Raw genomic sequence first — 131,765 nt, forward strand, 5'->3', positions numbered from 1 at the left:
GTTGTTTATGGATACAAATTAGAGTTCAAGAATATTTGATCAACCGCCTTAACTATATATTATTATACAAAACTGCTTAAGGCTATATAGAAACAGACGGGACTGGCCGTCGTTGACAGCGAACTAGTCGGTCGGCGGTATACAATTAAGAAAACCAATGCCGACCAATTTAGTTTTGGTCTGAACCAAATTTAAACCGTCAAATCGGTCGATTATATATATATTTATATTTATATTATACATATAAAACGACACCGTTTCACTTAAGTTTTGTTTCACTTAAGTAGGTGAAACAATGTCGATTTAGTTATGAATTATATATATATATATATATTTAAAAACCTATGACATTTCACCTAATTTTAATAAACCTCCATTCTTCTTTTTCCTCCATCTTCTTTTTCCTTTTACAACTTTAACTTCTTCCCACCAACGTCATAGCCAGTTGCTCCCCTCCTCCTTCACAGCGACATTGACAGAAGACCAACGAACTGCACCGATTCATGCCGACACCATAGATGTCGGTTTTCTCCCCCCTAATCGGCCAGTTCTAAAGCTCTCTAGACATAGTCGGTGCGGCGTCGATTTTTAGCACTAGTTCTGCTACATACTCCGCACCTGTGCACACCATTGACGTGGCATTTTGCCATGTTAGTGCTTATATTATTAAAAAAATAAAAACGGAGGAAGAAGGAAGAAAAATGCAATGCCCATTTCCATCCATACACAAACCGCTCAGAAAGAAACTCATTTCGCGTTCTTCAAGAGTTGCCTCTCAAATCTCTCTTACACTTCAAACCACTCGGAAAATGAATCTTGTTTTCCACCAGTAATGCATCTCTCTCTCTCTAGAACTTGTTAAATCTTGGTGGAAACCCATTTGGGTTACTTTCTATGGAAACCTCTTTTAAAAACCTCAGTTTGACTCCAATATGTGTGCATCCCTTCAAAGTTTTATGCTTTCATTTCACTTCATCTTCTTTTTAGTTAGTTTGTTTTTTCCCCAGGTGCTTTGAGAAGGAATCCAGAAAGCGGCCTAGGGTAACAATAATGAAACATATTGTTTCATCATAAGGGATTTCTATCCCGCGAGATAGTGTATGTGCATCCTTTTGAAACCTCTCAATTCACTAAATGCAACGTATCATTAATAGACGTTGGGTGGCATGTATGGGGCCTTCCCCTTTATATCTGCTTTTGGAGTTTTTGATTATTATATTGATGATGATTTACATAAATTAAGTTATATATGAGTTTTGTTACACATAAGTTAGTGTGATAGCACACAACTATTTATAGTGGGACCTAATTATTATTTAAAAATAAAATAAAATATCAATATTTTTTTAGCATAATTGATGTAGAAAGCTTCTACATCAGTATGCTGGGTGTGTGAAAAAAAGAAAAGAAAAAGACTTCTAAATAGATTTTCTCATTATAACTTCTTGTTGCAATTGTAATTTCAAACTAACGTGACTTTATGTGATACATCAGATTTACTTTACAATCTAACGTACTATATCAATTCAAGTTAGTTTGTAAGTTATTTTTTTAAAAATCTATTTGTATCTAAAGATTTTTCTTTAATGTATAAAGTCTTTGTATCCACATTAATATTGGGTTCATGAGTACCACTTCTATGTGTGCGTGGTTTGTAAATAATGGAGGTCCATATAAATATATATATATATATATATATGTATATTATTCTTACTTCGTGCATTCTTTAAAAAAAATCCTTTGACCAAGAGGTATATTAAAATCTTATTTTGCATTATTTGACCCACATAATTTAATGCTAATATAATAATTAATGCTACTTAAGAAATGAACAACCAATTAATGAAAATGTATAAATAACACTACTCAGACAGATAAATTAAGATATTTTCAGATCAATCGCTTCATATATCATGTATATATATATAAGACACCAAACATACGTGAATTAATCCACTCCTTTAATTGGTGATATATTGATGACGTGGAATTTGTAAGCTGGTTTCATTATTTCCTAGTATAGATATAGAATATAATTTCAATGTCAACTAAAAAAACACAACCAACACGTTTATAAAGAATCTAATGACTCAAAAGAGAACTAATTGTATTAAATAAGCAAAAAAAAAAAAAAAAAAGCCTCCGATTAAAAAGAAATGAAAAGAAAGAGAAGGAGGTATAAATAGCAGAGATTCGTGTTGCATAGCTAGCTGTCTGAGAAGTATATATGTTACTAAAGAGTGCATCAATATTTAATGATCAATTAAGTTGGTGACAAGTTACCTAATCTCATTTAGAACATATTGAAATTAGTCATATACACAGCACAAAGCTTTTTTTTTTTTTTAAAGAGAGAAAATGTCACATGTCCAAGAGTAACCTCCTCCCAATTTTATTAAAAAAAAAAAAAAAAAACCCTCACTTATGGCCTTATCTCTCTCTCTCTCACACACACATATATATATATGTATGAGAGAGAGAGAGAGAGAGCAATTTACTCCACCTCCACCACCTAGAGTCATGAATAAGAGGTAAATTTAGAATTTACTTCATTTAATGCATCTTCCATATATAACCAGTTAATTAAAAGGTACTTGTAACTCCAATATAACACCTTCAACACATCCTTTGTGCTTAAGGTTTAAATTCCTTACTTAATAGCTCAGATGTTAAAGAAGAAACAAGGGGAGTGACTGGCTAGGGGAGGAACTCGAGTGAATCACTTGTTGTTTGCTGACGATTGCATTTTGTTTGGAAGGGCAAGGGAGGAGGAATGGGTTAGAATTCAAAATTTGTTCCTGAAATATGAAAGGGCCTCTAGTCAGTTTCTAAACAAAGACAAAACAACAGTGTTTTTTAGTTCAAATTCGAGAGAGAATGTTAAAGGGAGGATAAATGAGTTAGGGGGTGCAATGATGAGAGGAAGCTAGGAGAAGTACTTGTGATTATCTCCTATAGTGTGAAAGTCTAAGTACAATACGTTCAGAAACATCAAAAAGAGGGTTTGGAAGAAAATCAATAACTGGAAAAACACTTTTCTGTCTACAACAGGGAAATAAATTCTTATTAATGCAGTACTCCAAACTATACCAACTTAAACAATAAGTATTTTCAAACTACCAAAAAGCCTGTGTAAAGAGCTAAACATGATGCTTGCTAAGTTTTGGTGGGGGAATAACCAAAAAGCAAATAGTGTACAATAGTGCAGCTGGGAGAAAATGGGAAAGTAGAAAGATAGAGGGGGCCTTGGCTTCAAGGATCTTGATTGCTTTAATTTGACTTTAGTAGCCAAATTGGGGTGGAGGTTTATCAACCCAAGTAGTATGGTAGCCAAGATTTTTAGAGATAAATATTTTAGATCCTCTTCTTTTTTAGAAGCTAAACTGGGCCATAGTCCATCTCTCATGTGGAGGAGCATTTGGAATGCAGTGGATTTATTGAGAAAGAGACTGAGATGGAGTATGGGCAACAGAAAGGATATCAAGATTTGGGATCATAAATGGTTACGTACTCCTTTAACATTCAGCAGTCAATCCCCAATTTCACTCTTGGATAAAGAGGCAAAAGTCTATGATCTCATGAAAGGCTATGGAGAGTGGAATGAGCAATTAATTAAAAGAATCTTTAACAAGGAAGAAGCTGAGCTAATTTGCAGTATACCTTTAGGCAAAATGAATGTTGAAGATAAACTTGAATGGAGTTATGATGAAAAAGGGTAGTTTTCTGTGAAAAGTGCATGCATGTTGGAGTTTGACAAAAAAAGAACAAAATTAGGTGAAGCCTCTGGGGGAAGAGAAGTGGATAGAAGATGGAGAGGCATATGGGAGTTGAAGGTATCAGGAAAGGTTAAGCTATTCATGTGAAAAGCAGGAAATGAGATCCTAGCTACAAGAAGGAACCTGCTGCTCAGGAAAATTACTGAAGGTTCAAAATGTCCTATATGTAAAGAGGAGGAGGAAACAGTTATACATGTTTTATGGCAGTGCCCTGGTGCAAGTGATGTTTGGGCAGAATTCAGCATTCTAATACAAAAATGGAGTATGAACGAAGAAGATTTGTTGTCTCTATGGGAGAAGTTGTTGGGTAAGGTGGGTAAGGCTGAGATGGGAGAGATAGCTTCTGTCATGAGGTGTTTATGGCTGAGAAGAAATGAATTCATATTTAAAGGATCCTTTAAAAGCCCAAGTCAAGTGCCAAGGATAGCAAAGGAATGGATCTATGAGTTTCATTTGGCACAGTAGAAAAGCAAAAAAACAGACATGGCAGCAGCACAGAAAGAAGGAACCAGGTATTAAAGAGACCAAGAGAGAATTTTGTCAAGGCTAACTGGGATGCAGCAGTGGATCTAAAAGGAAAGAAGATGGGGATAAGGGTAATCATCAGAGATGAAGAGGGGGAAGTTTTGGTTGCAGCCCAGGGTCAACAGAGTAATGTGGAACATCCAGCTATTGTTGAAAGCTATGCCTTGTGAAAGGCAATGGAATTTTGCAAGAATTTAAATATGGAAAGAGTGATCTTTGAAGGAGATGCTCAACTGATAGTCAAGGCAATTAATGACCAAAAAGAAGATAGATATGTGTATGGAAGCATTGTTGAAGCTATTAAGAAGTTACTGTATTTATGGAAAGATTGGAGTGTTGAGTTCATGTACATGAATGCAAAAAAGGTAGCACATACGTTAGCAAAGAAAGCTTTCCGGTTAGATACAAAATTTGTTTGGATAGAAGAGGTACCAAATTGTATTAGAAACATTTGAGAAAGAGAGAACATGTAATGAGTGATCTTGTTTATTTCAGTAAAGATTGCATAAGTTTATTTTAAAAAAAAAAAAAAAAACAGCTTCCTTGGAGGAAGAATTTTGATCAAGTTCCACGTTCCTAAAATGTCAAAATATTTACCAAATGAGTTTAAAATATGAGATAATTGATTGTTTAGCATGATATTAAAAAGTATTTTTTGATTTTTAATTGTGATTCCACACTATAATCCCATTTCAGCTGCACACATACTTACATTCATGTGTGTGTGTGTTCATCATTGCACTAGAAAAGGCTAAACATTACAAAATCTCATCACACTATATACTAGACATAAGTCTCGACTTGGTTAAGGCAATATGGCAAATAAGAGTAAGAAAAGCCAAAAATAATGCTTCTGCAAAATCTACTTCATTATTTAAGACACTGAGTACATGATCTGATACCGCGTGTCACCGTTATTCATCTGATTGTCAATTGGAAAATAAGAAACATACTTAAATACTACACAAGAAATCCAATCCGTTTACATTACTTTTCTCTAATAATTAATTAGCTCAGCACTAATAGTTGTGATTACCCATTTTCTTAAAAGGGATATTAGCCCATGGTGTATGAAGGGGCTGGTAAATTGATGACGGTGGTCTTGACCTTAGTCATCATGTCAATGCTGTTGGTAATTCCTTGTGACCCAATTCCACTATCCTTTATACCCTGCCATCACCAAAGCATTTGTTATTAGTGTGCAATATTTGAGATAATGACCTTATTAAGAAGGAAGGGTAATTTCTGGAGTAAAGGTTTCTTGAGGGTAGGGTTTACCTGGAAAGGAAAATGATCTGGTCCACGAGCTGGTGCTGAGTTTATCTGTACCGTCCCAGTCTCCATTGCATCACTGATCAACATTGCTTTGTTGATGTCTCTAGTGAAGACACAGCCCTGCATATAAATCAATTGTTATGATTAACCAATGAGATAAAGATAAGCCCTTTTCTACATGATCAATTTCCAGCCCATATCTCATTTAACATAGCATAATGCCCAGTGATGTTAGAACCAGTGGTCCAGTACTAGGACAAAATTTAACAGTAGGACTTCTCTCCTATATTTCATTAATTGTTCAGCAAAACAGAGCTCACCTGGGCTTCATTTGCTTTAGAGTTTAACATTAAGGTATGGCATATCAGTGAGAGTGCCCTAAAAGCACTTCCCAGTTATCAATAAGAGTATAAAACTGCAGCATATAGTGACAGTATGGATGAAACGACAAGTTCTTGTATCAGGGGTGGATTGAACTAGTATTAAAGAAGTTCGATCCCTGATATTTCAAATACATTTAAGCTGGGGAGATGGTTCATTGGCCATTCACTCTGTAGAAAAGTTGTACACATGTGCATATAAGCTGACAGTATGAACTTCAGAAGAACTGAACCACAATGCACAGAAAATTATAGATACGTACCTGAAGTCCAAAATTGCTAGCATTGCAATGGTGGATTCCTTCTTCTACAGAACTGATCCTGATTACTGGCAAGACTGGTCCAAATGGTTCCTCCCATGCAATCCTCATATCAGGTCTAACATTATCTAACAACAAGGGCCAGATAAGGTTGCCCTCTCTTCTGTACTCTTGGCAAAATGTCACTCCCTTTTGTTTGGCATCCTTAACCAACCCTTCAATGTAATTGGCTGATGATTCTGACACCACTGGGGTGATATCACAGTCATCCTCGGGGGGGCCAACAGTCAGTTTTGCCACTCTGGCCTTCACTTTCTCAACCAAAGCATCAGCAACAGACTCCATCACCAAAATGACCTTAACAGCAGTGCATCTTTGACCACTGTCAAACATATTGGCACCAAGCATTTAAAAAGTAAGTCTTAGTAGTCGGTTATAAATTGGAGCAGAAAAAACTAGGCTCAGTTTGGTACTACAGAGAAGTAGATCATGGGATAGGTTCTATCATGCTTCAAGCAACCTTTTATCTGAACATAAGAAACTTGACACTACACTGGAATTTACATAGATTGCCAAAATGGAGAAGAATGATTCTCGTTAGGACTAGTAATCATTATTTCATACATTGGCCAAGCCTATTCAAGCAAAGATCATCCCTTATTATCAATTATCTTGAATGTTGTAATAATCATTAACAGCATAATGATAAAACTACATTCCTTCGTTGTTTCCAACTATCCTTTCCACCATAGCAAATGGACTATTATACAGTTGAAGGAGAAACATTAATGGTCTCAAATGGGGCATCCCTCCTATAAATACTAGTGTCATAATTTAATGCAAAATATAAAATGAATGTGATACATATGGATGGCTTATAAAATGACTCATCATGTTCCTGCAAACATAAGTCGATTAGTTTTCCCTTGTTATGTATAATTTTTTTAATTAGCATCGGGTATCTGAGAACAGAGTACCGACTAATCCCGGGAATGCACAGGCCCTCGGCAAGAAGTTTCCCGCAAGTGCACCTCGGTTAATTCAAGGAGAAATTCCCTCAGTCCGATAGCCCCAAGAAATTGTTTTTACTCAAGAGGATTCAAACCTTAGACCTAGAGGGAGCATACCACCAAGACCAAGGTTTTTACCACTTGAGCTAACTCCTAGGGGTTTCCCTTGTTATGCATGATAGATTTTAGTTAGGAAAGAATATTCATTGTTCTTGTGCTTAAGTAATAAGAGCAGTGAGAATTTCATGGAAGTAATCCCCAACATTTTCCTCTTGATAAATACAACATTAAAAAGGAGATTTATGGAAAATCCTTTCACCTGTAAGAAAAGCCTCCTTTTATTATGTTTGCTGCTACCAAATCTAGGTCAGCATCCTCAAGTACAATGCAGGCATCTTTTCCTCCCAGTTCCATCTGCAGAGGAACCATTCCTGCCTTTTTTGAAATTGCAATACCTGTGTCTCCACCAGTGAAGCTGAGTAGAACAACAAAGCGAGTTAGGGTTGACTAATCATATACCCTATGAGGAAACGTGGAAGTCTAATTTAGTATGAAAGAAAGAGGAAACTGGATTTACCTAATACAGTTCACCCCAGGATGCATAGTAAGGAAGTCACCAATCTCAGAGCCTTTCCCAGTGACACAGCTTATAAGGCCCTTAGGAAAGCCAGCCAAGTGAAAGCAGCGCACCATATGAAGAGCAGCAACAGCACCCTGAAAGTAAGTTAAGGGTTCAAGATGATTATAAAAGGATGTTTAAAGAAACATACTCAAGATGTATATATCAATTCCATTACCTGGGGAATGTGGGGTCCTTCTACAGAAGTGTAATATTCCTTTGAGTATTACATAGTAAACCACTAATTTTAAAGGATCACTGCTTGGATTCTCTTTTCAGTAGTGAGATTTATGTTTTCTTACGTGGTTATACCTTCTGGCCATGACATCAATTTCTGGTATGAAGTCCATTTAAAGGATCATGGAGTTTTCCTCCTTCAAATGCTCTAGATTTATGTACTTTCCTTACACTTCCCATTAAGCTCAGAAACAATGATTGGAGGTGCATGTCTATGGAGATCACAAGTGTCATGGTGAAGATTAAGCACATTATAAACTAATTAATTAGGTAAAGTACCTGAGTTGGAGGTTTGAGCACAATAGAGTTTCCAGCTATCAGTGCAGGAGCAATCTTTGAACAAGCAAGGTTGACAGGATAGTTAAACGGCGGAATGGCTAAAACCACCCCAAGTGGAATCTGCAATACAAGGCAAACATATTGTGTAAACCATGTCCAAAATCATAGGGATGAATAGATATGCTCACACATCTATATCTTTGTGTGGGGGAGGGGGGTGGGGACTGGGGAGACAGCATCATGTAACTTGCCATCACGGTAATTGAGTCAAAATTCAAAGAATCAAACAGGATCCACTGGGCAGCTTACTCAGGGATGTGTAATATGATGTAAGTTATATACCATCAACTTTGACAGCAAAGCCTGTACTCAGTTGTTCTGTACTTTCAATTAATCTTTTGCTTGGTTTTATCCTAGTTCATCATTGACTCCACTCCCTTCTAAACACAAACATGATAATAGGCATTTGTAGCTAGATGAGTAAGCAAATCTGTTTCCAATCCTCCCATCTGCCCTCCTATTTACATCGATCTACCTTCAATAAGTAGATGACCAAGTAGTTCATGGCAAGACATCGTTCTGGTCCTTCTGGTTTGGATTTCACATGCTTGACAAATATATCTTAGCACATAAATCATAACCTACTCCATGAGATTGTCAGGCCCAATTTACTGTCCTGCATTTTTTTGTAGGATCTCAGCACTACCTGCCCTTTATTTGTCACCAAATAGTCTTGTACTCAAGATCTTATCAGCATTTATGTTTCTGAAGTTATTATAAAATTTCAGACAGACCATGGGAAAAATAAGGAAAATTTCAAATAGAAAGTAGTCTAAGATGTAGTAGGACAGATTTTCATTTATTTTCCAATTTTCTTAGTGATCAAATCGATCATAATTCATTTGGCATACTAATATAGAGAGAGACAATTCAAACTAATTAGCGATTTGTTGACTGCCAGCATGCCCATATTGGTCTCTGACTCTCTTATCAGAACAATTAACTAATTTGAATTTGGATTGCGTATTAATGATAATAGGCAAGGTGATCTTGATAAAGATGAGGGATACCAGGTTGTAGAACCGATGACAACATTTCCAAAGAATGTGACAAGAAAGAATGACATCAGCATACTATCAGACAAAAAGGATTTTCACATACAGTTTTAGAAGATTGTCTTTTACTGAAATTGCTTTTAAAGATTGTCTTCTACTTATCCATTTCTTATCTCCAGCGCCTACTATCAGACAAAAGAACGCTACCAACAATAAATAACGTTATCAGGACCCATAACAATACATCCATAATGTTATTGAAACAAAACAAGGATGGGCATTAACTGCAAATGCAAGGATACGTGCCAAGAATACTATCACCAGAACACTCTACAAAGCCAATCTTTTGAGTTATCCTCGTAGGATACAAATTAATAAACATGCGTGGGTCAGTTTTAAGCTAAAGATTTGGTAAAGGTTTATTCACAGACATGTTCAAAAAGCTTTACCGGATTTTGAAACAAGAATCAATAGTTTGACTCACAACACTAAACCAATATAGTATTACCAATTTATCTGTTCTTTATTTCTTTGTCCTCTGTCGTCTCGTTTTGACAAGGTGGTGTCTAAATAGGTCTGAACAAAATTCTTCATTTTTTTAACAAGAAAATAAGAAGTTTCATCAGGGAAAAGAGTGAGAAAGGTTACCTTAGAAGTCAAGCAGTACTTGGTTCTCTCATTTCCAGGAAAACTGTCAGAAACTAAGAACTTTCCCTCTCCAAGAATCCTAACCCCCTCTTCAGCACAGTAAGAAACCAGATCCCCAGACCTCACCACCTTCATCAAATCCAAAGATTTATATCAACTACCTCCATAAAGTGACCGTTAAAACAGAAACTAAGAATGATTTTAATACCTCAGTCACTGAATCTTTAGCTGGTTTTGCGATTTCTTTTACAAGACACTCAGCAATTGGAGCTTTGTGCTCTTTGAGGATTGCAGCTGCCTTGTGAAGGAGTTCTGCTCTCTTCCAAAGAGGAGTCTTTGCCCATGATTTCTGAGCACTTTTTGCCGTTTCCATGACCTTATTTACCTCTTCTTGTGTACAAGCTGTAGCAATAATATAAGAGTAGGTCATGAGAAGATAACCCCTCAGGATGTAAATCAAACAAGGCTAAAAGCTTTCCCATTTTCCTATTGCTAAATGTTAAATACCAATTTATCAAGGATATTACATCATTTGAAAACCCAAGAAAATAAGAACTCATTCAACCGAACCAAATTGAACAATTTTGCTTTAGTTCTGCTTGGAGTTTAACTGGCTTTGAAGAACCAAATTCACTCACCCTTTTCTTTCCACCATCTTATGATTAACCACACGGAGTGTAGTTGCAATTATGAGAATATTTCAGTCAAGATTCACGGAAGATGCTCAAGCTTATTGACATTTTCAATTTTAAAACCAAAACTAATTTATCACTAACTTTTAAGCACCTAGTATGTGCTTAATTTAAACCATAGAACTTCTATATCTCAAATCTTCGGTGACCAATGATAAAAAAGACAACATCAGACATTCAATGTCAAATGAAAACACCCAAAGCTTAACAAACACACTCTAAGTTGAAACAAAGAAACATGAACCAAAAGCTTTCCAAGTCCAAAACAAAGCAAGATGATGGGAGAGAGTACGTAATATTAAATTGGTTACCTTGAACCTTAAACTGAGTCTTTCGCGTAGTCGGGTTGATGATAGCAACACTCTTTCCGGAAGAGGATCTCTTCCACTCTCCTTCAGTGTAGTACTTGTACACTTCTCCATCTAAAATCTCTGCAAACACTCCAGTCCCAGCCATTACTTGGTCAAAAACCCAGAAAAGCAAAACAGACCCCGTAAGAGAAAAACTTTAATCAAAACACCCTCTTCCACACACTTGAGAGTGAGAGATGTAAATAAAGAGAGGGAGGGAGGAGTGTGGAAGTGAAGGTGAGGAGTGTCTTGTGCGCTTTGGTTTTGGTATTTGGTTAATCGAATCGTCTGGTGTAATAGATATCGTGTGGTCGTATATATATATATATCTAACTTCTCGTTCCAGTGGCGGGGGACCAGAGGAGCTAGAGAACCGGTTAGGTGGCTCAAAGCTTGCCAACTTTATGCATCAGCTAGCCTCGTTTTCTCCGCTGGTTGGCATTCGAAGCCGTGTGATGTATCCAACTTCACGTTGTCTCCATCTTATTTTAGAAAAAATGCAGAAAAAAGAACAAAAAAACAAAAAAGGAAATGAAGATAATATTTTTCGGTGGCTGTAGTTTTGTGGCTATACGGCCACCGCTCTCGAGCCTAGCATGCTAGGTAGAAATGGTTTAACGTATCAATTTACGTATTGATATTTTGATATTGACATGATTTTTTTTATTAAAATAAAAAAAATAAAAATATTTGTATCTCATAAAAATTAATTTTATATTTAATTTATATCATTTTATTAAATAAATATTTTATATATTAATGTCGATACAAAAATTAATACACAAAATCACTTGTAAGAAAACTTTTGTGAAAACCATATAGAATTTTTGAAAAAGAAACGATATTTACAATCGTGAGTATACGAATATCGTACAATCGTTTTAAAAATAAATAAATAAATACGATATCTATATGAAAAGAAATTAATTTTTTAATAATAAATTTTAATTTTTTTAAATAATTATATAATATTTACGTACTTTACAATTATATATAGTATTATTCTTTTTAAAATCCTCCATCTTTATAGTTTAGGAGTTGTTTATTTTTTGTTTAAAGGTTTTGAAAGTAAAATTATATAGGTAGTACTGCCCTAGTCAAGAACCCTAGCCCACCCTAGTCCTTTATAAATAGTACGTACGTACATTTTTATAAGGTAGTGATATGGTTATTATTTTATTATTATTTATTTATTATTTAAATGTATTTTAAATTTTTTTATTTTTTTATTTTTTAAAATATTTTTATAACATCTTTAATTATTAAAAAAATTAAAAATATATATAATTTTATTAATACTTACTTCCTTAATCATTAAATAAAATTAAAAATTAAAAAAATCAAATACAAAAATAATAATAAATGAGTAGTAGTAGAGTAGTAATTCTATCATTATTCTTTTTATAATAGAAAATTTTATACACCATATTACCATTCTATTTTTATCCCATTTAATAAAATGCGATATATTTATTATCATTAAATGATCATTTATTATATGTTTCTTTATTATTTAATAGTGATAAAAATATCACATACTACTTAATATGATAAAATAAAATAAGAATATAGTATATAATATTACTCTTTAAAGATTATGCACCAGCATCAGTTTAGCTATCACGTTAGTTTTTTTTTTCCTTTGTTTTTTTTTTTTATAACACTCGCATTAGTTAAAATTCGTCTAATATCACACCTTTTCTTTTATTTTATGTTTATTCCTCTCAAAACCTAATCCTATGTTAGATTATCTATATAAATTTTATATAATAATAAAATATTATTTATTTTCAGGTTTTCTTTATTATTATTTATCTAAAATATTATTAGTTTTATTTATTTTTTATTGAATATTATTAAATTCATCAAATTAGCTTGATTTTCATTTTCATTATTTTCAAAAATAGCAACCTATACATCAAAATCCATCGAATTAAATATAATCAATGTCTTCAAATTACATGACGGAAACAATGTAAAAATATATATATATATATATATATATATATATATAAATATATATATGACAGTGATACTGAATGAAAGGAAAAACAACATTTGGTTAGGACAAAATAATAATAATAAATTAAGATGGCTAAGCTATAATATTTTCCAAATATGTTGAACAAAGTTGATTTGACTGTAGACGAAAATTAAGATGATTTTATCATGCCTAAGCCAAAGCCAAAGCCAATGACAATGCTCTTAATACTCAAGCCCTAAAAGTGTAGGCATTTGGACACCAAGTTTGTTATGGAATAATATATAGAATAATTTTTCTCATTAGCCACTATCCACTACTTCACATCCCATACCCTATAAAAAAAAAACTGTCAGATGTGACGTGTGAGGATAAATAATGGCTGATATGTAGCAAAACCCTAAAACATATTGCATCCTCTGCAAAATTTGAGTTTTCATATTGAAATAGAGTTTGCATGGGATTTTTGCTTTGAAAAATGATGTTGGTTGTTAAGTTTATGGGTTGGAAGTAATTATAAGGGGGTTAGAGGTTGTCTTTCAATTTAAAATAGTCAAATTTATATGCCTCTTATTGTTATGAAATGAAATGGATGAAAATGAAAGACTTTAATAATGAAAATTAATTTGCAATTGTTTTTGCTTGAAAATGGATGATTTAGTATAAAATGTGAGGTATTTTTTTTAACAAGTGAAATAACTAAAATACTTTATATTTTACATTAAATAGATATTATAAATCTCATGTAATCCAAAAAGAAAAAAACGACAGAAATGTTGGTTGGTTTTGCTAGAAGAGTGAAAAAAATTGATGAGCCTCCATTTTGTTGTAATAGGTGTGGCTTTGCCCAAGGATGATAGAAACATAGGAGTGGTAGTTACCAAACAATTTGAATCCAACAATTTTAGGTAAAATGGATGTTCAATTATAAGAAGTTTAGGCAGGTATAGGAACTCTTCCTTCCATTAAGGATTTGCTATGCATGAAACTATAATCTTGATCATATTTGGTACGAGCATCTCAGTTATAGACACTAGCTTGGATTCAGAAATCATTTCATTTCATCTCATCATTATAACTTTTTCAAATTTTCACATAAAATATAATAAACAATTCAACTTTTTCAAAGTCTAAAATTAAAATAATATTATAATAATATTTTATTCAATTCATCTCATCTCATCTCATCTCATCATCCATACCACCATATCAGATATTATCGCTTTCCATACAAGGCAGAGGATTGGATTGGATTGGATTGGATGATATGTCAAATGGCCCCAACAATGAGTCGCACGCAGTCCCCCAGATTGGAGTAGCTGAAAACCTAAAGCATGAGCAGCCGGTTGTAATGGTTGATAGGAACAGTGCCTCTCAGAAGTCAGAAAGGGGTTTTGCTTGGTGCAGGTTCAACATGTCACAGGAGCCGCAAAGTCTCTCTTGGTTCATATTGCATCCTCTTCCATGGACCACGCCCTCACATGCTTTCCAATCACATGCCCAACTCCTCGTTTCATGTTGGTGGATCACATTCATTATCCCCTGAAACCATGCCCCATTCCTCATCATCCCACCTAACCCAATAATTGTCTGACCACACCGGACTCAAGTTTTGTTGATATTCTAAGAAAAAATTATATTTGCAAGTCGTGGAGAATTTGAATTGCAAATTAAATCTTATTATATCAACAGTTTGAAGGGTGTATCATCTACTCTGCTGACTTAAAAACGGAAAGACTATTTCTAGCAAGTTTCAAGCAGTTCAAACAAATAACTTAAACTTAGAGCAGTCCCAAATTGACTCATCCATACCTTCATTCCCCGAATCATAAAATATATTTCAAAGTAAATGAACTCTGATTGTCATAAGTTCATAAATATTTCATTTCGAAACAGATGAATCGGTTTTAACATAGTCCCTAAAAAGCTTCTTCGAATCTCCATGTTCATCTCCTTTCATATTTACCACTGCCCTATGAAAGAAATATGAAACTTTACCTTCAAATGCTATGAAATTTTACCCTTCGCATGCTCATAGTTTAACTGACACTGACTGGGAATTATGGAGTCTCCAGATAAACTCTAGGTAAACACCACACTGCAGACAGGAATTATGTACAAAATAAACGTTGTCCCAACATTCTAATTAGCCAAAACATATCTTTTCAGAGTCGTTTTGAAAACATGAAATTTCAACACACTCCCAATTTCTTAGGCCCTCCTCAAATCTAAAAATTTTGCCACCACAAAAGAAATTAAAAATGTGAACAACAACAAAGTAAGTCAAAGTGGAATCCATTGAGGACATCCGACATGAGAAAACTGATGATTACATGACCTGCAGGATATAGAATAGGTAATTCTGGAAATTTGGAATGAGTACGTGCCACCTATAGGTAATTCTGACAATTGAAAAAGACAACTTGAGACAGCCCTCAAAAGTTGGACATAAAAACTGCAAAACTCAAACTGATAATCTCGTTGTTCACTACATCAAGTATCATAAACCATTAAGAAAGAAAATGCCTGAGCTACCTAAGAAACAGTCCTCAAATGTGAAAAGAAAAGGGCCTCACTCTTCCAATATTTTTGAACCTAATGGGACTTCACATATTCCTGAATAACATTGTAACCCTCTGTCTGCTCTCCAAAATCCTGCAAGACAATTGAACAATTAGGTTTCAAAAGACACTGTGAATGTCTCTTTCCCTTAAGAATCAGAACTGTATATAAAATCATGTCCTTCAGTGGAATGGATGTGCCTTTTACCTTCACTACGACGCAGGAGCAACCAACCACCTTTCTTGCTTTCCCTTCAGAGTCAATTTTACACAGCTGTGTGCACAAATGAAACACAACAATCAATCTAAAAGGTGATAGCCAAAAGAAAATGTGCATACCAAACAACAAAAAGCAGGAAAGTAAACTGTTTGTATATGGTGCAATGACATTAATACAGCCATGCCTCACTAGCAGGTGACTAGAATGCTTTGGATTAATAAGATCTACCATGAGTAAGTACATGGTGAATGGCAGATCAATAATTACATGATAAACAACATTCCAATTATCTGCCACAAACAAACTACATCTACTAAAGAGCATAGAAGCAATGAAAGTGGAACTAAAGACACAAGAAACATTAGGGAAATGATGGACCAGTTAGACCAAGGACAATTTTTTAATCGGTAATAAATATTTATTGATAGCAACAAAAGCAACTCAATTATATAGGGAGCTAGGCAAAAGTCATTGTTCAAATAAAAGTCAAGGCTTATGTATTTGTAAGTGTCTAAAGCACTAATTTACTTCCCAAGTATAATAAATAATGATATAATAGTGTGTGTGTGAGAGAGAGAGAAAGAGAGAGAGAGATCAATTGACCCGCATAATAAGAATTATAATAGTTCCCTTGTCCGCAAATTTTCACTATTTATACATCATGGCAAATAATAACAATAATAATAGTATTTGCAAGTAAAATTATTCACAGAACATAACAGCCAAACTAAACAATTAAATTTCACTTACGCCGGCCCACTCCCCGAGATTTTTAGCACTAGGCACTGTCATTAGTTTGACATTGTGATCAGCACAAAGAGCCTTCACCAGTTTAAAGTAATCTGGCTGGTCACAATCCTCGGCTAACACACAGAGCTGCGCAGCATGCTTTTCAATCACCTTGGCACCTTCGTGGAGCCCTCTTGCAAGCCCACTATGAGCAAGTGACTTCCTCAAAACAAGCTGCAAGGCAGTCATGATATCCATGGTTTCACCCAGAGGTGCAGCCGTAGTCTCAGTTGCAACAGAACCTTCTTCTCTGCAATAACCATAAATGGAAAAAGGTGAACTAGAAATCCACCAACACAGAGATGAAGAGCACTTTTATGAATAAACACAATTCTCTAAATAAACCATAACAAAAAATTAATTGCCAGTAAATTATGGGTTTCAGGATTGAGGATCAAGTACTTAACGATGTCCTTAAGAACCAAAAACTTTAATCCAAATCCTCAAGTGCATGCTTCCAGGAGTGTTAGCATTTCATTGCAGCTAATGAGGGTTTTATTTGTGTGAGAAAATCTATATGCCAGGTACAAAGACGATTAAAACAAATAAAGGTACTGTATACTGATATTCCATTCATATTTACGCTATGAGACTATGAGTTGGAGTGGTAGAGTTTTGTCCCTGGCTTTTTCTACAGGTGAGCCTTATGTCTCTAGCTGCATATATATATATTAAAAAAAAAAAAAACAAACTCTTATTAGGACAAGGATTTAAACTAATCTACCGCATGCAAAACCCAGTCTATGACCCAAAATCTCACATCCCATAACATGTGTAACCGAAAGTAGCTCTAACTCAGTTGCACATATTTAAAGCATCAGAAAAATCAGAAGAAAAATTCTATTTATAAGACGGTGTGGATAACACACCTAGTAAAGTGCTTATATGACATAATTTGATTTAGAAGAGAAATTTTAAAAATTGAATCTTATCAATCAAATCTTACAATTTAAGTGATGTGGATGGTATGCTCTACACAATGACTCGAGAATATAATAACTCAAACCAGAATTAGTTTTCATAAAACACAAATGTAGCATCAAAATAGTCGACAGAAACAAGAAACTAAAGCGACACAAGATTTTATCTCCTCATTTCCAAATGGAAGAGGACGGCAAAAAATCTACCACCAATCCATACAGCCACAAATGAAGTAGGGACACCACTAATGCCAAATTATTGGGATTTCTAAACTAATCTACAGAGTGTGTAACTTGTATGAAAAACAAGCAAAGCAAAAACTCAGTATATTTATTTTAACATTATAATTCAGATGAGAGCAAAGAAATGGAACAATAAAATTCACATACCCCGACATTTCTGGTTGATGGCCAAATAAGATGTCACTTCCTGGTGCCAAAAAGAATAACCAAAACGTCAACAAAATTGTAAGGGATTCAAACAAAATAATCTGTCAACTAATTCTCCAACTATAATCCTTAACGTGCAAGCTAAGGTTGAAGTCCAACTCAACAATCAACATTACTAAATTATCAGATTTGGGCAACACAACTTCATATCAAGGATTCTTAGAAACATGCTAAAAAGAGGTACATAAAAACCCCAGAGACCAGCAAATAAATAAAACAGGGGGGTAGTATTACTAAAAAAAACATGCTTTTTTTTACTTTTCTTTTTAGTTTTCCACGAGGACTCTCGCCAACCAAACAGAAAATTCGATAACTGAAACCGTGATGATAAAACAAAAAGGGAAACCAACACAGTAAATGACTGGAGAATAAAAATGGATAAGAGGAAAAGGAAATGGCCGACCTTGAAGACGGTCTTTTGCAGATCTGCACTGAAATCCGCTCGCTGAGGAGAGAGATGTCGTTCGAGATGAGCACATATAAAACCCTGGCGAATGCAATTTTTACTAAAACGCCCTTCTTATTTTACAATAATAATTATTAATTATTAATAATTAAATTAAAATTAAAATTGTACTTGCCCAGAGAAGGACGGGAAGTTTAACGGCCTGCGATTCGCGATCACCTCGTACCAAAGAATCCCCCGATTTTCCAAACCCTCCCAGAAAATTTTTCAATCCCAAAACCCCAATCTTCTCAATCCCCTTGAAAATGTCTATCCAAATCTTAGTCCAATCCCCTGACCCCCAAATCCCCTTCCAAACCCTGAACTTAATCCCAACCCCAGCCCTCACCCTCCACCATCTCAAGCTCTCTATCCTCTCCGAATCTCTATCCTCTTCCTTCTACTTCACCCTCAATGGCAAGTTCCTCCCGGACTCCACCCCTCTCAATAATCCCCAAATATCCCCTCTCGCCACTCTGTTTTTGCGTCTCAGACTACCCGGCGGTGGTGGCGACGGTGGTGCCACCGGTGCCGAGTCCCGCGACTGCTATCTCAACATGTATGCCGAGAGAAAGCCCGATAAGGTCGACTCCAACGAGCAGAGGCTGTCAAAGTGGTCGAATTGTGCTCTCTCCAACGAGCCCTTGAGGGAACCCCGCGTTATTGATAGGCTCGGTAGCGTGTTCAACATGGAAGCGCTTGTGGAGGCTCTTCTGGGCAAGGAAATTGCCCAAAGAATTCGGACATGTTAAAGGCTTGAAGATATGATTAACGTTAGGTTTTCTTTGGTTCCCGGGGCAGCAGATTGGATGCAAATGCCGGCGGCGGGACGATGTTTCAGTGCCCAATCACGGGGCTCGAGTTTAATGGAAAGTATAGGTTTTTGGCTCTGAGAACTTGTGGGCATGTTTTGAGTGCAAAGGCTTTGAAAGAAGTGAAGTCCTCGATGTGCCATGTGTGTCACAAGGAGTTTCAGGAATCTGATAAGATTGAGATTAATGGGAGTGAGGAGGAGGTGGCGGTGTTGAGGGAGAGGATGATGAACGAGAAGATGAAGGTGAGGGAGAAGACTGAAGAAGGGGAAGAAAGTGAAGAATGGGGAAGTGATGGCAAATGGCGAGGAGGATATGCGGGGAGATGTCACGGTTGAGTGCTACGAAGCATGGGATCGTTACGAAAGCGATGGAGAAGTTGGTTTCCGGTAAAGCGGAGCAAAATGGGGCCAATGGTGTGGTGGGGTTGGTGTGAATGGGCGGTGAAGCGGTATGAAACTTGCACACATAAGTAGGGTGAGCTGAGTCCACAAAGCCCTGAGGCTGTTGCATGTAAACATTATCAATTAGAGTTTCAAGAAGGTATTTTCAGTATATCTAACTGGTACAATGGCCATCCTCAAGACACAACAATGGATAAGATAAGATGAATTGTTGATAGTATAATCACGGGATTGAATGTTTCATGATAGTATATGCTAGGTTGTTGGTGAAAGCCTTTGACAACGAGCCGTGCCTTTCGCTGTTGAAATGAGCCATCTGTATTTGTTTTGGTGCGAAACACCCATATGCAATCAAGGATGTTATAAGAGGGTACTGGGGAAACTAGACTCAAAGTGTTGTTTTGAAGAAGTGCAACATATTCTTGGACCATGGCAGCATGCCATTCTGAAAATTTGTAGGCTAATGAGTAGCTTGAGGGGTCATCAAGAGCAGTGATAGTGGTGGTGAGACACTAACGAGTGGGATATGGCATAGTTCCATCAATGAAGAGGCAAGGTCGTGATGAGTTGGTTTGGACTCTGGTGATGATAAGGGATTGTGGAGGGACAAGGGTTGGAGGTCGAGTTATGGAGGTACTGTGATTTGAAGTAGGAAGTGCGTTTGTGATTTGAAGAGGAGATCTAGAGGTTGAAGAAGGGTTGTTTGGGATATTGGAGAGGGTGGAATTGGGCCAGGGCCAAGAAGAGAGGGCGTGGAGTTGAGTAAGGGTGGACCAGATTGCGAATTAGTGGGTAATGGGCCTAAGATAGAGGGTAAAAGAGAAGTAGTGAGGTCTGAGTAGTAGGGATGGAATTGAAGAATTAATGGGCTGAGACTTGACAAGAGGAAATGAGTTTTCATTAAAGAGAACGTCTCAAGAGATATAAAGTCGGTTGTTGGTAAGGTCCAAGCACTTATATCCTTTGTGAGAATTACTGTAGCCCAAAAATAAACATGAGATGGACCGAAATTTTAATTTGTTGGAAAGATATGGTCTTAGATTGGGCTAACACTCACAACTAAAAGCTTTTAAAAAATTGTAATCTGGATCACAATTATGAACCATGAAAATGAAGATTTATTTTTGAGTATTGGAAATGAAAGCTGATTAATTAAATAAATTGCAGTTTCAAAGGCATCGGCCCAATAAGTGAAAGGAAGGGAAGCTTGAGCCAAAAGCGTAAGCACAGTCTCAACTATATGGCGGTGCTTTCGACAAGTTTATTTTGTTGATGTGTATGTGGACAAGAGAGACGATTAATTCCAAGTTTTTGGCACATGGAGGTGATGGGTTTAAATTCACCACCTCCATCGATTTGAATGGTGATTAACTTGGTATTGAACATTCTTTCTACAAATGGCAAGAATCTTGAGAATATGTGAACAACATCAGATTTTAGCTTAGTTGGAAATAACCATGTAAAACATGTAAACTGATCTACAAAGAACAGATAATATTTGTAACCAAGTTGAGATACAAAAGGGGCTAGACCCCAAAGATCTGAAATACTAATTCTAGGGGCTTGGTGTAAATAGTCCGACTAGTGGAAAAAGGTAGTTGGTGACATTTTGCTTGAGGGCATTCAGGACATTTGAAGTTGCCTTATGTGGGAGAAATTGACAAACACTGGTTGTGCAAGATCTGAGAGACAAGTGCTAAGGAATGGTGACTTATCCATCGGTGCCATTAAGCTATGAAGGTTTTCTCACCGACATGAGTTGAAACGCCGGTAGAAAGGAAGACGTAGAGACCATCACGAGTTGGTCTGGTGAGGAGGGTTTTCTTCATCTGTGAGTCCTTCACAGAGAAATAAGAAGAATGAAACTTGAAGAAGCAGTGATTGTCAATACAAAATTTAAGAATAGAAATGAGATTCTTAGAGATAGAAGGGACATGAAGTAGATTTCAAAGAACAAAAGAAGAAAAGGTAGTGGGTAGAGAAGAGTCACCGAAGTTGTGTATTGGAAGACCTAAGCCATCCCCTACTCGAATGGTGTCACCACCAGTGTACTACTCAGATGATAGGTTTAAGTTGGACAGTTCATTTGTAATGTGATGTGTCACCGCAGAATCAAGATACTAAATATTGTTTGAGATAGAGCTTGGTAGGGGTGCTACCCGCATGGTGCGGGGCGGGGGCACCCCCTCCCCGCCCCCCGCCCCGCACCATGCGGGTGATGGGGGTTTTTCCCCCGCATGGCCCCTTGCGGAAGGGGGAAAACCCCATCCGCCCGCCCGCATTATATTAAAAAAAAAATTTTTTGGTCTAAAAATATTTTTTTAGACCAAAATTATAATTAATAAATTAAAATTTATAAATATAAAAAAAATTTAAACTCATTAGAGTTAGATTTTGGATTGATTTGGCCTCCTAGGCCAATCTTTATATAGGAGGCCAAGGCCATACAATAGTCATCTTTAAGCAATGTGGGACTTACTACTAAGTCCCACATTGCTTAAAGATGACTATTGTATTGCCTTGGCCTCCTATATAAAGATTGGCCTAGGAGGCCAAAGCAATCCAATGACTTGAATATAATTTTAAGTCTTTTATAAATTGTGTATATTTATATACAATATATTTATTTAATATATATAAATAAAAATTTTTAATTTTATTGTGGGGCAGGGGTGGGGCGGGGCCCCGCTGGGGTCATCCCGCCCCCCGCCCCCGCTATGCTCTCTCTATGCGGGGCGGGGCGGAAGCCGGGCGGGGCAGCGGGGGCGGGGCCCCGCTGCCCACCCCTAGAGCTTGGTACAGTATAATTTGTAGAAAAATTCCTTGGAGATTCAAATTGGTAAGAGTGATTGAAACTATGTTGGCATTGGAGAGCCACATGCCCAGATTTGTTGCAGACTTGACAAGTTGGCTACTGTGTGTTGGTTTGTTGAAGGAAAAATTATGTCATCCACGTCCATTGTAAGAGTATCTTCCTCGTCCATGGCCTTGTCTTCCAGCTCGTGAAGAGGTGCGGCCTCGTTGGTCACGATTTGTTGTTGAGATGAAATTAGTAGATAGCTCAAAAGAAGAGGTTACATGTTTAGCATTATGGGAAAGACGATTTGCATGGATGAGAAGAAGTTGATACAACTCATGTGATGTTAGTGGTTCAGCTCTTGTGGTGACTGAGGTGACAAATTACTTGTAGGAGGGTCCTAATCCATTGAGTAGATAGGAAACTAGTTCCTTATCAGAGAGAGCATTACTAGTTGCAACAAGAGAATCGGTAAGCGGACTTTTCCAAAATAATCAGAGATTGTTTGTTCACTGCGGGAGAGATTGGTGAATTCAGAACGCACCTGAAATTCCTTGGCTTGTGAGTGAAAAGAAAACATTAAGGCCAAAGAAGTCCATAGTTCTCGGGCTGTGGTGAAGGAGAGAACATGATAAAAAATGGATTCTAAGAGGGAGGAGAATAACACACTCAAGACTAGTTGATCAGTACGTCTCCATGATAAAAATGTTGGGTTTGTTTTGAGTGTTTGATCTAAGGTATCAGGAAGAAATTAAGATGGACACGGGAGAGTGCCATCAACATAACATAAAATATCTTGGCCCTGTAGGTATGCTGATGTTTGTACCTTCAAGAGAAGATAATTTTTAGTAGTGAGTTTGGTCGTAACAATATGAGAGAAGGAAGACGTGATGGAAGAAATTGAATAAGGGGGGAAGAAGAAGTGGCCATGGATCAGAGTGACTTGCTAGTCGCAATGCTCTAATACCATGTTAGAATAGGTGTTGAAGGAAATTATCTCTTCTGCATTTCATTGTAGTAGCAGAGTCTATATATAGACTTTAGAAATGAATGAAGGAATTGAAGAAATAAAGTTTGTTACAAGGCACTGCAAAGGGCAACAACCATAACCGTATTCTACAGTGCTTATTCTAGAATATACTATTGCTATGTTGTGTGTGTTGGTCTGTTGTACAACATAATTCATATTGGGAGCACATAGTCTAATATAGACAGTGGAGTATAATGTTGTCTCCTCTTTTATGGTATCTTCACTGTTATTTTTAGCTCTTGTAGTAATCAGACTTTATCATAAATAGAATACATGGCTTTGTTGAGGTTGCTTTTGTATCCTTGTTGTCAATAATCAATATCCCAATTGTTTAGTTGTTGCATGATAACATTGTTCAATGGCCTTTGCATTACCAGATTTCTTTTTGTGTTCTCGAGTGATTGGTGGAAACTCTGGTTTGAAATTATTTTCACATATTGCTGGAATTAAATTGGAAGAAGTGAAACAGAGGAGTTACCCAAAATTAGGATACATGCTAAAGAAGATTGAATTTACTAACAACAGTCTAACATGGTTGATAGAGTAAGGAGCATATGATTCACACAATTAAAAAAAAACAATGTTGTTATCATATGTATACACACACACACACACACATCAGGGGCTGAACTAGGATTTGGTGTCTGGGGAGATGATTAGCAAAGTGTGCGGTATGTGCCAGCATGTTGTTACCGAACTCTCTAAACGTATATTAATCTTCGAAATATCTACTTCTTTCTTTTTTTAAAAAAAAGAATCAATTGTTTTCGGCCTACTCATATTTTTCTAAGCATTAAGAAAAATTTATAGATCAAGAATAAACGAGAAAAGTACCTAATGATATAAAAGTTATTAGATTTTTATTGTATAATTTGTATAATTATATTACTATTAATAAGTGAACAAAAAAAATGTGAATAACTGATAAATTCTTAATAAAAGGAAATAAATTATTCACGTACTTTCTCTATCTCTTTATAAACTTCTCATCAATTAGATAAATCTGCTCTCCCATATGCAAGAAACTTCCAGATTTTTTTAACTATTAGATAAACTCTCTTGAAGCTTCTAGTTAATTAACTAACTTAATATGTGGTTAAAAATATCTCAATATTGTAAAAGGAAGATTATGTACAGGTGATAGACAAGAAACTCAATGAAGTCGAGAATAACCTATATGAGAAAAAAAATAAAAAATCATGTAACTATGTAAGTTCAGAAAGTCAAGAAAAACTTATATGATATCATTGACATGAAACTAAACAAACTGCATAGTGCACACCAAAGGCAAATAAAGAGAGATAAAATATTTTACCATTTCTGCTTTTTGTGTCTATGGTGTTGGGGTAGACTTCCAACTTATGTGGATTTTTTTCTTGCTTTGCTTCCTCTCAATCTCAAATATGAAAAAAAGAATTGTTTATGCTCTCTCTCAAATTTGTTCGGTCTGGTAAAACAAATGGCATTTGGCTAGGTACATGGCATAGAGGTAGTCAGGTAGGCTTTTTAGCATGTTGTTTCAGTGCTACTCTCACATTTGTTTGGTTGTTTCAGTGCTTCCCTCTCTGGCTCAAATGGTGAAAGCAGAAAGCACATCGTGTCATGTGTGAGTTAGATTTTTTTGTATGTCAAATCAAGATTATTATTATGTTAATGGACTTAAGGATATTTGAGTGATACACCGTGTCATGTGCACGCGCTAGATCTTGTAAATCCATTTGCAGGCAATGGCTTGTTTCCCTGCAGGCAATGAGACTAGTCTTATTCTTTTTTTCCTGGGCATTGATTTCTTCCTGCATGACATCTCTCCAACAAGAATGATTGAAGACTTTAGGATATGATTTAGGTTCATGAGAAGATTGAGCTGACACGAGCCTAGCTCGATATTTTGGCAAAAACGTTTCATGAGATAAGACAACTATAATCCAAGCTCAAGCTCAAGGGAAAAAAGCGGGATTTCAAACCTTTTACTAAGATAAAGATTCTAAATAAGTACAAAGAAGACTGCAAAAGAAGTGGATTTTGAACCAGCATACCCAAAGCAAAGAGTGGAAATGTGCTTTGTACCTCACTTTGGTAAGCAGGGATAACTATAATTATGCATATCTTAACACACATTCTCATGTGTGGGTTAGACTCATCATCAATGGGTGACCCAACACGTGAAATATTTAATTAAATGTGATAGAGTGTAGAGTCAGGATTCAAACTCAGAACCTTTACTATGATATTATGTGAAATTATCATTTGTCTCAAAAACTTAAACTGATGGAAATATGTATATTTTATTATTTATTTTATATCTTAATAGTTACAACAATGTTATTGATGGAAAATAGTTGTTATTCTACGAAAAAGAGCCACATAATATATGTGTAATACCATAATTCCTATAGAATTGCTAATGCAAATCCCACGAAAGATTTTATATATATATCAAATTATCAATAGAGATCAAACTAATTAATTTGATGACGAATTCAAATTTTATAATTCTTCCTTATTCATCTCATGAAAATGTAAAGAACAAATTTCAAGCCTAAATTAAAATATTACTTTAGGGTTGGTTGATTCCAACCTTATTAAAAAGATTATAAAATTCAGTTATTTTTTTCTCCATGTTTAAGAAATCGGTTGATGCTGTAAAGAGTCATTCATTCATGTAAATTTTATATAGGTGATATCTGATATCTCCCTTTTTAGTGAATAGAGTGGGAAGGGTTATTGCCAGAGCTTCTTGTTCCGTAACAAAAAAGACATGAATAATATAGAATTTTCTCTAGAATAATGTTACTTGTCCCGACAAATGGGTCCCGACATGGGTTTTGATAATTTATTTATTTATTTAATAATTAAAAAAAATGTTTTTAAATGATGTTGTAATTTTTTTTTAAAAAAAATTGTAAGAATATAAAAAAATAATGAAAAAAAATAAAAATAAATAAAAGAGGCCAAATGCCTTATCAAGACCCATCTTCGGGCTGACTCTTTTTTCTATTTCACCTTAAATTGATTGTATTCATTTAGTAATATTAAGGAGATGTTTGGATTCAGAGATAAGTTGAAGTGATTTGTAAATAATAGAATAAAAATTAAATTATTTATTATATTTGGTGTGAAAATTTGAAAAAGTTATTTTGGGATTTGAAAAAGTTGAATTATTTATTATATTTTATGTGAGAATTTAAAAAAATTATAATGATGAGATGAAATGAGTTGAGGTGACTAATTATATCACTTAAATATTTATTTTTTCTTTAAAATATAATGACTAGATGGGAATGATACACCGCTCTAAGGCCTCGTTTGTTTTTACAAAATTTATCAACTCATCTCATCTAATTATTACAAAATTTTTAAATTTTTACACAAAATAAAATAAACAATTCAATTTTTTTAAAATTCTAAAACAAAAATAATATTAAAAAATATATTCTAATAATATTTTTTTCAACTTTTTAATTTTAATATCAACTCTTCTCATCTACAAAAACAGACGAGACAAATTGAGAAACTTTAAATCACCCAAAAAGAATATTTGATACTTAAGTAGTAATAACTATTAACTTCGTTAAAAGATTTCTAAAAAAAATGGAGTTCATAAACCAGTATAATAAATAATATTTCTCGTATTCAATGAAATATGAGAAATATTATTCAATTCGTTGGAATCATAGATTTCTATAGATTTGGATACAAAAATTATTATAACTCATCTCATCTTATTATTATAATTTTTTTAAATTTTCATACAAAATATAATAAACAATTTAATTTTTTCAAATCTCAAAACAATAATAATATTAAAAAATAATATTATAGTAATATTTTATTATTCAACTTTTATCTTTCATGTAAAACCATCTCATCTAACTATTCAAACTTGACCTAACGGGGACCTTCTAACCGAGTTATCTAGTTACGTCTTCCTTAAATATTGTTTTAACTCCGAGTTGAGTTTATCTCTTTCCTAAATTAGGTTTGGTAAGGTAAATGAGTGAACTCGTAACAATGGAAATGAAAATGTTATTTGCCAACTCCCATATTTCTTTCTATTTTTATCGATTTGGTCATGCTTTCACTATAGAAATAGGGCTGATACTTGCTCGAAGCAACAATCATTGATATCGATCACTGTCACTAGATCTTTCTTACAGTAAAAGGAATTTTTCAAGCTAACCCACCAAAATAAGTTATATTAATTTGTAAACAGATATTTTTATAAATTAAATATTTATCTTCATAAATAAATTATATTACATTCACTTATCCTAATAATTTTGTAGCAAAGAGAAGAGTCATTACTCAAGAGACTAGAGAGCCAAAGAATTTTTTCTTTTTTTGAAAACTAATTCTAGTCTTTTTAAATTATTTATATGGTGTAGATCAAGAGTTGGAATTTGAAAATTATGGATTTAAAAATTATTTTAAATCATAATGAAATATTATAAAATATCTTCCTAAGAATTCAGTGTAGAGAATTGCTACAGTGATTATCAGATATTATAAAATATCTTCTTGTAGATTTAAGGGTACGTTTGGATGATAAATTCATCTTAACTCATCATTATAATTTTTTTAACATATAAACACAACCTTAAAGTCTTCCACAGAACTAAGTGCAGAGAGTTGCTATAGTCATAATGAGATATTATAAAATAAATCACAAATTGACATAATTATATAAGAAAATAACAAACAAAAATTTATAAAAAATTTATTTCTTCATGTATTAATTCTTAATAAGTTAAAAATTATGAAATTTAAAATTTAAAATTTAAAAGAAAACTAATAGAATAAATATCGTAAGTAAAAGTAAAATTACATAACACTACTCAATAATTTTATATGATATATTAAATTTATTATATAATAAAAATTATTTTGGACTATATTCAACTATTTTTATCTATTGATTTACTTTTTGTTGGAATTTATCTGATTGCAGAAAAAAAAATGGAAGTCGTCGGGGACAAATAATTTCAGTGTAACTAACAAAGTCACAAAACACAGACACAAGCATAAACATAAAAGGCCGTACCAGTCTTTGGACACATGCCTTGGCTCCCCCACCCGCCTCCCAAACCTCAAAACCCTTCCCAAAACTCTCCGTCTCTCTAATGGAAGACGACGATGAGTTTGGAGATCTGTATACGGACGTGCTCTTACCTTTTGCTTCGACACCACCATCATCATCGTCATCCCCGGCTCCGCAGCCCCGCCAGGCGTCTCATTCCCCACCAGCTCTCCACCCTCCGATTCATCTCAACCTCCGTAGCGACGGCAACGAGATCCTCTACGGAGCTCCCCTCTCCAATTCCGCTGCTCCCAATCTTACCTCCGATCAAACCCTAGCTCCCCGCCCTGCGGATCCCACTCCCATCCTCGAGCCCCCTGCTGGGACTGATTCGGCTCAGAATTTGAAGGCTGGTGACGTGAGGGAAGAGGATTTAGCTACTGGGTCAAAGGTTTTGGATAAAGGAGATGCTGGATTGCCGGAAAGGGATCCTCCGGAGGATTTGAACTATGGTGGGGACACAGCTGGGGATTTGATGGAAAAGGACATAAATTTTGATATCGAGGAGGGTAATACTGGAATTTACGATGCGGGTTCCGAGCCGATCATTCCGGGACTCTCCGGCTCGCCGGCGGCTAATCTCGAAGCTTCTAGGGGAGACGATGTGGGTGCCGATAATGATTGGGACAGTGATAGCGAGGACGATTTGCAGATAGTGTTGAATGATAACAACCATGGGCCCATGGCAATGGAGAGAGGAGGAATCGTGGGTGAAGATGATGATGATGATGATGAAGATGGGGACCCGCTGGTTATTGTGGCGGATGGGGAGCTGAATCAAGATATGGAGGCACAGGAATGGGGCGACGATTCCGTGCAGGCGGCAGCGGCTGATGGAGAGAGGAAGGAGACGGGCGAGGTGGGAAAAGTTAGTGGTGTGGGCGGTGCCGTCATAGCCCCAAAAATTGGGTATAGCAATCATGGATACCATCCATTTCATTCTCAGTTTAAGGTCAGTTGCTATATGTTGTTGCCGGAAATAGTGAAATGCTGTGTACATGGGATTTACTGTATTTTCCCATTAATTGATGGGAAATGGAGTTTGTTGTGGCTTGTAATTATTGTAAGCTGTGAATTGTTGGGAAAATTTATGCCTTGGATTTGGATTTGCGTTATGGCAATAAGTTTCGTATATGTTGTGTTGTAAAAAGGTAGAAAGAAGTGAGCCCTTAAAAATTGTATTCTTCAGGCTTTGAATAATGGAAATGCAAATTATATAGCAATTACCATTGAGTAAAGGCTGATGCTTCCAGCTGGCTGGTAAAATCATCTGGCTTATCGAAATTTCCAGCACTGATGTGATGTCGAGATTTGCATATTTTCGGAAGAATTTGAAGTGGTTTATTTTGCTTCCAATCGCCTACCTATAAAAATTACCTTAACTGGGTTTTGGTGCGCGGGCCTAACATGGATGTCAATGCGTGCTTCAATCTATGACATAAATAATGTGTTTAATTCTATGTGAAAGTTCTGTGCGGTGCAGGTGCCATGCTTCATATTGTTCATTTCAGTGCCTAGTGTTCGGAGTTCTATATTTATTATGCGGAACCAAAATAGTTCTGTTGGAAAGCTCTTTTCCTGAGTAATCCTTTGATGGCAGAAATGCCACAATAAATAAATAACTGATCTGTAGAGTCTTTGAGATTAAATGTTGTGAATTTTTAGCGCAAACCTGGCCTTGTTTATTCCTGAATTTCTTTATCATAATTTTCGTTGTTTTTATCATCACCATCTAAGAAGGTAGTTTATGCGACAATAAATTTACATGAGGCATGCCTTGTTGCCTTAATTAATATATTGCATTTATCTTTTACAGTGGTATTGCCATGAATGGGATGGTTGAGAAGGGGCAATTTTTGTTAGGACTGTTTATTGAATTCCATGTCATATTTACTCTATGAGCAATGAATAATCCAGCTACTAAATTTTCTTCTGGGCAGTCCAGATACTACATTTACTAATAAAAAGTACACCTCTGGAATTGTGGACACCTCTGCTGGAATCATGGACACCATTGTTACATTATGTAGCCGAGAAAAGTTCCTTTTGACATGTAAAACAAAGTTGCAAAGTGTCTCAAGTACTCCACCCTACCAACCACCCCATTCTCCAACCCACTCACAAAAAAGAATTCTGCTTGATATTATCCTAAAATAAAATAATTGCTAATGACAAGCTCAAATTACCATACTCTTGATTTATCTTGGCCTGCCTCGTTGGTTGCATTCCAAAGTTCAAGCTGGTTCCAGTTTGTATGAAATGTTTCTCGCATTTGGGGATCTGTTATTATTCCGTAATGATTACTGATTTTTATACCAAAGCATGGGTGCTTCGTAATGCCACATAGCCTCTTTTTAATGGATCACTAAGTTGCTCTAAGCTCATTGTGTAAAAGTGGAAGAACAGTTTTTATAATGATTGAGCTTTTCTTCAGCCTGTGGTCTGACAAATGATTAATTCTACTTGGTAGTGTGGTTATCTCTGGGTTTTCATGTCTCCTGATTGTATCATATGTTCTTTCCTGCTATGAGAAAAGAATATATTAATATACAGTTATTGCTTTTTATGTTGGCATTTGGTTTGAAAATGTTATTTGTGATAACCTCTTAAGACTATATCTTGTTTGTACTTATCAAAAGTTATCTCGTTCTTATCCTTTGTTCTCATTACTATTTATATTTTCTACTTTTCAGAATTCTATTTGTGTACGTGCATTGTACCTTCTTTTTGAGGTTTTAATAAAATAGATTTTCGTATAATTTTTTTTTTTCAGAATTATGCCATCTGTTTGTAACTTGAAGAATAATATGAACTTTTTAGAATCTTAAATTGTAATGCTTAGGAAGGTTAGAATCCTAATAATTAATGCTTAGGAAGGTTGATCTTCCCCCTTTTTATTCTTCTCTTTCCTGGTGGGCTTGTATCTTATTTCAACATAAGTAACAATGTGAAAATTAACTTCTTTGAATGCTGAACTTGAAAGACTTTTGGTTGGCTTATATAAATGAGGAAAGTGCCATAGCTGCAGCTATTCTCTTTGTTTGTTAAAGCATTTTTTAAGATTTTCAGCTTATACCTGTTTGTTTTTCCCATATTTGGTTATAAATTCTTATGATTTACATTTGTCAACATGCAGTATGTTAGACCTGGTGCAGCACCGATGCATGGAGCAGCTACCTCCATTCCTGGAGGAGCCCCAGGTCAGGTTCGTCCGATTGCCAACACAGGTCCTGTTGCTGGTCGTGGTAGAGGTGACTGGAGACCAACAGGAATAAGAACTGCGCCTCCAATGCAGAAAGGTTTCCATTTGGGTTTTGGGCCTGGTTGGGGTAACAACACTGCAGGGAGAGGTTTTGGGGGTGGACTGGAATTCACGCTTCCTTCGCACAAGTAATTTTCATTTGGTTGCATATGGTGTTTGCTTGATATGTAATATTTTATTGTCAGTTCTCTGTGTTGTTAGAAATGTGAAAGGCCGTGGTTAGTGGTGGTTCATTAACATTGCATTCTAGTGGAAGCTTCTGGGATCAAATCTTAGGACACACATGATTGATGATTGGAATGTTTACAAGTGAGGGGAGTCTACCTCTGACGTCTATGCCTTTGGTGCCTCTCAAAACAATGCATGTCTAATTGGCAGATTGGCACTTCTTCACAGAAATCTGTAAAACTCTTGTTATCACATCTAAATAATATCTAATGCTGCTAGGCTGTTTCTCTATAAACAAGCTCTTCTCAAGATAGATGATGCATATAATATACATTGAGGATCATCTCAAACATTGTTTTGATTGGTGGTCTGCAAACATGTCTATGCTTATGCTTGATGCTTGTCATAAGTTTGGCCGGTCATTATGCTCACCAAAATTAAACTTACACTTCAGCTTATCCAATTTAATCCTAAATAGACAAAAATCTAGGTCCTGCTTGCAACAATACAGTGGAGAAAGAAGTTGCTCACCCAGCAGCTCTAATGCTTCGGAAAATCTTAATATGACCTGATTTCCATCTTCACATGGTGGGTGATCGGCAGAGAATTATCTCATAACAACGAAGGAAATGACAAGCTTCATTGGAGTGATTATTCCCCTTAATTTTCAAACCATGGAGTATCTTAAAGGATTTTTTTTTGTTTCTCATAACTGTTAACAGTCTGTCCTTTAAAGTAGTGATTCTGTTGAGGGCATGATGAGGACGGATGCTGTGTGAACTTTTGGTATGCTGTGGAGTTCTTAATTTAGGGGTGGAGGCAGGTTGACCACCTAAAGAAAGTCTGCGACTGTGCATTAGAGCAATTTTCTTTGGTTCTAATGTTGTGTTATCAGATATTAGCATGCAGGCTTAGGTTAATCAGTGTGTTGCTTCTTGTCTCAATAGTGTTTGATATTTTGTTCAACAGTGAAATGGGTTTATAAGATACCATTGATGCTTGGATTTCACAACTTCTCCATTTCACACTTGTACTTTTTCTGTTTTATGGTGTTTTGTATCCCAGCTAACCTCAGAGGTGGCTCTTTTTCTGTGGCGTGGTGTCTCTCCTTTTTGGTTTCGGTAGCTATCTATGTTTTTCAGTGTCTAAAGAAGCTAGATTGTAGGTGCTATTTCCTCTCTGTTCTAGTTCACTCTAGCACAACATCCTGTGGCTGGTTTTAGTCTGTTAGTCTCTTTAAGCAGATATGATGTTTGCCTAATTGAGTGGTATAATGTTGCACTATCTGCAATAGGTGGGGTCCACCCAATATGCTGTTTTTCTACTACAAAATCTTAAGAGCCAGCGAAAGAGACAACTAATAAATGGTCCTAATTTTGGTGTCTTTAAATTTAATGGGGATTATCTTATAATCAGGTTTTAGAGTTCTCAGACTGTTATAATTGAGGGATTTGCTGCAGTGGTTTTCGGCTATTGTTCTTAAGGGAGGAAATGCTCATGAGTTTTTGTTTTCTTTTCAGGTTTCTAGAATGTAATTAGATGCTTCTTTTGTATACTTCTTGTGTACATGGGCTTCGCCTAGTTTCATTAAATAAAGTTTCTTACTTATAAAAATAATAATAATAATAATAATAATTGAGGGATACCAACAAATCTTACTGGACAGAAGAGGAGTTGAAAGTAAAAAGGAAATAAAAAAGAGTTTGTTCATTGCCAAATTGTCTTGACCCTTTTGAAATGGAGTTAACTGTTTACTTGAAAAACTTGTTCGTGTCACATTTGTGTCTAGTATATGAGCTTCATTTTGGTTCAACGGTGTGGGAAGTGAAAAAAAGAGGCAAGTTTTCTCTTTGCAATTCCTTTTCTCTCATCAATTTTGGATGATGTTGTTCGTATCCTTCATATTTCAGTATAACTGCATTAGGGTGCGACAAAATACCTTTTTTATGAGTAGGGTGCTACAAAATAACTGAACTTCAAAGTTTGGTTTTTTACTATAATTTTCTTATTTGGCCCTCTTGAATATTTTCAGGACTATATTTGAGGTTGACATTGATAGTTTTGAGGAGAAACCATGGAAATATCCTGGTGTTGATACATCAGACTTTTTCAACTTTGGTTTGAATGAGGAGAGCTGGAAAGATTATTGCAAGCAACTGGTAACCGTACCAATCTTTTGTCATACCGTTGACTACATAAATGAAAACTAAGTCCCTGTATATTGATTGTTCAGGAACAACTGCGCCTGGAATCTACTATGCAAAGCAAAATTCGGGTTTATGAAAGTGTGCGAACGGAGCAGGTAATGAGATGCTTTTTCATCTCAAGAAAAATTATTGTGGTTTGCAAATAGAATTCTTGGTTTCTGTCCCATGTTCTGGCCCTAAGGAGAAATCTTTTATTGGTTTTATTTTTCCCCAGGAGTATGATCCAGATTTACCCCCGGAATTAGTAGCTGCCACTGGTGTTCATGATGTTTCAGCTGAAAATGCAAATCTTGGAAAGTTGGATGTTGGACAGAGTGATTTAGCAAAAGGATCTGCTCGTGTGCGCCCACCTATTGTATGTGCAACTGTCTAACATTAATTTTTTACAGGATGATTCTTTTTTTTTTATCAGTAAATTTTTACAGGATGATTTATTTAGTTAAATTTCTGCCACTCAGTTTAATTCCTGATTTTCATTTTTCATGTTCCTCTCTTCTCCTTTTTTTTTTCCCTCTCTTTTTGGCCTATCTAATTAGCACCTTATTTATGTCTAGCTTTTGGCAGTTTAGGTAAAAAAAGCTGTAGTTACTAGCTACTAGACATCGTGTTTGTTTCTGGTGTCAGTTTCCAGGCTCAATATTTTATTTTTCTTTTCTTTGGCTCCCAGCCAACTGGAAGAGCAATACAGGTGGAAGGTGGTTATGGTGAACGTCTCCCTTCCATTGACACCCGACCTCCTCGCATCCGTGATTCAGATGCCATAATTGAGGTATTAAATAAAACCCACCTTTAAGTGCAGTAATCTAATGGCATAATTAGATGCTTCATTTCATAATGTATATGCAGTCTAGATAATGACAAATATTGGGGGAACAGATTGTCTTGCAGGACTCTTTAGATGATGATTCCTCCACGGTAAATGGTGCCCTAGAACAACCAGACAATGAGTCCTCGAGAGAGGATTTTAGAGCAGGTGATGTAGCCAAAGAAGATGTTGTCCAGGTGGACAGTGGGGATTTTGATGCTTTTCCAGGGGCTTACAATGGTCGAAAGAGAGATCAGGTTGATAGAAAAAGGATGGCATTAATGTCTTCTGTTGCTGATAATTTACCTGATCGGGAAGGGAAATTTTCTTTTCCTCCAGAAGCTCCAGCCCAGAATCCTGTTTCTAGGAGGCCGGCTTCTGTCTATCCTAGCGAGAAGTTTGGCACCCCTTATGATGAAAGGTATGAAACAGTCTTGAAATCTGCGTGTTGAGATATATGTTATAAAATCCTATCTGTTATCCTGAACAATATGGGACTTTTGTGTTCTACTTGGGATTGGATTTGAAATCTTCATTTTGTATTATGCTTCTATTTCCATGTTAAGTTTTGACAGACCAATTTATGCTAATAAATGCTCATCGTTTTACACACAAGCTGAGGGTGTCATGGTTTGAACATGTGAATGTGTGTAGAAGCAAAATGAAATATCTTCTCTTTTGTATAAAGCAGGTTTGGGGCCTTAGATGAGACACAAAATTCTCATCTGATGTTATTTCATCTCATCTTATCTTATTCCTAAACATAATTCAAATACAAAATTTTCAAAATAATCATTACAACTTTTTCAAACTTTCAAATAAAAATTAAAAAAAAATCATACTTTTTCAAATCCTAAAATAAAAATAATATTATAAAACTATATTATTACAATATTTTAACTTTATAATATTTTTTATTCAATTTTTTCTTTCTCCTTTCCTAAAACTCAAAAAATACTCAACTCAAAATATCTCACTACTGTTCACAAACTATCTTAATAGTTAATACTATTCACAAAATTTTATCTTATCTCATTCCCCAAACAAACTAGAAAAGCATGATACTAGATCTTCAAGAAGATCTAGTGGTAATGGAGAATATGTATAACATGTTGAAGAAAAATGGTGTACTACCGAGGTCTGAAGGAGATGTAAGATCCGCTATCACTCCAGAGGTGAAGGGACTTGCTTTCACCCCAGAATCGCCAATGGAGTGAACCATTGGAGAGAACCAATGGAGTTGTTGGAGAACCAATGGGTTTGGCGTTGGTGCCTTGTGTAGAGGAATGTCTAGAGTAAGAGTGCAGTTGGATACTGTGTCTGGGGATAACGTTGCTCCTTTGGTCTCTCTTCCTCCAATGGCAGATTTGATTCTACCTAAAGTTAATGAGATTCAGCAGTTTGTGGGAATTTTACATAGAGGATGTGAAGACCAATTTAAAAAACTAATCACTGTGATTGAGACAAGCCACGCGCTTGAAACCAAATCAAGTTTCAAGAAAATCAGGGAGTTACAACGTCTTTCTTAGGCAGTCAACTACGACGCTAAGGGTGGTAGCTCAACTAGAGGGAAGTCTAAAGGGAGGGCATTGTGAAGATGAGAATCAAGGGGTTGGGGTTGGGTTTTTGGGTAGAGTTTTAGTTCTACGGGAAACAAGGGATTGGGGTCGGGTTTTGTGTATTTTGGGTTGTATTTTCACGGGCTTTTTGGGTCATTTTGGGCAAGGTGTTTTCTTGTATACATTCAGTGTACTTGGTTTCTCCTTTTGATATATATAATATTTTTACTTATAAAAAAAAATGGTGAATATGTATAACATAAATACAACCATCTCTAAGGAAAATTTAAAATAGTTTCAAAGTTATCAGCTCAGAGAAGTGGATGCTGTCTAATGAATAAACGAAATTAGTCTGTATTTTCCATTGGGAGCTTTCAGTCGGCAGTGTGTACTTTTGCATTGTAGAATTTTGTCATGCATATATTTTGATAGTGTAGTTTGTTTGCCCAAATTGTTACCTGCTTTGTTCAACTATTTACCTGGGCATCCAAATTACAAGTTTATTAACTATAATGTACTTAAGTTCATGTTGTATTTATCCTTTATCACGAATTTAACTTGTACTATAGCATCAGAACTCGAGAAATGCTTATAATATACTTTTTTGTTTTATAAGTAAAACAAGAATTTATTAAATTACCAAATGACAAATGCTTTAGTACTCCTATAACAAATGCTTATAACATACTCCTTTTGAACACAGGCAGACACAGGGAAGGGAACTTGACAAATCCCCTCATATGACTCCCAGTCGAAGTACATGTGCTGGTAAATTTCAGGATAACCAGACCGTTGAATCAGTTGATAGCTTGGACGGTAAACGTAGTCCGATATTATCATCTCCTGATGCAGTTAGGGATGCCAGGGAGTTGAGTGTTGAGCATAGTGATGCTGGGCATGATGAGCTTGTGCTTGCTGATGGAAGCCCTGTAACGGACAAGGATGAAATAGAGAAAGATGAAAGGACTTTGAATACGTTAGACAGAGATGACAACCTTGGCGACGGAGTGGTAAAGAAACAGAAATTGAGTTCTCAAGTGGAACAACCTGTGCTCCAAGAATTTGATGATGCAGGGGAGTCAAGGGCTGAAAGTAGTGAAAATAACAAACCAAGATCAGGAAGCAGCAGAGAGTATCCAAAGTGGCGCGATGGGGCTGAGGAGGAAGCCATTCAAGAAGGACACTCAAAACGTGTGGAGACCATGATGAAAAGTCACCCTGACAAAAATGAACTAGGTCTCCGAAGAAAGAACCGTGATGGAAGACAAGAGATGGAAAGGAATCACATGGTAGTAAAAGGAACAGAAGATTACCCGTCCAGAGAGTGGGATTCCAGCTCAGGTCATCAATTGCCTGTGAAATCTGATGGGTTTAACAGACGAAAGGAGAGGGACAATTCTGATGGACCCTGGCGACGTAGAGATGATGATCCTTATAACAGAAGGATTAAAATTGAAGACACGAGGAAGAGGGAGCGCGGTGATGAAATGGGAACCAGACACAGGGATAAGGTTAGAGACGGCGAGAGGAGTGAGAAAGATGAATATCTACATTCAAGAAAACAGTTAAATAATGGCAGCTATAGGGTTCAGTATGATAAGGAGGCTGGTTCACGCCACAGGGAAAGAGATGATGGTCTGAAGGTTCGGTATGAAAATGTAGATGATTACCATAGCAAGAGAAGGAAAGATGAGGAATATCTGAGTAGGGACCATGGTGACAAAGAAGAAATATTGCATGGCCACAGGGAAAGTACTAGCCGTCAAAAGCGAGAAAGGGATGAAGTTTTGGACCCTCGAAAGAGAGATGAACAGCTAAGACATAGAGATAATCTTGATGATCACCACTCCGTAGGGCACAGAGATGAGATCTGGCTGCAGAGAGAAAGGGGTGTAAGGCAGAGAGAGAGGGAGGAGTGGCATCGGTTAAAACAGTCTCATGAAGATTATCTCCCCAAGCGGGAAAGAGATGAAGGACGGGTTGCTGGAAGGGGTGGGCGTGGTCTAGAGGACAAAGCATTAATTAGCCATCCTAGGGCAAAGGACGATTACAGAGGATCTGATAAAGAATACCAATCGAAAGACATGGTCCGACACAGCGAACAGTCCAAGAAAAAGGACCGAATTGAGGATGAAAGTTCACATCGCAGGGGACGTGATGATGTTTATCCACGTGGAAACCAATTTAGTAATGATGAAAGATCCAGGCCAGAGAGGTCTAGTTCTCATAATGATCGTGCTGTTAATGCTTCTGATGGCCAAAGAGGACGTGACAAAAAACATAAAGAGAATACAAGAAAGAATAAAGACTCTGAGGGTGGTGATCACAAGGCTTTTGGCTCTTCCAAGAGAAATCGAGAAGACCATAGTGGTCGAATTAATGAAATGGTATGTAGCATGTTTAGATACAAGAATATATAATTCTTTGAACATTGCGCGCGTGCTCGCTCGGGGGGGAGGGGGGGGGGGGGGGTATTCTCTCTTAGATAAGTCAAGTTGTTGGGCAAAGTCTTAGCAGGAAGAAAAGTAGGTCATAAACTTGAATTTGATACAAATAAAAAACACCATGGGAAAAAATAAAATGTGGCTCAATCCCTTGTCCAGAAAGTTTGGTTGAAGGTTATTGCTTTCTTCTGGAATACTGATTATTAGAGTTTTGGGGAAGGGCCTAGGGAGGTGGAGCGGTTGCAGTTGAGGGCCTTACTTCAAGGACCTGACTGTTGAAGCTCGATTTGGTATGTGTTCACTGGTTTTTCATTGTTTAGAGGTTGGAATAAAGTTGAAATTGTGTTTTCAATGTGACAAATTGATCTCATTGCCTGTTTGTCACGTCAAAACTGTGTAGTTCCTAGGTAAAGTTGACAATTTCCAGTGTAGTTTACCTTAGCAATAATAAGAGCACTGTTATGTAATCCTTGCTTAGGCAAGTGCTTTGGAATTATTGAATGTCTTCTCTTCTCCTAATTCAAAAGTGAGCATCCTGATGTGCACCAAGAGGACATTTCCAAAACTTGAGAATTGGCCAGGTTGTTATCTTTTTTTACCTCCATAGTATTTTAAGTGCACGCCTTTACTTACAAATACAGAGGGAGTTGTTATGTGCAAGAACCTCAAACCCAAGTAGCTTTAATCTGTGACTTGTCATAAATAATGTAATAATATGGAAGTTTTATGTTTAAAATATGTATAGGGAGAAATTAGCAGAGATGCAGAAAATTAGTCATGAAACTTTGACCAATGTATCTTGCAGTTAGTACTGTTTGTTGGCCATAATTCATGACCCTAGTTACCATAGGGAACATATCCATCTGACGGAACAATGTTTTTTAAGATGGTTCGAGTAAGTTTCAACTTTCTGATACGGATTAGATTTTCATTACTTGATCTCATTCTTGAGGTTTAAGACTAATTTTAAGACTGCTTCGCTTCCCTTGGTCAGACTGTCATCTTTTATTGGCATTTCCTATTGCCATCTCCTTTCATTGATTAACCCGGGTTATGGCTGAGAATGTGTTACTTGACCCCTATTTGTTAATTTAGGAAGTTTCCCTGCTGGGTTGTTCTCGTTTCTCATTAATGTTCTACTTAAACCTGGTAGGAAGTGTTGAAACTTCAGTTTGTTCGTGTCTTTATATAGGGCTTGAAAGGGTCCAGTGATCAAGGGAATGGAGACCATCAGATCCCAGTGCATCGTCGTGTGTCCAGAAAACATAGGGAAGACGCTTCATCAGAAGATGAACAGCATGATTCGAAAAGAGGGCGCTCCAAATTGGAACGATGGACTAGCCACACCGAGAGGGACTATAGTATCAACAATAGGTCATCATCTTCCTTGAAATTCAAGGAGATTGATAGGAATAAAAATGGTGCATCTATTGAAGCCAGGAAACCTCCAGATGAATTTACCAAGACAGTTGAGGCTGTTGATAGTCAACATCCATTGACTGAAGAAAAAGATGCCTCTGATCTGGAAAGCAAAGATGTTGAAACAAAACCGTTGGAGGAAAGGCACCTTGATACAGTGGAGAAGTTGAAAAAGCGAAGCGAACGGTTTAAGCTTCCAATGCCAAGGGAGAAAGAGTCCTTGACAACTAAGAAGATGGAGAGTGAAGCACTGCCTTCTTCCAAAAGTGAGGCTTCTGAAGATTTGGAGATCAAACAAGAGCGGCCGCCTCGGAAAAGAAGATGGATAAGTAACTAAATGTGAAATCGAGGGACCTGTATTGTTGTTGTTGATGAATTGCTCCTGCAGTTTAGAGCGAAGTCTTGGCCTAATTCTTTATCACAGAATTCGGCCAATTCATGAGATGGCCACTTATCTCTGCGATAGTTATATCATCTTGTAACCATGATGCCACCCTATACTTCTGATATCATGTGTAAATACTGGTGAATGTAACATTGAATTGATCACTGATGGTGGCAAAAAGAATTATATTTAGCGATATTTCTTAAAACGCATGACTCAAGAGTTAATATGTGTTGCGGGAGGTGGCAAATCTGATCTGTGGGGAAGCCGAGAGGGCAAGGCTGGTGATGTCGGCATATGCTGGTTGTGGCAGATGTTTGAATAGAAGAGCTGATGCAGAAAACAGCAGTTTTAGCTCTATCTTTTTATGAGAAAGATAGTTGTTATCTGAATTCTGTATCTTGGGTTGGTTGACATTTTTTTTGCATTCTTTTTCTTTCTTTTGCTGTAGAAAGATAGTTAGCTGAAGTAGACGCTCCCTCTGTACTTGTCGAATTAGTGAGTTAAAAAGAAACATTACGAAATTTTGAAGATAAAGAAACAAGAAAAAGCAATGGTTTTAGTCACTTTTCAGAGATATATATTCCTTGTATATGTGTTGAGTTCCTCCAACGAGATGAAACTTGCACCTTTTAACTATAGAGATACTGACGGGATTCAGTAGGCCTCCGTTTGGGCATTAACATTTGGACTCATCAAATTAGTGTTTTCTTCAAAATTTGATGAATTTATGTTTGAAGTTACTGCATTAGATTCAATATATATTAAAATCTTTAACTTTGAGCTACAGTACATTTAGAGCATTATCATTGATTTCATCAAAAGTTTAGCTAAATGTAAAATATGATAAATTTTATCAAAATAAAGCTGTAGTGGATTAGCTAAAAGGATAAGTTGGAAGTTTTGAGTTACAATAAATAAATGAGTTTCTTGAAAATTTGAAGGGTTACTGTTAACCAAGCAAATCTTTCTTTATTAACGTTTAATCTCGAACGAAAGTTTAATCTATATGAATATTCTTCAATTTCGTGCATGCAGTATCTCATAATAGTGTAGAAATGTGTGATTTTGTTCAGTATCCCAAAAACAAAGACCATCTTGTAATAATAATGTAAGAATCAAATTAAATTATTAATTAACATATGATTAGTATAATTGTAAAATATGAAAAAAAATTAAAAAAATTATTATTAAAAAATAATATTATATTATTATTTTGATGAATTCAATGGCTAATCCAATGTGATGTTATGACTAGGAAAGTTTTGGATTTATGAAAAATATGTGCTTTTCATCAAATTTTAGAGATGGCTTTGATGAAGCCAATGCTAATGCTCTTAAGTTTATCTCTAAATTTGAAGACTAACTGTTCATACTCTATAACTATTATTTTATTTACTTAAATTATTGTTTCTCAATTTTGAGCCACAATATATTTAAGTTGGGAAATAATAATTTAAATATCAAATTAAATTATTAATTAACATATAGTTAGTGTAATTGTAAAATATGAAAAAAATAAATTAAAAATATTATTATTAAAAAATAATATTATATTATTAATTTGACTAATCCAATGTGGGTTTATGGTTGGAAAATTTTTAAATTTATGAAAAACATGTACTTTTCATCAAATTTTAGAGATAAATTTGATGAAATCAATGTCAATGCTCAAATTACTAAACTCATCTCAACTCAAAACTTCTTTACACGTTGGACTCATAAATTTTTTCAACTCAACACCTCTTTACACTTGGGACCTACAATTTTTTTCAATTTCACATTAATACATCTAAACTTATCTTAATATCCAAGCACATCTAAACTCATATTAGGTGAGTCCTACAAAATTCACTCCATCATCTTAACTCACCACTATTTATAAAGAACTTAACTCTTCTCAACTCAGCTCAACATCCAAATAGGGTCTTAGAGTATCTTAGATGATCTGTGAATAGTATTGAAATAATAGTAAATAATTTGTAAATAGTAGTGAAGTAGTCTAAATATTTAAAAATAGTTGTGTTTCCAAACATAATTAACTCTAGCATATGATCGGTAAACCCATACAAGCATTGAAGCAAATTCATCTGCTGTACTAGCTTTTTATCATATTTCTTTGGCAACCAAAACTCCATAACTAGATTTATTTTGCCAGTTTAGGTTGGTCAGTTCAAATGTCACTGTAATCTCTGTACCCAAAAAAAAAAAAAAAAGTAATAATCAAAAAGAAAAATTCTTCTACGACTAATACAATCAAACCTGGTAATAATGAAAACTTTGTCTTGTATCTGTTTGTCTGAAGAAAAATTGAGTTCTCATTGTTATCGTTGACTATGATATCATGCCATTCCACAAAAATGATTTATCTCCTTCATGTCTCAAAATTTTAAAAAGAAAAAAATATAATGGAATCAAATATGATTATGAAATGAATTTTACGGTATTTTCAAATATCAAGATTTTCCCGAATTTTTATTTAAGTTTAAAAATTTTAAATAAAAGAGAGAATATATAAAATAACTCTTAAATATGAAATTGTTGAACAAGTTTTTAATGCTTCCGCAGTGAGTCCCACGCTAATGATGAATACCATGTCTTTTATGCCATCGAAATTCCATGGAACAACGTCGTCACGTACAGCAACGCACGTAACCCAGAAGAATCCATCGAATAATATAAAACAAAAGCAGAAAGCTACTTATCCGGGTGTTTCAGCTTTTTCTGTCCGTTCTCCTCCCTTCGAACTGACATGCACATGCTGCGTTTGCCATATCAAGTTATCAACATAACAAAGACTACGATAGATTCAAATTTGACAACTTCAAGCCAGAAACGTTGAGAGCATAGAAAGCACATAGATTGAGAACTCTGAGCTCCGAAAAAATGGAGAAGCCATCTTGGTTTCGAACCATTTTCGTACAGGCGTCTCTCTGCTTTGCTCTCTATCTTGCTCTGAACTTGGGTCAGCCTCAGAAGCCCATTCAAGGGAATAGGAGTGGAAACAGAGGTCTTGATCTTTACTTCATCAGTGTTAGAGGGGGTTTCAGACCACTTAAGCAACAGACCCATCTTCTGAAACTGGTAAATCTCTCATTTTTCTTCATCCGTTCGTTCTTGAAATATATGTTGAAAGGGTTGAAGAATTTATGATATTATTTGATGGGTCCGGCTTTGTTAAGGGCGTGTTTCACAGCTACGCACTCCCGATGTGCTGCAACCAAAGAGTAAAGTGGGTTAAGGGTTTGATGGGTGCCGATGCCTAAGTCAATAATGATAATAATCTTCTTAGAGTCAGATCATTCGAGAGACTTCATTAGCGTACTTGAATTTTTTAAATAGAGCTTTTAACTTCTTAGAATCATCCGGACTAATTATTTCTCCCATTATTTAAAATTTGAATCCCGGAACATTCGGACTATTTGCTCACTTTGAATGAGTGAATATCCCAACTGTTCCAAGATAAGCAGGCGAGCATATATGTCCTTAACAAACTATCCTTAACAAACTAGCATGAGCTTTGTTGAGTCAGAGGAGTTTGAGTCTTGAGTGAAGTGATTCATCGGGCCACCATGACCCAAGCCCATGATAGCACGCCGCGAGCCCTTATGGTGGTATTAAAGCCCTTCCAAGCTTATTTGGAATGACCTAGTAATCTTATGTTTTATGTTGTTTGTGTTAACAAAGAAAATGAATTTGTTAGTGGTAACCAACCTGACCATATTGGTAGTTAGTGGCAGGCCAATAATTTATTTTAGAGGGGGAAACTTAAGTTATTTAATTTTTTTTTTGTATATAATGCAAAATAAATTATTTTGTATATAATATATATTAATAGGATTAAAAACAAACTGCATATACATAATTGAAGATGTGACAAAAATATCTTATACGCTCACTCAAAGATGCTTAAAGCAGGTCATGCATGGAAGTAACCGACCGCTGAGGGGAAAAATAATGAAAAACCTGACTATATGGGTCTCCTGTTTACTTTGTGAAAGATTTCATTTTGGAAATAATATTGGTTCCAATATATATTCTGGGGGAATGAATTTTGATTATTCACTTTCTGTGTTATTTGCTAGAAGAATTCCCGTTTTCCCTGCTTCTAGGCTCTGATTAGCAGAGGTGTTCACTAGTGCTTTTTCATCGTCTTTTGGCATTCTTTGTTTGCAAAATTAACTTCTTTAGGTTGTGGCTTCCTTCAACATCTCTGAATGCTTTCCAACTTTTCCTTTCTGATGGTGTTTCTTCTTGTCTATGTCTATGAAGATGGACAAAGTGGCAAAGGCTTACAATGTAAGTTTTGTGGTGAACACTAGTGAACTTGGAGAGGATGATCCACTCATGCAGAATGTAAGATCCTTTCATTCTTCATCACCAATAAAAAAAAAATAAAAATGAAGGATATTATGCATATTTTACCCTGGCAGAATTGGTCTAAGTTCATTTTTCTGAATTAATTTGACTACTAACAACAATCCTACTTCAACTTTTTCAGGGTACTGTGTTTTTCTCATCCCTGAAAGTTCCCTGGTATACAATTTGTTTGCAAATCAGTTCTCTGAACTGGACACATTTGCATCACATACTAATGTTTTTATTGCTACATCTGGAATTGCTTTTGGTTCAATCACTTTACTGCAAAATCATGATTATTAGCACTTGTAGGTATACTACTAGAACAACAAAAGGACATGGAGTCTGTTGCTTTCTAGAGCAGATAAAGCTACCTTATGGGAAAACCTTAGACATTGTCGGTGTGGATACTGGTTCATTACAGGTACATGTTTATTGGATTCAAAAAATCGTATATTTGTTGAGTGTTGACTTCTCTGAACTCCTGATGCATCTCTTACTTTTTTTTTTTTTTTTTTTGTAAATTTGAAGGATTTGATGCTTAGGGGATCATCGAGTGAAATTGAGCAGAGTCAGTTACATTGGCTGACAAGGACACTAGAAGTAATCAGTGGTAACTGGTAAAACTCATGTCTGTTGTATAGGCTATTAAGACTCAGTTTGGATACCAAAACCATTTCAAGCCATCTCATCTCATCTCATCATTACAATTTTCATAAACTCTCACATAAAATACAATAAACAATTCAACTTATTTAAATTCCAAAACAATAATAATATTAAAAAAAATATTCTAACAATATTTATTCAACTTTCAACTTTCATTTAAAACAATTTCATCTCATCTCACTATCCAAAACTATCTCATCTCATTTCATCTAAGAGGCCTTATGGTCGTACTTGCAACTTGCAAGATTTTGAATTAAATCCAAAGAGATGAGATGTGATGTGCTTTGAGATATTTGCAAAAGATGGGAAATTATGGTATAAACATTTGAAACCGTACAAATGGGTTCCCCTTTATGTGTTACCACTTTGAATCACGGAACAGATCTTCTGTCCTTTGTGAATCTAGGCGCATTGTTGTTGGATTCCATCAATTGGTTGTTTGTGAAGAGAACAATGAGCAAATGGAGGCAAAGCAACTTTATGAGCTTCTTCATCATACTTTTGTAAGATTTGGAGTTGTAAGTGTTAAATCACTAGCGTTTTGAATTTCTTGATATGTATCAATTCTGTACGTGATAGCATAACTGACTACTAACGGATACGCTAAACCTCTCCCAGAATGCGTACCTAAGCGGACATGATTGCACTAAACATGTTCGTCATGGCAACATTGCTTACATTGGCCGGAATCCGGCCTCGAGAGAGAATGAACCTTATTTGGCAACTGTAAGTGGACAACCAGCCTTGAATGGGTAAATACCTCTCTTTTCTGTTTCAATGTTCTGCATTTTACTCCACATATGCCAACCTTTTCCTGATTTTTTTCTTTTGGGTTCTCCTCAGAGAATTGGTCAATGGCTTTCTTCTTCACAGAGTCAGCGCAATAGAAATTGTGGGTATTAAATCTTTGTGCATTATGAATGCTTCTGCCTTCAAGAAATTTGAGGATGTTTGGATAATCGAAAAGTGTGAATTTAGTCTACTGTGTTTGACATGAACACAGTTGACTAACTCAACAAATCCATCTAAACATCTAGATGTCTGTCTAAAAGCTCTTATCCAAAGCACCAACTGATGCATTTGTTGTGTTGCAGGCAACCTACTTTATTTCCTCAACTGGGGAAATTGTGCACCAAATTTTGCTCCAACACAGGGGTAAGGAGGTGATGTAAAACCCTCATTTTGAGGAGCAAAACTTTACCCTTGTGTGAAGCCCCTCAACTTGAAGCAAGTTTTTCTATGTCAGATACGCCATTCATTCTCAACAAGCCTTCAACCCTAGTTTGTTTTGCAGATGAGATGAGTTAAGGTTAAAGTTAAAAGTTAAATAAAATATTGTTAGAATATATTTTTCTAATATTATTTTTGTTTTGAAATTTGAAAAAACTGAATTGTTTATTTTATTTTGTGTGAGAATTTAGAAAAGTCGTAATGATTAGATGAGAAGAGAGGAATTGTGAAAACAAACGAGACGAATTTGGGTTACGCTCACTTTGATTTTCAACTTGCTATTGGTGTGAATTTGGGTTGGAGATTGTTCTGTTTGATGCTATAAAAAAACTCGGTTGCCCAATCAGTTTTGTCCCCGATGGAACTACAACTTTTCATAATGGTTAATACCAAAATAAACAAAGAAAAATGCCAAGGAAATAGATGAATCTGCTCGAGAAATGCTTAGAAAAATATAAGAGTGAGGTAATAGGCACGGCAGGGGGATCTACAGAATTTAAGATTGAGGTCTATATGAATGAATGGTAGTAAATGATATGTGATTATCAATTTAATGTATACTCTTTCTGTTTTGCATGGATTCAAATTTAAGTTTATAGCATAAGAAAGATGGACACATAAAATGTAGAAAAATGTTAAATGTACTTAAAAAAAATTTACTACTCCACATATCAGTTATTGATATGTTGAAAATCATGAAATTTGAAATTCAATGAACTTCAAAAGAAAATTAATAAAATAAATCTTGTAAGTAAAAATATAAGTACATATAGCACTACTTATTGTTTATAATTTTTCGAGTGAATTTCATAACAAACATATTTTTTCTCGAATATCACCAAACGTTGTTTATTTGTTGAGAGTTTGTTTGAATTATTTCATGTATTTATCTCTCTCGTGACTGTATAATCTAAAAAATAACTCTAAAAAATTAGATTTATTAAAAAATGAAGTTTCACGTACTAATTATATATGTATAAACTAACACTAATATTGAATCAAAAGTTATAAACTCAATATCTATGCAGCCATTAATAAATATTAGAAAAATTCTTGAAAAACTTTTGAGATGAAGTCGTACGGAAACCGAAAGGAAAAGAGCAAGAAGTTCTGAAAACTCACGTGACATGGCACAAAACCATGAGGACGACAAGGTATAGTGCTGTAATATAAATAGTCCTCCATGGAGCTTAGGGTTCACTCTCATTAGTTTAAGAATGAGGCTCTGCTCTCAGAGACGATGGCTGGCGGCGCCCTTTTGAATGGCGGTTTGCCCCTCTCCGCCTCTGGACGCCTGCGGAGCCAATGATTTTCTTAGAGCACTCCCAGGGGCTTATCTATATGATCATGCATGCACACAGACTCTCTCTCTCTCTCTCTCTATCTATCCAGGTACATATATACATATATATATATGAGGCGGTGATGATATTCTCAGCTTCTACTATCAGATACTGGAGAAAGGACAGACCCGTTTCTTGGCGGGGCGACTCCGAGCCTCCTGTGTTAAAGTGACTGCTTTGTCCTTTTTCCGTTGCAGCTCCTTGTTGCAGCCATGGCCGGTGGATTTCCGTTCTCCTTTTGTCTGAGAAAAGGCGAATCTGAGCCTCGATTACTCTCTCTCTCTCTCTCTCTCTCTCTCTGCTCAGCACCTAAACGCAGCCTAGTGTCGAAACGGAGCCTCATATATATATATATATGTATGTATGTATGTATGAGATCCACTCGTCATCCCTAAAACACGAGGCGGTGATGATATCCACAGCGTGAACTACCAGACACTGGATAAAGGGCAGACCCGTTTCTTGGCAGGGCGACTCCGAGTCTCCTATGTTAAAGTGACTGCTTTGTCCTTTTTCGTTGGCAGCTCCTTGTTGTAGCCATGGCCGGTGGATTTCCTTTCTCCTTTTGTCTGAGAAAAGGCGAATCTGAGCCTCGATTACTCTCTCTCTATGCTCTTTTTCGCAGCCATGGCCGGTGGGAGCTCAAAGATCTTCCAAATGTTTACTCAAATATATGACACTTGTCACTTGGTACATATACAATATCTTCTAAAAATGAGGCTCTGCGCTTAGAGAAAGAGGGGATCAGTAATCTCTGTTTTCCCCCTTTTTCTCTGAATGCTTGCGAGCCGATGATTCTCCATCATTCTTCGGTCGAGATTCTCATCAACATAATCTTTGTCGTTGTCGTCATCATCTTCTTGTTCTTCTGTAAAAGTGAATACAATTGAGGTTGTGATGATTTATTGAGTCTATTCAGAGAATGAGAAGAACGGCCGTTTCTTGGCGGGGAGACTCGGCTCAGTAGCTCTCTCTGTGCGTTAAATGACTGCTGACTTTTTCCACGGGCAACTCTGGTCTCTGTCGCAGCCATGGCTGGTAACTTTTTCCTCGTTTCTGAATACCCTAATCTGAGTCGCCCCCCCCCCCCAATCTCTCAATTAATTTTCCAGTTTCAGTTATGATCTCTAGGCGACCAAATTTTTTTTGAGTGCTTACAGAACAAAGAAAGTTTAGATTTTTGGTAAAAAGTTGTAAAATTTTCAAATCAGGTATGTGTGCCTCTCTCTATATATATGCCAAATGTCTAACATGTATGCACACTCATTAGTCGCTACATGCACTAATTATAACAATCCACTCAAATCAATCTCTTATATGGTACGAGCTAATTGTCAATGTGTACTATATCAAAGGAAGTAAGAGAGTGAAAGTCTCAGGCAGGCACAAGCCACCTCACAATTGATCCATCGTCTCAGTATCCTATGGAGAATATTAAAGCAAGCACAATGATTGACAGCATAGAAAGGCCAACGCTCGCAACATTTTCCAACGCACTTGAACGAGGTGCCTCAGCTCCAGTAACTGTTGAAGGAGCAGCAGCAGTGATGTTGGCCACAGGTGGAAGTGGAGGGTCAACAACGTCTGAAACCTGGAGGGGTGGAAGAGGTGTTTCTGCTGGTGGCTGTGCGTCACGAGGAACCAAGGAAAGTAGAGAACCTGCTTGTGCTGGTAGGATGTTGTATTCTGGTTTATCTGTATTTGTACATGGGCTTTCTGCAGTACCCAAAAAAGAGCAATGTGTGAAGCATTTCATTGTATAGACCCTATTTTTCCAATTGAATGTATAGACCCTATTTTTCCAATTGAAAACTATGAATCATTCATTTGATTAGCATCATTTCGTCAAATGGCCAACAGAACTTGAGCAAGGTAGGAACTTTTTAACACTTACTCATGTATTTACTAGCAGTTCCCGGGTACTCAGTTATGATCCCATCAACTCCGGCTCCTCCAACAAAAGTAGCAATCTCCACAATAGGGTCCGAGAAGTAGTCAAATGGGAGTGTGATGTACTCATTCCTCAGGACATAGGCATAGACTGAGATATTTGCTTTCTGAAACTCCCCAACAACATTGGTCAAAGCTGTGGTGAAGTACTCATTAATCTGAATGATGGATGACCTTGAAATGGCAACTGCATCAGCAAACTTCTTGATTTCCTGCACTGGCTGTTTGGGTGCATCACCGATTTTGTCTTCGATTGACAACACTCTCTTATAGGTTGGCACATTCATGAACTTGGACAGCACTGAAGTGTCATCGGATTGGATCAATACTTGTTGAGTGGATTGCTTGTCGAAGGTGGCATTGCTCAAGGCAGTGGTAACGGCACCTACAATGTCAAGCCCCTTCTTTGATGCTAGGTAGGCAGCATTCTGAGAAAGAAATGTGGGCATCAATTTTTGGAAATATAAATTGGAAAACCTTGGATCTATGACATGATCGAGAATAGTGTCGATGTGGGTTTAATTTGATTTGATTTGACATGGTGAACAATAACGTTTTATAGAAAGACACCAGATATTAAACTTACCTGAATGTTGATCAGAACTCCAGAAACTGCCATTGTTTTTGCCAAATCCAGAAATTCAGGAAGGCTCGTAAATTTACCCGCATTCTTGTACGCTGGGTTTCTTTGGAAGTCCTGGTAAACACTAGCGATTTGAGCTGGAATATGAAAGTTTCAGGCATAAGTAAGGATTAGAAGCTTAGGAAACCTGCATGGGTGCAGTGAATGGAAGAAGAGAGAAGATCTTTTTAAGAAATTTACGCTTCAAGGTTTGGATCTCGCTCCATGTTAGGTCAAAAGAAAAGACTCCAGCCTTCGGTTGGATTTCTGGGACAGTAGTAGACCTAGACATGAAAGTAGTCATAGCAGTAGTATCTCCCACGAGGTCAGCTGTATCCAAGCAAAAGGCCACTCCGTCCTTTGACATTTGAACCGAACAGTCTATTATGTCTGCCCCGTCATCTACTGCTTGCTGATAAGCAAGATCGGTGCTGCCAGGATAGATTCCACTTGCTCCATTTCTAGTGATGATCAAAGCTTTTCCTGAAAATGCACCAACTTTTCGTTAGCAAATGACTCTTTCTTTATCTTCTGGACCATATCTAAGAAAATTTTAAGGTTGTAATATGTGCTCTGGGAAAGATTTGAGACTGGTATCATACCCTTGATGGGCTTGCTCGCATTCTTCTTATTTGCAAAGCATCCTGCGCCAAGAAGCCAAGAGCATTGGCAGGGTCAGACCATAACTCAAGAACCATTGGAATGCTGAGCTAAATGTTTGGGTTCCCATATAGTAAGTATATTTTCAATTAACGGGATTGTTATACAACTCATGAAATGAAACGTTAAGGGGAAGCATAGATTAAGGCTTGGCAGTTCGGGTATCTCACCAATGGCTTCTGATGCTGTAGGGGGGAAATCTGTAAGCACCCCATCAACAGAAAACTCAGAATTATCAACAAACTGAATGTATTCATTTGTCGGATCATAACTATAGTTATAGCTTGCAACAAGATCATTTGCAAAACCAGACGCATATACTTCTAATCCTTTTTTGTGAGCATCAGATACAAGCGTAGTAGGAGCTCCTAAATACTTGTTCGCCTGTACTGGCCATATGTATTCTTTGGGAACAAGGATTCCAGATGCAAATGACTTGATCGAGGCAAGATCCTGCAGCAGTAAACTGTACTTTTTATTGGATGTGGGTTCAATCTCATCTGCACCAAGGAACTGGAAGACGAGCTTTGTCTTGGCTTTGTTCACTTCGCCAGCCATGCTCTTCAAGAAACCAATCTCAGGAGATGAAAGGTAGTTGATACCCATAAGTCTCATTGCCTTTTGAACATATGATGCCGCGCTGTGGTTGTGTTGTGTATTGAATGAATCATACTGCATACCAAAGCCATCTTAGAAAATAATGAATGAATGATGGTCTAGATTGAGTTTAGACGGAGAGAGACCTGAACATTCAACCAAAATTGGGCTGGTTTAATTCCCGTTACATCATCAACAGCGGAAATAGGTGATTGTGAATCAAACAAACTTGGTCGAGAGAGTATGCCCTGAGTCACTGTTAAGAAGATCATCGCAAAACAAATAGGTTAACTTACTATACATTAACTTGTTTCCTGCTACAAGTTCTTAAAATATCTGCATACATGGCTATCACGGCAACTTGATTCATCATGTTAGGTATTATTATGTATTATATCTGTATTAGTTCTTCACACTCCAGAAAACTGCCATCAATTATCTCGTTGTGTTTCTTCATAACATGAATATCGTGCGAATTGTTCCTAGCATATACGTTTCTTTTTTTTGTTTCAAAAACTTCTTGTTGTTAATTGCCATCTTGCTGGCAAGCTATTAAATAAATGTTTAAAAGAACATAAACACTAAATGTTAATTGGGTCCTCCATATCAGTAGGTTGTTCAAAAGAAATTGCAAAGAATTCTAAATGCTATTCCTACTATACCAAAGAAATAGGAGAAAGAAAAGTTGTTTGAGACTGACATGATACATTGTTGAGCAGCTGATCGATTGTATAATCCACAGCAAACCATCCGTGCACTTGCTTTCCATTTACATCGTAGGTCTTCTGTCCCTTCGGGTATACCATTGCTATATTGGTTGAATTATCGAGCCTGATATCCGAGAGGCATATACCAATGCCATCTTTTGTTAGTTGTAGATTGCAGAACAACACCGTATCCGGCAGACTCAAAGTCTGTGCCATTTGATTTGCAAATGAGCTTGACTCCGGAAACAGTCCTGAGAACCCACCTCTGGCTATCACAAGGGGCCGTTCACCTGCGGCAAGTACAATGTATGGCGTCTCAAAATCTATTGTTAGAAATAATTATAACATGATTTTCTCCATAATTTCTTTTTAGTTTAGTCTGGCCTGTGTCCCTCTGGCCACCTACGAGGGTGGGGGAGACTAGTTGAGACTCTCCCTCCTCAAGAAACCAGATATTGGAACTTAGTACATTGATCTAATGCCTGTTTAATTGATAAAACAGAAGGACTGGATTATTACCGTTTAGAGTTAGCCATTTCTGTGATGGAGCTTCTGCCAACTTTTGCCCTGAAGTTGAATGGATCAGCACAGAAATGAAAAGTAAGATCCTGATCATCTTCTTCTGATGAGCCTGTAATGGATTAAAAGGTTACTTGGTCAATGAACAACATGAAACAGAAGGACATGCAAAGAAAAGGAACATTACAATGACTTGCACTACTCAAATTTCAATTACTTTTTTTTGATGTTGGGGAGGGGGTAGAGCATTTGGCATACTTTCACATCTCTCAGTTTGGAAGAGTAAATCTGTGAGTTAGAACTGAAGGGCATGAATGTAGTAGCCATAATAACATGTAACTTCCTTGCATATTAATGCAGACAGTTTTTCTTTTCCATGTTTATTAGCTTGTATTTAGGAACATAATGGCATGGAAATCTTGAAACTCCCGGTCTGTAATGAAAATCAGGTACAACTTACTTGCATCTTGTAGGTTATGATCAGGACATAAGCATTCCCCTGTCAAGTTCCTGGGAAAAAAACTCTTATGGAATGTGATCGAAAAGTGGAGGTGATGAACAAGACTGGAATTTGATTTACTCCCAAAATGGTGTTTTTTTTTCTTTTTTCCTCCCTCTTTTCTGGTGACTCCCACACACATTTCTCGCATTAATAACTGGCCAGGATTCATTCACTCTAATTATAGTTCCTTGTTTCTAGTGACAAGGCAAGTTGTGTTGTCTTCTTTTCCGCGGGAAAGCAGACAGCTCAGAGCCTAAAATGGCTTAAATAATTTTCTGAAACCAAACCCCTTCCCCGAACACATGACCAACGACGTCTGGTTTGATGGTCTTTTGACGAGGTTGTCTCAAGGTCACATTCCAAAGACCAAAAGCAAAAAATAATGCTAATATATAAAGGAGCGTCTCAATTCATCTCGTAAATGCATGCAGAAAAATGAAGAATAGAAATAGAATACGCGTGAAACCATGCATGCATCTCCCCATGCAAGATGGTGTAATCAAAACCTCCATGTAGCCAACGAATCCGGCTGCCTCCAAATTAATAAACTTGATGCAACAGTACTACTACTTCCAAAATCAATGAGCAATTAACTGTCATAAAGATCGAAACTTTCTTCTAAAGACACAGAAAACGGTAAGAGAGACAACCTTGGTCCTCCCTTTTGTTGAAGAAAACTCTTACAGACACTTTAAAGCAGTCAATTACAATACATCATTATCATTTGTAAGTTTCAATCATAGTATAAAGATTAATTTTGGAAATAATATTCTTTATTCAATCCCTCTAATAGGGGTCTTTAGTGCTTGTTTACGTACTGAAACAATTTCATCTCATTTTATTTTATTATTAAAAATTTTTAAAATTTTCACACGAAATATAATAAATAATTCAATTTTTTTAAATCCTAAAATAATAATAATATTTTATTCAACTTATCTAAAATCATCTCAACTCATCTCATCATACTATTTAAACGAGCCATCAATCCTATCTTGTATAAGTCTAGTGCATTTCTTCTAAAAAAAAAAAATTAATCATTAAAATAATAATTTTTATGTAAATACTAAATTTTCTATTTTTTTAAAAATCAATGTGGATGTGTTAAGAAATTTATAAAAGGTAATGAAACCTAAAGGCTAAATGCAAATGGGACATGTAAAATTAACGATCCTTTTATATAAGAAAATTTAGAAGTGACGTGGAGGGAGGAATTTCCGAAAATACCCACGCCACAGGCACAATTACGAACGTCGGCTAAAAAAATCCGCGTACGGAGCAAGTTGTAGGATAAAGTAAAGTTCGTAAACCGCATCAGATCCCAACCTTATTCCCGGGACCGAATCACTCCTCCTCGCTTTCTTCCCACGACGGAATCAAAGTGCGCGAGAGAGAGCTGCAGAGATTTGACTGGAGATTGTGTGTGTGAGAGATAGAGAGATGAAGATCACGGCGCTCTTGGTGTTGAAGTGCAACCCGGAAGGGTCCGATCCGGTCATACTTGTGAACGCCACGGACGTCAGCCACTTCGGCTACTTCCAGAGGTCCAGCGTCAAGGAGTTCATCCTTTTCGTCGCTCGCACTGTAGCCAAGCGGACCCCTCCCTCCCAGCGCCAATCCGTCCAGCACGAAGGTTTCACGATCTCTCCTTCATATCTTCCTTCTTTGATTTTCTCTTTTTGCTTTTTTTTTTTCATGAATTAATTCGTTCTAGAGTTTAATAAATTCTATAGCGTGAAGGTCCTGATTTTTTTTCTTTTGGTTTTTTTAGAGGTGAATTTTGGTTGGTTTGTGTGGAAACTGATTAGGTTTTGGTGATTTTTAAGGAATTTATTTTGGTTGCCGAGTGGTTTTTTCGGAATTCTAAATTTATTTCATCTTTGATTCATGAGCTTGAATTAGGTAATTTATGTGTGAATAAAGATGGAGGTTTCTTGAATTCTATCGGCATTGGTCGGATTGTATGGAAATTTATTACATATTTTTATGAATTTCTACCAGCTGTGTCTGAATGGTGGTGATGGAATGTATTTTTTTAGGAATTCCCATGGTTATTTAGATCGTACTCGAATGGTGGAATTGTATGTGTTTTCGGCTTTATGGAATTTTATTAGTTTCGCATTCTAGTTTTCTGAGCATTCCCAATTATCAAAAAAAGTTTTCTGAGCATTCCTTCTGGTTTTGTAAATACGATTTGCCTTTTTTTTTTCTTCCCCAATACAGAGTACAAGGTCCATTCTTACAACAGAAATGGCCTTTGCGCATTGGGCTTCATGGATGATCACTACCCAGTTCGAAGTGCCTTTTCTCTACTCAACCAGGTATACTCAATATAATCATTATTCATCTGTATATGCATTTCTTTTCCGGGAGCTAGAATTTTGGCATCAGTATGTTAGATAATTGATCAACCTACCAAAAAAAAAATTGATTAACCCACCAGATTTTTGCTTTCTTCCATGTAATCATATCATTATGCTTTAAGGTTTTCAAGGTTGAAGGGCGGGGATTTAAAGGTGATCAGGGAAATGAAAAGATCTACTTGGATAATTATTCTTTTTGCTGCCATTGATTTCATTATGCCCACACTTCATAGCTATAGCTGTGCTGAAGTGCCTGTTTTTGGCGTGAAGGTGGGTGTGTAGGTGGGTGTCTGTTGGGAGGGGGGAGCCTGTGTGCTTGATATTATAGTTCCCGAGGTTCCTGTAAATTCATGTTCTAGGATTGTTGAGATAGATGCTTTATATATGCTTGCAATAAGGTATAGCTGATGATTGCGTTGCTTTCCAGGTGATAGATGAGTACCAGAAAAACTTTGGTGACTCATGGAAGACTGCACAAACAGATAATACCCAACCCTGGCCCTATCTGAGTGAAGCTTTGATAAAATTTCAGGTACTTATAGATTCAATCTTCATCATTTTCTAAGATTGTGTCATAGCCTCATAGGTGTCAAATTGATTGATGGCGTTTTATTTATCAAATAGTACTATCAACTGGGTTTTTCCTTTCTTCTATTTTTTTTCAATGTTTGAAGCTTCAAACATTAAAAATTTATATTTCTGTTTCTTAATAGTATTTTATTTAGTGATAACTGAATAATTTTCTCTTTCTTTTCTTCTTTAACTCTTCAGGACCCTGCAGAGGCTGATAAGTTGTTGAGAATTCAGAGGGAGTTGGATGAAACTAAAATTATACTCGTAAGTGTTGAGTTATTGCTATGATAGTTTGTTTAAAGTTGGACTATGACTGATTGAGCTGTGTTCCTTCAATTTTCTTGATTGTGGATTCTAGAGATTCTTTTTTAGTTTTTTTTTTTTCCATTCTTTTTGTTTTTTTTTTATACGATTCTTTTTTAGTTGGATATCTGCTTTTTCCTTAATTAAGCAATCATCCATGTTAGATCTTCAGTTGCTTCATAATTCTCAGATCAGTTGTGCATGATGTTTGGCAGATTGTTTTTGGTTTAACATTCAAGCTTGGCTTTGATACAAAATTTCTTCCCTTTTCTATATTAGAAGGTAAAAAAAGAGTTTTAGGAAGTATTAAAGACAAATTACAAGAAAATATGTGTTTTTTTTGGAATACTATTAATGAAGAATATGTTGGAGAATTTTTGGGTGGGGGAGAAGGGGGAGGGAGGCTCAATATTTCTTAGAAAAAGGGGTTTAGTCTTGCAAGGTTTCTTACGTTTTGTTTCTACTTTTTTTGCCTCTCTCTTACTCATGAGCGTGTCTTTTGTTGGATACAGCATAAGACTATTGACAGTGTACTTGCACGAGGTGAGAAATTGGACAGCTTAGTTGAGAAGAGTTCAGATCTCAGTGCAGCATCTCAGGTTGGTTAAGAAAATTTATGTATCAGCAATATGCATTTGCCACTATACTCATCCATAGAGCTCACACAGTATACTGCATGAGCTTATTAGTTTAACGCAATTATGTTTTTGGCTCATACCTCTAGTCATCTGTTGTTTGTACACATTTTTAGAGTTGGAATTTGCTGTATTTTTCACCTTCATTGGACCCATTTGTTGTCAACATTTAGTCTTGAGATGAACAATTTGCCTTTTTGAGACCAGAACACTGTAGCGACAATATTGAAAATTGAGCTTGAAGCTTTTGTTTTAAGGTTGAAGAAGTGTCATGAAATCAATTCAATTATGGTCATTCTACTTACTTTCCTGAACTGATTTAACAGTCTACATTGAAACTCATATATCCTTTTGAAATGAAACATGGACCTAAACTTGTTGCTAATTTAAGAATCTGCTTCTTGGTGATGGTGGAAACAGATGTTTTACAAACAAGCAAAAAAGACAAATCAGTGTTGTAGCATACTGTGAACTTCGTCATCAGGCGGCTCTCCTGTAATTGCATTCACATTTTCAAAGGTCGAAGCTGATGTATGACAAATCGTGATTGTACACTGTCTATATCGTTTATCAATTGTTTGCTTTGCAAAATTCTGTGGCATTTCCCCATATATTCTAGACCAAAGAAAGGAAACTGTGTATCAGCAGGAGATCCTTCTATTATAGTATTTATGTGCTTGACAAGCTCAATTTAGATGGTGTGTTGTGAGTTTTCCATTGTTATTAGTATAAATATATATATATATATATATATATATATTCCATGGAAAGTCTTTCCATTAACAAGTGCATCTGAAACCCAAAACTCGTTCGGCTTCTGAAGTGACTCAATTGGAAATTGCACACCCCCTTTTAGATAAAGCACCCGAATGCTTATTCCTCTTGAATTCTCTTCTATAAAGTAATTCAACCACTGAAAACTCTTTACAGCAAAAACAAACTGAAAATGTCTCAGATGAGAGGTTTTATTGCTGATATTTCACAGATCTTAAACTACATAATCCATAGCCCAACTTCCCCAAACATATACTTACTGTACAAAACAAGCAAATCAACACGATATATCCAAATCTGGAATCTGGATGGTGCTATCAGGGTCTTTTGATCTTTTATTTTATTGAAAGTTAAACAGAGTAAGCACATATTGCCCTATTTCCCAAAAATTGATTTAATCCACCAGATGCCTTTGGTGTCATTAGGGCCTTCTCCCTCTGGTGGAGGTTCACTCTGTGGGGTCTTCTTGAGCTTGCTCACATCATACCCCTCATCTCTTGCCCTTTGAACTAGCTGATTGTATATCTCCTCTTCCAGATGGGTTTGCCTGCATAATATCTAAGAAAACACCACCCGAAAAGAAACAAATTACAACACAAACCACAGAGACGAATTAGATAAAAATCTGAAGAAACCTTATAAACTCAGAAGAAAAGTTTTAAACATAAACCTCACACTATGCACATACACTTAAACATGTTATTTTACTTTTTTACACATAATAAAAATGATTCCAAACATGTTTGTGAATAAAATAGGATAAAAATATAAAATGACATGTTTTTAAAGTGATTGTATAGGATGTGAGGCTTATGGATAGCACGGCTCAACTTAGAAAAAGACAAAATACAAGAAGCCAACTTTTTGCAGGGAAATACATATATACAAGAATCATAACTATAAAAATCCAAACATTCGGTGTGAAAAAAAGTTCTTCAATTTATAACTTGGAAAAACTGAACAACTCTTGATTAGGAATCAACAATAAGATAAATAACCACATAAATATCTATTGAATGAAAGAAAAAGGCATCAAACATTTAAAAGGGATAACAAAAATCATAGGCATACCCAGAGAGACTTCCTGGCAGGCTGGCCAATCAAGGCAAACTGATAGTCATCATCAAGGAACAAAACCCAGTAGTCACCCACCACAGGGATGATGGGCAGGAATGGTGGCACATAGAACTTGACTTTGAGCTTAGCTTCATCGCTGTTGGTATCAGCCTTGTATGCAGTGCCCTCTATGTAGCCTCTTTTGCCATCATTCCAGGTCTCATTCAGCACATGCACTGTCCCATCTTCTCTCAAAGTGTATGTAGCCCTTGTATTCACTCCATTCTTGGGCTGGAAACTTGATGGGAATGAGGCTATCTCGTACCACCTCCCCATGTACCTATTTATGTCTAGCCCCTTCACCACTTCCATCTCTTTGTTTGCCATTGTTTATGTCACAGTGTAGAGAGAGAGAGAGAGAGAGAGAGAGAGAGGGTTCTGGAAGTTTTTGCGTAATGGGACCTGAGGGATTTTGCAGATTCAGGTTGTTGCTGTATGGGATTTGAGGTATGGAGGACACGGCTGAGCTGCGTTTGGAGTAATGTGATGCGATGCGAAGAGAGACGTGGAGGACTACGAGCCTTTCGTCTGTTGCGCGTAAATTGGGTAACTGGCAAAGATATATGATTGGTGCTACTCTGCCGCCAAGTGCGAGTGCCGCGCAAATTGTAATTTTTTTTTCTTATTTCAAATATTTTTTAAATATGTTTAAACATTTTTAAAAAATAAAAAAAAAAAATATAATTTTAATTATTAAGAAAAAAAACTAAAAAAAAAATTAAATGCAGGAACTGTTAAAATGAAGGGACAAATTAAGAACGTATAGTAACATTATTCAAGATATATGAGAGTTTCTTGGCTGTTACAGTATTCATAAAAGTCATAAAATAAAATTAAAACACTTCAATTGATAGGGAAAATTTTTACATTTATAGGCAATTATGTCATAGCGGTGGGATATAAACAATTTTCTTTGTTTGTTTTAAATAACTAAAGTGAGGGATTGTGACGTTAATGTGGATGAGAAAGAAACAAATGGGGATGAGAGGATAGGCACAAATATATGGATATGTAGATCAAGACTTGAAAGCTCTTGTGAGTGAAAACTTGTGCCCATAAAGGGACAGAATGCTTACAATTATTGCCATCCCTTACATTTTGTGCCCACATTATATTATTAATTTTTAATAATATAAGGTACGTGATAAGATGACAATATCACACCTCATTATTTCAAAATCCCTTAATAATTACTCATATAGTTTTCCAGTCATAAGTTATTTGTGATCTTAGTCATCATCACGTTTTAAATTTGACAATTGTGTGTTCAATCATCAATAGAGCTAGAAAAGGTACCTAAGAGTCCTTCCCTTCTCTAGAAGGTTGAGGTAGCGTCATTTCTTTCCCTTTGAAAGGTGAGGCGGTGGGTTAGGGCAATCTGGGATATAGATAAAGCGATTCTCTAAAGTTTTAACAAGATGACAGATGAACAAGAAATCATATGGACATGATTAAGATTGACAGAAACAGAACAACTTGAGATGAGTTTGACAGAGAAAGAAACAAAAAGAGCTGAAGCTCGAGGTCAGAATTGCTTAGTTATGCTAGTTCTATTGGAGAAAAACATTAACAAGGAAGCATTCAAAGCAACCATGACCAAGTTGTGGAATCCATAAGGATGGATAAGTTTTAAAGACGTAGGGAATAACAGATATATAGTGGAATTTCATAGAGTCATAGATATGGAAATGGTACTAAATGGTAGACCTTGGACTTTTGATAGATACCTAATCTGTATTCAAGAATTTGACAGTTATACCTCCACAAATGAAATGAATTTTAACTCAGAAACTTTTTGGATTCAACTTCATGGGCTGCCTTTTGCTACTATGACTTATGAAAGGGGGAAAAATTGGGAAATCAATTGGAGAGGTGATAACAGTGGATGTTGATGAAGAAGGAATGGGATGAGGAAAATACCTACGGGTTAGAGTAAAGCTAAACATCTCAAAACCTTTGCCTAGAGGTATAATGATTAGAATTGAAGGAAAACAAAGGTGGATAGAATGCAAATATGAGAGATTACCATTATTTTTTTTTCTGTGTGGTGCTATAAAACATGTTGACAAAAAATGTGATCTGGAAAAAAGTAGAAAAAATCTTACAAGCAAAGGTTCAGTCCAATACGGTCAATGGTTGGGGGCCTCAAATACCAACTTTAATGAGGAGGGAGAAAAAATGTTGGGACCAAAAGGAATGAAGCAAGCTCAATCAAGGTTGCAGTTTGGACCAGAAGAGGCACTAATTATGGGTGGGCTTACTACTGATGTTCAGATGAGTAAAAGTGGTAAAGACATAAAAGAAAAGGTATGCAGCAGCAGGGAAGCTCCTCCACAAGTTGATAATGATCAAGTTATACAGGAATTAGAAGATCTCCTTCAAATACCTGAAACTTTTAACAAGGGAGGTTGGGAAGGTGAGACCAATAACACTTTGAGGGAAGACACAGAGCCTAGTATTACCTGTCTAGAATATGAAGCTAGAACAATTCAACCAAGCAATTTAGTTACAATACTAGAGGAACCAGTGATTAAGCAGACAGGTTGGAAGAAAAGAGCTAGACAATCACACGAGCAGGGTAATTGACATGGATCCTATGGACACTACTCAGCTAGATAATGTTTCAAAGAAAAGAGACATAACAAATGTGAAGCAGGTTGTTCAACAGGGTACTCTCAAGAAACACAAAAATACATTCAATCCTATAAGTGTTCAACTCAGGACCAAAAGGTGGTGACTGCTGAGCAGCACCACCTAAAAAAATGAAATGCATGAGCTGGAACTGTCGAGGGCTTGGAAACCCTCGATCAGTTCATGAGCTTCATCTTTTGGTGAGGCAAAAGCACCCAAATGTAGTCTTTGTGATGGAAACTAAATGTAGAAGGGAAAAAATGGAAAGAATAAGAAATAAACTGGGATATGACAGAAGTTTTATTGTAGATAGTAAAGGTTTCAGTGGCGGAATTGCTATGATATGAAAATTTGAGGATCAGATTGAATTGGATTCCTACACTAGAAGCCATATTTCTATGAATATTACAGTACAGACTCTGGGAAGATATGGCTCATCACTGGGTTCTATGGAAATCATTGTACAACTCTTAGAGAGGGGAGTTGGCAACTGCTAAGGCTTTTGAAACTAGTAGATAATAAACATTGGTTTTGTATATGTGACTTTAATGAAATTCTATACCAACATGAGAAGTTTGGAGGGGCTTTGAGACCTTATAATCAGATGAAGTCTTTTGATCAAGCTTTACAAGATTCTGAGCTGTTGGATATGGGTTATATAGGACCTAAGTGTACTTGGTTTAACAATAGATAGGGAATTGAATTTACCAAGGAGAGATTGGATAGAGTGATAGCAAATCATCAGTTCAGTAACATGTATTAAGACATTCAAGTCTACAACACTGCTACCTGTACTTCAGATCACTACATCCTCTATGTCATTTGTAATACTCATTTTACAGAAGAAAGAAGAAAGGAAAAAATGCTCAGATATGAGAATAGTTGGGAAAAAAAAACAGATTGTCAAAGGCTTGTTTTTAATGAATGGATTCAAAGCAACATAAATGATAGTTCATTAGTGGCAGTCACAAAAAACCTGCATAATTGCAGAAGTAAACTTATCAGCTGGAACAGTTCTCAACAGCAAGCCACAAGAGGTCTTATGGAAGCAAAGAAGGCAAGGCTGCTACTTCTACAACAAAGTACGAGAGATGAGGATATACAAGAAACTTACTAGATTAAGCAACAAATGTCTCAGATTCTGGAGGAAGAGAATTCAAAGTGGCAGCAAAGAGCTAAAGAAAACTGGTTGCAATATGGGGACAGAAACACAAGTTATTATCACAAGTGTGCTTCCCAAAGAAGGAAAACAAATCAAATCAGGAGTATTAATGATGAAGGTGGACAGAATCAAACATCTTCTCAAGGTATTAATCAGGTTTTTCAAACTTATTTCAACAAGTTATTTACAACCTCTGATCCTAGTGGTATTAATGAGAGTCTAAAACCTATGCAAAAGATAATACCTGAGCAGATGAATCATAAATTATTGGAAGGCTTCACTTACAGTGAGGTAACAGAGGCAATTTTTAGCATGAAACCTATGGGATCTCCTGGACCAGATGGTTTTTCAGCTGGATTTTACCAACATCATTGGCAGATAGTGGGTAATTACATCTGTGGAGCTATAACTAGAGCCTTAAACACTAATAATTGGGAAATATCAATCAATGATACTTACTTGGTTCTAATACCAAAGAAGAAAAATCCAACTCAAGTGTCTGATTATAGGCCAATCCGTTTGTGTAATGTGATATACAAAATAATGTCAAAGGTGATAGCCAACAGATTAAGGAATATTCTGCCAAGCATAATATCAAAAAATCAAAGTGCTTTTGTGCATGGGAGACATATTGTAGACAATGTCATATCAGCTTTTGAGATCCTACATTCAATGCAGAACAGATTGAAGGGGGAAGAGGGATACATGGCTATGAAAATGGATACGAGTAAAGCTTATGACAGATTAGAATAGAACTTTATAGAAGCTGTAATGAAGAATATGGGGTTTGCAAATAGATGGATACAACTTATTCTCAATTGCATAAGAAGTGTGTCTTACTCCATTATAATCAATGGAATTTCACAACCTGTTTTTAAACCATTGAGGGGCATAAGCCAAGGTGATCCCTTATCACCCTATCTTTTTATTATGTGTTCAGAAACTCTCACTCTTAGCCTTAACAAAGCAAAGAGGAAGAAATATTTTCAAGATTTCCTATGGGAAGGGGGAAGCTTACTATAAATCATATGCTTTTTGCATATGACAGCTTTTTATTTTGTAAAGCTTCCCCCATGGAATGGACCAGAGTGCAATCTATCATCGAGTAATATGAGAAGACCTCAGGATAAAGATTGAACAAAGAGAAGTCATCTATTTTTTTCAGCAAAAACACAAGCAATGACACAGGAGGTTCCATTCTAGACATAACATGTATTAGACCTACTAACTCTTATGAGAACTACTTAGGTTTACCTGCAGTGATAGGCAAATCCAGAATGCATTCATTCCAAAATGTGATTGATAAAGTGAAGAGTAAGATGAACAACTGGAAGTACAAGTTCCTCTCGAGAGCAGGAAAAGAAATTCTTCTCAAATCAGTCATTCAAACTATTCCTATCTATTCAATGGCAGTGTTCAAGATTCCTAAAGGATTGTTGAAGGAACTTAATAAGTTAATGAAAAGATACTGGTGGGGACAAATTAATCAAGAGAGGAAACTCAACTGGATTAATTGGAATGAAATGAGGAAATAAAAAACTGAAGGAGGCTTGGGGTTTAGAGATTTTGAAAATTTTAATATGGCCTTGTTAGCAAAACAAGGGTGGAAGTTATTGCAATTTCCCAACTCTTTAGCTGCACAGATACTATATTTGAAGTATTTTTCTAATTTTGATTTTACGAATGCCAAATTGGGTTATAATCCATCTTATAGTTGGAGGAGCTTGTTAACAGCTAGACCTCTTCTTAAAGAAGGAACAATCTAGAGGATAGGCAATGGCAAATCAGTCAAAATCTGGAAGGATAAGTGGTTGCCAAATCCCACCTCCTTCAAACCACAATCTGGTTTTAATCCACTGTTTTCAGAAACTATGGTTGAAGATCTCATTAATCAACAAACAAGGGAGTGGAACTTGGACTTGTTCAATGTTATTTTCTCAACAGAAGAAGCTGAAAGTATAAAGAAGATTCCACTTACTCAGAATGACAGACCTAATAAATTGATATGGAGAGGCACACGAAATGAGATTTTCAATGTAAAAAGTGTATACTATCTACAAGCTGAATTACAAGAAAGAAAAAGAGGACAAAGTTCTAAAAGGTCACAGAATGAAGAATGGACTTGCATATGGAATCTGAACATCCCTCCTGCTACAAAAAATTTCCTGTGGAGAGCTTGCCTTGATATCCTACCTACCAAGGCAAATCTGTGTAAGAAGAAGATTTTAACTGATGATACATGTCCCTTGTGCTTAAGTGAACCATAAACCACAGAACACATTTTATGGGAGTGCATTGCTGCAAATGACATTTTGGGAAAAAGCTCCAAACAAATTCAGAAAAGTAAGGTATCAAGTTAAAGTTTGAAGAACTTACTAGAGAAATGGTTAACAAGCTTGGGAAAAAGGAAATGGAAGAATTGGCTTTAATTTTGTGGAACATAGGGTGGAGAAGGAACCAACATGTTTTTAATAACATTCTTATTGATCCTAAGACAGTCCTACAGAGGGTTCAGAATATGCAGCAAGATTTGGAAGGGATACAAACTACACCTAATATTAATACTAGAAGCAACACACAAAGATCTGCAACATAGAATCTTCCACCTCCTAATTTCTGTAAGATAAATTAGGATGTAACAGTGGATAGAAACAACAATAAGATTGGTATTGGGATAGCCATCAGAGATGAGGAAGGACATTTCTTGGCCACTCTGAAAAAGAAGAAACCTATGTGTCCTGATCCATTGATAGCTGAAGCTGTAGGAGCACTAACAGCAACAAAGTTTGGAATGGAACTAGGAATGAGAAGAATAATTATAGAAAGTGATTCCAAAAAGGTAGTCTTGGATGTTCATACACACAAAGAAGATGACAGTTACTACGGTCTGATCATCTCAGACATAAGAGAAAGGGTCAAATGTTTTGATAATTGTGTTGTTAGACATGTTTTTAGAGAAGCCAATGTAGTAGCTCATAAATTGGAAAAAAATGCATTACTTATAGCAGACTGCATTGTGGAATTGGAGAAAACTCCTCTAAATCTGTAACTGTTTCAATTTAATGAAATGAGTTATTTAAAAAAAAATAGAGCTAGAAAAAAACATAAAATTATGTTAAAAATATTTTCAAAATAATTAATTATATAATATATTTATTAATAATATTTTTGGAATATTTTGAAAGTTGTGACTTATTTGGAAAAGAGATAAGTTATGGAAAGTTTATAAGATTTATTATATTTTGGGTCTATGTTTGCATCACAAGTCATTCACTAGCTTAGTGATATTGATGTCCTTGGTTTACCTCGAGGGTTGGAGTTCGAGTCACCTTTGGCTAGGGGTGAAAATCGAAGGTTTGGTTTCAATTTCGGTCCAAAACCGAAAAAGTATCGATATCTTGAAATGGTGTGAATCTTGACCGAAACCAGCCTGTGAAGGAGGGAAGGTCGTCTACATCAGTCTCGGCATAACTTCGGTCGGTTTGTCGGCGTCTTTGGTGGCGACGGAGGTGGCTGCGATTTGAGAGAGAGTTTCATATATGTATAATTTAAAAAAAAAAACATTTCAAGTATCGGTTGGTTCAACGGTCCAGTCCAAGCTCAAACCTGGATCGAACCACTGGACATCGGTTTTGGGCAAATTCAACTGCCGGCCAACCTGTTCTATGCCAGTTTCGGCTTGTTCCGAGCTCTAGTGGTCGGTTTAAGTCGGTCCAGGTCAGTTTTACTGTTCCTTGTACAACAATCCTACCTTTGGCCATCTATAAATAGACTCATTGGTCTGCCATTTGAGTATCCTAGAATTCAATATTGAAATTCTCTCTCTCCCAAAATTTTCACTTATTCAAAATTTGTTAGAATCTGTTTGTTCTTGAAAGAACATATTTTTAATTTCTTGGTTGAATAACAAAATCTGAGGGTATTCGGGTCTAATTTCGTGGGTGCATAACTTAGTTAGACAAACAGACTTGTTCTAGACTTAATTATATTTTGGAGACAAATTCGCTTGTAACATGTGTACATACCGTTATTGGTGGGGGCAAATATTGTCTTAAAGATTTAAAACTTGTTAGAATTTGTTTGTTCTTGAGAGAACATATTTCTAATTTCTTGGTTAAATAGCAAAATCTGAGGGTATTCGTGTCTAATTTCGTGGGTACATAACGCAGTTAGACAAATATATTTGTTCTGGACTTAATTGTATCTTAGAGACAAATTCGCTTGTAACCCGTGTGCATATCGTTATTGGTGGGGGCGAATATTGTCTTAAAAAAAGTGACATTATAATGCGATTTGAAGCAAATTTCCTCTCACTATTTTTTGTTTTGCAATCCCTTTTGTTCCAACAAATTAAGGAGAAAAATGAACATATTAATGATACGCATGACAACAATCCAACTAATTATTTATGAAAATAATATTTGCAGTTGTGGAGTACGCAAATATCGTATAATTCTTTTATAAAAAATGAGTAAATACGAGAACCACATGAAAAAAATTAATTTTTTACGCAACACTTACAGACTCTACGTCTGCAAATATTATTTCTCTATTTACTAGAACTCTAGCATAACCACCATCAGCAAAAAGTAAAATAAAGAAACAAACTGAACAAAAAAAAAAAAAAATGGTAAGAGGAAAATGAACGGCCATTATTCATTCCCACATCACATACTTATAATTTTTTTTAGAGTATTGCTACATCTACAAACGAATTATATAAAAATAATTTCACAAATTGATGTGGTTTCATTTAATCTGTTAGATCTATTTTATAATAAAAGTAACTTTATAATCTGACGAACCACATCAAGCCACATCAATTTGTGAGATTATTTTTGTATAATTCATTTGTGGCCAGAGTATTTCTTTTATTTATTTATTTATTTATAGAATGTGAAGATGTTTTTTATAAGTTTTGCTATACAACCTCTACCACACTCCACACTTCATATTTTTTTAAATTTTTTAAATTTTTAATATTTGTTTTTGAGTTTATTTTTTTAAAATTATTTCAAATTTTCTATTTATTATTTATATAATAAATATTTGATAAAAGAAAAAAATAATAAAAATTAAAAATAATGTAGAGTGTGAAGTGTTAGAAAGATGTAAAGATTTATTCATTTTTTATATGATATGTAGGATAATAAATAGTGATTGATAAGAAATAATTTTCAAACAAATAATTAATATGTTCATGGGAGTGCATTAGAACCAGAGAAACTTTGACTTTGGAACTAGTGGGATGTTACCTTACACCAGATTTTGTAATATAATGCTCCAAAAAAAAAAAAAAAGATTTTGTAATACAAAAATTGGCACGACTGAACAAAGGTGTATGATCGGTTGGTCTGGCATGGTAACATTTGGTCACAACTCATAAATGTGAACACTGACTTCTTCAACCAAACACAACAGCGGAGTTCAAAACATGAAAACTAGTACACTTTCTTAACTAGCCAAGTGTGCTCTAGATCTCACTTTCTCACAGAGAGAAAAAGAGAAGAGAGAGAAAGATGTCAAGGCGATCTGATTCTGGGGTATGCTTGAGGTTTTGTTTGGTCGTGTTTGCAATCGTATCAGCTCTGGGAGTGTGTGGGCCGGCTCTGTATTGGAGGTTCAAAAAGAGTTTACGGCTTGGGAGTACCGCAGCCTCTTGTCCTCCTTGCATCTGTGATTGCCCCCCTCCTCTGTCCCTTCTCAAGATTGCTCCTGGTATAAATTCTCTCTCGCGCTCTGGGTTTCGTCGTTTTTAATTTGGTTTTGGTGTATTTTTTGTGGGATGCTGTAAAAATCTGTTTTTGATTGGTTATATATTGATTGAAATGAAATTAAGCAGTACCAATGTCATGAATTTGTGTGTTTGGTTCGTCGTCTTGCTGATTTTGGATTAAGAGCTCTTTCTATTTGTTTGCTACCCGATTGGTTTGAGAAAGTTAAACCCAATTCAGGTTTGGATTTGTTTTCTTATTCAGTTTCATTATGTGCTGCCAAACTCGTCGATTTGGGGCCTTTTAATAATCTCGGATTCTGAGATTTCTAATACCTGCCTCTTTTGAATACCTTTCAATTTGTAAATTCCAATTCAGATTAAGAGGTGTATTTCTGTTTGCATTTGCCTGTGATTTGGATTTTGGTCCTCTTTGTTCTTGGTAAGGTGCTTCTTTGTTGTTATCACTCTGGTAAACTGAAGAAAGAATTTACTGGCTACTTTTCTGGATGCTAAGGCTATATCATATGTCAATCTGTCTATTGCTTTCCAGCTATTTGTGATGTTGAGATTATAAGGGCGGGCTGAAACAAAAATAAAATCCAAATGTTTGATTCTAGATGAAGAAATGAAGAATAGCCATTCGTTTGGCAAAAGTTAATAATAGATCTAGGGGTTTGCTTGTCAAAGTTGTTTCATAGAAAGAGGGTTTAATTTATTGAGAAATCTTCTCTACATGCTTGTATAAGTCTTCTTTTGCACTTGTTTCCTTGCATTATGTTTCATATAGCTGTCTGCAACTTCTTATTCCAGGGTTTGCACAAACTAGTTTGGCTATCAAAATTGCTTGCAGATCTGAAATTCGACTATTGATTTTCTAGTCTTTTCTTTTTTTCTTAACAGCCCTATTTGCTCTATTTGGGATAGGATTGTTGATTGTATACTAATATTTTTCATCTCTGGTTTTGGTGTTATTTTGCAGGGCTAGCTAATCTCTCCATCGCAGGTTAGATTTCATCCTGCTGACTCTACTTTGTGAAGAAATTACCATAATTTTATTTGTGTTTATCTATATTCTGTTAAATTATTGAAGAATCTCATTTCATCTAAACAGCTTATTTTAGAACTTGTTGATATGAATTTGATTTTTCTAACCACGGAGCTCCAACCTTATTATATCCATTTAGCTGTTTGCTAAATGGCACTTTTCCTGGGTTTCAACTCATTTTGTCCTTTCTGTCGGGTGTTTCTTCTTGGCTATTTCGATTCTAATGCTAGAAAATCTAAACAGCTTATTATAATATACCCCAAATCATGCCATCTTCCAATAAAAAATTTTAGGATATTCTTCCAATGGATGTGATTGTTGGCACTTACTGCTTACAGAATGGTTATCTTTCTAGTTGTTAGTGATATGAATCTGATATTGATTATGCTAATGAGCAGACTGTGGAAGTAATGACCCGGATCTCAAGCGAGAGATGGAGAAGCAGTTTGTTGACCTTCTGACAGAGGAGTTGAAGCTGCAAGAGTCTGTTGCGCAGGAGCATGCTCGCCATATGAACATAACCTTTGCTGAAGCTAAAAGGGTGGCTTCCCAGTACCAGAAGGAGGCAGAAAAATGCAATGCTGCTACTGAAACCTGTGAGGATTCCAGAGAGCGGGCTGAGGCATTGCTGATAAAGGAAAGAAAGTTCACTTCATTGTGGGAGCGACGTGCCCGTCAAATGGGTTGGGAAGGGGAGTAACTGTAATCTATAGAATTTGATATATTTGATACAAGTGTTTCGGACCACCAGCAGTGAATTTTTTCACCCGTGGTATTTATAAAAGCACGCAAGCAAGGTGCTTTGAGTTGTCACCTTGTCGAAGCAGAAATGCTCTCTCTCTCTCTCTCTCTCTTGCATTGCCATTAGATGTCATGTATACATTAACGTTAAATTATAAATTACAAGGTGATGGATCTCTCAGCTTTACCACTCACTAATATATTGCAGTTCTGATCGTCTTGTTATTTGTTAAGAGAGATGTTGAAGGGGGCTGTTTGTATTACTTGTTACGAGCATTTCCTTCCTGGTTAGTAATGCAATTTCGTAGGTTGGTTGTCGTGTTTCAATGTATTTTCAGCTTAAATTTAATGACTTTAACCAACTTGGTTTCCAGTTTGAGAATTTGAATTTTGAATATTAGATTCAGATATAATTATGAATGTCATTACCGATTAGCATTAATCAAGCTTGCTTCTTGTTACTTATTCAATAAATAAATAAAGCTTGCTGCTTGCAGTTCCAAAGGGTGTATAGTGCACCAGCATTTGGACGAGGTTAGCTTGAAAGGGAAAGCTATGGCCTAGCTTAGGTGGTTTATTGCTCTCCTGAAGAAACAGGCCCCGTGATGCATTTTCCCGCTATCCAAACAGGGCTGAATATCCAGATACGTGGGGTCGTTTCTATCTCCTCAACTGTCAACCGATTGACTTTCTTCATAGGAAATACAGTCCAATATTAGATTAGATGGGAATAAAAGCTTCCTACACCATACCGAAAAAGACACCAAAAAACACGGTTTCAATTTTCAACGTTCATGCACCGACACAACACAGCTGTGACGTGGTCTTTACTTTTATATATACACATGCATATACGATATATGCATATATATATATACAGGACCATACGTATTACATAAAAGTTTAATTTAGATCTTTCCTAGACTGATCAATCAGATCTATCATACACTACCCAGATCCAAAATTTCTCAAAATATCAGACATTTGTTTTTTGGGTGAAACTTGAAGCTTTATTGCTTCTGTGAGCTTTTGTAGCAATGGAAACTTCAAGGAGTAATATAGTGGAGAAGAAAGGCAATGAGCGGGGAATATTGGAGGATGATGCAGTGGATGTTCCTGGGTCCAAGAAGCCAAAGTTGCCGGCTTTGGCAATGTTTGTTATCTATAACTGATTTCCCTGAATGAGTTACTCTTTTGAGAGTCCATTTCTTAACGTTCAGCTTTATGTGCAGTGTAATTGTGGAAGCTGTGAAGGTGTATAGTTTGCAGAGACTTTGCTCATCTTTGGCGCCTCTTCTCCGCAAATTTGTGAGTCGTGAAGTCATTTTTTTTCCTTGTTGAAAAAGAAAAAACAGAATTCTCTATTTTTGAATATGTTGTTCATTTAAATTAATGTCTATTAAGTGCAACAAAACTGCTGTCATAGGTGATAGCTGTGCATTTATCTCAATCTGATGTTTCGGATATACATTTTGGGAGGGGGATGTAATTTAACTGAATTGCTCTTCTTCTTTTAGCTAACCCTTAAATGTTTGGAGTTTACACACACACACACAGAAAAACGACTTTCTTGTCCTCTTTATAACGATAAATATAAAATTATTAGAAAGAACTCTTAACAGTGGCATACATATTCAGAGTGCACTGGTCACTGAATAGATTCTTCATTCATATTAATCAGGATTCTTTTAGTTCTGATTACTATTCTTTGTTGTGAAAGACATGGAAAAAATAAAGTAGGAAGCACCACAAGACATATCTTCATACTTCTCTTCTTTAACATGGTGACCACTCTTATATGGAGCTATTCCATCTCCTAAATTTTAGGATTCCAAAACCAACAGAAAAACCTCTAAAGGTATATCCTCATGGATGTGAGCCAGCATTAAATTGTTGATATCTTGACTGTTTCTTTATATTTTAACTCCATGAAATGGAAAATCTTAAAATCAGAAAGCAAATATGGCTCTCTAACTAACTTATTTTACAGTTCACATGTGTAGGATGAGGCCACAGTGAATTATGTCTATAGCTTGCTGCTCTAGTTTGGTTAGCATTTTTTTTACGCTCTCTTTTAGTAAACAGCACATTCATTTAGAACTTCATACAGATTTCAGTGGATACACTGGTAGAATATGATAGCAAAGTCTTGAACTCCCTTGCCAGTACTAAGAAGAAGATAAGAGCCTCAGCTGCACTTGCACCTATAGCTGACCACAAATATGCCTCAGATCAGAATAGTATGACTATTCAGAACAGACAGCAGAATATCTCTGAACCGGGCACACATTGCCACTATAACCACCAATCAGTCCCTTGGTTGATTGAGTTTCCCTTTTTGAGGTCTCGTCAAACACCAGTTATGACATTAAATTACCAAGAAGAATTCTCAAGCAGCATAGATTGTATGTCACTCGGAACTTCTACAGTTGGGGGGTTCATACTTTTCAAAAGATCGGTCTCACCCAAGGAATGGTCAAGGGTCGGAAGATCTTTTTGCTGAAGAAATCCGACTTAGGAGTGCAGAGATGTTGGTGAGTGATGATATGCAGAAAGCAAATATGGCTCTCTAACTAACTTATTTTACAGTTCACATGTGTAGGATGAGGCCACAGTGAATTATGTCTATAGCTTGCTCCTCTAGTTTGGTTAGCATTTTTTTTACGCTCTCTTTTAGTAAACAGCACATTCATTTAGAACTTCATACAGATTTCAGTGGATACACTGGTAGAATATGATAGCAAAGTCTTGAACTCCCTTGCCAGTACTAAGAAGAAGATAAGAGCCTCAGCTGCACTTGCACCTATAGCTGACCACAAATATGCCTCAGATCAGAATAGTATGACTATTCAGAACAGACAGCAGAATATCTCTGAACCGGGCACACATTGCCACTATAACCACCAATCAGTCCCTTGGTTGATTGAGTTTCCCTTTTTGAGGTCTCGTCAAACACCAGTTATGACATTAAATTACCAAGAAGAATTCTCAAGCAGCATAGATTGTATGTCACTCGGAACTTCTACAGTTGGGGGGTTCATACTTTTCAAAAGATCGGTCTCACCCAAGGAATGGTCAAGGGTCGGAAGATCTTTTTGCTGAAGAAATCCGACTTAGGAGTGCAGAGATGTTGGTGAGTGATGATATGCAGACTTCAAAATACATATAGTATGGGAGTCGGTGTTGAAATGGGGGCTGGTTTTGGTCTTGCAGATGAGGCTTCTTTCTCTTGTAGTGTATATCTCTGATAGATAGGACATTTCAGCATCAGCATGGTCGGAGCTCAGGGAAAGCTGTTGTTGGATGGCTTAAGCTTAAAGCCGCTTTAAGGTGGGGGATATTCTCAAGTAAGAGAGCTGCAGAAAGGAGAGTTCAGCTTACCGAGCTAGATTGACTTGAATCCTTATCTATTTTGATCTCGGGTTCTAGTGATGATATAATATGGTGTCTTGGAATTCGATGATTTGACTGCCCCGAAGACAGATAGAAAGATGAAAGATTGGGATTCAGGCATTTGGATAGAGGGGCTTCACACGATTTCAGTTGTTCTTGTCCCTGTTGACTTTATTCCCACCAAAGAGTATAAACGAAAGGAGATGAGAAAGAATAGTCACGTATCAAATTGGATGTTTCCATCTGAACTGCGTTTAGATGTTAAGTTAAGTTGAGCTGAGTTGAGCTCTTTATAAATATTAGTGAGTTGAGATGGTACTGAGTGCTGAGTTTTATGGCGTCTACTTAAAATGAGTTTCAATATGTTTTGATGTTAAGATGAGTTTAGGTGTATTTATAGAAAGTTGAAAAAAGTTGTGAATTTCACGTATAAAGAAATGTTAAATTGAAAAGAGCAATGCTAGATACAGTCCCCATTTGGGGACTGCAATGCAAGCTTAGACAATTTTATCTTTAATTTTTTTAAAAATTACAAAACTATCCCTCCTAAAATGATGCTTTTTCTCATTTAATAAGGGGTCTGTACATGCAGTCCCCACTTGGGGACTGCAAATAAAATTTCTCAATTGAAAAAGGTTGTAAGTTTCACGTGTAAAAAAGTTTTGAATAAGGTTGTAGGTCTCATGATGTAATCCTTTTCAATAAGGGAAACACCCCCTTGCTTATATTTATCAGTGTTTTGTCTTTGTATTAACGGTATAAATCCCGAATGCATATAACAGCTTAAGACTGTCGTGGGGGGTTTTATTTATTTATAAAGTCTCATGGTGAAATTGCAATAGGTTCATTTCTCCAGATGTCAAATAAAGTCTCTCATAATGTTGTTTTCAAACATGTCACCTCAAAGTTACATATTTTTCTCAAGTAAGAATAAACGTGTTTTTTATCTGTTAATTCTAAAAAATCATATTGTTTTAAACCAAACAAGATAAATACTACCTTCTTCCCTAGAGCGGCTTCTCTGGTGTTGCTTTTGCTTGTTTTGGGATGATTGTTGAGGACTTCCACCCTATTGAATCTTGTATCTTTGTAACTACTTAGTTAATCTATGTTATACTTATCTTTCAGAAAAAAAAAAAAAAAAAAAAAAAAAAAAAGATAAGCCATTTTTGTATGGACATTACATTTATATATGTTTTCTAAAAGGGAAATTATTTATAAAGACTTGAAGTGTAAAAGTCTCACTCCCTTTTAAAAAAAAGTAGGCAGATATGAAACCCACATGAAAAAACTTTTTTTTTAAGGTGGGCTCCACTATTTTTCAAAATGAGTACATGAGATTTGCACACCCTAATATTATATTTGGCATTACTTCGGATAGGGTAACCAAACCATCTTTTATTTGTTGATTCTCATGCCATTTTTTCCACCAGCAACAAGAAGAGAAGTCCAAAGAATTAATGAAAAAAGTCTGATATTATCAATTGCAACCATAAAATAGCTTTCAGTAGCAAAGAGAGAAAAGTTAAAAATGTCAACACAAAACGGACAAGGTAAATAGATAATGATACAATCTCCTCTTAGAGGAATAAATTTATGATGTTGATACCCTTCAATTCTCTAAGAATCGGAAGTCTCATATACAAGACCCAAGAGAGTAAGCATCAAATCCGAATTCCCCACATCACTCAACATTGTCTGATTATGTTCCTGCATCAGGTGCACATCATCCTATCGCAAAATGATCAACAGGAATAGAATACTAAGTTAAAATTATAAAAGGCCATGGATAAAACAGAGAATCATGTTGCAATAAATAATCAATCAAATGAAAGATACAAAGAACTTAATCGGAAGGACACATCACATACGACCATAAGAGATGCATTACGAATATCTATTTACCTAGCATTATCACAAAAGCAAAATCTTTAGTAAATGATCAAACTAGGGCATCAATAAAACAATCATCAATATGTCAAGAACATAACAAAGAGGAGTGATTAGTATGTAGTCAGATCTGCTTTGATGAAATGAATAACTTCTAAGGTGCTGGTGGATATATCAGGGAATGTTTCAGTTACCAGGAGGTTCCAAGAAAGGTTTGGGGCATCCTTGTCCTAGATAATGCAGGAATTCCTGCGTTGAGGAGTCGCTGGAACTTCTAGTGGACTCCTTGGGTTGTGGTTTCAGATTGCATTTTCAAGGAAAGAATAAGAGCTAAGAAAGGTGCTTTGTTTAATCAGATGGCATAAGATGTAGGCTTTGACAGAATGTGATAAGTCATTGAAACTTGGTTATAGTCGGTCCACATATTTCCTTTGTAAATGGTCTTTATAATTTTGCTTGTCTAGAATTTCTACGACACCTTGGTTTTTGGATCTTGAATGGTTGAAACCACCAAGGTATCCTGCAATGTTATCATGGTATTCTCCATCACAAGTGAGGGCTTGTTAATAAAATTAGAATTATTTTATTCTCAAGTCGGTATGTAGAGCACATCATCCACATCGCTTAAATGATAAATTTGATTTTTAAGATTTAAATTTTAAAATTTATCTTCCAAATCAAATTGTGCCATGTAAGCATTTTATAGTGTGCTCTACACACCGGCTTGAGAATAAAATTTTTCATAAAATTATGGAATTCCGCCCTCTTCCAAAAGGAGGAAGAAAAAGACTTCCAAGAATGCCTACTGTTTTTTTTTTTATAAATTCAATGCAAGTCATAATGAGGCTCATTTCAGTTAGTCAATTGGATAAGATGCCTTCTCTAATTACAAGAATAAAGATGAGCCCTGGATGCTGAAAGAAGCATCAGACAGGATCTCTCAGTACCAAAAATACATTTTTATGACTGAAGCAAAGATGGTTACAAGGTATGAGCTCTAGATTTGAGAACCAAATAAAGCTGCCTATGTCAGTAATATGTGAGCAAGTAGATCAGCAAAAAAGATTCCTAATAAGTTGGAAAAATGAGAACTTCCGCGTAAAGTTCTGTTGATAAATATTACTACCCAACATCCCATACATGTGATGACCCCCCAAGTATGTATCAGTAGAAGACATGCGATATATTTCATGTGAATCATTAAATTAAATTTCTTGGCATGATGAATCAAGATTACAACAAATCCAGAAGCTTAGCTACTCTGAGTCTCAGAATCTGACATGAAACCCTCTTAAAATTACGACTTAAAGATGTGCATGTAGAAAAATGAAATAACAGCATAAAAAGAATGATATTAATTATACCTGTTTCGTCACTGTATTCACTATATCATCCAAAGAATCATAATTGTTTTGAATGAAACCATCCTGCGACTTTGTTTGCTCCAAGAGGAAGTTCTCATTGATCATCATCTTTGAGTCCAGAGCAGTTTTCTCAACCTCACCGTGTGGACCAATGGATAAAGCACCACCATGTAATTGGGAAATCAAAGACACATCAAAACTCTTGCAGCAGATTGCATTATTTTGGTCCAAACTGCGGCCCAAGGGACTTATTATACCATTGGCAGAAACCACAGAATTTTTGGTATTGACAGTGTGGTTCAAGTTTTGATTGCAATCCTGTTTGTGTTCTTCCCATCTTTGCTTTAATGTGTAATTCATGTCCTGTACAACATTACCCATCAAGCCTTCTTGACAGTGTGCATCTCCTCTTGAATCCTCTAGAGGAGCTGAAATTGCACTTCTTGAAGAAAAATCAATTGGGCCGTTTGTAGTACAGGGGCCAATAGAAGATATAACAAAGTTATTATAAGGAAATTGATTGTGATTAAAAGGCTCACTCAATGGTACAGCATTTGATGAAAATCTGGATAACTGAATTGCACTCTGCCAGCTTTCATTATTACTATGATCCAAAAAATTAGAACAACCCCCACCGCCAATGTCAAAAGTGTCTGGAGTCAGTGAAGCCACTCCAAGGGAATATTGATTTACAAATGCTCCCCTGTCATCCGGTAACTGTGGATTCCCTTGTAACACCAAAGGATGGCTTGAGGCACCGGGCAATAAACTAGTTGAGCTACCAACAGTCACTCTGGTGTCAGAGAAGCCGTTAGAGACAGCTGTAAAACCTCTTGAATCCTTGATGGGATTGAAATCTCCAGTGGAGGAAGTGCACTTGCTCTGTTGCAACTGAGTCAACTCTAATGATGTCAGAACTCCTTGAAATAAACTTGCACTTTGGTTTGAAGGTAATGGAGTTGGTTGGATCTGCCCAAGAGTATTGATGGAGCTGCTCAAGTTTTGACCACTCGCTTGTACAAGTCCAGAAGAAGTAATTCCACGAAGTACCAAACTGGCATGGGAGTTTAGTCTACCAAGCATCTCCCCTGGTGTATATGATGATAGAGCTGAGCTCGAGAGCCTTCCAGATCCAGCCAAAGAGTGAAACTCCCCGAATCCATCTAGTGAACCCATCCGCATGTACGAGGAATCTGCACCACCCAATGCAGCAACCATACTAGCTTGCTGTGCTGCCACACTGTTGATTCTTTTCAGGTAGAGCCTATATTTCTGAAACATAAGATCTGACAGTAAGCAAGGTGCCACTGCAATGTAGAATATTTTTATTTTATAGGAAATGTAGGTTCTTAAGTCTTCTCAGATGTCCCAACTAAAGTGCGACCTATTTTCATTGGGCATATGTACCCCACTTTCTTTCATGTAGGCTAAGCTTCTTCCCAACTAGTTGGGGCACAGGCATGCAATATATTTTCTAAAATCCCCAAATTGTAAAAAACTACTGCTGATCAGGACAACCCTATCCATGATTAGAAAAGTCACAAAGTATTCAAATAAAAATCTACATATTCAACAAGAAATCAATTCCTTTTGAGATTATTGTTCAATTGTTTCCAAGTGCTTCATGCCATATCTTTGACAATAGTAACAGCCTTCCAATTCACAGTAATATTCCATCTAACCAAATCTAATGCTATTCATGGGTCCAAAAGTTTTCTAATTCAACACCTCTCGCAGTCTTGCTATCAAGGCATAAGGATATTTTATTTACTTTTGAAAGTGAAGAAGAATGATTTATACCTGCAGATGGCTTGCCACATTTTCCCTTGTAAGTCCTTCAACATTCATTAGATCAAGAATTTTCTTAGGAACAGCCTCTGCATTAGAAAGAAAATGAGAAGGAATCAGGCATGAGTATATTCTGGCAACAAATACAAATTATAATATCTTTGTAGCAGAGACTCACTTTCGAACCCTAATTGATTTACAGCTGCAACAAACTTTCTGTGCAGCTCTACAGACCAAACTACCCTAGGCTTCTTCTGATTTGACGCATCTTCATTCTCGTGTTCATTTTCTTCATCATCTTCTTCCTCATCTTCATTTTGTTCCTTCCGCTTCCTACAGAGTTTTCCATCCTGATCTGCACTAAGTGTTGATATGACCCCTAGTCTACTGTCTCCGGCACCATGGCAAGCTTTGTCTTCATTCAGGGAGTTGTTTTGAACCTTGGAGTCAAATTTCTTTCTTCTGATCACATGTTGCCATATGTTTTTGAGTTCTTCAATTCGAACAGGTTTCAACAAATAGTCGCATGCACCATGGGTAACCCCCTTCATCACAAGCTCAGTATCACTATGGCCTGACAACACTGGAGCCACATTAAAAAGACAAAATTAAGTCAAATAAGCATCTCATTCATTGATTCCAAATAGATAATTAAGTTATCTCTTTCTTAGATTGAGCTCTCAATAGAAAAATCTTTCCACTCTAACTGGAACTCTTTTTAGACCTTTCATCTAAAGCAAAATCTAAAGAAAGTTGGGGACACCAAAGCACAAGAAATATCTCAAAGAACAAAGCAAAGCTCAAGCTTACTAATGACAGGGAGGTCCATTTCAAGCCCCAGAAGCTCAAGGAGCTTAAAACCATCCATGTCTGGCATATTCACGTCACTGATAACCAGGTCAAACTTGTTTCTGTTCTCCCTCAACATTTTCAATGCCATAACAGCCTGATTGGTCGTTGTAACTGCACAAACCAGAAATCACATTAAGAAGCCAAATTTGAAAAAATATGAAATTCAAAACCCAGACACTAATGAAAAGTGAAGCATTTTCTCTTATCCTACGATAGAAAACATAGTCTGCATAACTGGAAGAGTATACAACAGTACTTCAACCACCGCTCATTAAAATCAAAGAAAAATCATAATTATACCAAAATGCTCAAAGAGCAAAAGCAAATCCCATTTACGATTTCTAATCTTCTCTTATAGTACAAGATGGATTCTAATATGGCATCACCTTTCGGATTAAAAAAAAAAATGATATGCACAACACCAAATACGAACACGTTTCAATAGAACACATATAAAGCTTCATATAAAAACACGAATTTTGTAAAATTAGAAAACCAACAACAGTTCAAGCACCATCCAAATGCTCCAGAAATCAAGCCAACTCCATAAAAACAGAAAACAATTAAAACAGAAAGGGAACAGACCCTGATACTGGCATTTTCGAAGCAGGGTGTCCAACAGTTTTAGGCAAGTTGGATTGTCATCCACAGCAAGAACACGCATACCCGCCGGGAACCTGTCCTGGTCCATATCTTCAACCACCACACCAGCTCTCTGGTTCTCCACAGTCATTCTGAATTAACAACAACGGAAAGACTCAGACGAGAAACAGAGCACCAAACAGAGACCACAAATAAAAGTTTCAATTTTGAATGTTGGGACTCAAATTTTCAAGCCTTTTTTACCAAACCCAGAAGATAAAAGAACGTGCGCAAGAGACTCAGAGAGAGAGAGAGATCAGAAGGAGCTACTGAGAAAGTGGCTGGAGAGAGAGAGAGAGAGAGGAGATGGGTATGGAGGGTGAGTAAAGGCTGTACGAGATGCACAATGATGGTGATGGCTAGAACAGAGTGAAGGGATTCAACCCAACAAAACAGACATCTTTTCTAGTATTATAGTGAAAGACTTTCTCTTTCTGCTTCTCTAGTAACCTTCGCTGGTAGAACTGTTCTCTCTCTACTGTATATTTTGTCTCTTGCTTTTCTGTTCCAACAGAACTGCCGACTGCGAAGCCTTTGTATTTATTTTTCAATTTTTAATTCCCCTCTATATTATTCATTTGGGCTCCCTCTCTCTCTCTCTCCCTCTCTCCCCAAAACCTTTTTCTCTTTTCAATCAATTTTTAGGTAAAGTCTCTCTCTGTTCGTCTGTCTTTCTTTCTCCAGTCTCTATATATCCTATATGGGAAGTGAAAGACCTTTAGGGTTTTGATAATGTAGGTGTGATGTCCACCACAGTTTCATAGACCCTACCCTTTTTCTTTTATAATAATTAAAAAAATGAATTCATCAATGAGGAATGTTCAGTTATAAAAAATCATAAAGACCTTTGGCCTTTACCTCTTTGTGGCTTTTCTAGGTCAAATTGTACTTTCTAAGTCTATTTCATGGGTCCCACCATTGCTATATTTCATTCATTCAATGATTTTTTAATCATACCCATTATAAGTAATGTTTTTTAGATCAAGAAATGGTACGGTCACAAGAGGGGTTTATATTTTATAAATATAATGTTCATTAATGTTCATGATTACTAATTCCTAATAATTACTTCCATGTTACCTAATTAGAAAAAAAAAAAAAAAAAACATAGTGAAAAATGTCATTATCAACCTTCAAATATTCTCTTACGCCTTAAATGCTAATGATATTTGGAAGGATATTTATAGGTCCTAGGCACGATATTTATGTCACACATGCTTTTTCACATGTCACATAAAAGACAATAAATTTCTAACCTTCGAGATTCTTTTTATCATTTTTTATCGGTAATTATTTACTCTCTCACACTTCATATCCTATAAAAAATATCTCTATATCTTATAAAAAAATTATAAGTGTAGGATGTGAGAGTGAATAGTGACTGATGCATAACATTTCTCTTTAAATTATACTAATAAATCTTGTCATATTATTTATTGTGAGGACCTTTTTTAGTTAAGTCAAAACTTTATTTATTAGTTGATTTGGCATGTCTCTAAGTCATACACATCGCTCTTGTGTCTTGGTGTGTCAAAATATAAGCTTGTAAATAAAATTTTTGAAGAATTTTTATGACTAATCATTTGTATAAAATCAAATAGGTTTGTGTTGGGTCAAATTAGATTCAAGTCATTAAAGAATAAATCTAAATGTAACTTGATTGACTTGAGGTGACACTTTACAATATGTTTTATTTATTTATTTTTTAATGAAATGAGTCATTTGAATTAATTTATAAGTTACGCGGGTTGACTCAAAAGTGACCATGCTAGCTATTAATGTATTCAAGTCAACTCAAATTCAATTATGTCTCATTTTAAATTTTATTCTTTTGGTGTTGAGCTTAAATTATCATTATTTTTTGAATTTGGATAATCTTATTCTAACTTATCCCATTTTCTAACCTTTTATTATAGAACATCATCCTCTAAACATTTTGGAGTAAAATCATCTCACAGTTTTTAAAATCCCAAGTCCTTATTGGGTGTCCAATCCATAATAATCTGTTTATCAGATTGTAAAAAAGTCGATTTTTTTAAATTTAAAATAATGTTACGTATAGTCGTGGAGTGTGCAAGTACAGTAAAATCGTTTTAAAAAAGAATGAGATCTATTATTAAAAAGTTAATTTCTTTTCTTGTAAGTCTTGTATTTATTTACTTTTTTTAAAATGACTGTATGATGTTTGCATACTCACGATTACAAGTATCATTTTTCTTTACGATGTTGGCAACAACACCATAATTAGCCAAACAAAAAGAGCACAAAACTCTCGTCGGTTTTAGACGTTATTATTTGAATTTTGAAGAAGCAATGGAAGACCGTTTCTCACGCAATAGGAGGAGAAGGTGGAGGGAGGAATGAGTATCCTTCTTCCTCTCTTCTCTGCACCCTAAAAGCTTTCCCCCCCGTAACTATAAAAAGTACTACACCACTTGTCATGTGAACTACTTTCCACAGCTTTTTCCACGTTTCTAACTCTCATTCGCTGCTCTCAAGTCCCGAAACTATCGGACCCGATATTTCAGATTCCGGCCCCAGAAAACGAGATGCAGCCTTTTCCTTCTGATAATTAGACGTCTTTTGGTACCAGGATATGTATTTCATCGATTAGGACTTCTCTTCACTTCAAACTTGGGGGACCCACCCATCAAAGACTTTTTCTTTCTTTCCTTTTTTTATTTATTTCTTTAATTCACATTTTAATAATAAGGTTTTATTGAAACAGTTACCAAATTAGACAGATGTTTAATGAGAAATGATATTTATAATCGTGAGTGTGTAAATATCATATAGTCGTTTTGAAAAAAGTAAATAAAAATAAAATTCACATAAAAAAAATTAGTTTTTTAATAATAAATTCTATTTTTTTTAAATGACTGTACGATATTTATGTATTTCACGATTATATGTAACATTATTCATGTTTAATTACACCTATTTTGCACCAATTTCTTTTGGCCAATATATAAATGGGGACAAAAGAAATCATGTGTTAGAGGAGAGTTTATGAAAAATAAATATTTTAGTTATAAATTGATATAACTTAAAGTAATACTGTGGTATGTCAAATTGTAAAATTATTTTTATTATAAAAAAAATCTAACGTATAATCACATGAAGTTAGGTCAGTTAAAACGCCATTATTTAGGTAGTTATAATTTATGAACAACACTTTGAAAAACACTTCATTAAGTTTATTTATGCTATAGAGTACTCGATGTTTCATTCTATTGGAAAATGTTGTCTCTGTTTTTTTTTTTTAGCTTTTTATAAATGAAATATTTGGGTAGCGATGAAGTTGAATATATGTATGTTTAGTGCGATCAATAAAAAAAAAAAGTGAGGATTATCAATAAAATCGAGATTCCGTCTTCTTAAAAAAATTACTCGAAATTAGAGTTTTTTTTTATTTTTTTATTTTTAAAGAACCAAATCCAACAAGAATAAAAGAAATTGTTCACTGTGGAGAACAGGGGAGGACTAAAATACTAATGCAAAAAACAGTTTACTCATAATACAGGGTGGAGAGCAAGTTAAAAGTCCTGGCTATCAGAGGCTTTTTTGAGGCTCTTTTGGCGAAATAACCGGGCTCTTGTGGTTTTCTTCCAATGGATCATCCTGGTTAAAATCTACAGCTACATCACCCATGCTGCTACTCTCATTGCTACCAAATTGATTGACACCATCTGACCCCTGTCAAATACCTCCATCACCACCACCACCATCACCGTAATTTCCAGCAGTACTGCCATAGCCTCCACTGTTCACACCTTCGTAAGTGTTTCCACCTGCATAATTACCATCACCGCTATAGCCACCACTTCCACTACCAGCAGCACCACCTCCATAGCTGTTACTGCCGTATTTACCACCGCCACCTTGATAATTCCCACCAGAACCATACCCACCTGAGCCATATCCACTACCACCAGCATCATCATATCCTCCACCACCACCATAGCCGCCGCCACCCCCACCATATGCATTGGAACCATAGTCGCCGCCATAATTGCCACCTCCAAAGCTGGGGCGAGCCCTATCAGTAACATAATTCACCCTTACATAACTACCATGAAGATCCTGTCCATCCAATGCCTGGATAGCACTGGAAGCCTCTTCACTAGAAGTGTATGTAACAAAGCCAAATCCTATGGATCTACCAATCTCACGATCCATAATGATTCTTGCTTCAACAACTTCACCATATTTTGCAAAAGCTTCCTTAAGACTTTGCTCATCTGTGGCATTTGAAAGACCTCCAATAAGAAGTTTAGAACTTGACATGGACGACAAACATCGTATCGCTTGATAGACTGACGGTTTCAAAGCACAAAATTCAGAGCTGATCTGCTTGCTCGCTCTCTGTCTAAGCATATTGCCAATTTTACTTAGGAAAGCCATTGTAATAACCTTCTCTACTTCGCTGTGAGACTATAAAACCCTAAGGTAGATTGAGGAATTCCTCCCAAAAGGGATAGAAATACTTAACTACTACTCCTTTATTGTTGCAACTGCTTGTCGATTAACATTCATTCAAAAGGCGCCCCTCAAAACCTACCATCATCTCTATTCAAACTTCAACAAATTTAAAAATAAAAATAGATCATTGAAAAACAACAATATTCTTGTTTTCGAAAAATATAAATAAAAACAATAAACTTCAATCAAAAATAAAATTTAAAGTGAGTACTACTACTGGATCATTTGAAACTTACCGCTTAGATGACCATTTTGACATGACATCATCACGTAGTGCCACGTGGTTTATTAAAAATCTATAATACATTATCATGAGCCTAAAAATCTCAAAATTTTGGAACCTCTTTCTTTTCATAAATAGTAACACTGATCAACTTGCATTAAGAAAGAATTTATAGGATGCATGAACATAGATTAAGCTAAGTCTATAAGAATGGCACAAACAATGAAATAAAACAGGCTAATTGCTGCCAAACCCATGTATTTCATTTCTGAAGATGATGATAGTCTTTACAATAAAGCTTAAGTTTGTTAATTAATTGTACATTAAATCCAGATCAAGAAGCACATTCTCTTGAATGCGAATGGGTTGATATCACGAATGCTATCTCAAAAAATGGTAAGCTGATCAACAAGATCTGTATGCATCAAACAGACTCTGTACGATTCCTATCATTTTGCCATATCTTTGTAATCATCGTACAGAGACAAACAGCTAGCTTAACTGCCAAACACTGGATCCATGAATCAAGCAAGCATAGGCAAGATCTATATATAATTTGTTTCGGTTTCCTAATCATCAAGTACTGATGATCATGAGAAATTAGAAGCAGCTATCATTTTCCAAATCTCAAGCACTTATTGCGTCTCACTTGTTCTGTAAAACTGGTGTTAGAAGTGAGTTGTGCCGTCTGTGGTATCATGAATGAGAGTTTCTCCATTGCATTTATGAACTTACGCAAGTGCTTAATGTACTCGGGATAAGTTTCGAGGTTGCAATGGCCACCACCCTTCACCCATAAGGGTTCATATTTTTCCTTGGAAAGTTCCCACAAACGCCTTCCATGTGACCAATCAACAATCTCATCATTTGTTCCCTGCAAAGGATCCATCAAGTGGTATATATGCCATATGCCCATACCAATCGCAGTTAGAATGAACCAAATTAAAGTCTTAAATGAGTTATATATGCTACATGCCTCAATCACATCATTTCCATCACATGCATTGTGATGATGTGGGATTGATCAAGTAATAAATTCCAAGTGTTGATGGATAATGACACCACTACGGTCCGGATAGGAGTGAGATGAGAGTAATGTAAATAGCAGTTTTCCAAATCAAATAGTTCTATTGACAAATCGGGCAAAGATTGATGATCTTTAATGAATTGCCTTCAATTCATCCACAGTGAGAATTTTCCTTATGAATCTATGATGATTCAACAAAGAACAATGTAAACTTTTAGAATTGATCTTATTCTTCCATAGTATTGTATTAGAAACAAAAATCCTTTTGATAAGTTTCAACCAAGCAAAAAGTGATTAAAACAGACTATTTTGAGTACACAAACCATGAATTTATGAAAGAGAGAAGAAAAAGGGAAAATGGAAATGAATCAATAATTCAAAAACCAAACAAGGTTGAAGACCTCAAACACAAAATATAATGGTGGTGAAGGGTTCCTTAGTGCTGGCATGCAAGATGGAACTGTCCATGAATCATTTGGTGTGGTATAGAACATGCACCTTATGCACCAAAACATCTAACAAATAAAACGAAACTAGAAAGGCTCTATAAACTTCAGAAAGAAAATAGGTAAGAACCAGAATTCAAATTCATTATAAAGATGGAATTGTACAATAAATTTTTTATTTATAAGCTGGTGTGGAGAACACACTTAATAAAGTGCTTATACAGTATAATCTGATTTGGAAGAAAAATTTTAAAACTTGAATCTTACACATTAAATCTTACCATTTAAGTGTTGTGGATGTTGTACTCTACACACTGGCTTGAGAATAGATCGAATAATTCATTGTACAAAATGTTTTTGCAAAAACAAAAGAAAGAAAGAAAGAAAGAACACTTACATGTATTACTAAAACTGGACAGCTGACATTCCGTATTTTGTCTATATTCTGAAAGATTGCAGGGAGCTTCCTCAGAACAAAACCAAGTAAAAAAGCTTGAAAACTAAGAACAGTAGTGATCTGAGCCAAACTTACTTTGAAAATGTCGAACCAAAATGTCATCTTGACCGGATACAACACCCGAATGCCAGAAAGAATGGCACTATGAAGAACAACACCCCTCAACGTGCGTAACCGAGAAGCCAAATGCAGAGTCGGCCCACTTCCAACAGATTGGCCATACAATATCAAATCCTCTTGCTTAATCCCATATTCCCTCTTCAAACAATTGTACACAGCCTCTATGTCGTAATATGTGTTCAACTCAGAAGGCTGCCACAATTACAGAGATATTGTCAGATGTACAGTTATATAGACACGTACTAGATCATACACATCTTATTCTTCTCAAGTTTGGATAATAATTAGAAGTTTTGAGTGAAAGATTAGGATCATCCTTTCAGTTTTGTGTAAAACCTGAGAGATTTAAGCGAGATAAATAGACACATGAGATGAATTCAACACTATTTACTGAGCATTTGATGTGGTCTCAAAAATAATAAATGCCGTAAGACCACTTAGTGTGTCTCTCTCTTTTTTACTTGGGTCGATTTTTTTTCTCCAGTCTAGCTAGATAATCATTATTCTTTTGGAATTAACTAACTGTCTGCAGTAGATTTTCCAAAGCAAACGGAAACTGTAAACGCAAATTAACCAGCCATCTTCAGACAGTACCTACCTTACCGGTGGATGCTCCATATCCTGAATAATCATAGCTGCAACATATCAATAGATACCAAGTAAATAACGAAGGAAAGGTTCTTAGTACTGCTTTAAATGATCAAATGAAGAATACAATGCAGGTGCCAAAATTAATCAAATGGATTAACTAATTAATCGCATCCCAAGAATATCATCATCATATACAACCAGTCCAAATAGAAAACAAATTAAAACAACCAAACATAATTTAAGAGCCTTTCATCAACGTATATCTGAAATTTTCCAAGATTTTGTAGAGATAGAAGTACGCATTACACCTAGTTATCAAGAAACAAAATCAAGCATATTATTACAGGCCAGCAAATTTGTGGACAAATCAGACCAGAACCATACGAATGAGTCTCACCAGATGGCTCCCATATATGCAAAACTAAAAAGACAAGGCGAGGGGGAAAGAGAGAATTGAAACGATATCGAGAACCAAACCATAAACTCAAGAAAAGAAAATCTCGGAAGCTTGGGGTGGGGGAGAAAACTGAAAAAGTTGGAAAATCAGAACCAGAAAATAATAGGTAATTTACGCAAGCAAAACAATAAAGAATTAGATAAAACAACCGCACACAAGGGATTCGAAAACGCAAATACAACCATTAAGAAAGTTTATGAATTGGGTACTGGAAAAAATTAATAGACAAAAATTGGAAGAAATGTTCATCCAGTAATCATCCAACGATTCCAATTACCCCCGAAAGAAAGAAAGGAAAAAAAAAAAAAAAGCCAGAAAAGAAGCACCGAACAGAACATATATAGGAGAGAACCAAAACCATAAACATCCACAGGCATTGGGCCTATGATGACAAACCAACCCGGCAAAAGCCAAAAGTACCTCATGACATTGACACGCAGGTGAGCCCTGAGCTCGATGAAGAGCTCGTGCATCTGACCAAGGTCTGCAGCGTTGCCATGCGAGTACAGCAACGTGAACCGAGCATGGGGATGCCTCCAGAACATGGCAACAATCTTGTTCCCGCCTTTGCTGTTCAGCAAATTCATTTCCACGTTCATGTCCGCCGTCACCCCAGGTAATACCGGCCTCCCATCCTCTTCTCTGTATATATCATACGTTGGCGGGTTTGGTGGGAAAAATGCGAACTTTGCAGCCACACTCGACGTCACATTGCCCATTTAACACGGACCCAGTTCAGAAATGGAGGTCAGGAACAGAACCCCGTATTTTTTTTATCACATGGGATTAAGATTTTCTCTTGGGTTTACTGGAAGATAAACAAAAAAAAAAAAAAATGTTCTTTTTTTCCTAGGTATTTTCTGGTTTTAGGCTGGTGAAACTAAAGGGAGGGATTGACAGAGAATAGATCCGATCTAAGCGGGTGAACAGGAAGTGGTGTTAAGCAAGAGAGGAACAAGGACCCTGAAAAAATAAGAAGGGAAAACACAAACCAAGGAAAGAATTGGATACATTTATGAGAAACATAGAAACTTCTAAACTATATGGGAGTTCTTGTTGATTATGATGATCTGTACGACTTATGTTTTCTGATTTTGAGGAAGTTACGAAAAGACAGTTTTAACCTTCAAAGATTTTATTTCATTTGGTAACACAAAACCAAATTACCTCTTAATTTTATCTGATTTCATCTCTTATATTTATTACAACTTTTCAAAACCTACATATAAAATATAATAAATAATTTAATTTTTTTAAATTTTAAAATAAAAATAATATTAAAAAATAATATTATAATAATGTTATATTTAATTTTAAATAAAATATCTCATGTCATTTTATTTTAAATGCGTAACTAACCGAAACCTCAATTATTAAATAACTTGGAAAAAAAAATTATAACTCAATATTTCACATAAAACTGGTTTATGCAAATGCCACCTGCAAGGCTGCAAGACCTTCTTAAATCATAAAATTTGATCTTATATTTGTTTAAAGGGCAATTCCGACATTTTCAGTGGAGCTTGTAGCTGCATGCATGCAGGGGATGTCCCCATTATCCTGAAAAAATATCTAAATTAGAAGGTTGGGATAAATGCAGAAAGGGAAAGATCAACGGCTCAGATTTGGTCAAACAGTGGTGGGATCTTCAGAAAGAAAGACAGGAGAAAGAGAGGTTGATAGATTGGGGGCAGTGATGTTAGAGGCAGGGCCAGCCATTCCTCGTTTTGTATTGCTCATCCAAACGTATTAATTAATTAATAATAAAAAAGACGATGTCAATTTCCACAACTGTCCTTGTTCCTCTGAGACTTTGACCCCAATTTCCCTCCCATTTACCTTTGCTTTTGGTAGTTTTTAATTCCTATTTTTAATAAGTACACTATAGTTACAGAATTATCCTTATACGTATATACGGTTGCACCTCTTCATATTTCCTTATAATTTCTGTTTCAACTTCATGGTTCAAAACAAAGGGATACATACATATGTTGCTTCTATATAGTTGTCGTTATAATATTTCGATTCACGTTGATGTCAATACATTTATCTCTATTTTCTTCTAGATTTTAGAATTTGAACAAAACATTTAAAGAATCCGCATGTAATTGAGAATTAGGCTGCTTTTAGATGTTGAGTTGAATTTAGCTGAGTTTAGATAGTGATTTAAGTTTTGTGGGATTTATTTAAGATGAGTTTAAATGTGTTTAGATGTTAAGATGAATTTAAATGTATTTATTGGAAGTTGAAAAAGATTTTGAGTTGAGATGAATTCAATAATTTAAGAGTTGTATATTTAGATGTTAGACCCAGCTTAAAATTATACTGAACTGAGTCAAACAACCAAGCGGGTGGTGGCCTTACTCAATACAGGCAAACAATTCAAGCAAGAAAAATGATATTTCCAGTCTTAGAGTATGTAAGTTTCGCGCATTCATTTTAAAAAAATTAAATAAATCTGAGACTCACATAAAAAATATATATATTTTTATGGTGGATCTCATTTTTTTTAAAAGGGAGCGCGTGCAATTTTTATATTGTAGAACTGTATATAATATTATTCAACAAGTAATAATATCGACTCATATGAGACATAGATCCTAAAGATAAGTGTTATTCGAAGCGATTAGTTGTTGAGAGAGATTTACAAGTTGAAATTCTTTCTCTAGTGAATTTTAGAATGTTGTAGCCCATTAGATTGTATAACCACATGCATTAAAAATAGGAAAAATTGCCTAAATCAGTATCTAGGTTTGTGCTTATGAGAATTTGGTCCTAAGCTGTAATTTCAAATAAGAAAAGAAGTGACATGATATGGGACTGAATAGTAATTTTCTTCGTACCTCTCTTTCATGCCATCAGGTGGGAGGGAACTTTAGGTTAGTCCAAAGAAAAGAAAGGGTCAAAGACTCAAAAAGCCCATTGACTGCTTGGAAGTTGATGCACTATATACGCTTGTTTTTATCTTTAAACAGAAAAGCTTAAAAGCAGTGTACAAAAGCTTTCATCTTATAATAATTTTTATAAATATCTATATTTATTTTTATCTTTAAGAAATGTATAATTTTATAATAAAAAATACTTTAATCATAAAAAAATTATATAAAAATAAATTTATAAATTGACAGACTTGATACAATACGTCAAAATGTAAAATTATTTTTAATATAAAGTAAATATCATACATCACGTAAAATTATGTCAATTTATAAATTTATTTTCATGTAATCTTTTTATATCTGTAATAGATTTCTTTTACAATTAATCAAGGGATTGCAATAATATCGACTCATAATAGGCTATTAAGATCTACAAAAATTTCATTAAATTAGTCGTTTTCAACAAAATCTGCACAAGTATTTTCATATCTACCCTTTCACTTTTGACTGAATATCAAATTATAATTCCTACCTTACTCATAGAAATAAAAAGAAAGTTTTCATCCTATATGTTGTTGTCATTAACTGATAATTTTGTGTCAAAGGTAAATATAAATGATTAAATTATATTTTTATATTATTTTAAGTTTTTGAAACAAGTGACAACACATAGTGTCGTAATAGAGATCTTGAATTCAAATCTCGATTCTACAATAATTTACTTTATTTAAATAAATATTTAATGCATTGGACACACTCATTAAAAGAGAGATTGACCCATATGTGAACAAATATAAATGATTAAGATTTCGTTTGGTCACATAGATGATATGAGAAATTCATGAATAATAGTGAGATAATTTGTAAATAGTAGTGAAATGATTTGAATTAAAATTTTTATGAAATTTTGAAAAAGGAGAGATAAAAAGTTAAATAAAAAAATTATAAAGTTAAAAGAGTGTTTGAATATAATTTTTATTTTGAGATTTGAAAAAAGTTGAATTACTTTTTATGTTTTGTTTGGAAGCTTGAGAAAGTTGTAATGATTATTTAATGATTAGATGTAAAAGTTAAAAACTTGAAAATTTGAAATTGAAAAATATTTATATTTGAATGGTATTTGGATGTTAAGATGAGAGATGAGATAAAATGATTTTAAAGATTTGTGAAACCAAGTCAGACCTAAATCTACATTTTCGGATTAGTTTAAACTTTTAGAATAAGTAGTGATTTCAGATTTTGCATCTCCCTTCATTAAAAAAGCATAAGTACGATTTTAACATGATACTTTCTTCAATTCTAATCATATTTGACTAATAACAAAATCTTGAGTTAATGTTTATATATGCTAGTCAATAAAAAGTAACTACTTTCTCAATAATTTGATCATATTTAATTGAAAAAAGGATTTAATTATAATTTTAAGTATTTAATTGTGACATTCTATACTTTGTAGAGTAGATTAAAGCTACTTGTTAATTTCAAAAATAAAATAATTTTTCGACGAGCACTGAAAACACTACCAACAATTGAGCCAATGACATTGATATCATATTATCAATAGTTTACAGAGACTTTGTATTTTTCTTAAAAATATATAGATAAGTCTAGAAGTCTAGAAAATGGAACTTCACTTTATCAGGTAAATATAAGCTTTTCAGGAGGAAAATAAAGGGTGCATTGCTGTTAGAAAAAAAGGTAGGTGGAATATTTGTGAGCATCACATCACCAAAAGAAGGGGGTCAGCCTATGGCACCATATCTTACCTGTAAAGGAGCTGGAACTCCATGGATGGCATTTCTCATAACCTATAACACTCAAAGTTTATAGTGTTTTGCTAATTGATACAGCAGTATATGAGATGCAAGGGAGAGAGATTTTCACATTTTCTTCTATTTTGTGTTAAGTAATTCGTTTATTCTTCAACAACAACAACAACAACAACAACAAAGAGATGTAGAATCAGAGTACAAGGTATAAAATTTACACTACCACCAACCATGGCATTCAACAGAAATTATTATGTTCCTAGTGTTTGATCTGATGAGACTGAATGCGGAATAAAATAAAGGAGACAGCTAACTGCCCCTTTTAAATAAAATGTGCTCTTCTTCTAATGCAGTCTCATCTCCAACAACTGAAACCCAAACTTCTGCAATTTTATCCACTGTTCCATCCAAGATTTCTACTAAAGTGAAGGCTCGCTTTGTGCCAATAGACTCTGGCGTTGGAGGGGTTTCATTCTTCATGAAGCTTCGGTCAGCAGTTCCTTGTTCATCGATCAATCTTTTAACCCTAGGAACAATGGCCCCATTCAGGTATATAGTGTTGTCAGCACCAACAGCAATCATCTTGCGAAGACCATTTCGATAAGCCAGCTCTTTATGCATGTGACCAAACACAACCACACGGATAGAGAACTTGCCAGTCTCTTTTAGGAGGGATATGGCTTGTGCTAGATCTGTATCATAAGATAACATTGCAAGGTAAAATCATTGCTTAATCTTAGAACAGATGGACAAGTTGCAAAATAAAGTAGTTCATTTTACTCCTTTCCATAATCAGCCTCAAAGCCAAATTACCTAGTGTTAAACACTAAAACCTCAAAAGTTGAAGAGCCACCATCCAGGCTTAAATAAGGCAGTTTGATCGAAGACCTTGGAAAAAAGAGATATCAACAGGAAAAACAATCTGAAAACTGAAAAGTGAGTAAAATTACCAGGATCACCATGGTCACCTCCCCCAAAGGCCCAATCTTTTCCACAGATGTCATCCACATTAGAACCCAGACCTGCCCAGGAATTTTCTTTTTAAGTAATGCTGAGAAAATTGTACCAGATAGCTGAACTAAATTTGATGTTGGCAGACGGATACACCTGTTGGGCCATTGTGTGCAAGCAATATAACTATATGACCCTCTGGCACGCGCAAAACAGCTTCATAAATTCTCTTGGCACTTCCATCCATGTCTTGGACTCCATATCTAAGTAAAAATATCAAATCGAAAACTGCAATATTATTCAAAATGAAAACAAGAACAGGAGTAAGACACCAAATGTGAAAATGTCATCTGCATGGTGCAGGAAGCATTTTCACTCTAATTCAATGGCAGCTGATGCCGGTGAAGGGATTAGATGTCCAACAAGAGTGGTGCCATGTAACACCAGCAACGTGGTAGGCATGCATTAGCCATAAAAAAAAAAAAATCTGAATTCAAAAATCAAGCCGTGACCTCTAATACATGCCTGCCACATCAGTGGAGTCATGTAGGTGTTAGTGACGTAACACAGGTGGTGTTGCACGTGCATTACTAACTCATGCAACAGGGATGTTTGAAATTGAGACTTGACAGCAATAATATGAAGAGTGCAAACGTGATAAAATAGCATGGTAAACTCCAATTTTATAATATGCTTCTTTAGTAAGAGAGATACCTTGCAGACAGAAGCCTTTTCCGAAACATCTGCTCTCCTCCACAAGAAAATGGCCGTCCACCCACGACACTTAATTTCATCAGAGGAAAGTCTAAACGCCGATAAGCTACGTGCTCCTCACCAAGACTGATCATTGCGAAAACTATTTTCAGCTTTAACAAAATTCTTAAACAATTCAAGCGTGAAGTGTAATCTTCTCAGCAGCAATCAATATATTCATCTACCAGATTATTTTCAGTTGTTTAAAAACATTCATTAGAAACTTCTAGCAACACCATGAATTCTGCTATGTCCTTTTCTAATATATTTTTCTTTCCTCCATAACTGGCAGTGTTTGCAAGTAATGATCTCTCCAGACACAGTTTAAGAATCCTATATCGATTTTCTTTAGCAACCAAAAAGAGATGGATAGCCATTTGAGTTGAGTGATGGAGAATTCTGGTACAAACTACAGACCCAAGACTTGGGGCCATATTTAAGGTATGACATGCATTTGGTTTGCTTACATTGGCACATTAGGTATTTCAGGGGTGAGTGGCTATCAATAAAAAATTTGATACGGCGGTAAATACAGCTAAAGTATCTTCAATATTTTCAGAACTTTTCCTCCAATATGGATACCCAAAGCTTCTGGTATTAGCTTTCTCTTATTTCTGACAAGTAATGAATTAGATCTCGCATTATTTATTGAAGTAATAGTCTGCTAGAAACTGCAAGGTGAATCAAGGAATTAGAGATGACTAAGCAAATATTGAATACCCAGTATTAAACATTGTTCGGGATTGGAAAACACATAAAAAGAGAAAGAAAGAAAATGCTGACATTTCCAACCATGAAAATTCCTTCGGAGTATAAAAACAGATGATATATTAGGAAGGTGTCAAAAAAATTAGACATGAGAGAGAAAAATATGGTATAAGATACATCCTTGGTATTTTCCAGAAAGTTTTGACAATTTCAGAAATAAAATAATCTCACCATTCGAGCTGAAGTTGAACACCATCCTTCCTCCTGATATTCAAATCAAGGACTTTATTAAGTTGATCATTCGGGAGTGCATACTAGAACTTAATTGTACATGTGCAGCACATGTGCAGAGAGAGAGAGAGAGAGAGAGAGAGAGAGAGAGAGAGAGAGAGAGAGAGAGAGCAACACACTCAAGCTAATGAAGTGCACAAACTTAAATAGCAAGAAGCCATCTAGTGAGCATATTATCGATGGTTGAAACAAGCTGATATGCTAATTTCACCAAAAAAGGGAATAACTTGTAAACTTACTTGCCAGAGAACTGTTGAGTGAACCAGGAATCATGGTTTCCCAAAATAACTGCTTTAGCAAATTCAAGACTTGCAACACTTTGGACAAGTTCAACATTCTCATTACCAAAATCACCTGAATAAAACCAGAGAAAGAAGCGAAAACAAAACAAAACAGAAGATAAAAAGGTTTACGCATTGAATCAGTAAAAGAAATAGATCTTACTGATTATCTTTCCAGAAATTAAGGTACAGACTTGTGGAAAAGTCTAGAGTTTGTCAAGCATATAGAAACGTTACAAATGCATTTCAGAATGAAAGATCCAATCCACTAAACAAAACTAGTTAGATGAACGAATAGAACCTGCCTGTGAACAGCACCAAATCTGGCTGCATTTCATCATAAGCCCATATCAGGCGAGATACATATATAATTCTTTTCTACTTCATGTTAAAAAAAAATAGTGAAAAAAATGGGCGCACAACAATTAACCAAGTAGAAACAAAGGCTCCGTATTGGGAAGTTCTGTTTGTCTTCGGCTGTTGCTTCAGGTGGTTAATTCACCAATATACATTAACCAGAACTTCTAATCATGCTATTTCTATTGGGGAATTATTAGAATTTAGGCGGAGGACTTTAAAAAAATGAATTGCATACAAAATCAAAAGGTATTTTTTTTTTATATTATTTATGGAATCAGACCTAAGAGGCTAAGACAATTCCAAATAGCAAAACCTCAATCAATTCAATTTGTTTGAAAGAAGAAAGGGAGAGGTACTATCTATTCTTAAATATCATTTCATATTGCACATGAATTTTAATGACCACGAATTCGAAATTGGCAATGTAAGAAACTATAGAATATATGGAATATCACAGAAAGATTATTATTATTTTTATTTATTCGTACAATTAATTTCAAATAAGACATATTCTTTTCAAATTGAAAAGAAGAGCTGAAGTTATAGTTAATTCACTTCTTCACCCTGGAAACAAAAAGTTGTTTAAATTCCATCAGGATAGTCAATTGTTCATGGAATATAGTACCACAATTATATTCACGGCAAGCCGAGTAAGAGACCAAATAATCTGTACTAAATTACCCAGGTTCACATAGTTAATGTTCAATGCAATTGGTCCACGCTTATTTCCATTAGAATGATAATAATGCTAAGAATTAGAATCCACTCCCAAAAATCTCGAACCCCATTTTAACATAGTTATAATTACTGACATTCTTCCATATTCAAATCTCGGTTACAAATATTCGGTTCATCATATATAAAACAGAAGCAAACACAGAATGAAAATTGCAAACTCTTTCTTTAATTATATAAAATCGAAAAGAGAATGAGAGGGAAAAAAAACCTGCAAAAACTGAAGTGCCTTTGTATCTTCTTGTAGATTCCAATCATCATGCTTCCAACCAAACCCCAAATTGTCGTTTAGTTATTATTATTTTTTTTAATGTCAATAATGAAACAAAATAACATCCTTTTGAACAGAGATAGGATATCTAAATTAAGATAAAAACAAAAGCGAGAGAGACTAACGACGTCTCCGACGACTGCGATGCGAGCAGAGGTGGCCATGGAAGTGCGAGAGGAGGGGTTGAGCTTGGACGAAGAAGAGAGACAGCAGAGAGTGGACGCGTGCACCGACGCGGTTGACATAAGGGTTTTTCTTTTACTTCTTTCTCGCGTGCGGGTACCACTTTTAGATAGTCACCGCTTCGCTGCAAGAAGCCTGAAACTAGAGCACGTCTCCACGAATTTTTTGGTTTTATTATTATTATTATTATTAATATCTCCACGACTTTTTTGGTTTTTTTTTTAAATTATTATTATTATTTATTTCAATATACTTAAAATAAAATTCAAAAAACTATATTTACTTATACTGTATTTAGCATAGCATTCGCAATTATAAAAATTAAAATATTAATATTTTTTTTTTTATTATTGTAGAACTTATTTTAGACTTTTAGTGACATGTTGAGTGGGTAAAGAAAACTTTTTATATATTTATACATATAACATTCACCACCGCTTATTTTAATCAATAAAATTGTGCTTAAGAAAATATTACTTGGTTCCATATGTTTACGCTTTCAAAATTACTGTTCTGAGTATTTTAATTTTTAATTTTAATTTTTTTTTAATAATTAAGGAAGTGACTAGCAGGACCTTGAGACTGAGTAGTGCAAAAAATATATATATACACTATCCTAAAGTGTTCAGCTATGAGATTTGTTTGGCATCTCATATAACCATCATATTCTAGTTTCTACCTAGCTAGAGATATTCATGTACTATGCATTAAGAATGTAAAAGTCATATTAAAATATCAGCTTAACTTATAGGTTATATTTATAGACATAATTCACTACAAGGGAAATCACATTTCCCAACGATTCATTTTCGCTGGGAAAAATTATAAAATCGCTGCCTATCACCTTTCCCAGCGATTTATAAATCGCTGGATATTCGCCGGTATTAAACCCCCACTTTTGATCTACTGCAACGGAAGCCAAAAATCGCCGGGACACAATTTTCTTTACCGGCGAGTTTTATTCGCTGCCAAAAGGACATTTTATCGCCGCGATTGCAAGATACGATTCAATTATTAATCGTTGGGAAAAATTAATTCCAGCGATTTAATACTGTCGCTAAAAGAGTGAAATTCACCGGAAATAAGATTTAGCAACGATTTTTTGAAATCGCTGCTATTGACTAAAATGTTTTGAAATAACAATTGCGGCGAAAAAAATGTGCCGGTATAGATCAATACCGGCGATTTAAAAATCGCTGGAATTGACTTATTAGTAAACACCAGCGATTTCAAAAATAGCTGGTAAAGTTTATTTGCGGCGAATATTATTCGCCGCAAATAATGTAAAATTACAAAAAAACATTTCCGGCGAATTATAATCGCCGGAAAAGATATTTCACAAAATAAAAAAAAAAATATCCCACAGAATTAATTCTGATGAATTAATTCGAAGCCGCAATCGACTTCAGAGTCTGCAAAATGAAGTACTCAACAACTTTAGAAGGTGATATTAAAGCAGCAGCACATTCACCATTAATAAAAGCAGGGAGTGTAATACATGAATATACACATCTCCAACACATATACACATATACACATATAAACTTATAGGGACCTTAAGGTAGCTGATCATATGTAACTTAAATTCAAGGGCAACACAACCAGCTTGTACTAAACTAATACATGGAGTAGTATATATCTTTGTTGTAGACAGCTTCTCAAATCTTCAAGCTGTTGCACAGGCAAAAGCATAGATGGGGGTGATTGAGTTGTACGTACAGGCAATCTGGTCCAACACATTCATGCCAATGTCATCAATTCTGAGTAACAATAAATGGCAAAGTCATCATAGTCTAGTAACCAAGGTTTCCTATATAATATTGTTACTATAACAGTTAAATAAAAGCCATAACTCTTGGATAAAAGAAAAGGCCATAGCTGTTAATGTTGTAGTCTCATTTATGCTTTATTGACGCTATTAGATTTCAACTATAGATGAATAATTGAAAACAAGTATTTAATTTGAGACCAAAAATCTTAATTACGTGAATTATTCGACATGCATGCATAATATGGTTGGCTTGATATATAGATCATCAATAAGCAGCTAGTGCTGAAATAAATGAAGAAGAAGAGATACAAGGCAGATGGAAAAAAACCCGGTGAGAAACACAAGGCCACAAGCACCAGAGGCTAAAGCCATAAGCACTATAGACTGTGAGAACATGGCATCCCGCTTATATCTATGATCATAACCAGCCCCATAGCACCACTCTCTTTTCAAGAGCTACTGAGTTGCTGTAGTAGTACTAGTACTACTGCATGTGAGTGATCTCGTCTCCTTTCTCTTCAATTCTTCTATTCTGTCACTAAGAATATTCAGGTTGCCATCCACAATGTTTGCTGCATTTATATATATAATCAAATTATAACAATTATATATTGAAAGTTCGATGATCTATCATCGATCGAAGTAGTAGAGTAGTACTACTACTTGTAGCTGTACTTAATTCGAACTTAATTCTCTTAATTCCATTTGGGAAAGAGTACTAGCTAGTACTAATATTATTGCTTTGATAGCATGCATGCATGGCATCATGTATATGAAAATTAAATACCTCTGTCCTTGAAGCTTTGAGATCTCACTTGGGGGTAATACTGGAATAACTTATGACCCTAAAAGACAAATTATAAAAGGTGTTAGCTTAGTAGATACCTTATTATGATAAGTGTGTATAGTCACTAAGCTGGTACTGATCTCACAAAAATGTTCAATTTTAAGTGCTAGGGATAGCTCCGTGGGTAATGATCATAGGATAGAATTAGTGGCTAAATGTCGGGATGTAGCACTTTCTCTTGCTTTGATATGGCATTTGAAAGTTCTAGGACCATGATTGATTGGTTGTTTAGATTGATGATAAAGCGCGTAGCACATCACCAAACAATTAGTTGTCTTTTTAGTTGGCTAGACATGTACAATAAGGTATGAAATTGGGATCAGAACTTGATTTCCACACCAGAGAGTTCAATACCTTTAGTTGGCTATTCTTTTTTTTTTTTTTTTTTTTTTGTGGGGAAAATTTCATGTATAAAAGCATTTTGAAAAATAGAATAACAATCGAAGAACTCTCACCAATATTCAGGGATAGTCCCATCTGAGTAGGTCTAATACTCTGGTAGAAACCTCTCCATGATTCTAAGCCACCGCCAAGCTGCTGCAGTTTTTTAATATCAGGAGAATATAGAAACCTTCCGACTGATACATACCTGAACTCACCCACGAATAAGTCTAACAAGTGGAAATCTGCTAGCATTAATAGAAAAACAAAATTGACAAATCCAAAGAAATAGAACAACAGAAATGCATGCACCTTTGGCCTGGCAGTTGCCGCAAGACAATATCAATAATGGTAAGCGCCTCTTGAGGGGTATCAACTGATTTCCCTGCAAGAAGCTCACGCAATTGGTGCAAGAAGCTCACGCAATTGGACAGCAAGCATGCTATTAGTTATTTTCATGCATTCTTTTAGAATGCTTGAAATGAGGAGTCTTCGCACTTAAAGACAAAAAAATAAAAAAGAAATATTTCCTACCATCAAGAAAGAAAACCCAATCCATCATCACTTCTTACCGAGTTCATATCCTTAGTTAAGATTTACTTTGCATCCATATCTTAATAGTTATTTGAAAGATAAAAAGATTGATTTCAGCCCCAAAAAAAAATGGTAGCTTACATCCTATTAAGATTTTAGTGCATGCCACACACACACACACAAATTAGAAGTGATCTTTAATCTGATCCAATGTAGTACAGTGCAAAAAAAAAAATATGAATGTCCACAAAAATCTGAATGTACTACGGTGCAAATGAAGAATGTAACCATGGTCTTGTATACTCTTGATATATGCAGTAAGTGCCTGCAGTGATAGACTCAGAAACACCTTCTAAGTTTACATGTTCTCATCTAAAATTATCAACATAAATGATGTTTAAAAAGCCTTTAAAAGGGGAAGCTGAAATTGGCTGTTGCAAGGGATGGATGGTAAATCACCATAAGATGGTCGGCAAATCACCACAAGAACATAATAACAAGACTAAGAATAAAACGAAATAACTACAGGAAACAAAGATCACACGCAATACACAGAAAACCAAATGGTTTAAGTCAAATTGACTCTGAGAAGAGAGTAGACTCAAAATAAAAAAAACCTAACATCAAGATTACTCTCCAACAAAATACAACAAAAAATAAAAAAGAACCTAAAATTATCAACGGAACACCATACAACACCACAATCCACTGGTAAAAACCCCAATCCTCTGTTTTCATGAAACCCTAATAGAAACAATCTCCCAAACATGCTAAAATCGATAGTCATTGTATAAAATCTAAAATCAAGATTACTCTCCAACAAAATACAACAAAAAATAAAAAAGAACCTAAAATTATCAATGAGACACCATACAACAGTACAATCCACTAGTAAAAACCATAATCCTCTGTTTCATGAAACCCTAATAGAAAGAATCTCCCAAACATGCTAAAATCGATAGTCATTGTATAAAATCAGACTGATAATACAGAATTGAAGAAAAAAAAACTTAAAAGGATAACTAGAGAGAGAGAGAGACGAACGGAGAGAGAGAAAGAGAAAGAGCACGAGAGAGACGAACGGAGAGATTGAGAAAGAGAGAGACACTCACCTGCTAGGCGAGGCGACGACGGCGACGTCTCGGTAGAGGCATAACGTGGGAAGGGGCGGCAGTGCACAGGCTCGAGGAAGAAGGTCGAAGTGGAGAAGGGGGTACAATGATAAAAAGTGAAGACTGGGTAGGGCTCGGGGGAGGGCTCGGGGGAGGGGGGGGATTCAAATTTGTAGTGGGTTTTGGTGCCCCAGCTCAATCTCATCGATTTTATCCCGTTGGCAGTAGTTTTTAAACTTGCGGCGAAAGTTTTTGCCGTTAGAAGGCCAAAATCGCTGCAAATACATAATTTCGTAACCCACCGTGTTTAAATCATAAAAATGCTGCGGCGATTTTATTTTCTTTGCAAAAACATATTTATTGCGGCGATTATTTTTACAGCGATTTTAAAATCGCTGGGAAAAATCCGATTTCTTGTAGTGATTGTTGATGTTGTGTTTTGGAAGCCTGGACAATTCCGCTTGGATAGAGCTAGTGCGATCATCTGCACAGTAACAAGGGGGACCTTAAGATCCGTTGATTCTCCGATACTTAAGTCAATATGGTGTTAAAAATGAAGATGAGTTATATTAAAGATGAGAGTGTAAGATTACTTACCTGTGTGCTGCAGGTAGTGTTAATTTCTACTCGCCACCGGGTCTCCACAGTAGTGGAGTGTTGTATAGCAAGAGATTATATATTCACACTATCTACTCGTTGAGCTATCTTTGTGTTGTCAGTTCGCCGAACTATGAAGTGCTTAGCGTCACTATGTGTTGTTCGAGCCTTGGGCCGCATTGAATGCGGTGTATATTTTGTCTTGGGCTGTTTTCATCTCATTAATGCTGGGCGTGAACCACCACACGTTTTCTCATCTGGCATTGAATGCTATATTCCTTCCTTTGTAAGCCTCTCTTGCATTTTGTCTTATTTCCTAACGTAAGCATGACCCAACCCAAGTCTTATACTCAGGTTTTGGCTCAGGTGCTACTGTTTGACATAGTCCATATTTTGTTTTTGGACTCTAATACGGGCCTTGCCTCCAGCCTGATCCAACCCAAACTTTGTATTTGAGTTTTAACCTAGGCCTTGTCTTTAACCCAATCTAAGAGATTTTCTCTCTTCACAATAATAATGAAATTCAAGTGAAACGGACAATACTGCATATAAAATATATAATGAGTTCTTCTATTAAGGTCCCATCTCAAGCCACAAGCCACACACCGCCTAACGTAGCATCATCAGGTTAGAAATTTTGTTTTTTAATTTGAAAAATGCCATATCTATTTGGAAAAGTAATTCTTATCTCATAAATAAATGAGCTGTAAATCTCGACGTACACCTGCCAAATTTCTTGAACCCAATCTCTCCCAAATTCCAAAATAATCCAATCCCAACCTCCCCAAATCTCCCAACCCCAAACTCAACTCCACCTCAAAGTACTCCAACCTGCATCCTTCTGTCAAACTTGCTAAATCAGCTTTGTATTGGTTAAATTTAGGTTAGGACATTTTACAATAACATTAACAAGCCTAAAGAGATTCAAGGAGAGTATTTGGTTCAAACACTCAAAATTAATGGTTTTACATGAGTTTGTCAACTGGATCCAGCGCTTAATTCAATCGATCATATTCCCTCATATATACATGACCAACGTGCATGCGTACGTAGGAGATACAAATGCAATTACTAGATAGCTATCTAGCTAGCTTTCAGCTGTCCACAGAATAAAGGTTTTGCCCATTTTGAGCTTCAGTACAAGTGCAGCAGTTGACTAATGCATTAAGGTAGTTGCTTAATATGATCATGGGCTTGGTCATCATCTACTCTAGCTCTAGAGGGAGCAGCAGGAGCAACTAGCAGGCAATCAGACAGACATTCGGAATGGAATGTCGACGTCTAATGCATGCATTAATCCTTTGGAATCAATATCGCCTTCTACGTACAGACAAAGCAACATTAATTAATATCATGAGATAAATTCAGCATTCTCCTTGAGAATAAAAACTTTGCATGCAAGTTGGCGATCTCCTTCTACATCGATCGATCGAAATCATCGCCTAGCTGCAGGGACCTGCATATATATGCATTAATGTTGATTTGATTGCCTACGTTGAAATTAAGCCCCTTGCGGATGGACGTTAATGGGTCTCTCAATTTGATCTTAGAAGTCTTTAAATTCTCTAACAACAACTTGCATGTGAAAAATTAAAAAAGATCGTGAGTCTTTCTTATAAAAATGTTTTAAGTTGAAAAAAGTAATTATGAGTCTCACGTATAAAAAGATTTAGAATTGTGATTATAAGTTTAATAATTTGAGAGTTGGGTATTTAGATGTTAGACTCAAAACTAAATTAAGCTCAGTTTGAGAACCAAATGCAGCCTTAAAACTACTCAAAATATCAATCTTTGTGATTGGTTTTAAAATCATGTATATCAACTGCATCATGCAGTGAACTAAGCTTTTAAGTAGTTGAGAATACACATAAACACACACACATGCATATTCATGACTTCGATGCTTATGGCAATTAAATTATAAGTTGATTGTGGATCGAGCTGGCTGGCTCAAACTCTTCAGTATTAATGGTCCGATCGATATGATCTTCTGCATGCACTTTGGATAATTTTAAGCTGACATTTTAGATCATATATATATAGAATTAATACTGATCATAATTCCTTAAATTGTGCCAACTACTAATCCGAGCTAGCTAGCTAGCTAAATGAATTATACCTGACCCGACCGGCACGGCATCATCAGTAAACTAGCTGCAATAGTCCTTTCATTTCTGGACCCCTCTATATATGACAAGAAACATGCAGCTCCCTCAAAAGTCTTTACTGAAACCGTGTCTAGCTACGATCGAGCTTAAAGTTCAAATAATTAAAAGCATCATCTTTTCTATATAAATTATATGCTCTCAAGGATTATCCCATAGAATACAGTTCTTTCTTCTTAATTCCCTTGATCATTTCAATGGCTTCAAAAACCTTTGCATATGTACTTTCCGTCGTCCTTTTCCTTTTTCTTCTCCAACTCCACTCCTCTGCTGGACAGACCGTCGTGAAAGGCGTGTACTGGTTTCCAGGCGGTGGATTCCCGGTGTCCGGCATAGATTCCACCCTTTTCACTCATATCTTTTGTGCCTTTGCCGATCTCAACGCCACCACCTACCAAGTTACCATTTCTTCCTCGAACTCTGCCCAGTTCTCGACCTTCACCCAGACCGTGCAGCAAAAAAACCCTTCAGTTAAAACCCTTCTGTCCATCGGTGGAGGAAGCTCCAGTCCTTCCACCTTCGCTTCCATGGCTAGCCAAGCCAGCACCCGTAAATCATTCATAGATTCCTCCATACAGCTAGCCAGGAGTTACAAATTCCATGGTCTTGACCTCGATTGGGAATACCCGTCCACGCCCAACGAAATGAACAACCTTGGCTTACTCCTGAATGAATGGCGAGCAGCCGTGACCAAAGAGGCCAGCAGCACCCGCAACACAACGTTGCTCCTAGCCGCAGCATTCTTTTATTCGTCAAACTATTACACGCTGGATTATCCCTTTCAGGCCATTTCAAACAGCTTGGATTGGGTCAATGTAATGGCATATGATTTCTACGGGCCCAGTTGGCAAGGCAGCATGAATATGACCGGACCGCCTGCTGCATTGTACAATCCAACAAGCCAAGTTAGCGGGGACGCTGGCATCAAAGCTTGGATTCAGGCAGGTGTGCCAGCCAAAAAACTAGCCATCGGCCTTCCATTTTATGGCTATGCATGGCGTCTGCTTAATGCTAGTAAAACTGGAATATTTGCACCCGCAAACGGACCGGCTATATCCTCAGATGGATCCCAAACTTATAGCCAAATCAGGGATCTCATTACTCAGAGTGGATACATAAAAGTATACAATTCTACTTTTGTGACGAACTACTGCTATAAGGGGTTGACATGGATTGGATATGATGATACAGAGAGTATCTTTACCAAAGTTACATATGCCAAGGCAAAGGGATTGCTCGGTTACTTTGCATGGAGTGTTGGCGCCGACAAAAACTTCACTCTTGCTAAAAATGGTTAGTCTGGCTAGTTTGAGTAGTAGAATATTATGAAAATATTTTATTATTATTTTTATTATTATTTATTAATATTTAATATTTTATCATTATTTATTATTATTATTTTATTATTATTTACAGAATATCTGAGATCACCTCACTACTCAAACGCAATCTTGATATCCAATTATTTATATCGATAATCTCTTCCAATTCACATGCTTAATTTCAATTTCGTGATTGCTATATTTATTATATATATATATGTGTGTGTGTTTATTAAGGTCTCGTTTAGTTACGCAGTTCAAATAAGATGATATGAGATATTTTGTTAAAAGTTAAATAAAATATTGTTATAATATAATTTTTTAATATAATTTTTTTTAGATTTAAAAAAGTTAAATTGTTTATTATATTTTATGTGGAAGTTTAAAAAAATTATAATAATTATATGAGATGAGATGAGATGAGATTATATAATTTGATTTTGTGTAAAAATCGTAGTCTAGCGACGCTAAGTTGCTTTTAGGTTCCCGAGTGGACGGCCATGAGACTCACGAGAGCTACCCTTCCTATATAATTGAGTCCCTGATGATAATCATGATATAATTAAGCTAGTTAATCCACAAAATATTTTTTTGGATGAAATTTTTCGCCCAAAAATAATATTTTTGTTGTAGTGTATTATCATTTTAGAGTGCATATAGATGGAATAATTATACAGATTCTTAATCGACCTCAAACAGAAAAAAAAAAAAAATGTCAATACATGCATGATCATAGTAATCTTATTAGAGTAATAAGTGCACCGGCTAAGAACAGGCCCAACGAAGCTAGCTAACTAGCTTGCGTGGAATTAATTAAGAGTAATGATTTGTACAAGTCAATCTCAATTAATAGATAAATATTTTACAATCCCTTTATGAAAAAGTAAGACCCACCATCATGATCAATAAGTGTAGAAAATATTTATTTGAGACAGCTTTTATATAAATATATATATATATATATATATATATACCTAGCTAGCTAGCATTACTCATTAATTGTTATGGGATGGTTTGAATTATTTTGTGTTCTGATCTTATTGCTAGTTAATTAGTGCATGGGCATATATATTTGAAACGATTAATTTATTTTAACTTTTGGTATTTCTGTATATATATAGTATAGTATACCTAGCTCCGAATATTAATTCATTATTATAATTTCTAACGGATGATGCTAATTACTGTTGTCGCAGCTTCAAGTACATGGGGATGAACGTAGATCGATCGAGACTATATATATATAATATTTGATGATATAGATCAAGCTTATACTAAGGCTAAGATATCAGATCATATATATATATATATATTATCTATGTGTAATAAGGCCTAATGGGCGGTGTACTTGATCTACTGTTCATCATCATGCATGAAAGGGATATATTAATTTAGCCAATATTCCAAGCTTAATTGGCACAGATCTAGAAAGTGAAAGTACTCGTGAGATTAATATATAACGTCCGAATCTACAAAACTATCTATTAATTATTATTACGAAAAGAGTTTTTCTCAAGCTTTTATTCTAATTTTAAAATCTCCAGTGGAAGAAAAATAATCACGCCATTGGTATGAAATAATTTAAATATATATTATAAATTTATAAAATTGAGAATAACGCCATTAATTGTTATGAATATATATATATATATATATATATATAAATATGATGTATATTATTTTCGAAAGATCAATATATATATATAACTTGATCAAGTACTTCAACCCGACCCTGGGATCAATTAGCAAATCCAAGCTAGCAAAGTCATGCTGTGTATATTAATTAAGTCTCAAAGTCTTACTATAAGAAAATTTAAAAATTTTACATGCAGTACACACTCTTACGTATTTTTTGTACATTTCATTAATATAATTGACTGTATTATTTTTTTAAGATAAAATAATTACTTTAATCAATCACATAAATAAAGTACACAAAAAATACACAAAAGCTACGTATATAGTAAAATTCGAGAAAATTACTTATTTATTGTCAATTACTTTTAACAAAATAAATTTATTTTTATCATATATAGCATTTCCATCGCAAATAATTCATTATAAAAGCTATTTTGATTGTGGTCTCATATTTTATTTTTCACCAACCATTTTTCACTACTAGTATCAAAGTTTAGATCACGAGCTAGCTAGCTAGCTACTAGCTAGATTTTTTTAAAAATTGACGTTAATTGGCAAAATTTAGCCTATGAAAACAAGATATGAAAATTAAATAAAATATTATTAAAATATAATTTTTAAATATAATTTTTATTTTAAAATTTAAAAAAGTTAAATTTTTTTATTATTTTTTATGTGAAAATTTAAAAAAATTATAATTATGAGATGGGATGAAATGAGATGATTTGTGTAACCAAACGAAATAGCTAGAACCTTTAAAAAAAATTGTACCAAACTTGATATATAATATGCCCATTATGATCTATTTATTTATTCTGTACATTTACACAATATAATGAAATTATATTATGATTATTACTTATTATAAGCAATAATCTTTTTAGCTACTTATAAATTTATTAATCTTTTGAGTGATATTTGAAATTAAAGAAAATGAGATGAGTTGGTTAATTTCCAACGAGTCCTTATTGTTCCTAACAAAAACCACAACGATTTAATTTTTACGATACGTTTGAACATGTCAAACCCACGAAAAGGATAAAACTCGAATAGGTATACTTTAAACTTAAAAACATTAATATTGGAACTATTTAAATGGAACTATTCGTGCATTTTCGTTGCGGCAATGCATAAGCATAAGTACGTACGTCACGGCCGCCGACTCGATATTTATGATCTGAACATTGAACGAACACATGATCATTTCTATCTAATAATTTTATCCAAAAGTTTCTTCAAAATTCTTAACTCTTGATGAGTTCTCACATGTTACGTACATGAAGCCAGTACTGTTCAATGACATTTAATTAATTAAGCGCCAATTAATTAATCTTGATTCTAGATGATCAGTACTCATGATGTAATTAAGTACACCATATAATAAATGTATTATGATTATATATTTTAAGCAATAATAATTTGTTTAGCTACTTAATTAATTCATGCATGTATTAATATTCGTACCCAGTACTACACCTTTGTTTCATTCGACTACTAGCTAGTACTTAAATTTAATATTACCATTCAAAATTGATCAGTGAAAAAAAAAAAGATCTAGAGTTAAGAAAGCTGAAAGCTAATCGGAGAGAAAAAAGATATTGTAATTTGAAGTCATTGACCAAATAGTCTCCGCGTTCATATATAATCTGTACTCGTCTGCATGCGTTAACAGACTTGGCCGATTGATGTATACATGAGTACTACGAAATTAATCATGCATGCTGCATATATGCGTATATAAATAGATGAAGACTTGGAGCCAGCAATCACTACTGCACTTCGAAATATAGAAAATATCGATCCAAGCTAGTATATACTGGCTGGCCTGCCTGTGTTGTCTTTGGCCGATCATATATCTATAGCTAGCTACCTCATCAGCCTCCCATGGCAACCGTAGCTGTTATACTTTTATCGGCTATTGTTGGGTAAGTGTACGTGTTCGCATTAATCTAATCTTGGATTACGTACGTATAGGTGGCTCTCGCTCGTATGTGTTAAGATTCTATTAACATGAAAAGATTAATTTGATTTGTATGAAATTTCATTTAAGAACTATTCTTTAATGAACTTCATTTGTCCATCGGATTTGATCTGACGTGCAGTTTAAACTATTAATTGTCGTCTCGCAGGTTGGCAACCACTTGGGCTACATATGTTTTTCGCAAATGCATCGGTTTTTGTTGTTGTTTAGGTCTTTGTAGGTTGTTTTACTTGTTGCGGTACTTGTTGCTCATCTTGAAGCTGCTTTGTGCATGATCATGATCATCATGAAGATCATCGTACGTCAAAATTTAGGATGTACAAATCCCACATACCCTTTGAAAGAAGTGGATTAATATAGGACCTACAAACGGCAGGCGACTCACTATTTTTCAAAAGAAACACACGATATTTACACACTTTAAGACTACTGTATCTAGCATTATGCGTTATACACCACAATAGTTGTTGTATCCGATAGGAATATAGTGGATTTGGAAATTATTGCAGAACAGACTTTGTTTAGAGTAATGATAAATGCACACACTTACGCGCCCACTGAATTTGTGTCATATAAACAGTAAACGATTTTAATTTGTATTTTTTGGAAAAAATACATTAAAAAGCTAAGACCATTTTAATTTCTCACATTTTGTCGGACCCTATATGTGAAATTTCGTCCTTGTCTTTGTCGGGGCATTAGAGGAGTTATTAGTCCCACAATTTCTGTGCACATTTAAGAAATGGGAAATTTGAGCCATATATACCACCTAATTATATATGAGATTTAAGCAGACTTTGACCATCTCTGACTCTGACCAAAGTCAGTGGCTAGGTTGGGCTCTAAGTTTGATCGAAGTTGTCGAAATTGGAAGTCGGAGCTCTGATTAGAGTTTAACGAAAGAAGAAAAGCAAAAAAAAAAAAAAAAAAAAAAAGGGAAAAGAAAAAAAAAGCCCCAGAGCAACAACTAAATTTGCAGAAAATTAAGAAATCAAGAAAATCAAACAACAACCGATTTAACTAGGTAAAATCAAGAAATCCAACAAAACATGGGAAGCAACGGCAACCCGTTTAACAAAATGACAAATGGATGAACTCGTTTTTCTTTTTATTTCTAAGAAGAAAGGCGAAGTCAGAATAGTATGAGAACTCACAAAGGTAGAGTTGTATGAGTATGAGAGCTTGGAGATGAGCTCAGGGATGCCGAAGCCGCAAGGAGCAGAGCCAATAATGTCGAACACGAGGGAAAAAAGCGAAAATAGAGGAAGAGAGATAAAATGTTCATATAGGAAGAGAAATGCGTAGGAGAAAATGGTTGAGGAATTGCGTAGAGGAAGAATTAGGGTTTCGAGAGAATGGATAAGAAAACAGCTTCCTTTTTTCCTTTATTGAAAAAAATTGCTAATTTCCTTTGGATTGATTCTTCTTTGTAATCTGTCTTTTATATGAATGAAGATTGATTTTCTCTATAAGAAAAAAAATGCAAAAAAATAATTGTCTAGGGGCTCAAACACGAGTCCGGGGTGGGCAAAATAGAGTCTCAATCATTAGGCCATCCAACAACATATAACTTATATCACCATATTTAATATATTAAGTATAAATATTGAAATTAGAGTTTGGAGGTTGGAGCTTATATCAGTTCCGACTCCAACTCCAACCAGTTTTTTGGAGCAACTCCAACTCTAAATTTTGATTTTTTTTTATTTTTTATTTTATTTTGTTGGATCCAGAGTCGGAGCAGACGTTGGCCGGAGTCAAAGCCAGCGGTGGTTTCTCCCACCCCCATATATAGGACATGAATGTTATTTATAAGAAATCATACGAATCTTGGGATTATGCATAGAAAGAAATGAAAAAATATTGTTGATATCCGAGTACACACTAGATCAAAGCTTTGGACTTCTACACAGCCTTCAATAAGAAAGTGTTGAATGTCTTTTCCAAAAAAGTCGGAGTCCGAGATGTGGGTGTACCAACTTCGACACTGATTGTTTGACTCCGACTCTGACTCCAATATTGTGCATATTTTATAAAAATATATGTATTTTTTATATATTAATCATATATATATTATAACTATAATTTATATAGTTATTTAAATTCAATATTATACTAATATGAGTAAATTATTATAAAATAATATACTTATACTATAATACTAAATACACTAAATTGGCTAATAATTGTTTAGTATATGTAAACACCATACAATGACTACCATGTAACACAAATGCATAATAAGATGTAATACTAATCAATAACAACAAACATATAATAACATGTAATACTAATGATATAATATTTTGAGGTCCTCTCTCTAGGAGGTGAGGTGAGTCTTTGCTACAGCAAAGGGGAGGCGTGAGGGTAGACTGGTTTTCGTTGGGTTCATGGAGGAGGCATTACAGAAGCAATGGGAAGGCTTTACTCTTACTGAACAAGAGAACGATTCAGTGAGAGTGGAGAGCGAGGTGCTAGAACCACTTGTTGACAAAGGGAAAATGTGCTTGCTTCTAACGATCAATGCGGATAGAGTGGTGAACTGTCATGCTTTCAAAATAACAATGTCCAAGGTTTGGAGACCAGAAGGGTGGCTCCAATTTACGGAGGTGGGAGAAAACAGGATGCTTGTAGAATTTCAGCATGTAAGATATAAAAATAAGGTCCTTCAGGGGAGGCCATGGTCCTTCGATAGGAACCTCGTGGGTTTACATGAGATAGATGGGCAAGTTCCATTAAAGGAACTAATTTCCTTTAGAGAACTATTCTGGATCCAGGCTCATGATATGCCGATGGCATGCATATATGACAAGAGAGATAGGTATGAAGTTGTTTGCTGGGATGGAGAAGGTGATCAACGTTGAAACTGATGAAACAGGCTACGGTTGGGGGAACATGTTAAGAGCGAGGGTTGAAGTGGATATTACTAAACCATTAATTAGAGGGAGGTTCTTAACAGTCGAGGGGTTGCAACGGTGGATCCCTTTCAAATACGAGAGGCTTCCGTCTTTCTGCTTTGCCTGCAGGTCCATCGTACATGTCAAGCAACGCCAAGGTCATAACAGAGAACTAAAGAAGGATGCAAGCCTCCAATATGGCCCTTGGCTCAAGGCCAACCCTTCAAGAGCTGGAGGGTTTGAATCTCACCGTTATGGTGGGATCTTGCCTCAGTCCACAATCCATGGAAACCAGGAAGAAAGCTCGGCATGGTCTAAGGGAAAGAGGCACGAAGACCAAGGAAAAGACTCGTTAGATGAGGTACAACGAAACGTGGGGGACCAAGAAAAAATGCACCATTCCCCTACTGTCACGGATCAGAAGATTGAAAAAGGATCAGTTGACTTTCCTGTTTTGGTAGAAGGGCAGTTACCATACGAAGAAGGTCCATCCGTTATAGAAGGGACCTAGAATCGAGGAATGCTAAAAAAGAAAAAGTTGGAACTTCCCAAGAAGGAAAGTGGTGCAGGCGAGGCCACCCACTACCCTGAGATATCGCTAGCTAGTCACATCAGTTCACTGGATACTTTCCTGGACCAGCAAATCAAGGATCTGGCAGAAGCCAGAATGAGAGCCTCTTGGAACAGGAGGGCGTGTGATAAGGCATTCTCCATGGCTAAACCAGGTAACTCGGATGAGTCAAACCAATGTAAAGCCAAAAGGAAGTTGAAAACATGTTGTAAGACAGACGATAATGACAGCATTAAAAAGAAACAAAAGACCAATGATTCCAGCTTTGAGGTGGATGAAAAACTTAAGGTGGTGGCTGCAAGGTAGCACCACCATTATCAATGATGTGCATAAGTTGGAACTGTCGAGGGCTTGAGAACCCTCGGACAGTTCGTGAACTTCACAGGATTGTGAAGTCTAAGAGCCCATCTCTCATAATCTTGTTGGAAACAAAATGTGGGAGAGAAAGAGTGGAGAAAGTAAGAATTACGCTGGGTTATGAATGTAGCTTCGTGGTGGATAGCAAATGACTCAGTGGAGGGGTGGCTTTTCTATGGAGAGGTGAAGTTAATGCCTCACTGGACACATTCTCTCAGAATCACATTTTCCATAAAATCTAGGAAAATTTGGTTGATAACAGGTTTTTATGGCTCCCCTTATACTGGTAGAAGGAAAGATAGTTGGAGGCTACTGAGAGCATTAATCCCAGCACCCTCCATGGTGTGGCTATGTGTGAGGGATTTTAATGAAAGTATGCATGCTAACGAAAAATGGGGAGCTGCTAATAGACCTATCTCTCAGATGGAGGATTTCTGTGAAGCTGTGGAAAATTGTGGCTTGAGTGATCTAGGGTATAAGGGTGATATGTTTACATGGATTAACAATAGGGAAGGAGCTCAGTTCACTAAAGAGAGACTGGATAGAGCCTTAGGGAATGCTAATTGGTATGAATCCTGGAAGTACTTCTCTATGGAAGTAGAGCCTGTCCACTCTTCTGACCATAAACCTTTACTGGTGGTGAGGAGTAATACGAACAGTTTGATCCCTAAAAGGGTTAGACCTTTCAAGTATGAAGCTAAATAGGCCTCTAGAGAGGAGTGTCAAAGGGTGATTGAGGAGGCATGGAGGAGACCCCAACTGTTTACTAGCAAGGTGGACAGGACAGTGGCTTCACTTGTTAATTGTAAGGAGGGGCTAATCGAATGGAGCAGAGTGGCCTTTGGGAACTCAAAAAGGAAACTTAATTGCAAGCTCAAGCTCTTAAGATTACTCCAAAACTCGAACACAAGGAATTTAGGAAAGGAGATTAAAAGTCTCCAAGGGGAAATTGATCAACTATTGGAAGAAGAGGATGTCTCCTGGAAACAAAGAGCAAAACAGAAATGGTTAAAGGAGGGTGATAGGAATTCAAAGTTTTTCCATATTTGTGCTAACCAAAGAAGGAAAACAAACTTTATTCAGTGCATTATAGATGAAGAAGGAGCTGAAGCAAGCACCCAATAGAATATTGCAGACCTGTTCCAAGTTTTTTTCAAAGGGTTGTTGTCTACATCCCAGCCTGAAAGGATCGAAGAATGTTTGCAGTGTGGAAGCGAGGATCAATAGTGATATGAACTCTCACTTATCAAAAGAATTTAGTGATCAAGAAGTAAAGGAGGCTATATTCCAAATGAATCCCTTCAGCTCACCAGAACCTGATGGATTCCCTCCAACCTTTTACCATCAACACTGGAGCTCTATTAGAAGGGAGGTATGTGATGCTGCTCTTTTTGTTCTCAACTCAGGAGGTAGTTTAAAGCAACTAAATGAGACCTTCATAGTTTTAATCCCCAAAATAAAAGAGCCTAAGAAGGTCATTGACTTTAGGCCCATAAGTTTATGCAATGTCCTCTATATGATTATATCCAAATCCATTGCCAACAAAGTATGTCAAATGGTCTGTTAAGCATGTAAGGCGTGAAGCCAACAAAGTGGCTCATGCTCTAGCCAAAAATGCTCTAATGTCGTCTGATTTTGTAATAGACATTGAGGAAATCCCCTCTTGTATCTCTGTTCTTATCATTAATGAATGAATTGAGCTTCAAGCTCCTTATAAAAAAAAAAATGTAATACTAATATATAATAACTAATGTATAATAATATTTAATATTATTGTATTATGTATAAACAAAAATATATAAATTTATAATAATATGTAATACTAACGTATAATAACTAAAGTATAATAACATGTATTAGTAGTCTACAGTAATCAATGTATAATAACATGTAATACTAATGTATAAACGTTAATATATAATAGCATATAATACTAATGTATAATAACTTTTGATACTAATGTATAACAACATTTAACACTAATGTATCATGTATAAACACTAATGTATAAATTTAAATATAATAACATTTAATAGTAATGTATAATAGCTAAAGTATAATAACATGTAATACTAATGGATAAGCACTAATGTATTGTAACATTTAATACTAAGTCTAGTACATAAATAAATTAGAAATAAGTTTGAAACTAATGTAATAACATGTAATTAAAAATATAGTATAAATTTATAATATGAATAGGAAATTAGGAATAAGTTAAACATTAGCATAAAATATTATAATGTGTTAATATTTAATAACATATAATACTATAGTTTAATAACATGTAGTTAGACATTAGGTAAATAGTAATTATTACTGATCATTAGTAAAAATTAAATTTAGTGGTAAAAAGATTATAAAAACCATAAATAAAGAAATTTATGACTAAAATAAAGATTAAAATTTGTTTAGGGTTTAGTTTAGAGTTTGATTTAGGGTTTAGGGAAAAAGGAATGGGCCCAATAAACTGTAGTGGTGTAGCCCAGCCCGACCAATAGGTCCAAAACAGAGTTATGTTTTGGTCACAAAATGCCACAGTCAATGTAAAATGGCGTCGTTTTACTTGTTTTGGCTGAAAGTTATCCCCTCTACGAACTTCAATTCATCACTTTACAATTTCAAATCACTCGTTTTGGTCTAACCCTAACCGTAGTGTCGTACGAACCCACAAACCCTAGCCGCAAGAACCCACGAACTTAGCCTCAGCCTGTGGTCGGCGTTCACCTAGTTGGTGGTCGACGTTCAAATAGCCTGGTGTTCACCCAAGTAAGTCCCTCTCTCTTGTCCCGATCACCGTCGCCCATCTCTCCCTCTTCTCCCGTTGCCTCTTAACTCTCTCTCTCTCTCTCTCTCTCTCTCTCTCTCGTTTTGATGCTTTATTTCTCTTAAATGTTATAGGTTTCGAAGCTACAAGGGTCTCTTGGAATCTTGAATTGTGTCCCCGTCGCCTCTCTCTGTCTCTTGGAAGAGTTACTCTTTTTTTTTTTTTTTTTTAAACTTATGCATTCTTTTGAATCTTTTGACTGATCGATTGGCTGTGATTATATGAATCTGATGATTGATCTAATTTGTATGGATCTAATGTGAATGGATATGGTCTGTACCCTTGAAACTGATCTATTTTTTTGGCTGTGTTGGGCTACGCTTATGCCATACTATTGTTTATGTCATGGAAAATCAATGGATGATCAGTGGGCTCCCATTGAGTTGTGTTGTTTTGAAATCAATGGATTATCAATGGTTTTTCATGTCATTGAGTTGTGCTGGTTTGTTTGAACTTTACTGAAGTAGTCACCCTTTCACATATAGTTTAATTAATGGTTTTTCATGTCAATCTGGTTGTTATTTACAACGTTTACAATTTGGTTGTTATTTACAATGTTTAAAATCTGGTCATTATTTTTTTTAAGAAGATGATGGTACCTCAATTTTATTGATAGCCCTCACTTTTATGGAAAACTGTGTTTACAATCAGACTCCTGAGGGTTACAAATAAGCATACAGACCAAAACCCAGGTATCAAAAACCAAAAGACCCAACCACAAACTAAGAAAGCCAAAAAATTACAAACCAAATAGAAAGATTAACCCTAATAAACCAACCTGAAAAAAAAAAAAGGAACATATCACATATAAGAAAATAACAAAGAAACAATCTAGTCGTTATTTACAATATGTGTTGTGGTGCTAATTACTTTTAAATCTGGTTGTTATTTACAATCTAGGTGTTATTTAGTTTTTTTATATATCTTGATTTGTCAATTTTTATGCTAATTTCTTATATTTTAACATCTTAATGTAGAATTGACCATCAGTATGACGACTTTACTACATGAAGACGATTGAGGTTTGATGTGCATTTGTACTTTGTAATTTGGTCATGAATATGTATAACTTACTAACATGATGAAATGATGAACTTGTGTAACTTGCTAACACGATGAAATGATGAACTTTGTAATCTATTCATGAATTTGTGTAACTTACTAGTTTAGTTTCAGAGTACAAAATGATGAATCTGTTCATACTGTTGTGTAACTTGTGTTTTTGGGGCTGTGTTGTTGTGGTTTGGAACTATTTTCCTTATTAATATGATGCAAAAGTTGGGGTTGTTTTGAATGATTAAACTTAGATGGTAAATTAAAGTTGGGGTTGTTTTCCTTATTAATATGATGCAAAAGTTGAGGTTGTTTTGAATGATTAAAGTTTGATTATAAAGTAAAGTTAGGGCAATTTTCCTTAATAATATGATGCAAAAGTTGGGGTTGTTTTCCTTACTAATATTTTTTTTTCCAGGCACAACTTGGAAGTTTGGAACATTTAATTTATTTTGGTTAATTTGTTGGGCATTTAGAAGTTTGTAATTTAATTTATTTTGGTGCATTTGGAAGTTTGTAATTTGTTGTTGTTGGAAACATTTAATTTGGTTAGCACTTAGAAAATGTTGAGTTTCTTTTGTTGTTAGAATGAGAACTTAAAAAATGTTTGTTAGTAGTTGTAAGTAAATACTATTATGATTGATGTGGATGATGGGTGTGGTTGATGAATAGTGGGTGTGGATGTTTATTGTAGTGATTAGTTGGATATGGATGATGGAAGTACTTGTAACAATAGGACTTTCCCTTTAATTTTTCTTAATTAATTTTTGGAAGCATATTAGCATGTTGTTTTTATTTAGTTGTATTTTTTTAAAAAATTGAGTTTTGAAAGCCCACACAAATTTTTTTTTTTAAATTAAAGTGGGCCAACTATGAAGTTAGAAAAGCCCAAAAGAAAGCCTAAAATCAGAGTCCACTTCGACAAGTTGGAGTCGGAATCAGGTCAGAGGATGTAAATCTCAGAGTAGGAGTCTGACGCTGGATCAGAATAGCAAAATTATTCTGACAGCTAGTTAAACAACGGAAGCTAGAGATTAAGATTGAGAAAAATCGCAAACGGAGATAAATTCTGAGATTAAGGTTTTACTATAAAATAAATCAATCATCCCCTCTGAAACCCACAAGCTGAGTTTAAATAGCTTACGAAAAAATGGAAAAAACTATAATTAAGGCCAAATAATAGAATTCAGAATAATATAACTATGACTAAAATTTGAATCTTGAATAAAATCGTTACTAAAGATAAACATTACCGTGAAAGAAAATTAACCAAAAATGAAAGCGTTGATCAAAATTGACACTTTAGAGGTAAAAATGACTGCTTTTGGGGTCGACAAGTGCCCACCAGGCAAATCATGGTGGCCATAACGTGTGTGCCGGAGAAATCTTTTCGTCTTGGGGTCATATGCGCAATTTTGACATCTATAGCCAAAGTTATAGTTAAAGAATGTCGTCATTTCTCCTCGCCCAACCTAGGGATAAGTCTCCTCGCCCAACCAAGGGATAAGTCTCCTCGCCCATCCAAAAGATAATTTTCATCGTCCAAATTTGCTGCTCCTTGCCCGAATCATTATTTATTCTCACCTACTTTGCGCTGATCTATCTTCTCTAAGTAGTCCAGTGCTTTTAACGTCGCATCTGTTAACTGAGCCTCATTGGACTCAAATTTGGACTTGGATACCCTACATTAGAGTCGGAGGTCGGATTCGACCTCTGAAAAAGTCAGAGTCAGAGTTGAAGGTTGGGCCCTCTGACTCTAACTTGGTCGGTGCTCAGCCCTTCTTGGAGCTTTCTAGTTCTCTCATTCCCTCTAAATCTCAAAATGAAGCCTTTCTCTTCTCTGTTGCCTCTCTCCCTTTTTGAGTCCTTTTCATTGCTCTATGTCTTGTCTCCTCCCAATTTATATCCTCCATTCCTCACTTCTATCCTAACATATTGGATTTCGGCATAAGCTTTATACAAGCGCTCATTTTACCCCCAACATCCTCAACCAAGAATGAAAATTATAATCCCAAACGTGAAAGATAACAACAGTTTGATATTTTACTAGATGAATAGATGAAGAGCAAGACATAAGCAGAAGTAGCAACAAATTATATACCTGTAGAAAGAGGGATTGTATGGGGGGGAGGAGTAGATGACTCTGGGGACTTCTTCAGCTTTTTCAACCTAGCAACGAGAGCTCCAACGAGAATATCTTCTCTAGCAAATAGATATCTAACTTCTATTATACAGTACGAAATGAGAGAATATGAGAGACTATAAAATACTCATGTTATAATGGATCTTCCCCTCCCCAAACACTTGTGGACGTTGGCATTATGTTGAACCATGTAAATATGTGTGTCTCAATCTCTTTATTTTTCCTGCATTTATTTCTTATTCACTACCATGGATGTACGTACGAATGCCACATAGCCGCATTAGACCACCGCCGGGGGCTCCAAACTACACCGATCAAGATCGAAATCGACAATAGCAGGTTCAGAATGACTATTTCTCCTCTTCCTGCCTGTTGTGCAAATTTTTTGACATTAACACAGTAAACAAATTTATGGCTTTTACTACCAAGTAATTAATTATTTGAAAGAAAATAACTTTTCCTGATCCTCTGTTAAAAATGATATAGTTCAGTTGTATTTAACCGTCCATGATAACACAACACATGTAAATTATAAGGACAACTATTAATCATGTAGAAAATCAGCACCATAACTTGTAATTGCATCAGACACTTTACTTGTTTTTTATCAGCTAGTTAAGGAAATCTATACAGCTCATACTTTCCTGCATCTATACATAAGTTGTTATACGTTAGCATAAGTTTAGGAGTAATTTAAGTTTTTCAAATCTGTATTTATAACTCTTCTTCTAATGGAAAAGTGTGGAATCATTTTCTTCATTCCTATCTAAGGCTCTATATGGTATCAGATTAACGCCTCCAAACTCCAACGAGTATTTCCTGTCTTTCTTGCTTCCACCATGGCCACTTCTTCCTCTAAAAGTATTCCAATAGCCATCAATGCCACCCATCAAATTACTGCACGTTTCACACCAACAAACTTCCTTTCATGGCATGCTCAATTTTAGTCTCTCCTTCTCGATTATAACCTTTTTGGTTATGTCGATGGCACTCATACTTGCCCACCCCTACTGACATCGACTGATGCAACTGCCACTGTAGCTCATCACCTGTGGTTCTGTTAGGATAAACTTATCGTAAGTGCTACTATGACTTCAATGTCCCTAGTTGTGATACCACTCATAACAACCTTCAAGAAGTCATATCAAGCCTAGATCAAACTAACAAAACTTTATGCTAGTCGATCCAGGACTCGCGTCATGAAACTCAAAGAGGATCTCACCCTCATGCAGCATGGAACTGGCAACATCACAGAGTACCTTCACTCTATTAAAACCATTGACGATGAGCATGTCCTCATTGATGCACCGCTATCTCAAGATGACATCACACTGTATGTTCTCCATGGCATAGAATCTAATTTTCGCGACATTGTTACTCCGATTCATGCCCGAGAGTCTTCACTCTCATTTGAAGAATTACTTGATTTGCTACTTGGTCATGAGGCCTATCTCTGACGGCTTGACTCCACTGCCCAATCGTTGGTCCTTACTACCAACACCACTCAATGCTGGGACTCACTCTGAAGAATCAGTTTTCACCAAATTTTCAGCCATCGAAGACTGACTCCAAATCAAAGCCTCGACTGTCCAAACAATACAAGTACACTCCAAAGTGTCAATACTGTGATCAACAGGGTCACATTGCAAAATACTGCCCGAAATTGAAGCACTTTGAAGCCAATGTAAACTGTACAAATGCCACTCCTAGTCCGGATAAACGCTGGCTCATTGATTCAACGGCTTCTCATAATATTACCTCTCAGGTTTCCAATTTCCAATTTCATTCTAAATATGATGGTATTGATGAGGTTATTATTGGAGATGGATCAAGTTTGCCCATTACTCATTTTGGTTCACTTACTCTTTCATTTCCAAAAAGACAATTTGAAGTTAAAGATACTCTATGTGTTCTTACTATTAACAAAAACTTGATATATGTTCACCACTTCACAAAGCAAAATAATGTCATCTTGGAATTTCACCCAACTTATTGATCGGAGAACGGGGGCGATTCTTCTTCAAGGACCGTCTGAACATGGATTTTATCCTCTGCCTTCCTCGCCTGCTGATGCTCCGATTGCTTTTGTCCATGAACGAACATCAGTAGTTGGTTGACATCAGCGCCTTGGTCATCCATCATCCAAAGTTTTCTCTCGTCTCATTAGTTCTTTTTCTCTTCCCACCAGTTCATGTTCTTCTGGTTCTAATAATTGTCATTCGTGTGCTATCAATAAACCTCATCAGTTATCCTTTCACAAACATGTTCTAACAAGCACGACACCATTTGATTTAATTTATACTAATGTATGGGGACCTTCTCCCACTCCTAGTCTCAATGGTCACATATATTATGTTATTTTTTTTGATCACTTTACAAAGTATGTGTGGTTCTTTCCCTTGCATCATAAATAAGATGTTAAAACAATATTTCCTCATTTCTACAAAATGATAAAACTCGTTTTGACATAAAAATCAAAGGAGTATATTCCGACAATTGAGATAAGTTTACTGTTCTTCGACCATTTTTCACCAACCATGGCATTAGTCACTATACGACTGCTCCTTATACACCCCAATAAAATGGAGTGTTTGAGCGTCGTCATAGACATATTGTGGAGACAAGTCAAACTCTTCTAAGTCATGCCTCTCTTCCATCAGAATATTGGGCTTATGCATTTGCAACAGCCACATATATGATAAATCGGCTTCCATCACCTCTTCTCCATCATAAATCACCTCTTCAAGCAGCAGCCCTGGTATGAAAAACTGCGTTCCTTTGAATGTCTATGCTTTCCTTTGATGAAACCATATAACACCAACAAATTTCAAAAGAAATCTGTCCCATGTGTTTTTGTTGGCTACTCTACTAGCCAAAGTGCTTATCTATGTCTTCATCTTCAAAATCAGCGCCTATACATCTCCAAGCATGTCAGCTTTGATGAGTCTGTATATCCCTTCAAATAGGTTCCCACACAATCTTCTCTTGATTCATCCACACCAGAAAATTCTTCTTACTTTGGACCAACTTTGCAGCTCGCTTCCAGAAAGCACACGGGCTCAAGGAGATCTCCCTCTTGCTTCTTCGACTCCAACTGAAGATCCAGCTCTTGTGCAACCTCCAGAGGCACCAAAATCTATTTCAGATCAGGTACTTCCTACATCCTTTGCCCCCCTTTACTTACTTCTGTCACCCAACCAGAAAATTTAATTCCATCCTCTCAAACACCACGTCCAAGAACCATCATCACCCGATCCATAAACAACATTTTTCGGCCAAAACAACTTCACAACACCACTAAGCACCCATTACCTAAACCACCAGAACCCTTGTGTCAGTCAAGCCCTCAAAGACCTTCAATGGCACAAAGCAATGTCAGAAGAAGTTATAGCCCTCCTTCATCATGGGACGTGGGAACTGGTTCCTCCTACTCTAGGCTAGAACCTTGTTGGGTGTAAATTTGTGTTTCGGAAGAAACAAAATCCAAATGGCACAATGAATCGATATAAAGCTCGACTTGTCGCTAAAGGATTTCATCAATGGCTAGGTATTGACTACTCTCAAACATTCAGTCCTGTGGTAAACCCAGCAACAATTAGGCTTCTTTTAACCATTGCGGTCATGAATGAATGGTCCCTTCGTCAGCTAGATGTCAATAATGCATTCTTGCATGGTACTCTTGAAGAAACGGTCTTTATGCATCAACCTCCAGGGTTTGAAGATCCATCTAAACCTGAGCATGTTTGCAAGCTCAAAAAGAGTATCTATGGTCTTAAATAAGCACCATGACAGTGGTACAAGGCCCTTCGGGATGCACTCCTCAGCTTTGGTTTTGTTCACTCGGCCACTGACACTTCTTTGTTCATTAATAGGTCTCATGCTATCTTATGCTATTGCCTTGTTTATGTTGATGATATAATTGTCATAGACAATACACTAAGCTTTGTTAATGAAATTATAAGAAAGCTTGGCTCTACATTCTTAGTCAAAGACATGGGCTCACATTTTTTTTTTGGGAATAGAAGTGATTCCAATGCCATAAGGGCTCTTTCTGTCTCAACATAAGTATATTCGGGATCTCCTTTCACAAACCTCCATGGACAATGCAAAAGAAACACTCACTCCAATGTCCACTACAACTTAGCTTACGATTCAAGATAATTCAGAGCATGTCGACAACACTGAGTACCACAAGACCATTGGAGCACTTCAATATTTGGGACTCACTCGCCCAGAACATTGCCTTTGTAGTCAACAGATTATCCCAGTTCATGCAAAAACCAACAACAAACCATTGGGCTGTAGCAAAAAGGCTCCTCAGGTATCTCAAACAGACAATGTTTCATGGCCTTCTACTACAAAAACATGATCAATTCCAACTCAAGACATACATTGATGCAGATTGGGCATCAAATACGGACACTCGGGTTTCAACCACTGCCTTCATCATCTTCATTGGTCCTAATCCAATCTCATTGTCCGCACGCAAGCAAAGGGCAGTCTCAAGATCATCAATAGAAGTAGAATTTCAGGCACTAGCAACTGCCACATCAGAAACAGTCTGGCTTCATTCCCTTATCAAGGAACTTGGTCTCAATCTCACCTCAAATGTTTTGTGATAATATTGGTGCCAATCACTTTAGTTTAAATCCAGTCCAACACACACGAATGAAACACATTGAAATCGATCTTTTCTTTGTTCGAGATCTTGTCAAGAAGGGAACTATTCGTGTGCATCACATCCATACCATAGATCAATTCGCTGATCTCCTTACAAAATCACTACCACGTCAATGTTTTCAAATATTAAGATCCAAGATTGGCATTGCAGATGGCACCTCCATCTTGAGGGCATATAAGGACAGCTATTAATCATGCAGAAAATCAGTACCAGAATTTGTATCTGCATCAGACACTAATGGTTTTCGATCAGCTAGTTAAGGAAATCTGTACAGCTCATACTTATTGCATCTACACACAGTGTCGGAACCATGAACTTATATAAGAGGGCCAATTTTTCTATTGTGTGACATATTAATATAAAAAAAAAAGAAATTAAAAAATCATAAAAATATAATTATATATAAAATTAGATCTCAATAATTTGTTACATATACATAGAAATAAAATTCTAAAAAACACAACTTAATATATGTTTCAAATTTTGATGATAATGTTTCATGGAATAATATTAATTCATTATTATTTTTTTAATGAAATATTTAGAATTTATTTTCTTCATAGAAACTATCAAGTAATCTTTTAAAATGTCATTTTTCATTCTAGTATGTAAGCTAGTTTATCAAGTTTCATGCAAAATCTATATATTTTCGTATCACATTAAGCATATAATGCTTTAATTGAGACATTAAATAAAATTTTTTAACTCAATAAAGTCTAGAGGATAAAACCTCTCAACTATTTTTCATGTAAATCATCAACCTTAAATGATATTTCTTGTATTTTCATTTTGGATTTTATATTAAGAACTCTAATATTGTATAACAAAAAAAACTTGGAGATCTATATTAATAAGTTTATTATTTTTTCTAAACTTAGTTTTAATTTAATTTTGGTGAGACCACATCCTTGAAAATAAATCATATATAGAAATTATATAAAATTTCTGAACTGTAGGAAAAAAATTGAAGAAAGACATTTTTAGGTATAGTGAAATTTTCGAAAATTTTAAAGAATATGCAGGAGTTGTAAGAGGGTACTTGCAGGGGGGGGGGGGGGGGGGGGGGGGATGGCCCTCCTAAGACATGACGTAGGTCCGCCACTGTCTACACATAAGTTGTTATACATTAGCATAAGTTTAGAAGTAATTCAAGTTTTTCAAATTGTATTTAGCATAAGTTTAGGAGTAATTTAAGTTTTTCAAATTGTATTTTATAACTGATCATCATCTAATGGAAAAGTGTGGAATCATTTTCTTCATTCCTGTCTAAGACTCAATATATATATAAATAACCCAACAATATATATTAATTTGTAGTAATGTGTAATTGTACAGAAAACAAGACAAGTAATACACGATCTTCAAACTTCTTCCAACAGTTTATGTTTTCGTCTTCGCCGTTTAACATCCTCCTTTAAAGATGATGATATTTTCTTGACTTTAAGGGAATAAAAGTACTAAAACCAACCTGAAAACATAAAAATAATAATAATTGTTATTCTTTTCTTTTTTAGATTGAGTAACAGCTAGGTATATACGTAAGGCACTTTTGAAAGTTTTGTGCAAGTTTCAAAAAATAGATTGGTCGTATATGAATGACTAGCGCCATCTGCATGCGCCGACTGTATTGAATTGATAAATTGACTCTTGAATTAAATGGGCAAAAGATAGAAAGTCATAGAGATACAAGACCCTTTGGTTCATGCATGCACCTGCCCCTCTAGCTGAACAATAGGGTGCGACTACGTCAAATAACGTGTCATACCTCAATTACTAATTTAGCATAACATCTCTGTTAAATACTTTAACATCAACATTAGTATTTGAATCTTTAATTTTTGTATGATTCACGATAATAAATAATAATAGTTAAAAAATGTATCTCCTCCATTACAGTTTATTAAAGAATTTGACCTGATTATGAGAGAATGATCATTTTAGCAATTTCACCTCCAAGTGTCTCCCGATTAGGAGTGTAATCGGTCCGATCCGGTCCAGGAGAGATAACGGACCAAAAATTTTGGTCCATAATTTTTGCGGGACCGGACTGTTAGCTATCGGTCTGGTTGGTCCATGAACATTTTTTTTTCTTCTTTTCTTATTTTTTTTGGCAGAAAAATTAATACAAAAAATTAATTAAATTAGTAAAATTGATATTAAGTGATCTCTTTAAAATTTTATATATAGTTAATGAATATTAAATAATTTCATTATATATATAGTCAATGGTGATCCATTGGATGAAAATTATATAATTAACTTATACAACTATTATATAAAACAATATAAAAAAATATTTATATATGTATATATATTCGTTCAGTCCCTGTCCAATCTCATTAAAAAAAAAAAACCAAGCACCGAGACTGACCAATAAAAATATCAGTCCAGTCCAAACCAATAGTCTTAGACCTTTACTCCCGATGATTAGATGCACAATTATGTTATAGATATCCTTAACTCCTTAGTGTTATTTATAGACTTTTAGCCATAATGAAATCTAAAGATATTTGTGTCCCACTATGATTAAATCTAGAGGTATTTGTGTCCTACTATGACTCATTAATTAAGTGATAATATTTGAACTAGTCTCAATCAATTAGAATATAGCTATGTGAGACATAGACTTTTAATAAAACTCTTACAATGTCAACACCAAGATTTTTTAATATAAGAAAAATAAACAAAAATAAATAATATTACATAATAAATAATACAAAATGATAAAATTAGGAGATAAATTATAAGAATAATAATAAATATAAGTTTCAAATAAACAAACTCTCACACATTTATTGTAAAAAAATAAGGGGTTTGGAAAAAAATTTCATCACATCACATCACATCTCATCTCATCTCATTTCCTTTTCAAACATCATTCAAATACAAACATGACTTTCAAACTAACCATTACAATTTTTTCAAACTAATCATTACAATTTTTCCAAACTTTCAAATAAAAATTAAAAAATAATTCAACTTTTTCAAATCTCAAAACAAAAATAATATTTAGACCACTGTATATTTAGACTCATGGACGTAAATCACGCCGTACCTTCTACTTAATTTTCTTTTAAGCAAACTTGCCACCACCTCAAAGCCCACATTCAGGAGTATCTCCACGCCTTCCACGTCCAACACCCAGCATGCACGTCCCTACGAGTCCAGAAAACATCACGGCAACAACTTTCCACTGCTTTGATTTTTGTTTCTGGGAAACAAATCTTCCAGGTTGTTACTAAGTAAAAACTGACAACCATCTTAATGTTTATTTCTCCATCATAAACCGCAACAAGCCATGCACCACCTTAAGGTAACCTCACCAAAGCCAAGCCTTTTACGCTGCCCAGCCCCTCCGTGTCCTTAAATAGAAACCAACCCACGGCATGTTCATCCCTCATTCGCCATCTCAATTGACAAAGCCATTACACCACCCGAATCACCGTGCCAAAACCACTGCTTAGCCCTCGCCACCCCGAAGCCAAATAGAAAGCAACCGTTGCATCGTTGCCACCCTGCACCAAAGAACCACTGAGCACCGCCAGCTTTTTGGCAAACCGTGAACCCAGCCACCCCACATCGTCACTCCTGCACCACTAGCACACATACGGCCCCCACCTCATGGCACACCAGCCCGAGCAACGTGACGAGACCTCCCTTGCAAGACAAAAGTCGCCTTTCCTTTGCCCAACTCCATGCTTGTGTCCCTCCATTGACAACCAAAACAGTTTGCTTGGCCACCATATGCAACTCTGTTTTACTCCTAAAAAATAGAGCATCGTTGGAGGTCACCGTGGGCTTCAAATCAGCCACCTTAGATTGCCAGCCTCCTCCATGCCATCGCCACCGTACTGCACTGCCGCTGCCTCAAGTTACCATCCTCCCTCTCGGTAACATCTTTCCCTCAAGCCGTGGTGCTCTCTCTTTCTCACTCTCTGTTTTCTCATCTCTCTCTCTCTCACATCAAATCTATCCCTCTCTCAGTTCTGTGCAGCCGCGCCTACCACCTTCGATCTCCGCCCACCTCATCGGCTGTCGTGACTCTCCCCCACTCTCAGTGAGTTTGGACACCCCTCTGTTGTACGGTTTTGGTCTAGTAGTTTTCATAATCTAAGATTCCTTTTGTTTCCATGCTTTTCCCAAAAGCCCATGCATGTTTATGAGTTATTTTCCAAAATTCCCTTGTCATTAGGATGGTTTCATATTGGACATGATTTTACGATGAACTTCAAGATGATTACAAAACATTTGTATGTCATTTTATGTGAGTTTTGGCTCACTTTATTTTAGTCCAAAAGTTTCTTTGGCAGAAAAAAGTTATTGTTTTTAAATGGCAGTTGGTATTAAGGTCTAAAGAATTTAGAGTTTGTCTTCATTGGAAATTGAGTGAAAATCGATGCATTCGAGATTTGATGATATTTTATGGTTTTGAGTAATTTAGATTTTTAGGAAAATAGGTTACTTAGCATTTCAAGTTCAAGTATTGAAAAAGTGTTAATTTCAGATATTTATGAAAATTATGTGATTATTTTTATAAATGACAATTGATTTTTGTCAGTACTATTGTGGAGAAATTCTGAAAAAGTTAAAAGTCTAGGTAAGCGGGGTTGCTATGCTAGGATTTACACGAACTGTCTACACTGAGGTTGACTTTCTGAAAACTTTGAATGTTTTGTTATGAAATGAGAAATTGAGAAAAATAACATCGGTCGTTTATTTGCATTACTCATGAAATCAATATGAAAAAGAGAAAATGTTTCTAACATGCATTGTGTAGAAATAAGTTATATTTTGTCATGCTGTTTCTGAAATCTGAAAAAGAGCGATATTGAAAATTTGAAAAATTGTGCAATGATTTAGAAAAATGCTCTGACTTTTGTTTTCAATGATTTAGAAAAATTGTGTAATGAGAAATTGTGAAAATATGTCGATACTCTGTGTTGTTTTGATATGGCATTTGAAAACCTTTGGCATGGTGTACTGATTTTGTATCTGATTTTGTCTCTGCTCTGCTCTGCTCAGCTCTGTTTGGGTTGGTACCAACTTCTTTGTCTCTGAGTGTACCCACTTTGTAAACAAAGTAGTTTTATGTGGTATTTCCTGTGTGCACACTAGTGGCTCCGAGAAGAATAAGAGAAATATTTCACCTTTGTCTCTTCTCGGTTTAGCCACCGAGGTTAGCACAACCCTACCACGGGGGTGAAACATGGTCTCTGCTCTGTGAGATACTCTATTTTGTTGTGATGATGATGCTCAAGTTATGTTATGCCAAAGTACTGTGGGTTTCATGTGACTTAAAATCCATTGTTCTGTTACGTTTGAAAATATGTTTTGTTCAGTATGATAATTATGGAAAATATTTTGTTCTGCATACTGTACTTTGTAAGTGATCATGTTTGTACGATAGCATATGTCCTTAGCTTACTGAGTTGTTGATAACTCACCTCTTATCTCCACAACATTTTTAAGATATTTTGGATATTTCAACGACAGTTTAAGAATAGGAAACATGGGTAAGGATATGTAAGTATAGTGTATTAAATACAAATATGGTACTTGTTGTTGGTGAATTTTATTTAATAGCTTCGTTTTGCTCTGTTGACTTAATACTTTGGAAAAGTTGGCATTTTTTTTGAGACTATTGTATTCTTAGTTAATTATTTTGAAGTAGATTGTTTAAAACAATGATGTCTTTCTGGCGCAAGTACTCCTATTGTCCTGCATATTATATTTTTAATCTTTATATTGATATTTTTAAGATTTAGAATATAATTTATGTATATAACTTATTTATATAACCACTATCTCGAAACTGTATATTAAAATGTACTGTTATCGAAATATTTCGTTTTAGTATCTTAACAGGAATGATCACATGAACGGAATTCAAAACTTTGATATTTAGTCCAACCTCCTCCAATTTGGTTAACCAATCATCACATACACGTCAAGTAAAAAAAACACACTTTCAAGCCAACTGACTCCTCTCGACATGTCCCATTACCAACACTCACAAACCAACTTATTAATCAATTCTAATAGCCCATAACAGCCACTCCTCAACCCCGAACAACCACACACAATCTGTAATCAACCGCTCATTTTTCTTTGGATTGGTCACGAGTCTCGCCATTACATTTTAAATCTTTAAATTAGTTCAAAATATAGTTTTAGAAAATCATTTTATTTAAATGATTTTATTTCTTTAGGAATATTAATTTTTATTCATTATTTTATTTTATGTTTAAAACTCTATTTATTTGGATGATTTTATTTCTCCTAAGAAATATTTATTAAACTCATCATTTTATTTTATGATGAAAAATATTATTTTTGGGATCAATATATCAAAAGTAATGCTATACACAACACTCTTATTCTATTTTGATCATACTAAGTAATATGTAACATATTCATTACCATTAGATGATAAAGAAGTATGTAATAAATGATCATTTAATAATAATAAATGTGTCACATCATGCTTAGTGGGATGAAAATAGAATGATAATATAGTGTATTTAATTTTCCTTTCAATATACCAGCCAACTATGGTGAATGATGTCCAATGACACCATATTGATCAGGAAGGACTTTTGCCATTCCTTATAACAACGTGAAAGGACTTGACCATAAAATATCTAAAAAAATTCTTTTCAATAGTCACTATTCATACTTAATATTATATAAAAAACATTCTCATACTTTATGAAAAACATCTCAATACTAAATGAAAAAGTTATAGATGTGATTATGAAGTGTCTACAATGACTAATACGTAGAATTTCTCAAACATCTATATATATCAATATCATAGAGAAAACCGCGGATGGCACAAGCTTGTACCAAAATGTCACGAGCGAGAATTCTGAGCCATTTAGAGTCATTGTAGAGTATCATTTTCATATGAAAATCTA

At 35.6% G+C, this 131,765-nt stretch overlaps 15 protein-coding genes, 1 long non-coding RNA gene and 1 pseudogene across 27 annotated transcripts; 8 read left to right on the plus strand and 9 right to left on the minus strand.

The window, feature by feature from the left end:
- Positions 1–5,135: 5,135 nt before the first annotated feature.
- Positions 5,136–11,476, minus strand: LOC109000833 (NADP-dependent glyceraldehyde-3-phosphate dehydrogenase-like). Its single transcript, XM_018977849.2, has 9 exons — positions 11,068–11,476; positions 10,273–10,466; positions 10,065–10,193; positions 8,362–8,481; positions 7,804–7,940; positions 7,546–7,701; positions 6,220–6,598; positions 5,580–5,696; positions 5,136–5,471 (listed from the first exon to the last, which is right to left on the minus strand). The coding sequence occupies exons 1-9, from the start codon at positions 11,210–11,212 to the stop codon at positions 5,358–5,360; spliced, it is 1,491 nt and encodes a 496-aa protein (XP_018833394.1). The 5' UTR covers positions 11,213–11,476; the 3' UTR covers positions 5,136–5,357.
- A 3,890-nt stretch (positions 11,477–15,366) lies between these two features.
- LOC109000847 (40S ribosomal protein S12-like) lies at positions 15,367–18,690 on the minus strand. The gene is made up of 6 exons (XM_018977859.2): positions 18,609–18,690; positions 18,431–18,514; positions 17,968–18,007; positions 16,619–16,907; positions 15,857–15,922; positions 15,367–15,742 (listed from the first exon to the last, which is right to left on the minus strand). Exons 2-6 carry the CDS (start codon positions 18,504–18,506, stop codon positions 15,683–15,685), a joined length of 531 nt encoding a protein of 176 aa, XP_018833404.1. The 5' UTR covers positions 18,507–18,514; positions 18,609–18,690; the 3' UTR covers positions 15,367–15,682.
- Positions 18,691–18,721: 31 nt separating this feature from the next.
- Positions 18,722–20,729, plus strand: LOC109000838 (annotated as a pseudogene).
- A 7,800-nt stretch (positions 20,730–28,529) lies between these two features.
- On the plus strand, positions 28,530–41,382 carry LOC109000853 (FIP1[V]-like protein). The gene is made up of 9 exons (XM_018977870.2): positions 28,530–29,544; positions 31,729–31,982; positions 34,055–34,181; positions 34,256–34,324; positions 34,444–34,584; positions 34,897–34,998; positions 35,106–35,455; positions 37,297–38,980; positions 40,230–41,382. Exons 1-9 carry the CDS (start codon positions 28,636–28,638, stop codon positions 40,791–40,793), a joined length of 4,200 nt encoding a protein of 1,399 aa, XP_018833415.1. The 5' UTR covers positions 28,530–28,635; the 3' UTR covers positions 40,794–41,382.
- Positions 41,383–43,521: 2,139 nt separating this feature from the next.
- LOC109000872 lies at positions 43,522–47,723 on the plus strand. 3 transcript variants are annotated; one of them, XM_018977902.2, is made up of 9 exons: positions 43,522–43,925; positions 45,114–45,197; positions 45,343–45,377; positions 45,513–45,624; positions 45,732–45,820; positions 46,276–46,372; positions 46,488–46,621; positions 46,713–46,761; positions 46,964–47,723. In XM_018977902.2, exons 1-9 carry the CDS (start codon positions 43,728–43,730, stop codon positions 47,039–47,041), a joined length of 876 nt encoding a protein of 291 aa, XP_018833447.1. In that variant the 5' UTR covers positions 43,522–43,727; the 3' UTR covers positions 47,042–47,723. The 3 variants fall into 3 exon arrangements, with proteins under 3 accessions (XP_018833447.1, XP_018833456.1, XP_035541835.1); XM_018977911.2 differs by having other exon boundaries at positions 43,524–43,925; positions 46,276–46,387; positions 46,488–46,595; positions 46,964–47,198; XM_035685942.1 differs by having other exon boundaries at positions 43,529–43,925; positions 46,276–46,387; positions 46,964–47,718.
- Positions 47,724–49,552: 1,829 nt separating this feature from the next.
- LOC109000864 (glycerophosphodiester phosphodiesterase GDPDL7) lies at positions 49,553–54,094 on the minus strand. Its single transcript, XM_018977882.2, has 10 exons — positions 53,958–54,094; positions 53,498–53,609; positions 52,972–53,268; positions 52,418–52,527; positions 51,845–52,346; positions 51,617–51,658; positions 51,216–51,497; positions 50,979–51,112; positions 50,337–50,820; positions 49,553–50,158 (listed from the first exon to the last, which is right to left on the minus strand). The coding sequence occupies exons 1-10, from the start codon at positions 53,961–53,963 to the stop codon at positions 49,857–49,859; spliced, it is 2,271 nt and encodes a 756-aa protein (XP_018833427.1). The 5' UTR covers positions 53,964–54,094; the 3' UTR covers positions 49,553–49,856.
- Positions 52,936–53,564, plus strand: LOC118344717. The gene is made up of 3 exons (XR_004798462.1): positions 52,936–53,047; positions 53,144–53,284; positions 53,481–53,564. It is a non-coding gene; the product is annotated as an uncharacterized LOC118344717 (long non-coding RNA).
- Positions 54,095–55,272: 1,178 nt separating the features above from the next.
- On the plus strand, positions 55,273–58,585 carry LOC109000890 (VAMP-like protein YKT61). The gene is made up of 6 exons (XM_018977931.2): positions 55,273–55,632; positions 56,223–56,320; positions 56,790–56,894; positions 57,134–57,199; positions 57,751–57,837; positions 58,294–58,585. Exons 1-6 carry the CDS (start codon positions 55,440–55,442, stop codon positions 58,342–58,344), a joined length of 600 nt encoding a protein of 199 aa, XP_018833476.1. The 5' UTR covers positions 55,273–55,439; the 3' UTR covers positions 58,345–58,585.
- Positions 58,586–58,796: 211 nt separating this feature from the next.
- On the minus strand, positions 58,797–60,288 carry LOC109000897 (temperature-induced lipocalin-1-like). The gene is made up of 2 exons (XM_018977943.2): positions 59,719–60,288; positions 58,797–59,205 (listed from the first exon to the last, which is right to left on the minus strand). The coding sequence occupies exons 1-2, from the start codon at positions 60,088–60,090 to the stop codon at positions 59,023–59,025; spliced, it is 555 nt and encodes a 184-aa protein (XP_018833488.1). The 5' UTR covers positions 60,091–60,288; the 3' UTR covers positions 58,797–59,022.
- Positions 60,289–68,939: 8,651 nt separating this feature from the next.
- On the plus strand, positions 68,940–71,252 carry LOC109000903. The gene is made up of 3 exons (XM_018977956.2): positions 68,940–69,274; positions 70,252–70,275; positions 70,716–71,252. Exons 1-3 carry the CDS (start codon positions 69,076–69,078, stop codon positions 71,015–71,017), a joined length of 525 nt encoding a protein of 174 aa, XP_018833501.1. The 5' UTR covers positions 68,940–69,075; the 3' UTR covers positions 71,018–71,252.
- Positions 71,253–72,015: 763 nt separating this feature from the next.
- Positions 72,016–72,453, plus strand: LOC118344651 (calmodulin-binding protein 60 F-like). The gene is made up of 2 exons (XM_035685674.1): positions 72,016–72,211; positions 72,291–72,453. The coding sequence occupies exons 1-2, from the start codon at positions 72,096–72,098 to the stop codon at positions 72,397–72,399; spliced, it is 225 nt and encodes a 74-aa protein (XP_035541567.1). The 5' UTR covers positions 72,016–72,095; the 3' UTR covers positions 72,400–72,453.
- A 3,455-nt stretch (positions 72,454–75,908) lies between these two features.
- On the minus strand, positions 75,909–81,632 carry LOC109000914 (two-component response regulator ORR23-like). Of its 7 annotated transcripts, none has more exons than XM_018977966.2 (7): positions 81,192–81,632; positions 80,931–81,079; positions 80,304–80,456; positions 79,672–80,076; positions 79,506–79,582; positions 77,706–78,977; positions 75,909–76,182 (listed from the first exon to the last, which is right to left on the minus strand). In XM_018977966.2, exons 2-7 carry the CDS (start codon positions 81,076–81,078, stop codon positions 76,072–76,074), a joined length of 2,166 nt encoding a protein of 721 aa, XP_018833511.1. In that variant the 5' UTR covers position 81,079; positions 81,192–81,632; the 3' UTR covers positions 75,909–76,071. The 7 variants fall into 7 exon arrangements, with proteins under 7 accessions (XP_018833511.1, XP_018833529.1, XP_018833521.1 ...); XM_018977984.2 differs by having other exon boundaries at positions 75,921–76,182; positions 81,438–81,632; XM_018977976.2 differs by having other exon boundaries at positions 75,921–76,182; positions 81,324–81,632.
- A 2,788-nt stretch (positions 81,633–84,420) lies between these two features.
- On the minus strand, positions 84,421–85,432 carry LOC109000943 (glycine-rich RNA-binding protein 3, mitochondrial-like). Its single transcript, XM_018978017.2, has one exon. It carries the CDS (start codon positions 85,389–85,391, stop codon positions 84,687–84,689), a length of 705 nt encoding a protein of 234 aa, XP_018833562.1. The 5' UTR covers positions 85,392–85,432; the 3' UTR covers positions 84,421–84,686.
- A 483-nt stretch (positions 85,433–85,915) lies between these two features.
- Positions 85,916–89,811, minus strand: LOC109000936 (alpha/beta hydrolase domain-containing protein 17C-like). Its single transcript, XM_018978009.2, has 5 exons — positions 89,211–89,811; positions 88,341–88,377; positions 87,698–87,934; positions 87,563–87,610; positions 85,916–86,566 (listed from the first exon to the last, which is right to left on the minus strand). The coding sequence occupies exons 1-5, from the start codon at positions 89,507–89,509 to the stop codon at positions 86,306–86,308; spliced, it is 882 nt and encodes a 293-aa protein (XP_018833554.1). The 5' UTR covers positions 89,510–89,811; the 3' UTR covers positions 85,916–86,305.
- Positions 89,812–93,644: 3,833 nt separating this feature from the next.
- Positions 93,645–98,116, minus strand: LOC109000953. 2 transcript variants are annotated; one of them, XM_018978028.2, is made up of 9 exons: positions 97,914–98,116; positions 97,729–97,779; positions 96,728–96,749; positions 96,381–96,495; positions 96,082–96,114; positions 95,104–95,229; positions 94,546–94,652; positions 94,389–94,460; positions 93,645–94,130 (listed from the first exon to the last, which is right to left on the minus strand). In XM_018978028.2, the coding sequence occupies exons 1-9, from the start codon at positions 98,031–98,033 to the stop codon at positions 93,748–93,750; spliced, it is 1,029 nt and encodes a 342-aa protein (XP_018833573.1). In that variant the 5' UTR covers positions 98,034–98,116; the 3' UTR covers positions 93,645–93,747. The 2 variants fall into 2 exon arrangements, with proteins under 2 accessions (XP_018833573.1, XP_018833583.1); XM_018978038.2 differs by having other exon boundaries at positions 96,724–96,749.
- Positions 98,117–99,527: 1,411 nt separating this feature from the next.
- On the minus strand, positions 99,528–102,971 carry LOC109000605 (protein argonaute 5-like). 3 transcript variants are annotated; one of them, XR_004798484.1, is made up of 5 exons: positions 102,617–102,971; positions 101,283–101,355; positions 101,045–101,126; positions 100,530–100,587; positions 99,528–100,314 (listed from the first exon to the last, which is right to left on the minus strand). XR_004798484.1 is itself a non-coding variant. In XM_018977553.2 (4 exons), the coding sequence occupies exons 1-4, from the start codon at positions 102,819–102,821 to the stop codon at positions 100,199–100,201; spliced, it is 528 nt and encodes a 175-aa protein (XP_018833098.1). In that variant the 5' UTR covers positions 102,822–102,971; the 3' UTR covers positions 99,528–100,198. The 3 variants fall into 3 exon arrangements, 1 of the variants encoding a protein (XP_018833098.1); XR_004798483.1 differs by having other exon boundaries at positions 101,045–101,178; XM_018977553.2 differs by lacking the exon at positions 100,530–100,587 and having other exon boundaries at positions 101,045–101,178.
- A 2,467-nt stretch (positions 102,972–105,438) lies between these two features.
- On the plus strand, positions 105,439–108,113 carry LOC109000962 (class V chitinase-like). The gene is made up of 2 exons (XM_018978050.2): positions 105,439–106,671; positions 107,897–108,113. Exons 1-2 carry the CDS (start codon positions 105,576–105,578, stop codon positions 107,914–107,916), a joined length of 1,116 nt encoding a protein of 371 aa, XP_018833595.1. The 5' UTR covers positions 105,439–105,575; the 3' UTR covers positions 107,917–108,113.
- The last annotated feature ends 23,652 nt before the right edge of the window (positions 108,114–131,765 follow it).

Source organism: Juglans regia, chromosome 15 (assembly GCF_001411555.2).
Source record: "Juglans regia cultivar Chandler chromosome 15, Walnut 2.0, whole genome shotgun sequence".
NCBI classification, from domain to species: Eukaryota; Viridiplantae; Streptophyta; class Magnoliopsida; order Fagales; family Juglandaceae; genus Juglans; species Juglans regia.

Excerpts from the sequence above, each read along its gene's own strand:
- LOC118344651 (XM_035685674.1), top strand. The coding sequence starts at position 72,096 with ATGGAAACTTCAAGGAGTAATATAGTGGAGAAGAAAGGCAATGAGCGG. Across the intron at positions 72,212-72,290 it reads AAGTTGCCGGCTTTGGCAAT|TGTAATTGTGGAAGCTGTGA; the intron begins GTTTGTTATCTA and ends CTTTATGTGCAG.
- LOC109000853 (XM_018977870.2), top strand. The coding sequence starts at position 28,636 with ATGGAAGACGACGATGAGTTTGGAGATCTGTATACGGACGTGCTCTTA. Across the intron at positions 34,585-34,896 it reads CTCGTGTGCGCCCACCTATT|CCAACTGGAAGAGCAATACA; the intron begins GTATGTGCAACT and ends TTTGGCTCCCAG. Across the intron at positions 34,999-35,105 it reads ATTCAGATGCCATAATTGAG|ATTGTCTTGCAGGACTCTTT; the intron begins GTATTAAATAAA and ends TTGGGGGAACAG.
- LOC109000962 (XM_018978050.2), top strand. The coding sequence starts at position 105,576 with ATGGCTTCAAAAACCTTTGCATATGTACTTTCCGTCGTCCTTTTCCTT. Across the intron at positions 106,672-107,896 it reads CTTCACTCTTGCTAAAAATG|CTTCAAGTACATGGGGATGA; the intron begins GTTAGTCTGGCT and ends CTGTTGTCGCAG.
- LOC109000936 (XM_018978009.2), bottom strand. The coding sequence starts at position 89,509 with ATGGGCAATGTGACGTCGAGTGTGGCTGCAAAGTTCGCATTTTTCCCA. Across the intron at positions 87,935-88,340 it reads ATGGAGCATCCACCGGTAAG|CCTTCTGAGTTGAACACATA; the intron begins GTAGGTACTGTC and ends TAATTGTGGCAG. Across the intron at positions 87,611-87,697 it reads TTTGGTTCGACATTTTCAAA|AATATAGACAAAATACGGAA; the intron begins GTAAGTTTGGCT and ends GCAATCTTTCAG.
- LOC109000943 (XM_018978017.2), bottom strand. The coding sequence starts at position 85,391 with ATGGCTTTCCTAAGTAAAATTGGCAATATGCTTAGACAGAGAGCGAGC.
- LOC109000833 (XM_018977849.2), bottom strand. The coding sequence starts at position 11,212 with ATGGCTGGGACTGGAGTGTTTGCAGAGATTTTAGATGGAGAAGTGTAC. Across the intron at positions 10,194-10,272 it reads CTAAAGATTCAGTGACTGAG|GTGGTGAGGTCTGGGGATCT; the intron begins GTATTAAAATCA and ends GATTTGATGAAG. Across the intron at positions 8,482-10,064 it reads AGTACTGCTTGACTTCTAAG|ATTCCACTTGGGGTGGTTTT; the intron begins GTAACCTTTCTC and ends CTTGTATTGCAG.
- LOC109000890 (XM_018977931.2), top strand. The coding sequence starts at position 55,440 with ATGAAGATCACGGCGCTCTTGGTGTTGAAGTGCAACCCGGAAGGGTCC. Across the intron at positions 55,633-56,222 it reads CCAATCCGTCCAGCACGAAG|AGTACAAGGTCCATTCTTAC; the intron begins GTTTCACGATCT and ends TCCCCAATACAG. Across the intron at positions 56,321-56,789 it reads CCTTTTCTCTACTCAACCAG|GTGATAGATGAGTACCAGAA; the intron begins GTATACTCAATA and ends GTTGCTTTCCAG.
- LOC109000847 (XM_018977859.2), bottom strand. The coding sequence starts at position 18,506 with ATGTGCTCATCTCGAACGACATCTCTCTCCTCAGCGAGCGGATTTCAG. Across the intron at positions 18,008-18,430 it reads TGCAAAAGACCGTCTTCAAG|GAAGTGACATCTTATTTGGC; the intron begins GTCGGCCATTTC and ends TTTTGGCACCAG. Across the intron at positions 16,908-17,967 it reads CATCAACCAGAAATGTCGGG|AGAAGAAGGTTCTGTTGCAA; the intron begins GTATGTGAATTT and ends TGGTTATTGCAG.
- LOC109000605 (XM_018977553.2), bottom strand. The coding sequence starts at position 102,821 with ATGAGATTGAGCTGGGGCACCAAAACCCACTACAAATTTGAATCCCCC. Across the intron at positions 101,356-102,616 it reads GTCGTCGCCTCGCCTAGCAG|GGAAATCAGTTGATACCCCT; the intron begins GTGAGTGTCTCT and ends AGCTTCTTGCAG. Across the intron at positions 101,179-101,282 it reads CGGCAACTGCCAGGCCAAAG|GTATGTATCAGTCGGAAGGT; the intron begins GTGCATGCATTT and ends GGGTGAGTTCAG.
- LOC109000903 (XM_018977956.2), top strand. The coding sequence starts at position 69,076 with ATGTCAAGGCGATCTGATTCTGGGGTATGCTTGAGGTTTTGTTTGGTC. Across the intron at positions 69,275-70,251 it reads CCTTCTCAAGATTGCTCCTG|GGCTAGCTAATCTCTCCATC; the intron begins GTATAAATTCTC and ends GTTATTTTGCAG. Across the intron at positions 70,276-70,715 it reads AGCTAATCTCTCCATCGCAG|ACTGTGGAAGTAATGACCCG; the intron begins GTTAGATTTCAT and ends GCTAATGAGCAG.
- LOC109000864 (XM_018977882.2), bottom strand. Across the intron at positions 52,347-52,417 it reads AATTTTGGTTGAATGTTCAG|TATGATTCATTCAATACACA; the intron begins GTCTCTCTCCGT and ends TTTGGTATGCAG. Across the intron at positions 50,821-50,978 it reads GAGTTCTGATCAACATTCAG|AATGCTGCCTACCTAGCATC; the intron begins GTAAGTTTAATA and ends TTTCTTTCTCAG.
- LOC109000953 (XM_018978028.2), bottom strand. The coding sequence starts at position 98,033 with ATGTCAACCGCGTCGGTGCACGCGTCCACTCTCTGCTGTCTCTCTTCT. Across the intron at positions 97,780-97,913 it reads TCGCAGTCGTCGGAGACGTC|CATGATGATTGGAATCTACA; the intron begins GTTAGTCTCTCT and ends TTTGGTTGGAAG. Across the intron at positions 96,115-96,380 it reads ACTCAACAGTTCTCTGGCAA|GAGGAAGGATGGTGTTCAAC; the intron begins GTAAGTTTACAA and ends TTTGAATATCAG.
- LOC109000872 (XM_035685942.1), top strand. The coding sequence starts at position 43,728 with ATGGAGAAGCCATCTTGGTTTCGAACCATTTTCGTACAGGCGTCTCTC. Across the intron at positions 45,821-46,275 it reads GAAGTAATCAGTGGTAACTG|GCGCATTGTTGTTGGATTCC; the intron begins GTAAAACTCATG and ends TTGTGAATCTAG. Across the intron at positions 46,622-46,712 it reads GGACAACCAGCCTTGAATGG|AGAATTGGTCAATGGCTTTC; the intron begins GTAAATACCTCT and ends GGTTCTCCTCAG.
- LOC109000914 (XM_018977966.2), bottom strand. The coding sequence starts at position 81,078 with ATGACTGTGGAGAACCAGAGAGCTGGTGTGGTGGTTGAAGATATGGAC. Across the intron at positions 80,457-80,930 it reads TCGAAAATGCCAGTATCAGG|TTACAACGACCAATCAGGCT; the intron begins GTCTGTTCCCTT and ends TGGTTTGTGCAG. Across the intron at positions 76,183-77,705 it reads TGAATACAGTGACGAAACAG|GATGATGTGCACCTGATGCA; the intron begins GTATAATTAATA and ends ATTTTGCGATAG.
- LOC109000897 (XM_018977943.2), bottom strand. The coding sequence starts at position 60,090 with ATGGCAAACAAAGAGATGGAAGTGGTGAAGGGGCTAGACATAAATAGG. Across the intron at positions 59,206-59,718 it reads CTGCCAGGAAGTCTCTCTGG|ATATTATGCAGGCAAACCCA; the intron begins GTATGCCTATGA and ends GTGTTTTCTTAG.